The 122,733-nt window shown below is 32.1% G+C and overlaps 3 protein-coding genes and 1 long non-coding RNA gene across 10 annotated transcripts; all 4 read left to right on the top strand.

The window, feature by feature from the left end:
• The first annotated feature begins 3,643 nt into the window (after window positions 1–3,643).
• Window positions 3,644–9,547, top strand: LOC143048732 (baculoviral IAP repeat-containing protein 2-like). 3 transcript variants are annotated; one of them, XM_076222595.1, is made up of 6 exons: window positions 3,644–3,740; window positions 4,635–4,789; window positions 7,048–7,081; window positions 8,024–8,146; window positions 8,835–8,927; window positions 9,274–9,547. In XM_076222595.1, the coding sequence occupies exons 1-5, from the start codon at window positions 3,650–3,652 to the stop codon at window positions 8,894–8,896; spliced, it is 465 nt and encodes a 154-aa protein (XP_076078710.1). In that variant the 5' UTR covers window positions 3,644–3,649; the 3' UTR covers window positions 8,897–8,927; window positions 9,274–9,547. The 3 variants fall into 3 exon arrangements, with proteins under 3 accessions (XP_076078710.1, XP_076078712.1, XP_076078711.1); XM_076222597.1 differs by lacking the exon at window positions 3,644–3,740 and adding an exon at window positions 3,779–3,922; XM_076222596.1 differs by lacking the exon at window positions 3,644–3,740 and adding an exon at window positions 3,870–4,013.
• Window positions 9,548–13,342: 3,795 nt separating this feature from the next.
• On the top strand, window positions 13,343–60,089 carry LOC143048734 (synaptotagmin-C-like). 2 transcript variants are annotated; one of them, XM_076222598.1, is made up of 7 exons: window positions 13,343–13,770; window positions 32,387–32,584; window positions 46,399–46,579; window positions 47,079–47,216; window positions 48,452–48,774; window positions 56,679–56,784; window positions 57,856–60,089. In XM_076222598.1, exons 2-7 carry the CDS (start codon window positions 32,393–32,395, stop codon window positions 58,146–58,148), a joined length of 1,233 nt encoding a protein of 410 aa, XP_076078713.1. In that variant the 5' UTR covers window positions 13,343–13,770; window positions 32,387–32,392; the 3' UTR covers window positions 58,149–60,089. The 2 variants fall into 2 exon arrangements, with proteins under 2 accessions (XP_076078713.1, XP_076078714.1); XM_076222599.1 differs by lacking the exons at window positions 13,343–13,770; window positions 32,387–32,584 and adding an exon at window positions 44,817–44,929.
• An 11,205-nt stretch (window positions 60,090–71,294) lies between these two features.
• On the top strand, window positions 71,295–75,354 carry LOC143049453 (uncharacterized). Its single transcript, XR_012970250.1, has 4 exons — window positions 71,295–71,385; window positions 73,376–73,435; window positions 74,196–74,377; window positions 75,274–75,354. It is a non-coding gene; the product is annotated as an uncharacterized LOC143049453 (long non-coding RNA).
• A 6,594-nt stretch (window positions 75,355–81,948) lies between these two features.
• Window positions 81,949–98,507, top strand: LOC143048731 (uncharacterized). 4 transcript variants are annotated; one of them, XM_076222591.1, is made up of 10 exons: window positions 81,949–82,138; window positions 85,340–85,399; window positions 88,280–88,714; window positions 89,454–89,563; window positions 91,207–91,318; window positions 91,555–91,652; window positions 92,835–92,896; window positions 93,566–93,649; window positions 94,490–94,571; window positions 95,815–98,507. In XM_076222591.1, the coding sequence occupies exons 3-10, from the start codon at window positions 88,294–88,296 to the stop codon at window positions 96,040–96,042; spliced, it is 1,197 nt and encodes a 398-aa protein (XP_076078706.1). In that variant the 5' UTR covers window positions 81,949–82,138; window positions 85,340–85,399; window positions 88,280–88,293; the 3' UTR covers window positions 96,043–98,507. The 4 variants fall into 4 exon arrangements, with proteins under 4 accessions (XP_076078706.1, XP_076078707.1, XP_076078705.1 ...); XM_076222592.1 differs by lacking the exon at window positions 81,949–82,138 and adding an exon at window positions 82,161–82,187; XM_076222590.1 differs by lacking the exon at window positions 81,949–82,138 and adding an exon at window positions 82,222–83,301.
• The last annotated feature ends 24,226 nt before the right edge of the window (window positions 98,508–122,733 follow it).

Raw genomic sequence — 122,733 nt, 5'->3', positions numbered from 1 at the left:
CTTGACCTCATTTTCATATGGTTCATTGGTCAATGTTAAGTTTATGTGACAGTTGTAATAAAGCTTTATATTTAGGATTATCTACATAATATCAATGATTAGTAAAGAAGGCGAGACATTTCAGCGTGTGCACTCTTGTTTGTTTATATACAGATAAGACCGTTGCAATGGTTATCCCGTTTGAATGGTTTAATTCTAGTCATTTTTGGTGACCTTGGTAGCTAGATGTTCAATGAGAGCCACGGCTCCGTATTGAAGCCCTTACTTTAAGCTATAAATCGAGCTATAAATATTTTTACAAAAATATAATTGTGACTTTGGTGGATAGTTGTCTCATTGATGCTCAAATCACCCCTTCTTATATATATATATATATATATATGAAGCCTAGGTGCATGGTCGTGTGGTCTAGCGGGACATAAAAAAAAGCTGGACGGCTACATTGCAGGCGATTTGGTGTCACGATATCTCAGAAGCATGGGTTCGAATCCCGGTGAGGGAAGAACAACAAAATTTGAGAAAGCAAGTTTACCATGTTTACAGATCTAACATTGTTTGGTTGATGTTTAGACGAGTTGTATATATATGTGTAATACATACTCATTTTTCTTTCTTACATGCTGAATAGATAGTTTTAACTTACCATTCATTTAAATAGTTCCTTTTAGTATATTTATGATGTATATATAACATGTATACATGTATAAGGAATAGAAATACCTGGATTACAACACAACGATTTTATTTTTAATTTTCTTTGTAATTCGATTACAGCTTTTAGTGATTGATTTTATATAATTCTTCCTTTCCTAACTTGTCTACTAGATGTAAATTTGAAAACTAAATACTTAAACTGTTAAACATTCTACAGTATCTTAACTTTCTCGAAATACAAATGTTTGTATTATTAAACATGTTAAAAGAAAAGCGTTACTCTATTTTCTATTTTCAGAACTGGGATTTTTAACGAGTTATTTTTAGATTTGTGGGTATGTCAGAATATTCCAGATAACGAATTTCAGATAACAAGTCGCTATAAACTTTGTTGTATCTCACAGTAAAATGCAAAAAGTAGACGAAAAGATGAACCATTACAAAATGAAGGAAAGCAGCTTTAAGAATTCAAATGGAGATGATACACTAGGAGTTTGTTTGAAGAAACCATTTAACAACGACTATACAATGAGGCTTGTTTAGGGGGGGGTATCAATATCCCATATCCCATTAAGTTTTTATCCCAATATCCCGTATCCCTATAATGTTTACCCCTAATATCCCAATAAATATTTTTTACAAATATCCCATATCCCTAAAACTATTTTGAAATATCCAAAAAAATCATTATAAATTCATTCCCAAGCCCATTTTTTTCCTCATCATCACAACGTCAACAATTTTGACTCTGGGAAAACAAACTGTGTTAAAGGAAATTTAGTGCATACTTCTTGTGTTAAATAAGAATATACAATGTATATGTCCAAAAGAAGAAGTGTTCGATCTTAGAGCCTTGTATAACAATCTCTTTTATGTGATGTTAAACGATAAATTTAGTGTAAGGGGTCTAATTTCAGACTTTTTTTTTAATTGTTCAAACCGTGATGCATATGACTGTAAAATATAATTTTGATAGCATTCTTCTTTCATTGATAAGAAACTTCATCCTACACGTTAACCTATGTTGGAAAGAACAGAAGGACGCAACCCTGTCTCTTGTCCAAGACTGCTCTGACATCCAACGGCTGTTTTGCCAGAGAAGCTGATACTGTGGGACGTCAGAGTACGTCCATATCAAAAAGTGGATATTTAGCATGCAAGTTCAATAACTCAAAATTTAACACAAGAAAGCTTTCTGCTAATGTACCTACATTACACTTAACTGTTGCAATATTTTTACAGCAGGCAAAATTTGCACAGCCCTTGTTTTGCAAAGAAATAAGACAACATTTGACTCTGTGATCTTGACCTTTATGAATTACATAGATCCCAATATTTTTGTTACTTTTTTTTTATTTCCTTCTTCACAACACCAGTAATAGAAAGAAAATATATTAATTTACATTGATTATTTAGTAATTATTCGTTATTAACATAGTTTATACAGCGAAATATCTACTTTTTGATATGGGACGTGCTCTGACGTCCCTCGGCCCCAGCTTGTCTGGCAAAACAGCCGTTTCACATCAGAACAATCTGTGAAACATGGAGACCTCTGAAGATCCTCGCCACGCCACGTAAAAAATAAGAGGTAAAACACTATAAAATATCCTGTAATCATATAAAGCATCAAAACAAATGAAAACATTGACAACAATAAGGCTTAACTCATAAGATGGATACATCTAACAAAAATCTATGATTATTTCAAGAAAATTATCAATGCATATGAGCATATAATATAAAAAAAAAAAAAGATAAGGTATGATTGCCAATGAGACAACTCTTCACAAGAGACCATGTGACACAGAAATTAACAACTATAGGTCACCGTACGACCTTCAACAATGAGCAAAGCTCATACCTCATAGTTAGCTATAAAAAGACCTGAAATGACAAATGTATAACAATTCAAACGAGAAAACTAACGGCCTAATTTATGTATAAAAAAAAATGAACAAAAACAAATATGTAACACAGCAACAAACGACAACCACCGAATTAAAGACTCCTGACTTTGGACAGGCACATACATACAGAATGTGGCGAGGCTAAACATGTTAGCGGGATCCCAACCCTCCCCTTAACCTGGGACAGTGGTGTAACAGTACAACATAAGAACGAACTATACAAATCAGTTGAAAAAGGCTTAACTCATCAGATGGATACAAATAGAAATACATCTAACAAAAACAGAGAGTACAGATCTGAGAGTACTTGCAGTTACTGACAGCTAGTTCAAAGCCAATTACAACTAATAAAAAGTAATGCATCTGCATGAGACTAAATTATCAATCAGTACACATCCAACATCCAATGGCACGGTAAACAACATCTCCGTAAAAATGAGGATGTGCTATCCCGTTTGAAATAATTTTTTTACAGGTAGAACCAAACTTCAAAACCAAATCTAGAATTTAGTAAAGATTTTAAGTGATTTGTGGTAACTAAATCCCTAACTTAATATTATTTACTAGTAATACATAGATTTCGTTCATTAAAATCCAAATCGTTACAACAGACACGGGCATAGCGGAGGTGTTGTGATATACAAACACTGTAAGATAGTGCCAAATGAAACATCACCATCCAAAAAAGGAAAATTAACCATAAGGAACGAAACATGGAAAGCAAGACAAATACTTTTAAAATTATCAGTACATATGAGCATATATATATCGAAAATAGATCAATACTTTTCGCTTGGGTTTGGATGACTTTTAAATAAAACGACCATTAACTCAATTAAAATCAACAAAGCACTAAAATGACCTTTAATATTAAACTTTTTGGGGCAATTTTATCAAGTGAGATGTAAATATGTCTGTACTTAACTTTTAAATTCCGCTTATTTTTTTTCATGTAAAAAATTCGATATCCTTATAAATGCATCAATATCCCATATCCCATTTACTTTTAGGACAAATATCCCGTATCCCTAAAATTAAAATGGCAAATATCCCGTATCCCAATATACCCTATACAAGCCTCTACAATGGTTGCTGCCCGTCTACGGTCATTTCAGTATTGGAGTAAACCAAGTCTGAGACCTGTAGATCTATCAGAAGCTGGTTTCTACTTCACAGGTAAACTTTATGTATATACGGTCATTTCAGTATTGGAGTAAGCCAAGTCCGAGACCTGTAGATCTATCAGAAGCTGGTTTCTACTTCACAGGTAAACTATATGTATATACGGTCATTTCAGTATTGGAGTAAGCCAAGTCCGAGACCTGTAGATCTATCAGAAGCTGGTTTCTACTTCACAGGTAAACTATATGTATATACGGTCATTTCAGTATTGGAGTAAGCCAAGTCCAAGACCTGTAGATCTATCAGAAGCTGGTTTCTACTTCACAGGTAAACTATATGTACATGATGTATATACGGTCATTTCAGTGTTGGGGTAAGCCAAGTCCGAGACCTGTAGATCTATCAGAAACTGGTTTCTACTTCACAGGTAAACTATAAGTAATAACTTGAATATACTGTTACTTTTTTGTACACATTAATTATGTTGATGTTGGTCATGTTGGTGGACGTTGAGGACGGGTTTGGCACTGACGCTGGATTCCAAATTTTAAAAATAGATCACACAAAGGATCACCAGAATATTGTTTAGAAGTGGCAAAAAACAGATGTCTTGAACTTTTAAGTATCTTATAAAAAAAACTATAATTACAAAAAAAGTTATCAACTCCGAATTTAGCGAACACGAGACGCGTTTCTATCTAATATTACTTGCAATTAAAACTTAACCACACATATAAGAAAAATACATACAATAGATAGAAAATGGGTACATATTTTTTATTAATTACTGTGTTGCTGTGTGGTCTATCTTGAATTAGTTGTTGCAAGGACGTGTTAGTCAATAAATTTATTCACATTTTTCTCTTTTTAAATTATTAATCTTCATAATAATTTTACGCATTAATTTACTCGTATTCGGTAGTAAGTTTGGACTAATTATACTTATAGGTACAGAAGATGTGGTCCAATGTTTTTATTGTGGATTAAAGTTGAGAAGTTGGGATGTATTTGATGATCCATGGATAGAACATGCCAGACACGGGAAACACTGCCCCCATGTGTCCAATGTTAAAGGAAAAGAATTCTTCAAAAGGTTAACCGAGGTAGTTATATAATTAATATTAAATATATTATTTGTTTTATTAGTGTGTCTGTTTGTGTGCGTGTGTTTGTCATTCTGTCATTCATTTGCTGACTATTTTTTGTTAATTTTAACTTAACACTATAGAGTTCATGAATATTCTATTTTAATGGTTATAACAAATGTATTAGGTACAATTGCACTTAATATTCATATTCCCGGTATATGATTGTAATAAACACACGTCAACCAACTATAACGCTTTCCTTTTATAAATTGTACATACTCGATCATGATACTAGTTTTCATGATTTAAAATTACAAAATAAGAGCCACATGTACATGTATTGTCAGTCTATGACTTTTTAGATCCTTATGCAAAAACAAACATAGAAATTTGTAATATTTTAAATGCATCTGACTTTATCTAAAAATAACATTGATTCATATAATTATGTTCATTGGAAAGTCCAATATCTTAAAATAGACTAGATAATAACGGGGATATTTTTATGACTAAGTAAAATTATAAATAAGAAATGATGCGTGTCAAGTAAGAAACAGGTCATCAACGTGTAAATTAGCATAGTAACTATAAAAAGAGAAAACTATCAACAAACGTTCAAATGACGTTGATTTACTACTAAATATAAAAAAAGAAGATGTGGTATGATTGCCAATGAGACAACTATCCACAAAAGACCAAAATGACACAGACATTAACAACTATAGGTCACCGTACGGCCTTCAACAATGAGCAAAGCCCATACCGCATAATCAGCTATAATAGGCCACAATAAGACAATGTAAAACAATTCAAACGAGAAAACTAACGGCCTTATTTATGTAAAAAAATGAACGAAAAACAAATATGTACCACATAAACAAACGTCAACCACTGAACTACAGGCTCCTGATGACTTGGGACAGGCACATACATAAATAATGTTGCGGGGTTAAACATGTTAGCGGGATCCCAACCCTCCCTTAACCTGGGACAGTTGTATAACAGTACAATATAAGAAGGTCATTTAGAAGCCCAGCTTTGAAAATTGATAATTAAACATTGTTAAATAAAGAAAAGAAAAACTCAAACGAGTTTGATAATCGGAATATTTGAAATAAGAGACTATTTTGAATAGGATGTGATTTTTTTTTGGCATATCCATCAGAATATGGTCACTATGTTTTTTTTTGTTTTTTTTTATTTATTTGAAAAGCAACTAAGTTTAGGAACGAATCATTGAAACAGTTTATGATGATTCTGTTTCTGTTTCTTGCTTCTGGTATTTCTGGTATTTATATGTAGATATGCCACACTGTACGGTCAGGCTAAGAGTGCATATTGAGGCCTTTTTTATATTCATTTTTTAGGATGAAAATTTGTTGTTTTACTACATATCTATAATACTAAAATTACGAGGTCCAATTTGTCAGCCGTCATCGCGTAAAAACGACGAATCAAAGATTTTAACTTTATATACAACTAATATAGTACAAAGGTGTAGATTAAAAATTACACCACTCCAGGCCCTATTGTTTTCCACGTAATTAATATTGCCAATAAATAGGAAGTTCCGGGTCGAGTCCGATACCGATACCAATAGTATAATCACCTGTTACCTATTACCTTATCTGTACGTTCCGCATCTGACAGGCGCACCGTGACCAAACGGTGTATTCAGGATTAATATGCTATATACACGGGTCATAATCACAGGGTTGACACTACTAAATTGTCAAATTGTTACCTATTGTAGTATTTTAATCCGTAAGACTTTCCTACTAACAATACGAATACTAAAAATCTGGACTAAAAATTTTCAATTTGTTAGCGGGCATGACGTAAAACAGCGAATCAAAGAATTCAACTTTATTTATAACTAATTTAGGACAATGCTGTTGATTAAAAAATACTCCATTCCAGGACCTTTTGTTTTCCAAATAATTGATATTACCAATAATTGATAAGTTCCAGTTCGACGGGTTCAAACAGAAAGATTTGAAAGCAGAGAAAATTGTGTATCTTATAATCGGCATGACTTTATCAGATGACAGTACTAATACTAAAATAAGGCTTGCGCATAGTTATATACATTAATTCAGTCACGGACCCGCGATATCACGGATGTGTTCTAGTTTAATATAATATAACTAACTTATTCAAATTCTCTGTTTGGAGACATTTCTTGGACGCAGTAAGTAAGCTCACGTAATATTAAAATGGCATTAATAGTGAAGGAAACAAATTGAAAATGTTTTGTTTTTTTTATTTTGTAGATAGAGGACGAAAACCTTTATACTGGAAAACCAAGTAAGTACATGTACTTGTAATTAGTTAAATTATTTAACTTTCACTAATCGATTTAATATTTTTTATATGACCAGTTCACTTTTCATACTATTTAGGAAGGATAGTTGTTCTATTTGTACATTTCTGAAAAAAAAAAAAACAAAAAAAATTATAAAAAAAAAGAAAAATCTTTCACCACCAACTTATTTATATCAGAAAATTGTTTCAAACAAAAAAGATGTATTACTTTTTGTCCTGTCTTGAATACAACTTTTGTGATTTATATAAGACACATATATTTCCCTCATCTAGGTATATATATGCATTATTTAATTTTCATTTATTTTGCAATGTTTCCAATATTACAAAGCTATATTGTAAGGTAATATCATGTTTCTTATCAACAGCCCTTAATTTTAAATAATTACTATTCCTATTTGAAAGAACACTAAAAGAAAATAATTTAATTGTAAACCCAAATGGAGACAGCTCTGCAAAAATGTTTTAACAAAAATACAGAACTCGAAGGTAAATCAAATGATAACTCTTTAATCCTGACAGAATCAAACGCGCAATCATCTAAACGAATGCTAAACAATGGTCTTATTCCTGACTTGGGTCAAACAATTTTAATAGAAAATGTAAGATTAAACCTGGTTTTATGCTAGGTAAACCTGCCACATATATGACAGTTTATGTCCGTTGTACTGGAAAAATCTGGGCGAGCACCACACATAAACGTACTTGGTAATCCTGACAATACTTGGGAGCCAGCAGTTAAATACTGTGATGACATAGTAGCACCACAGACATACAACGCAGAAGATATTTAAATTCCACAAAATACAAATTAATCTAACTATGACGCAAACAACAACACACTTGTAACCTTTTTATACGACATAAAGTTGACCAAACCCTGTTTATAATTTCCTTTAGATATAATGTATACTGTTCTTTCAGATAGAGGTGATCTGTACACGGATGATTTGCTTTACACAACAGCTGCTCAGGCATTACTCAGCATGGGAAGTTACAAGGAACAACAAATAAAGGATGCAATCAGAACATACGTTTCAACAGAAGGTATAAATATATATGAATACTAATATAGTGTTTTGGATGCATTGGTAGGAAACTATGCAATTTTATTAGTACAACCTAAGAAGTTGGATTGATCGTGCTCGTTTCGTTATTATATTTGTTGATCGGAGATAACTATAGTAAATTTTCAGATATTTTAAATAGAATGAAATTCAAAACAGTGTGGCTATGGCCATTGATTAACACATTAAATTCATCCATTGACTGGGACAATTTACGTGAACGTTTGTATGTAACGACCAATGCTCACTGTGTACTTTTTAAAGACACTTAAACTATGGGGTCACCAAAGGTTCTCAACACCTCAATAAAGTAATTCGAAAAAATTAATCAGAAATAACACGATGTTTTGATTTATATCAATTATATAAATCAAAACATAAAGTTATTCCTGATTATTTTTTCGAATTATTTTATAATTAAAGGCGTTAAGAAACCTTTGGTGACCCCACAGTTTAAATGTCTATCGTAGGTACGTCGTGAACAGTGGTCTTTACAGACAAACGTTCACGTAAATTGTCCCAGTCAATGAATGAATTTTATGTGTCAATCAATGGCTACAGCCACACTGTTTTGAATTTCATTCTATATATATAAAAAAATGAGAAAACGAGAAACGCCTATGAACCACTTGCTTGCTTTTATAAATCTATATTTTCCTTTTCCACAGACACGCTTGAGTTCACAGCAATGGATATCGCAAAGATTTTGATGAACCAAAAAACTGTCTGAAGGAAACCCAAAATTCCTAGATCATAAAAATGTAAGTAGTCTACATCTTGTCAAATTTGGTAAACAAAAATCACATGCAATGGGCGGCAATAAATTTATTATCTTTATTTTCAAGACCATACGTTAAGTTATACAAAAAAAAAAAACCACATTTTGTTCATGGCAGTTTTGTCTTTTCATATAAAGATTTGGTGGCATACGCAATTTTCATATTTTCATATTAAACTTGCTAGTACTACTTAAACGAAGAAATTGCATAAAATTTATGAAAACATGACAAACTTTTACTGGAAATTTCTAATATTAAACATTCTCTCAAATTGCTTATATTCCATATTTTATAGATTTAAATGCAGTTCCATGTTTTTTTTTTGTAGGCCAGTCTCTGTGCATTTACGAAACTGTGTACAAGCAAAAGAAGGCCAACAGTATCGGACATCACACCATATATTCATAAACAGAGGCAAATTTAAAGACATCAAGTCATATATTCGAAGACAGAGGCATATGAACGGTCATCATCAACGACCAAAGACGAGTGTAAAGGGGTTACCTATTGCATTGGAAGTAGTTGAAATCAGACATCAACAGAAATCATTTAATAATGAAATAACAATGTGAAAAATAAAGTACTGCAGTTTTAAAGATTTATATGCTTTATATATTGTAGCCAACTTATAAATTTTATAATTTATTACTGTTAATGATACTACAAGTAAATGAATTAACCAAAAAAGGTAAATACCAATGCAACAAATTGCAATTATTGTTATGTAAACATTAAGTTTACCAAATAACCAAAATGACCAGAACCTTTTATAGCTTAATAAGCAGTACAATGTCTGAGTTTGTTCATTGTTGAAGGTCGTGCGGTGATCTTTAGCTGCTAACTTTATAACAAAGCCTTTTACTTTTCTACATTGGCTAGAGGTATAGGGGGAGGGTTGAGATCTCACAAACATGTTTAACCCCGCCGCATTTTTGCGTCTGTCCCAAGTCAGGAGCCTCTGGCCTTTGTTAGTCTTGTATTATTTTAATTTTAGTTTCTTGTGTACAATTTGGAAATTAGTATGGCGTTCATTATCACTGAACTAGTATATATTTGTTTAGGGGACAGCTGAAGGACGCCTCCGGGTGGGGGAATTTCTCGCTACATTGAAGACCTGTTGGTGACCTTCTGCTGTTGTTTTTTTCTATGGTCGGGTTGTTGTCTCTTTGGCACATTCCCCATTTCCATTTTCAATTTTAATACCTGGATGAGTTGGGTTTTTTTCAGCATTGGTTTTTTGTCCGTACATGTTTCAGTTTGATAGGTAGAGAGTGAAATATTGTATTACAGCTCGACACTATAGAATATTGATGCTGGTACAGTGACTATCGTTCTTCAGAAAAAGCTAAATATTAGAGATATCATGAAAAGAAATAGATTACATTGTTCAAATTAGGTTATCTCCCCCTAACCAAGGAACATGTATAGCATGGCAAATATAATGTTTCAAATGTCCAATATTCAGATAAACGACATCTTATTGTCGTTCCACGGAACAAGTTGTTATTGTTGGTATCTGTTTTTGTAGGATCAATGAAAGTAGTTCCTTATTGCTAACAGTATTGAAGACCTGCTCATTTTGCTAGGTCACTAGTCTACATTTCACACGTTAAGACAGTCGGTAAGATAAATTCGTTACATAGTGTGCTTCGCTCTCATCCCATATGGAATTTACTAACCCCATATATACCATATCAGGTCACTAGCACACTATGTAACTAATGATATTAGGTATGTAAAAACATATACGAGTATACACATACAAACTATAAAATGGCATTTTTACATCCAAAACGTCCCGAAAAATGTAAATATAAATCAAAGTATTAGTTAGATGTAAGAGAACATGACAGTATACAATATACAAATTAAGATGTTTGCAGAATTTGTACCTATAAACAAACCGATACGACTGCAAAGTTAGCGGAGTATCACCAGAAAAATCGAACGAAATAATCGTTGGTAGGTACTATACGGCCACTAAATGTTCAAACTGGAGTAAGGACAATCAATTAAGTTAGAGATACTCCAACGACAGTCGACCAGTAAAATTCTATAGTATATCAATTTTGGGTTTTAAAAAGTCAGAATGTTATAATCATACATGTTCAAACACTTTTAGGTCAATTTTGAGTAACAACAAACAAAATAATAATGTTGATTGGACCTTCTATAATATGATAACAGGAATTGAATTTGTCCTAGATAACATGAAGCTATCGTATATCGTCAATTTATCGGCATTCAAATGAAGACCAACTGTTCAACACCTATTGTGGATCTGTTTCTGTATTGTTACAAATTACTATGTACATATATCACTAAAATCAGATAAGACCAATCAAAACAATGTCTAATTTGATATGAAACGGGTTATGCTCTTCTCATAGATGTTATGATGGCATGCTTAAAACCTTTACGGGAGGGATTGTGCTTGATTTTCATATAATGAAGAGCAGTTAAGGTCTGGAGCTGGCATATCATGCAGTAACTGCTAGTAGTCCTTTAGTAATTTATTTCGATTATTGTCATTTTGCTGAATTCTCTGTTACCTATTCTATCTTCGATATCGGACATCTTTTAAACTGAATTTTACTACACTACGTATTATTGTTTGCATGTTTATTCCACACTTGCTAGAGGTATAGGAGGATGGTTGATACACTGTATCTAAAAAAACATGTTTAACTGCGCTTGTCAAAAGTCATGAACCTCTAGGCTTTGTAAGTCTTGTGTGTTTTTTTTTTTAATTGTAGTTCGTTTATTTGTTTCGAAGTATTATGTAGCGATTTTCGTGAACTAGACTAGTGTACATTATTTTTCGCGACCAGCTGAATCTCGCTTCTGAGTATGGGATTATCTGGCTGTTGGAGACCAAACGTTGACCTTACGCTGTTTTTTATATTCCTGTATATAGTCATAACTACTTATTAACCTGAAGTCATATTTTTTTAACCCCTTTTGCATTTTTAGAAATATAATTAGTAAAAAGCAATCACATGGAGACCGTGTACATTTCATATTGGGTTTGTAGGCGGGATGAATTTTAATACACGACCAGAAGTGGCGTCAATTTTGATAAAGTCAACACGGTGTTGAGGAACGATATTAAACAGACGAAGACATTGATGATGACCGATTGAAATAAATTCATAAAATACATTTAAAGCTAACAAGTTGTTATTGTTGGCTTTTTAGGCTTTTTTTTGTGTATAGAACAATGAAAGTAGGTTCTCAATACTGACTGTATTGCTAGACTTAATTTTTTTGATAGACTACTAATCTAAATACCATATATTAAAATAAATTTGCTCACCCTATTTATCGTATTAGGCCACCAGCACACTATGCAAATACCAATGTTGATTTTCATTCTTAAATTGAGAATGGAAATGGGGAATCATAGTTTCAAAGCGACAACAACTCGACCATAGAGCAGAAAACAGCCGAAGGCCACCAATGGGTCTACAATGTAGCGACAAAAACCCGCACTCGGAGGCGTCCTTCAGCCGGCCTCTAAACAAATGTGTATACTAGTTCAGTTATTATGGACGTCACACTAATCTCCAAATTATTCACAAGAAACTAAAGTTAAAAATCATACAAGACTAACAAAGGCAAGAGGCTCCTGACTTGGGACAGGCGCAAATTTTAGGCCAGGTTAAACATGTTTTTTGGATTGAAAATCGAAGATAGATCTCAACCCTCCCCCTATACCTCTAGCCAACGCAGAAAAAAAAAAACAAACGCACAACAATACGCACAGTAAACCTCAGTTTAAGAGAAGTCCGAGTCTGAAAAGATCTATGATATTTGATAAGCAACTCCTTAGAATAAAAACGAATAAAACAATACAATGAGCCAATACAATATCGACATCGAAGGATGAAAAACGAATCTATGACAACCCGACATTGTGTCGGAACACTAATATATGTTTATAAAATAGTTTTAAAATGTTCTCTGTTCCATTTACACATGTATGTGCTTATACATGTTATTATTCAACAAGCATTTGTGTTATGTATACATGTTAATGTGAACAAAATTTCACTCCGAGGTTTCCAGTTATAACTTGAAGTTCTAAATTACAAAAATGTAGGGTATATTTTACAGTTTCCACTTGTACAAAACCAAATTAGTATAGATATTAAATTTTATATTTGCCTCGGGTCATTTACGGTTTCATTACATGCAACCCTTTACAAAGAGGGACACAATTTTTCTTTGGACAACAATAAACGTTTTTAATTAAGAAAGGATAAAATACGTGATTTCAATATCAAGATGGTAATTTCTTGTAATATTTGTAATAAAGATGTATGAATGAGTTAATCATCACGTGGGTAAATGGAGATAACATCGTTGTTATCAGGGCAACACATCATTAACACATTCTAATGTTAATAGACAATACATTGATTTCAGGTTAAAGTTTTTCTTCTAAAAGACAAGATAGCATAATAATAAAACTGATCTTGTAACAGCAGACGCGATTCACAATTAAAAAAAACACAATTAGCACGTTCCGTTTCGGTGTCGTCTGCGCGTTGACACAATTAGCACGTTACGTTCCACTGTCGTCTGCCCGTTGACACTGACAATAATTTTCACTGATCAGATGTATAGAAGCTGTAGATTCTTACTGTTTATAACGAGAAAAAAATCGAAGTGATTTTATTGGATTTTATTCCGAGCAACAAGTTGTTGAGGTTATTATATTGAGACGTTACCTTCCGTGATTAAAGTGAAATCACGCGTGATTAAAGTGAAAATGAACAAGGAGGATACGAGGAATCATGAAGAAAGAAAATAGATAAAAGAGGTAATGCTCTATTATTTTTTTCAATGCTTTTGATTTTGATTTTATTGTTGTCAGATTTCCGTATATATTTGTATCAGATCAAGGACTTGAATAGTCTTACTACATAAATCCTTTATCCGATAAAATGTTTTGTAGGAACAAATGAAGATGGATAAAAAGACATTTCAATTGATATTCGAATATGAATTTGAAAACAACTTCATAATTATGATTGATATGAAAACAACAAAAAATTAAGTCATCACGGTACTTTGTTTTTTAATGACAATACTAAGAAAAATAATGCTAAATTATTGTAAATTGCAGCGTAAATACAAGAAGGAGACTAACTGTTTTGAAGAAACTGCAGCGTTAAAGAATGAATCAAACTGTTTTGATTTCATGACTAGAAAAAAAAGCAAACTATTGACGTTTTAAATGAATAATATCTTATTTCTTCATCGTTTAAACTTAGCAGTGTTTACAAACAAACGTTAGAAATGTAGGCGTTCTGTTTACTTGTAAAATGACAACTGTATAAATAATCCTCTATATGGAAATGAAATCTCGGGGGACATTTGATAAACGATCGGTTCTAACGTAGGCAGCGGATTATCGTGGATACATCACATGTTACGCCCATAAATATGTATACATTACTTTTCTGCTGTTTATATGAAGGGATTATAAACAGTTGAAGAAACATTCTGTTTTATTTCATGTCCATTTTGTTACCATGCCTTCTTCGATTTACAACTCATAATACTCCCTATCTTTTTATTTTATCGGTATTAAAATCGTAAACTAACAAAAAACGAATCCTTCCGTTCAATATACATATGTTGAAACCTGGTGCTAGTTATAAACATAGGGAGAGAGAGAGACGTAGGAAACTTGTAATACTAAAAAGTCTATTTTACGTTCACAGATATTTCGTACCAGTTCTTGACAGGTTTTTTTTCTGTGTATAAGGCTTCTTTGACTTTAAGAGTAATATAAACAATTATGATAAGAGTTAAAATTGAGAATACAAATGGGAAATATGTCAAAGAGACAACAACCCAACCAAGAACAGATAACAGCCGAAGGCCACTAATGGATCTTCAACGCAGCGAGAAAATCCCGCACCCGCAGTTGTTTCTTTTCTGGATTTTTTCGGTGCCTAAAATACTAAAGTTTGACATTTTCGTTTATAAAACATTATGTGCGGAATAATTAGATGTGTTGCAATACCGGGGGTAACTTAAATAAAGAGTTCTGTATTGTCAATTTGTTTTGTATTAACACTAATGACAGTGACCAATTTTACCTTTACTGCATCAGATGCGCATTTCGACAATTAATATATCTTCAGTGATGTACGAGGCCAAATTATTTAAATTCAAAACCAATACTAATGTTAAAGAGCTGATTATTCCAGAAGGGGTTTAACGCAATTGGTAGCGTCAACAATAATATGAAATTCTGTTGGCAACAACCTGTTTTTAGGCATTTCCTATATAATGCGATACAGTTAATTGGTAAAAGTCATTTAACTCAGAAATATTTACTGAAAATCAAATTGTCATGGTTATATAATTAAGAATGTGTGTGTGTACTCTTGCATCGCAGTCGTCAAAATGTACTTTAGCACGGATCACAGCACTTAAAGCTTATCCAGTGAGCCTCTGATTCCAACATCTATCAAGTATATCACAGGTTTTATTGATTATACAGTTAAGGAATCCTTAGCAAAGTATGTTATATATGCAAACAAGATTAAAGCCAGTGCCAGCCTCGACTTGACATTTGAATAACTGTCATTTACAAGATTACATTCATACGACTAACGATTAGATTCTTTGACCAAGAAAGATTAAATTTATACTTGTAAGGATCAGACCATTTGACCACAGCAAAATTATACAATAAGACCGTTTGATCACAGGAATATTATAACGATTAGACCATTTGACCACAGTAATATTATATTTATACGTACAACGATTATACCATTTGACAGGAATATTATAACGATTAGACCATTTGACCACATAACATTATATTTATACGTCTAACGTTTAGACCATTTGACCACAGCAATATTATAACGATTAGACCATTTGACCACAGTTATATTATAACGATCAGACCCTTTGACAACATAACATTATATTTATACGTCTAACGTTTAGACCATTTGACCACAGCAATATTATAACGATTAGATCATTTGACCACAGTTATATTATAACGATCAGACCCTTTGAGAACATAACATTATATTTATACGTCTAACGATTAGAACATTTGACCACAGCAATATTATAACGATTAGACCATTTGACCACAGTAATATTATAATGATTAGACCATTTGACCACAGTAATATTATAACGATTAGACCATTTGACCACAGCAATATTATAACGATTATAACATTTGACCACAGCAATATTATAACGATTAGACCATTTGACCACAGTAATAGTATAACGATTAGACACTTGACAACACAACATTATATTTATACGTCTAACGTTTAGTTCATTTGACCACACCAATATTATAACGATGTTATTTTTTATATATTAACAGAAGGTGTTTAATTCATCTTTATTACATCTCATAGCTTGGCAGCATGTTTCGTTATTTTCATATATTAACAAAAGGTGTTTAATTCATACAGATAAACTCATTTAATTTGTTTGAAAACCAAGTTTTCTGATTACGTTCATGTATCCAACTTGCGTGAAACAATCCAAGAATAGAAATATTAGCTTAATTAATTAGCATCATGGTCATAATATTGCACATGTTCATTTACTTTAAGGAGGCGCATTTTGTTTATCTTTAAAAAGTTGACATCATACATGTTCAATGATCTATAGTTTATATTAATACTTTATGAAAATATGAAACTATACATGTAGAAAAAAATATTGAAACTAGATGAATATTTCGTGAGCTATCTGCCTTGTCATGGGTCATATATCCAAACTAATATAAGGGATATTTGGTGGTCTCCTTAATTTAAAACCTTAAAGATTTCGGACTATTTAAATTTTGGCATATTTAGTGGTCTCTCTTTAATGTATTAACAGCTCTCCAGACTAAAAGGGCGGTTTAAAGCTTTACATATTTTATAGTGGTCTCTATTTAATTCATTAACAGTTCTCCGGACTAAAGGGGCAATTTAAGGCTTGACATATTTTTTGGTGGTCTCAGTTTAATTTATTAACAGCTCTCCAGACCAAAGGAGCGATTAAAAGCTTGACATATTTTATAGTGGTCTCTGTTTAATGTATTAACAGCTCTCCAGACTAAAGAGGCGATTTAAAGCTTGACATATTTTATAGTGGTCTCTGTTTAATTTATTAACAGCTCTCCAGACTAAAGAGGCGATTTAAAGCTTTACATATTTTATAGTGGTCTCTATTTTATTCATTAACAGCTCTCCAGACTAAGGGGTGATTTAAAGCCAGACATATTTAGTGGTCTCCGTTTAATTTATCAACAGCTCTCCAGACATAGGAGCAATTTAACGCTTAACATATTTGGTGATCTCCGTTTAATTAATGAACTGCTCTCCAGACTTAAGGGCAATTTGAAACTTGACATATTTTGCGGTCTCTGTTTAATTCAGTAACAGCTCTCAGGACTAAGGGGCGATTTGAAGCTTGACATATTTAGTGGTCTTTGTTCAATTCATAAACAGCTTTCCGACTAAGGGGCGATTTGAAGTTTGACATATTTGATGGACTTAGGGGTGGTTTGAAACTTGAAATTTTGGTGGTCTCTGTTTAATTCGTTAACAGCTGTATAGACTAAGGGGCGATTTGAAGCTAGATATGCTTGGTGGACTCAGTTTAATTTATGAACAGCTTTCCAAACTTAAGGGCGATTTGAACTGTAATTTATATATGTACGTTGAAACAATCTCTGACTTTCTGATATATAGCATTTTTCAGTCCTTCACAAATTTGATGGTAAAGCGTGTATATTAATGAGTAATCAATGACATATCATACAGACATGTAAACGCCCTTGACAAACCTCTAAAACAGTGCAAAACCAATTTAAAAGTTTCTCGCGACGTTTTTTCTTCTAGATATAAAAAAAAACAAGATGTGTTTGATTGCCAATGAGACAACTGTCCACAAGAGACCTAAATGACACAGACATTAACAACTATAGGTCACCGTATGGCCTTCAACAATGAGCAAAGCCCATGTCGACCACCTGACCTTTTCCCGTCCTATAAACAATTGAAATGGTAGTTAATAATGAAAAACCCCAGATTTTTTCAACAAGCCTTTCATTGCATTCATCTATTCTATTATTGACTATTATAACTTCTGCCAATTATGAATTACTGAGAAAAACACTTTCTAAAAGATTGGTTTACAATGTGTCTGAAGTTTAGAATTTGAATATGTACTTCTGCCTACGGATAATCGTACGAAATCTTTTCTATTAGTACAAATCGCCGGCGAGAGATATAGCATAGGTTTAAACTTGTTATCAGATAGAGAATATCGTTATAACATTACAATCAATCTGGCTTAAGAGGACTTATTGAATTGTCTTATACATTTACCATGTAGCAAGCAACGTTGTTAATATACAGAGAGAGCTTCTGTCTAAATGCATTGTAGGTAATGAAACCTGCATTTAGTTCTTCATTGTTAATTGCGAAATCTTAGTAGGGAATATTTATGCGTTTTATTGAATTTGTAGGTAAAATAACACCCACACTTGTCGAAAACAAGTCGCCAAAATAAAGTATAAAAAAAAATATGAAATTTATAAACACGTTTTCTATGCATAGGTGATTATCCTCTTCTTGTGTCCCCTCAAATCAGGACAGACAAATTATTGTATTTACAATGATGAAGTGACAAAAAAAGATTGCAACAAAATAATAAATAAAGCAGGAGTACTTCTATGGCTATTCAGAGACTCCTGTTGATTGTATTTATAGATATCGATGACTTTGGCTGATTATTTAGATATCAATTATCGATGTCAGACTTAAACCTATCATGTAGATATCGATGACTTTGGTTGATTATCGAGATATCAATGATAAAACAATTATCGATGTCAGACTTAAACCTATCATGTAGAAATCGATGACTTTGGTTGATTATCGAGATATCAATGATTAAACAATTATCGATGTCAGACTTAAACCTATCATGTAGATATCGATGACTTTGGTTGCTTATCGATATATCAATGATTAAACAATTATCGATGTCAGACTTAAACCTATCATGTAGATATCGATGACTTTGGTTGATTATCGAGATATCAATGATTAAACAATTATCGATGTCAGACTTAAACCTATCATGTAGAAATCGATGACTTTGGTTGATTATCGAAATATCAATGATAAAACAATTATCGATGTCAGACTTAAACCTATCATGTAGATATCGATGACTTTGGTTGATTATCGAAATATCAATGATAAAACAATTATCGATGTCAGACTTAAACCTATCATGTAGATATTGCTTACTAAGGCAGATAATACGAACACCAATGACTTGCTGATCACTCAATTTCTAACTTTAGCTGATAAAACAAGTATCGGAGATTCCAGCTGATTAAACAAATATTTGTATTGCTGTCTTCGGCTGATTAAAGAAATATCGCATCCAATGATTATTCCAATATCGATGACTTTCGTGAATTGTACACTATCGCTAAGTTTGAGTTATTATACAAATATCGCTGACTACAACTGATTATAAAAGTATCGATGACCTAATAAAAAAATATCGCTGACTAAGGCGGTTAAGGCAGATAACATAAAATTTTGAAAAAATAGATAAAAAATGGGTACTTTTCGTATGCCTTGGTTTTTACTCAAGAGACTTCTACGGCTGATCATACAAATATCGCTAACTTTACATGATCATACAAATATCGGTTACTTTACATGATCATACAAATATCGGTAACTTTACATGATCATATTTAAAAATATCGGTAAAATGAAAAATCACAATAAAAATTTAACTTTGAGGATAATCAATTCGGAAAGTCCATAATCACATGGCAAAATCAAATAACAAAACGCATCAAAAACGAATGGACAAGAACTGTCATATTCCTGACTTGGTACAGGCATTTTCAAATGTAGAAAATGGTGGATTAAACCTGGTTTTATAGCGCTAACCCTCTCACTTTGATGACAGTATCATCAAATTCCGTTATTTTTACATTGATGCGTTAACTAAACACACACAATAAATAAAATAGTCAAAATATGGGTACATCAGACATCATCGTATAACAATTTTAAAAGGAACAATTTAACAGAACACAAAAACATCTATCTACAAACACATTCATTGATTTGTGTGTCTGACGTCAGAAAATTTTATACGTCACATAGATTTGTCGTTCAATGTGCATACAAACAATTTTAATATTTACATAGGCAATGTTAGCATATAGTGTTAAAAAATCAAAAGTATGTGAGAATAAATTTCAGAAATAGACCGAGATGGAAAATAGTCCAAAAGTTATATATAGAATTTTATAAAAATCCACAAAATGTTAATTCCACTTCGCGATTGAATGATTTTGACGTTTAGGGTTCAACGTATTTTGTAATTCATAATAGAAATAACTTTACATGATCATACACATATCGGTAACTTTACATGATCATACAAATATCGGTTACTGTACATGATCATACAAATATCAGTAACTTTAAATGATTATATTTACAAATATCGGTAACTTTACATGATCCTACAAATATCGGTAACTTCACATGATCCTACACATATCGGTAACTTTCAATGATCCTACAAATATCGGTAACTTTACATGATCCTACAATTAACGGTAACTTTACATGATCAAACAAATATCGGTAATTTTACATGATCCTACAAATATCGGTTACTTTACATGATCCTACAAATATCGGTAACTTTACATGATCCTATAAATATCGGTAACTTTACATGATCCTGCAAATATCGATAACTTAATATGATCCTACAAATATCGGTAATTTTACATGATCCTAAAAATATCGGTAACTTTACATGATCAAACAAATATTGTTAACTTTACATGATCATACAAATATCGGTAACTTTGCATGATCATACAAATATCGGTAACTTTGCATGATCATACAAATATCGTTAACTTTATATGATCATACAAATATCGGTTACTGTACATGATCATACAAATATCAGTAACTTTAAATGATTATATTTACAAATATCGGTAACTTTACATGATCCTACAAATACCGGTAACTTCACATGATCCTACACATATCGGTAACTTTAAATGATCCTACACATATCGGTAACTTTACCTGATCCTACAAGTAACGGTAACTTTACATGATCAAACAAATATCGGTAATTTTACATGATCCTACAAATATCGGTTACTTTACATGATCCTACAAATATCGGTAACTTTACATGATCCTATAAATATCGGTAACTTTACATGATCCTGCAAATATCGATAACTTAATATGATCCTACAAATATCGGTAATTTTACATGATCCTACAAATATCGGTAACTTTACATGATCAAACAAATATTGTTAATTTTACATGATCATACAAATATCGGTAACTTTGCATGATCATACAAATATCGGTAACTTTGCATGATCATACAAATATCGTTAACTTTATATGATCATACAAATATCGGTAACTTTGCATGATCATGCAAATATCGGTAACTTTACATGATCATACAAATATCGGTAACTTTACATGATCAAACAAATATCGGAAACTTTACATAATCATACAAATATCGGTAACTTTACATGATCAAACAAATATCGAAAACTTTACATGATCACTCAAATACGGTAACTTTGCATGATAATACAAATATTGGTAACTTTACATGATCATACAGATATCAGTAACTTTACATGATCAAACAAATATCGAAAACTTTACATGATCATACAAATATCGGTAACTTTACATGATCATACAAATATTGGTAACTTTACATAATCCTACAAATATCGGGAACTTTACACGATCATACAAATATCGCGAACTTTACATGATCATACAAATATCGGTAACTTTACATGATCATACAAATAAAAGACAGAAAATACAAACATGGGTGACTGCCAAATTAAACATTTATTGGTGGATTCATTTGGTTGTACACATATCGGTGATTTGATGTAAACAAAACTAATTGTCGGCATTCCTATGGGAACGAACTGTGCGCCTCTCCTTGCCGACCTCTTCTTATTTTCATATGAATCGGAGTTCCTTCAGACACTTGTCAAAAACAAGAAGATCAAAGAAGCCAGGTTATTTAATTTCACTTTCAGATATATTGATGATGTTCTTTCCATTAACAATCCGAACTTTTCTGATTGGATTCCATTAATATACCCACCAGAACTAGAAATTAAAGAGACCACAGACACGGCTTCCTCTGCCTCATTTTTAGACTTATACCTCGAATTTGACATACACAGTCATCTCAGTACCAGAATCTATGACAAACGAGACGATTTTAATTTTGAAATTATCAATTTCCCCCACCTTAGTAGTAATATACCAACTTCACCTGCATATGGAATATACATTTCCCAACTTATTAGGTATTCAAGAGCTTGCAGCTCCTATTCAGACTTTGTAAAACGTCACCAGTGTCTGAGCAGAAAATTGATGAACCAGGGGTATGTCAAAGAACGTCTCGTCCTTTTTCTAAAAAAGTTCATCGGAAGATACCCAGAACTTGTTGATAAATATTCCGTATCAACTTCACAAATAATACAAGATGGTCTTGAAGTATAGATGTTGCGTACTGACGTTTGTTATCATCTTAATTACATATTATAGTATTCTTTTATATGTCTTTTTTAGATATTCATTTGAAGTGACTCTGTGGTTACGTAAAACCACATACTTTGAACGGCAAAATTATTTCATTTATTGATATTACTTTTACTTAAGGATCTTGACATACTATGAATGACTAAACTATTTTATTCAATAAGACTACTTTTTCTGTTTAGTCTGTTTTTTATGATATACATTTGACGTGAAACTGTACTTATGTATCCCGTCATACTTTGAACCACACCATTATTTTATTTATTATTATTACTTTTACAGTTAAATCTGGTTTTTGTTATATCTACTTTACGTGAGTCTGCATTTATGTATGCCGTCATACGACAAAATTATTTTTATGTCTACCTGTGCGAATTTCAAACGCGCAATTTTACACCAGTAATGAATACCTTCTATCATTTATGGGTAGACTTTACATAGATAAATTCAGCCGTATTTGACGTGAAACTGTACTTATGTGTCCCGTCATACTTTGAACCACACCATTATTTTATTTATTATTTTTACTGTAAGTCTGTTTTTTGTTATATCTACTTTACGTGAGTCTGCATTTATGTATGCCGTCATATGACAAAATTATTTTTAGGTCTACCTGTGCGAATTTCAAACGCGCAAATTTACACCAGTAATGAAAACCTTCTTTCATTTATGGGTAGACTTTACATAGATAAATTCAGCCGTATAAGAAAAGCAAAATGAGAATGTTAAATTTGATGTATGCCTACTTTGTTACATTTGTTGTTTATGTAGTGATATTAAGATGATAACACAATATTGACTGTTGTACCCCTATTTTTGACATTTTTACTCTTTGAGTATGTTTGTTTTGTTCATGCATCGTTGACAATGTAATGGAATTTGATGCGACTGTCATACAAGTGAGAGGTTTAGCTAGCTATAAAACCAGGTTCAATCCACCATTTTCTACATTAGAAAATGCCTGTACCAAGTCAGGAATATGACAGTTGTTATCCATTCGTTTGATGTGTTTGGACTTTTGATTTTGCCTTTTGATTTTTGATTTTCCTTTTTGAATTTTCCTCGGAGTTCAGTATTTTTGTGTTTTTACTTTTTATCATGAATGATACAAGTATATTTTATAAACACATTCACTATTAGGATTTGGAATCAGTTGATTATACCAGTGTTAGTGATTACGGTTTGTTTAATAACTACTGTACCATAAACCGCTACGGTTAATTTATGTAATATAATTTAACTATCTCTAAAAATTCCTTTGCAGAGGAAGCATATTTACATAAGTAGAACCTGTGATTTCTTCATATACAGTGCTGATAGTCCCTTTACCATTACTTATGTACTGCTACAAGTTTTTTTAGCTATGACAAAAGACCTTATTAACTACATATTTGGTCTGCCATGTTTATGATACATATATGTGTACAGTTGATTATGAAATATTTAACAGAGTAAGGTATTTTTTTCCTACGCTAAAAAGAGGAATTTGATGATACTTAGGTTTATTTTTTTTAACTAAAACACCCCATCTTTTCACTATATATAGTTGTCTTTCTACATTTACTGATCCCAGTATGAAGAGGGTGGTAAAGGGGTGCTTGCACGAAAAAAAAAACGTGAAATAAGACACAATTTCAAGTTGAACGTGAAATAATTTCTGTCATGAATGTTGCACGAAAAATAAAGACTTTGATGTGAACCTTTTGTGACTGAGTGACTGTCCTCTTGTATATATAAACTCTTTTACTTGATATTCCCGATTTAGTATGTCTACACATTTATGATATAAATGGTTTACGGCTTTTACAACATCATAGGCCTTTCCGTTTTATCAAAAAACAAAATTCAATCATTTTATTTTCTTGGCGATCCCTGCCTAGTGTTTGAAACTTATTTGAAAAATAACGAGCATGCAAAAAAGCATTTGAAAATCGCGATGCACATAAAATTAAATAAACAGAACACGTTGAACGAGGCACCACGTCAAATAAAAAAGTAAAAACACGTTGAGCGTGAAATAAAAAACGGCGATCACGTTGCATGGAAATAACCCTTTATCACCTTCTGTGAATTCACTGGCCAATCCTTCTCAAGAAACAATTCCGGTGCAACCTTATTAATTAATTAGAAATGAAACTCCAAGATGATTTTTCCATATATGCCAAATTGATTTTGACACATGTAGATAAATACTATAGTCATTCTGATAGCTAGGAGGTTCTACGTGACAACTAATACTGAGGTATAATAATTAGAAAGAAGGGGAAAGGCAAAATAATTCTAGCAATTATAATTAGAAGAAACGTTGACGTAAACCGTTATTGTTTCGTGATAGGTTTTATATTAACGTATACCATCAGGTTCATTTTCTCGGTACTAAAAATGCAGTTTTATTATTTTTCTAATTTGGCAATAAAAACCTTTATTAGAATAAGTAGCTGACTGAATACGTTATTCTTATAAATAGTACAGAGAATATATAAATATATGAACAACATAGGACCAATATGTGTTGCATGTGTGAAGTTAGATACAAGATGTCGAACAAACATCTACTACGAACTACCTTCTTTTAGACGATCTCTACATTTTAATAGGAGTTTTTTTTCCAATCGAACTATATTGTTTAAAGACACCAGTTGTTTAAAAATTCATCGCTGTTTTCATTTTTGCGAAAAAATTGTGGGAGCAGATCTTTTTAAACAGTATTCAAGAATCTACATGCCATAAAATAGTGGCATTCTTCATCGGTGACAGTGGCGACACACTCTTTCGTTTCTTTGCAAATTGTGCTTCGTTTTATACCCAAATGTTTTTATAATTTAATTTGCTCACATCGGCATATCTTAAGTCACACAAATCACGAAGACATTTCACATAACATCTTTCACGTGAAATCCTAAATACTTTCCCTTATAGGTAAATAATAACATTACATGTATGTATCATAATAATACTTTACTTTGATTGGCTATCTGCCATCTCGTGTCGTTCTGAAGTTACCTGACATTTAAGAATTGAATGCTTCTTTTTGTAACTTCATTGGGGTGTAAGCGTTGACCGAAGTACATTTTGTATGAAGCGCGGAATTCTAAAAATTTGCGCACGGTCAACGCTTTTACAACCCTATGAAGTTACAAAAACAAGCATTCAATACTTATAATTACATTTTATTGCTATAATCATGAAAACACGAATTTAATAATTGTTTTATTTAATTCACCTGTGCACTTTTTGTGTGGGACCACGTGTTATCATGAATGAAAAGTTTTATTGAGTAATGCAATTGCTTAAGGAATAATACGTGATGTGCAGTTAGCCAATCAGAATAAAGTATCATAATTAAACATACATCTAATGTCATTATTTCAAAATAAAATGTAACATTTATGATGACACGAGCTTCCTCAATAAAGAAAAAGATAAATAAACGAAAACTTGATGAAAATCGTGTTTTCATGATCCTAGCTAAAAAATGTAATTCTAAGTATTGATTGCTTCTTTTTGTAACTTCATAGGGTTGTAAAAGCGTTGACCGTGTGCACATTTTTAGATACAAAATGTACGTCGGTCAACGCTTTTACACCCCAATGAAGTTACAAACGCTTTTGCGGAAATACGCATCACATTAAATGGTTGAATATTTTACGGAGTTATTTCATCAGTAAAACATTTGAAGATGTAGTATTATTGCCAATTATAAAACTAACGATAAGAGCCCAACATGACGTAGAAGTTATAGTAAGTTCACCAAGGTCTCTACAGAAATGAACAAACACGAATATAGAATTAACATCAGGTCAAGTCGCCTAAGATATGCATATGAAAAAAAAAAATACATCACATTAAATATGTCTGAAAAATATCATTACATACATGTATATATGCACATAAATTACCAAATCAGCATAAACCAAAATCTATCAGTTATCATATTTTTTACCTCAATTGGAACTTCCTTAAATAGCGTATTTAGGTGTTATACCACTGTCCAAGGTTAGGGGAGGGTTGGGATCCCGCTAACATGTTTAACCCCGCCACCTTATTTATGTATGTGCCTGTCCCAAGTCAGGAGCCTGTAATTCAGTGGTTGTCGTTTGTTAATGTGTTACATATTTGTTGTTCGTTTATTTTTGTACATAAATAAGGCCGTTTTCCCGTTTGAACTGTTTTACATTGTAATGTCGGGGCCTTTTATAGCTGACTATGCGATATGGGCTTTGCTCATTGTTGAAGGCCGTACGGTGACCTATAGTTGTTAATTACTGCGTCATTTTGGTCTCTTGTGGACAGTTGTCTCATTGGAAATCATACCACATCTTCTTTTTTTTTTTATATATTTTCCTATTTCTACAACGGTAAATCAATCGATAAAATCATTGTAGAGCAATTCGATCGATAAAATCATGGATGTGATCATTAACATGTTATCTGTCGAATATCTAAAAAACGGAACGACCATAAAATAAACATAATAAAAACGTGTCATTATTTCTATAGACAGTTTATTATCATTACCCAACCTACAATACTATTATGAGTGAGAAAACCTTCGTCTTCAGTTATTTGATGAGAATGACAATGGCTTTATAGTGTTTATATAAAACAAAAAATGTCTAATAATGACCACTATAATAGCTATTCTTTATTCAGACACTGACTTTGTTATGAGTTCATCTACCTTCATTATAGTTCAGAAACTGATATTTCATAAAGATTGTACTTTATATTGAAAATTTCTGTAAATACCCCGCATTGATGCATTATGAACTTTTATTGTTAATGATGATATTGTCCCTTTTTCAAGTTGTCGTACATTGTAAATACCCCGCATTGATGCAATATGAACTTTTATTGTTGATGATGATATTGTCCCTTTTTCAAGTTGTCGTACATTGATAATTCTTCTCTTAAGGTAGGTTATTATTACATTGCCAGGATTTTAGCCTGATTTTCAGTTTCTTGTATATTCCTCCATTAATTGTGGAGCACTACCCAAAGGGTATAATTTTAGCAACTATATACATCTTAAAACATAAGGAAACATTAATTTACTTATATGCAGATGCCTGGATTTGGTTATACTAATCACTAAATATTAAATATCATAATTATTTCATAGGATTGTCATCATAAAGTTTTTTAGCCTAATGTATTTTATTTTTCTGAGTGTTTGTTTGATTTTGAAGCCAAGTGTGTAGTATTTATGTGATGTATTTTTACAGAATTGTGACTGCTAGATCTCTTGTAGTGTCACACTATGATCTCCTTGTGTTTTAAACAACTGTATAAGCGACAGGTTTAGTTGGCTACAAAAACCAGGTTAATCCCATCATTTTTCTCCGTCCCTGGAACCGCTTCTAAATCTTCGAAGTTCACTGTCGGAAATAGCATTAATGTTTTGCTATGATTTGTGCGGTAAAAATCAAGTTGACGTTAAAAAAAAAGTGTGTTTGTGTGTGTGTGTGTGGGGGGGGGGGGGGGGGGGTTCAGGTCAAGCGTTCTACATTTTTTCAATACCCTTAGGCTTTGGCTCGTTTATTTTTTTCCTAATGAAAATTAATTTCACAGATTGATTGCAATAGTTATGAAAAAGTATGCCTGTAATTCACGTGTTTTATTTCTGTACGTGCTTGTACTCCATCTGTTTTATCATCTATCACATACACGCGAGAAGCGTTAAAAGTATAGAGGTATATATGTAATAAGATTTTATCTTGATGTAATATATTTCATCCTTGCTTCTTCCCCCTTTTGACTATTTTAATATTACCTGATAAGGGGTGTTCCTTATAATAAGAAGCTCATACAAAGAAAAGAAGTATAATATATTTTAATATTACCTGATAAGGGGTGTTCCTTATAATAAGAAGCTCATACAAAGAAAAGAAGTATAATATTTTAATATTACCTAATAAGGGGTGTTCCTTATAATAAGAAGCTCATACAAAGAAAAGAAGTATAATATATTTGATCATATTTACCATAGGTTTTTTTTACGTAAAGATTCTTTTAATATGCAGTTGATCAGATAAATAGTGTTATTCATTTTCATCAAAGAAATTATCAAATATATCATTCACAGTATTATATGGTTTAATTATGACAATTTGGTTGCCATGGAGTCGATTACCTGACATCATTTTAGAAAACAATAGACATACTATAGCACGGTCAGTAGGCGTCAGGTTTTTCCAGTATTGATTAGTATAGTATCCTCTGATAATGTCATTGTGTGTTAATTAATAGGGCAGAAATCAATTAGTCACAGAGAATCACAACTTTTATGTTTGTCATATACCTATTATAACCTTTATTGTTGGTTATATTACAGAAATCTACACATTTTAATATTAAGAAGCTGCCCAATGATGCGACACGTAATTAATGTGAAGTGCGACTACAAACTTTACAAGATTCTGAAACGACGCTTTGGAAAGATGCATTGGATAGATATATATAAAATACCGATTTTTTGTGTTATTAAAATTTGCTGTTACAAAATGTTAAAAATTATTATAAATTAAGGAATGTATCTCCCTCATTCAAAGCTCTGATTCCTTTCACGGATTTGGTTATACTTTTTTAACCTTTTGAATTATAGCTCTTCATCTTTTATATAAGCTTTGGATTTCATATATTGTGGCCACGAGCATCACTGAAGAGACATGTACTGTCGAAATACGCATCTGGTGCAGGAAAATTGGTACCGTTATTGTTATTATTTACGATACTTACTTTTGGTTTTTATTATAAAGACTAAACATGTTGTGTTTTTTTCTATGGTCGGGTTGTTGTCTCTTTGACACATTCCCCATTTCCATTCTCAATTTTATTAACATCTCGTTCTATGTGAAATTATGAATTTCTTTGATTAAAACTCGAATTTGATATCATACTTAACAACCCAACACCCTGTCATAAAATCCACGTGAAAATGAAAAACCAGGATAAGGGTCTTGCACATAATACATTTTCAACCACTGAAACACTTATGACCTCTCTTAAGGAGTAACCTTTTAATTTTAAAGGGGATAGGGTGGTGGTTATATTTGCTTTTCTGAGTAAGAACATGAACTTTTATTTAGTTTTTGGACGCTATCAATTAAATTAAATATTTTTTCAAAATTTTAACATTATCAGGTATGAGGCAAATCTGGATTCAGAATAATTTTTGTTTTGTAATCTGCTTGACCAGAAAATTCTTTTTCATCAAATTTTGGATCAGAATGACTTTTTAGGAAAAAGCCATTATTCCCACCTTGAAGTTAAATTAAATGGTCGTTCATTAAATGAAACATATTTCCATTTTACCTATTAGTAAAAGGAAATGTGATATACAGCAACAGGACAGTATCCCAACAATACATGTCTATCACCAAATTAAACACATGTTAGACTGACAATACAAGTCAGATGACTTTTATAAATATTGATGATCGAACTATCTATACCCTGTAGAGAATTGTTTTACCTGTTTATTTATACATTTAATGTTGCTTTGCTCTCCAATGTTAGGACAACCTTGTAATTTCGAGTGACAAACATCATTTCCATGAGATTTATCGCTAATTAAATGTTTCCCATTTTCACCTTACAGCTGATTTTAATGTTTATTTCCTAGGAGAAGTTCTGAATGGTATGACGTCAAACAATGTAATTATAATAGCCAACCTTTGTCAGTGTCATTACAAGTCGTTATTAAGACAGGAAATGCCGTTCACAAAGATTGAGAAAATCTATAAATGTCGAGTAGATAGTCCTGATTTAGAAACGCTTGTCCGTAGGAAATTTAATTTTCTGTCATTTGTAGAGTTTACATGGAATGGCAATATTTCCATGATTCAATTATAATATATTTCTTAGTAACAGAAGTAGGAACAGAGATTTTCCATTGTATAACTTCGACAACATATATATCTGTAATTGCATATACAATTAATATTACGAAAAAGCCTGGGTCTTTACTTAATACAAATTCGCTGAAATAAAACCGCATGTTACAATATGGTAATCGAAATACTTTGTCCAATAGTTCATGCAAATCATGTGTGGTTCTGGTATTTTATTTTATTGAAAGTTTAGGTTAACAAAACTATTATCTATCCTTAATTTTAACATCTATACCGGAAGTTATACTTTACTTGAGTAATACCAATGCTATAACTAGTAGAATGCACCTCAGGTTATTGCTCGGATTCGTGTTGATCGAAAGCCTGATTTAAGTGATTTAAAGACTGTTGATATTGGTATTCTTGTTTTCTGGTCATGGTTTTCAGTCTAAAATTGGCTTAATCTTTTGATTTACCTTCTATTTTGATATCTGGTTTCTTTATTTTAGAAAAAAAGGTTAAACCATACGAAATTTATACAAACGGTGTCATTGTGCATATACATGTGTCAGTTTATAAAAAATGAGGACAAACAAATAATTGTGTCAGCTGATACCAAATACGAATAAAACAATATATGTGTCAGTTTATACCAAATCAGGACCTCCAATACTTGGGTAAATCTATACCAAACAAGGGTATTCTAATACATGAGTCAGTTTGTACTAGATAACATAATATTACCTGCGTCAGTTTATACAAAACAAGAATTCAATACATGTGTTGATTTGTACCAAAAAAGGAAATTATAATACATGTGTCAGTTTATATCAACTTAGGAAATAACAATTCATGTGTCAGTTTATACCAAATACGGACATAACAATAAATGAGTTATTTTATACCAATTAAAGACATTACAATACCTTCTTCGTGGTATACCAAATTAGAACAAAGCATGTATATGTAGGTGTATACCAACTTAACGGACATAATTATACACGTGTTTGTTTGTAACAATTTAGGAAATAACAATACCTGCGCAGGCTATACCGAATAAGGACGTAACAGTTACATGCCTTAATTTATACCAAATATTGAAATTACTAGTCACTTGAATACATGTGCTGTGATATACCAATTTACGATTGATTTCAAAACAATAAACAAAAAGCAAAATAAGATAGACAGCATCCACCAAAATCCATTGAATAACCGCGTCTAGTATTTGGACGATGTCAGTAGAGTTGGTTTGAAACGTTTATATAAAGAAAATGCAACGTCAGGATTTTCTCATTGATTACACCGTTAAAATGAAATAAAACCATAAATACGTCGTATTAAGTATTGGGCATCATTATATAACTAATTCTACATAAACACAGATTTGTTCATGGAAGTGTAGTTTATATTCCATGATGGAAATTGTCTGAACTGGTAAGTTGTATGACATTACAGTCTATAAATACTATAAAATTTGTAAATGTGGAAAATACTGTTCCCGGTTGGTACATTTGAAGGATAATAATTAAATTTGACTGAGTAAAACACCACCATGACATGCGATCATTTATGTGCTGTGTTTATGTTCCCGCTTTTCTTTCATTCATAGTTTGTCAATGAGATTGCCCCCATAGAATTTTACTCATTCATTTAAATCTTCCCATTTAAAAGTACTTTTATGTTTGAATCCTTTTAAGACTTGATGTGCTATTATGTGTTTTTTTAATGCATGTTGCTCTTGTCAGGTTTGATTTGTAGATTAATTTTACAAATCTAATACACGCGCAACAGATTGTTCACGTGAGAATGTCTAATGACAAGAAATGTTCATGAGGATAGGGAAAAATAAAACCCACATTGTCGACTAACAATAGGCTTTGGATAGAGTGACAAGTTAAAAAAAAAACACTAATGGATAGAGATATTTGTACATTTTCAGATACCAATGAAGATGGTATCTGCTGTCGTGTTGGGTGTGGTTTGTGGAATGACTGGAATGATTGTAGCTGTTGTCATAGTGATAATATGTCGGACGTACCGGAAGCGGAAACATCGCACGTGTTTGTCACCCTGTGGATATGATGCTGTTGGAGACTACAAACCACCGTCTTTAATGTCCGTTTCTACAAGTTCACAGGTAACGTTTTTTGGTTGTCAGCTATTTGTTTAAACATTCATTTATTTATTTATTCATTTGGTATTATTTATTTATGTGTTGTTGTTTTGTGTGTGTGTGTCTCTCTCTGGTTATATCGCTAACAGTTTATCTCGGTGGTTCTCTAGACCAAAGCTTTTAAAATCATGTTTGACTGGTTCACATAATTTATATGAAATAAAGCAGGACATCACTTTAAGAGTATTAGTGTTATATTAATAACATCCTTTCTAATAGTAGAGGGTATATTATTTTCGATATTTCTAATCTTTGATCTTCGTTGCAGTATTATGATTGCTAATGAGACAACTATTAACCAGGGACAAACGACACTAATTCAGCAATCACAGTCATCGTTCGGCCTTAAACAATGAGCAAAAAAAAAAAAAAACCCCGCGTAGCAATCTATAAACGGCCATGAAATGACAAATGAAAAACAGATCTAACTTGAAAACCAACGGCCGTGATATGTGGGAATATGTAGAACACATATAATGTGACAGACGTCAAGCACTCGCACCCGCAAAGTGGAAAGAGATAAATTTAAATTGCAAAACTTGTTTCCCAATCCACTATAAATAAATATGCTTAAACTAAACTAAACTAAATGTGACAGACGTCCAACCCTTTCCATAACCTAGGCCAGTGGTGTAACAGCCAAACTAAAAAAAAAAAACACTATTAAGTCCACTGAAAAGGGCTTAAAACATTTGATCGGTACAAAGCAGAAAATAACTAGCCAGTGCTACTTGTCTACTTCTGATTGAAGCTCTTCATTGCAGTGAACCAGTGTCTAGATTAAAGAAAACACGATTCAGGTGCGCTAGTAAGGTGTACATTGGATCAAACTAATTAAAATGAAACTGTTGACCTTTCCAGAGCACCTGCAGCTGAGATCACACCTTTGATTTTGTTCGTGTTCCTGAATATTAACATTCCTGTACAGAGTGTCTTTTTGTTGTGTTTTGTGTTTTAGTTAGATCATATGATGTTAAAAATATTGTTCTTGTACTGTTGGTTTTTGATAGCAGCTTAGAACCATTCCATTGCATCAAGAGTCGATGTCGAAAGTATTTTAGACTATATTTAACTATAGAAGGTCTCCTCTGAAAACGAAAAGTATATCGTTTGCCTTCTATAAATACTGGTTAGAGTAGAAGTTCTGCTATGATATACAATAAGTGAAATTTTCACTTGTCAAAAATCAATGAAGTCATATTTCACCGCAAATAATTATAATTAATCCAGATATGTTTTGTGTATTAGAAACACCATGCTGTTTTTGTTAATGCTACCATGTTATTGACAGGTTTCAATAATTTAGATAAAGAGGGATGAAAGATATCAAAGAGATTTTTAAACTCACATGTCAAAAAACATTTCAAGCTGACATCACCATTGCAAAAAAACAAAAAATGACAAATGACAAACCACAGTTAACAAATAGTTATCAAAGGTACCAGGATTATAATTTAGTAAGCCAGACGCGCGTTTCGTCTACATAAGATTCACCCGTGACGCTCATATCAAAATATTTATAAAGCCAAACAAGTACAAAGTTGAAGAGCATTGAGTATCAAAAATCCCTAAACACAACATAGAATATAGCTTTCTTGTAACAACAATTATCACAAGCTTTTGAATAGCATATCAGCTAAACGATGCATTCTTCATGATAAAGTTCTCCTCAAACGTTGCCAAAAGAGTAATATAAAGGCAAATTGACTTCATTATATAACATAGCATGATATAAGCAGAATATCTAATACTAATTATAACATCGTGGTGTAAATAATAAAACATTTGTTACATGCAAAAATTAACTTATATCATGAAAATTTGAAACTTTTCGTATAAGTAATTTTTTATTTTTAAATCCATCTCTCTCTCTCTCTGTCTCTCTTCTCTGGTTTCCTAATTGACACCAATTGAATGAGTTCTAGTTGTGCTGAAGGCGCTAAACGTTTCACAGAAAATAACAACTTTAACATATATAATTTAGTCAGAAGCTTATGAAATGCGTTAATATGCTACAGGCAACATAACAAATTTTTCTCATGTGCTATGCTCGGATGTTGGAATTGTCTATAATCAGAACTGGAAGGTATTAACGATAATGGTTCAGCATATAACCTCTATTAACTCTTATTACCTTAGGGTTTCTCTTACATCGAGGTTAGTTAAGCTGATTATAAAGACACTTTCCCACGCAAAGATATTCAAACAAAGAACTGTCAGAAAACTTAGGCGTTATGGCTGCTGGCAAATTAGAAGAAACGAAATATTTAAAATGATAATTGATAACAAACAGCGTTACATAATATCGTACATATGTCATTAAGCGTTAAACTTCAATTTTACTAAATGGACACATTTTATCTTATAAAACTCGTTTTCATTATGACAATGTTGATTAAGATTTATACAATTAACCTGAGTACGAACTTTATCAGGCGTAAGTATACCTAAACAAGCGGTGAATGACAACTATGAACTCGGAAGAAGTCAATTATCTAATGCAGAAGTCCATTCTAATTCCTATACTGGTTTTACCATAAAATCCCCCATTTCTACTATTTCGTCGCAGCAGAACAAGCATGCTTAATCAAATAAAACAGTTGGTTTGATTCTACACTGGTTATGTGTGTTGTTTACAAGGAAGATTTTGACACTGGTGCCTTTTTAAAATGACCTTTTGCATCCTCCGTATATCGAATGTTGTTGTTGTTCTGTTGTAACGTTTATGTTTTGTTTTTATTTGGCCTCGTATATTTTTAAATCGCTTTGAACATGCATAAATGTTTTTCAACTGGAAGCCAAGCAATCAATTAATTACCTAACCGATTTCCACTAAATGAGAATCCAGTACAATATGTTCCATGACCTGTTCCAAACAGCTCTCCCACACGAAAGCTGAATGAATCTCGTTTTCGTTTATCCTTAACGACAATTGTCTGACAGATTTCCTGCGAAAGGATTTAAAAACAATAGAAACTATTATTTGCTCCGTGTGTTGTCCTCATAATATGTGCAAAAACATAAATTTGTCAGAAAAAAAAATTTGCGTAATGCCTGCCTGCTTAAGGTAGATGATACAATTGTTTTATTATAAATTATGCCATTAGTTTTTCTCAATTCATATTTTTCATGTCGGATACTTTGAAAGCCGACCATACTGTATTGTTTATGTCTGTTACAATAAGAGAGCGTATCACTTTAATCTACACGTTGTAGGAGGCTCCTGATTTAGGGGCCACATTCCTACCAGAAATAGTTGGGGATTTGTACAAACCGAAATTCCAGTTGGCACCCGTTTGAAATAGTTTTACTGAGTTAAAAAGATAACTATATGCGTATATCAAAGTCAATTCTTGCGATATAGAAAAGTTAAAACATTCATATGTAGTAAAGGACTACCAGCAAAACCAAGCAGTAAAATAATAAGATCGTAAACTAACTTTTATAACGATGATATCGTCCATATAAGAACATATGTTGCTGTATTCACCATAAATTCCATCATTTTAAACCATTTCGCCTAAAATAGAACTTACTTGATAAATTGAATATTTGCATTTCATTTAATTCTGCACGGTGTGGTTTTTCCGAATCATAATGAATGTTATTTTGTTAAAACGCAACATACTGGCACATTTAAAGATTTATCAGACAAGAAGTCGTGTTCTATAAGACTTTTAATTGTAAATAAATTTCATTTTGTCTCATTGGAATTTGCAGTTTAACGTTACTAAGTTGGAAAACCTAACGCCATCATGTTGTGTATGCATGGCAATTATTTTTTCAAGAGCTGCATCGAAATGAATTATTATCGGAATTATTACTTTTAATTTAAATTAGATTAAATGATTAAAATATCATTCCGATTGAAACATGCCTTTCATATTAGTTCCGATATCGCCCTTAAAAAAAGAAAGGACAGTATAGAATAAAATGATTGTTTATCAAGAACAAACTATAATCCGGTTTTATTTATAAAAGTGTCAGTGTGTGCTTTAGATAATGCATCTCTATAACTCCTTTGTAAGCTTATATAAGACTAGTACAATTCCAATTATTCAAAGAAATGTAACAGACAAACAGCTAAGATAGAAATTACGAGACAGATACATTTTAAATTGATTTAATCGATGCAAACATTGATTTTGTTGTCAATAGATTAGACAATAATATAATTTATATGCAGCTATGCATTTTAGAGTACAGCTGAAGCCAAGTTCGGGTGCGGGATTCTCCCGATATGTTGAAGACCCATTGGTGACCTCGGGTTGTTTTCTGGTTTTTTTTTTTGGTCTGATTGTAGTCCTCTTTGACACATTCCCAATTTTTATTCTTTGGTCTGATTATAGTCCTCTTTGACACATTCCAAATTTTCATTCTTTGGTCTGATTATAGTCCTCTTTGACACATTCCCAATTTTCATTCTTTGGTCTGATTATAGTCCTCTTTGACACATTCCCAATTTTTATTCTTTGGTCTGATTATAGTCCTCTTTGACACATTCCCAATTTTCATTCTTTGGTCTGATTATAGTCCTCTTTGACACATTCCCAATTTTTATTCTTTGGTCTGATTATAGTCCTCTTTGACACATTCCCAATTTTTATTCTTTGGTCTGATTATAGTCCTCTTTGACACATTCCCAATTTTTATTCTTTGGTCTGATTATAGTCCTCTTTGACACATTCCCAATTTTTATTCTTTGGTCTGATTATAGTCCTCTTTGACACATTCCAAATTTTCATTCTCAATTTGGCATGTTCAGTTGTTTCTCCTGACGATATATATACTAACATTGCATCACGTCATGTTTTATCTGACTGTGCACGGCGTCTGTTCGCTAAATTTGTTGGATGTGTAATCATTTATAATGGTATGTTACATGATTTATTTCTGTTTTGTTATTGCCTTGATCTAGCTGCTTTCTGTAATTTCGAGTACTCTCAGATTGTTATTTTATGTTTTAAGTGTTTTTGTTTTGTTTTGTGTTCTTTGTTTTGATCTAATGAGGTTTGGCCATTTCTACAGATTTATATAGTTTGTTCGTTAGTTGTGCTGTTACACAACTGTTCTAGATTAAGGGTATGGTTTGGTGCTCAACAGCAAGCATGTTTATTTTTTCTATTCGTATTTAAAAATATAGATAATTAATCACACAGATCATTTGTAAGATTTTAGTTTAAAGCAACTAAACGTACACGACTTGTATGTTTTACAGTTTGATTCAGAAGAAATACAGATATAGCTAGACAATACAATTAATTATCAAAAACATGAAATAAGATAATCTCAAACCTAATCTTGAACTACATTTTGTATACCTGTAACGTCATTTTGTGACGTCAATTCAGTCGTGTGATAGATAATGTGGTTATATTGTGCTGTTTTTATGTGCTGCCCTAGGTTGTTTTGCGTGTTCGGTTTTATTATGTGATTGGTCAGCACTTCGGTGTTGACATGAATATCAATTATATGGTCATTTTTTTATATATAAATTATCTGTTTGCAAAAGTATGAATTATTCTAAATACTGAGGATGTTCTTATCCCAGGCATAGATAGACAACCTCGGCCGTATTTGGAATCTTGAGTCATCAATGCTCTTCAACTTTGTACTTGTTTGGCTTTCTGACTGTTTTTATCTGAGCGTCACTGATGGGTCTTATGTAGATGAAACGTGCGTCTGGTGTATTAAATTATAAGCCTGCTACCTTTGATAACTATTGGATGCACTCACGTGTTTATCCTGTATGTTCATTTATAGGTACACACTATTCTTGTTAATTTTTTTAAACTGATTTTAAGTTATTGATGCTATTAGCATGCCGAAATGAATTATTGTATTTTTTATTTGTATTGTAGTCCTGTCATGTAAAGTTGTCCTTTTAGTGTTATATTTAACATTGCTATAAAAGCGCGAGTTTTGGCTAGCCACAAAACCAGGTTCAACCCAACAAAAAATGTCCTGTACCAAGTCAGTGAAATGGTAGTTGTTATCTTGAAGTTCATTTCTGTGTCTGTTACATTGTCGTTTGGTGTTTTGTTGTACTCAGAGTTTCTGTTGTTTCGTTGTTTTCCTCTTATAGTTGATATGGTTTCCTCGGTTTTAATTTGTAACCCGGATTTGTTTTCTGTCAATCGATTTATGACTTTCGAACAGCGATATACTATTAGTAAAAAGTAAAATCACAAAAATATTGAACTCCAAGGAAAATTCAAAAAGGAAAGTCTCCAAGCAAATGGCAAAATCAAAAGTTCAAACACATCAAACGAATGGATAACAACTGTCATATTCCAACAATGATACCTTTATTTAACCCCGCACCGTTATGTATGTTTTTGTCCCAATTTACCATGTTTTAGACCTTTTACAACTTGCTATGCGGTAGAAGTTTTGCTCAACGTTGAAACCTTTAAGTGGCCTACAGTTGACAACTCTTCCGTCATTTTGTCTCTGATAAAAAGTAATCGCTTTGCAATCCATATTACATTGTCTTATTTATATATAGTACAAGGGAAAACAACACAACGAGTGACATAAGATATACAGTTCAGCACTGTAGACTATATTTGATCTAGCTTTAGAAACAGAATGATAAGCGAAATATGTCGAGTTTTCGTTGCGAGTACAAATTCATTTTTATGCTTCAGTATTTTGTGTTTTATAATCAACATTGTTTGACCGTAGAGCGCGAATGACACGTGACGTTTTCTCATAAAAAAAAGGCAAGATAACAAATGATAATAAAGGAAATTTTCCATTTGTCTTTTTTTACAAAATAGTGCAATAAAATGATGTTTCAATTCAAGCTATGTCATGTCATGTATCTTTTTTTTACAATCATGGGTTTGTTTAGGATATGAAATATTTTTTAGTAACTAGTTGTAGCAATTATTGCTGCAGTATAAAAACAATGAAAAAACGAGCGATTCAACAGTTTCGTGCAGGGTAAAAAAAAATTTAAAAATCAGTATTTGAAAAAATACGGTCCTTATCATCGAAATTGAAAAAAAGCATGGACCTTTGGTTTTTTTTCTTCGGGGACATTTTGATATTAAAATTAAATTGCTGGTAGAAGATAAATATGACAGATACAAACATTATATATAGCAACAGTACAGTAAACAGTAAACTATCAGTAATTGGTGAAACTATTTATCGTTGATGGCAAATCTTTCATAGTCCCTGTTATATTCATCAACTACTTTTTGGGTGGATTATCAGCATGACATATTGCATAGAAATAAAAGAAAACCATGCATATTGTTGGAAGACCGACATGTGTTGACCTATGGATGTTTATTGTTGGAAGACCAACATGTGTTGACCTATGGATGTCTATTGTTGGAAGACCGACATGTGTTGACCTATGGATGTCTATTGTTGGAAGACTGACATGTGTTGACCTATGGATGTCTATTGTTGGAAGACCGACATGTGTTGACCTATGGATGTCTGTTGTTGGAAGACCGACATGTTTTGACTTATGGATGTCTATTGTTGGAAGACCGACATGTGTTGACCTATGGATGTCTGTTGTTGGGAGACCGACATGTGTTGACCTATGGATGTCTATTGTTGGAAGACCAACATGTGTTGACCTATGGATGTCTATTGTTGGAAGACCGACATGTGTTGACCTATGGATGTCTATTGTTGGAAGACCGACATGTGTTGACCTATGGATGTCTATTGTTGGAAGACCGACATGTGTTGACCTATGGATGTCTATTGTTGGAAGACCGACATGTGTTGACTTATGGATGTCTATTGTTGGAAGACCGACATGTGTTGACCTATGGATGTCTGTTGTTGGGAGACTGACATGTGTTGACCTATGGATGTCTATTGTTGGAAGACCAACATGTGTTGACCTATGGATGTCTATTGTTGGAAGACCGACATATGTTGACCTATTGATGTCTATTGTTGGAAGACCGACATGTGTTGACTTGTGGATGTCTATTGTTGGAAGACCGACATGTGTTGACCTATGGATGTCTATTGTTGGAAGACCGACATGTGTTGACCTATGGATGTTTATTGTTTTCGTCGATAGGTTTACACTGCTGGTTCATGGACATATATATCTCATAGTTCTTCTAATTTTGATAGATGATTTTTTTTATGACCAGACACTAAAGGCAGTTTTACTTTTCAATTGTGTTCAGTCTACACAAACTCCTAATCAAAGAGTACATAAGTAGCTTATATTTTGTAAAAATATTGATAAAATTGAGAATGGAAATGGGGAATGTGCCAATTGATATTTATTTTTAACTGACAATGCTTTAATGTTCATGTTCGATAGAATGATATTAACTGCTCATATTTTGTACGGTATAGATAATTCCGCTACATTAAAACACTATCTTCACAAAGATAATGACTTTGCCCACACAAAATTAACCATAAAAGACTGAAACAAATATATAGAACCGTAAAAACCCAACATAACAATTGCATAAAAGGTAAAACCCTGACGTACACACGTGACCTTTATAGAAAAAGTACAGCTACATTTGATAAGTAAGGTAAACAATGCATGATTCCTATCATCAAGGTTAAAATACTCAAGTAACGTGAGTAAATCGATGCTTACATATGTATTGGACATAATATTACTGAACACGTTAGAATTTTCCAAAACAAAGAATAAATGTGTGTAAAGAAAATGCAATTTCTTTCGGTTTCCCTATCATCCAAATTTAAACCGTGCGATTGTACGTTTTTCTTCCGGAAGATTTAGTGATTGATGTGGTCAGTTCTGTAGTGAGTAGTATTGTTTGGCATTTTGGGTGTTAAGCATTAATTGTCGTTAGTACTGGTTTTAACTATTTATTCGATGACTATACTTCTATAGGGTTTAGTTATTGCCAAACTTATTTACCAGCAACAAACAACATTGATTGAGTTTCGATTGTAAATTGGTGTGGTGCTTACTTACCACTAGTGCAATAGCTCCCCGGAGTTTATACTTACATATAGATAACCATACTATTGGTAGGTTATATCATCGGGTTAAGCATTTCATTTTGAAATTGTTTTCGGCACGTGTTGACAATGTATAAAGTTAAAAATATGGACATTGATCATTATATTCAGAACCTTTTTTTTTTAAGAATGAAAAACAAAAGTAAAACAGGTCATTATTTTTTTTTTTTTAATTTTAACCGAATTTCCAATTTTATCTCTTGCTTTAATGTGACGAACCCTCTAATATAGTTTCATATTACCCACCGTCTAATATAGATGTATTTGAAGCTGACTATGATTACTACAAATTATCTCCCTTCAGTAGTTTGATCTTGACATCAGTAATTACCCGGAAGTCCATATCCAATTGATCAATTGTCATCTCCTGATAAAAGATCATTGGAATCTTTGTTGTATTACTAAACCATTAAAGTCGGTTCTAAAATAACTTAAGAAATCAAACATTCTTCATTTCACGTTTTAAATCTGGAGGAGGAAACGCTAGTTTATAACAGTAAAAACACATTATTATAGTCAAATATAAAGTCCTTTTTATGATAATGTTATATGCCTAGTTAAATTGGATGGAAGTGCAGTTGAGGCAGCCACTTCATTTACACTGTAAGGCGTCAGTTGGGTTAGTTTGTCAACAAGGCCATGCACTTTCGTTCTTTTCATTATGTATAAAAAATAATATGAAATACGAAATCCATTTCCTTATTCAGTAGCGACTTATCATATATGTTGTTTGAAACCTATTATTCTGAGGAATAATCTTAAAAAAGAACATTGCAAAAATAGCAAACTCCAAGGTAAATTAAAAAGGAGGGAGTCATAACAACACAATCAACAAAGTGTGAGACCTAATCATATTTAAACGACAAATGATAGGTTAAACCTGGTTGTATAACGAATTTAACCTCCACTAGACTTGTATGAGAGTTGTTCAATTATATTTACAAAATTGGTTTTACAACCGACATAAAAGGTTGATAAGACAATAACTGTGTTCCAACAGCTCGAACTGTGTGAACATGCATAACGTTGTCTTAAAAAGCGAACAAGGGAATATATTGATTATTTACTGATAATAAAAAAATTATCGTTATAAATTCGCCGCTGTAAATGAAAGCAGTTACAACATTGACGAGAAAGGACGCATGACATACCGTTATATGTCTTTTTCAGATATGTAATATCAGGCAATCATGAGGAATAAGCGTCATACATAATATACACGTAACACGTTAGACGCGTGATTAGCTACCATACAATCATATTGGCCTCGTCGAACACAGGACAAACTTGATACCAGATGGGGATTGGAGTGATAATCAGAGTTTTCATTTGAGCAGCGGTATACCACTCTTGTCTTTATTTGATACCAAGTGGTCATTGAATAACATATAACAAACTTGATACCATATGATTATTGCAGTACAAGTGACAAACTTGATACCGGATGATGATTGGCGTACACGTGACAAACTTGATACCGGATGATGATTGCAGTACACGTGAAACACTTGATACCAGATGATTATTAGCGTACACCTGACAAACTTGAATTTTTACCGTGTAGATGATCATCGGAGTTTACATTGGAACAGCTGTATACTACTCTTGCCTTTATTTGATACCAGTTTATCATTGGAGTACACGTGACAATCTTGATAACAGTCTATCATTGGAGCACACTTGACAAACTTTATAGCAGACGATCATTGACGTTCACGTGACAAATATTATTTCCGATTAGATGTCATATGAATGACAAGATATCAGGCATGAAAAAAATGACATTAGATGATATGTGACTACGTTTGATTTATACCTTATATCAAATAATCACTGTTGGTAATATAAACACAATATAAAGGAGTCGTCGAATATTGTAATACACGAAGTACTTGATACTCGAAGAATGACTGTAGTATTTTCCCTTTCTATGAAGAAATAACATGAAACATTTGCACATTGACGAACTGCGAATGAAATATTACAGTTGTTCCTTTGATATATAATTCTAAATTCCATTTTGTAATGAGTAAATCATAAAAGAAGTGGATGAAGTAACAGTCACGTTACAAAATCATGTATATGAGCTGATAAACAAAACAGATTTCAGCAGACAAACAGACGACCTTTAACATCCATCCAAACTTCAATCACCATTAAGAAAATTACTGGCAAAAGACATATGTGAGAACATACATAGAGGGCGTAAAATAAATATACAAATTGAAAAATAACATTGGCAATTATTTTTTGTGTGAATTTCATCATAATATGAGACCATTCTTTAAAGCACGATGGAATATATTCAACAGTTTACCATCAAACAGTTAACGTAATATATAATATCAGTAGACTAGTCATAGGAAGACGTACATCATATATTCTTCAAATTCATTTTATATAACGAATAGTTTTAATTGGCTCGCCTAGTTATAAGAGAACCCACATCATACATTGTAACAGTCAGTAATGAGTTATACGTATATAAGCTCTATATTACATAAAATACAAACAAGATATCTGACCACAATGCAATAACACATTGGTCCATACATAACAATACATTGTCAAATGAGGATTATAACGTGTTATTAATTCAGACACACTTTATTTTCCAGTGTCAGCCCATTTTCTTCGTCCTTTAATCTGGTTTACCCATGAAGCATAAACAACCTTTTCTATGGTATTTTATTTTATCTCGTCCTGAAATTATACGTCATAAAGTATTTTTCGAATAGGGACCAGCTACTGTCTTAATATGTCAAGCGTTCTCGTTGCTATATTGATAACACGTTCATTTTAATTATATTTACCGGACTTGCTTAATGATATGTTGTCTATTGAAGCTGGAATAATATATTTGTTTTCTTATTTTAATTACATGTGTATCTACACGTACTGCTGTATCTTTTAATAGGTTTTTTTTAAATTTTTTATTTAAAACGTTGTATGATTTCCTTTTTGTTTTGTTTTCGTTTTATTAATTACATTGTGTTTATTTGTTTGATTCGTTGTTTTTCTTTTTGAAGATCAGTCCTTCTTTAATCAAACAAAACTGATATAGTATCCAGCATTAGTTATATGTATATACTTTCTTAACAGAAAGGTTTTAGCCTTCATAAATTGATTTGTTAACGATTAAACCCAGATGTGACATTGTTACAAGTTTTACATTAAAGTAAATCTTTTATTGTAAGTCATGGTTTATAGTAAAAATGACAGGACAACATGGGTATATGTTTAAATCGACTGACTTACAAATCTTTAGATGACGACACCATATTGTCTGCTAGAATTCCAGTCATCAAACTTATGGTAAAGTAACTTTTCTGTAATCCAATGTAGTATTTGGTTATTATATTGATATATGTTGACGTTATTGTGTCAATATTATTAGTTTTCTACTGTTATAAAATTTGCAAGTTTGTATTTATAGAAAATATGTCGTCGATATGTGTAAAATCTCAATGCTACTTTATTGAGAGGTTTAGCTAAATTTAAAACCAGCTTGATTAATCTACCATTTTTCATACTAGGAATGCCTACACTAAGTTAGGAATCGCCAGTTTTTTTCCAACTGTTCGACGGGAGCGTTTGATTTTGCCATTTCATAAAGCACTTTCCGTGTAAATTTCCCTTGGAGTTCGGTGTACTAGGATTTTTTATACCACATTTCATAGTCTTTATTTAGGAAAATATTAAAAATAAAACATCAATTATAAATAACCTAAATAGATTCTTATCAAGTTTTAAAATTCACAAGCGAATTTTAGCCATCACTCGTTAGCAATGTTTTGGATGCACACCCGTGTTTATCCCCTATCCTCATTTATATGTACAAACACTTCTTGCTAATTTTTTTAAACTGGTTTTAAGTTGTTAATGTTATTATTCTACACTTTTTTACGTTAGATTTTTATGTTATGGTTGGTTTAGTAACTAACAACGAGCCCTGGTTTTTGGTGGGGTACGTTTTGCTCAACCTTTGGTGTTCTATGTTTTGTAAACTTGTTTTTCTTTGTGTCATTTTCGTTTTTTCCATGTATTATCCGCCTTACTGTTAAATAAAGGCAACAGCAGTACCGCTGTTCAAAAGTAATAAATCGATTAGGAGAAAACAAATGTGGGTAACAAATTCAAACCAAGGGAACCACGGCCATTATAGGAGAAAAACAAAGATATCATCAGAAACATTGAAGTATAACAAAACATAAACGAAACTGCAACATAAATAGAAACGAACTATTAGAAAACAACTGCAGTATTCCTGACTTGATGCAGGACATTTTAAGAAAAAACGGTGGGTTAGATTTGGCACGTTAATACACCAACACGTTCCATCTGAATGTACTCCATCACGTGAGGAATACATCAGGCTTAACGTAAATATGTTGAATGCTAATCGTATTTCATGTGTTTTCAAGTAGTTTTTGAGTAGCAATGAAAGTCCTATTTAAATCGGATAGCTAATTCTATCTGTAGTAAATTGTTTGATTTTAAAGTTTAATGAGAACTATATGATTTTTTTAAAAGACATATTTAAATCATGCTTATATTGAAAGGTTTCTTACACGGTTGATAGTAATCTTCATGAATAAAACTCATACAACCACCACATCGAACATAAGTTGTTTTTTGTACATGAATAATCAAGATTGCTAACACGTTAATTTCCAGGAAATTTCTCATTTGAGAAGAAATGGTGGTCGATTAATCCCAGATATCTTATATTAGTATCTGTTTTATCATATAGCTAATCACTACAATTCAATTGACTCTTCCAGGATGTTCATCTGTCAAAGGAGTCAAGGACAGTTCAGCCAAGGTCGTCTACAACATCTCGTGGCAGCATTTCTACAATGTCACGTGGTAGTGTTAGAAGCGATCCCTTTACAGAAGACACAAGTAGTATTAGTGCTCGTAGTGATACCAGTGTTGATAGTTTTGTTTTTGATCCGTCTGTTGGTAAATTATATTTCAAATTTTAAAGAATTGTTTTAATCAATAATAAGTTGGTAAACTTAATACTTGCATAAACCTCACGCTTTATGACAATGTTAAAAATATTGCTAAAATGAGAACACTATGTGACAGAAATACAACACAAACACGCACAAGAACATTCATAACAGAGAAACACACAAACAAATAATATATTCGACACAAAATGCAAACCACAGAACAATAACGAGCATTTCCATCAACGACAAACACCTCAGGATATCAAAAAAAAAAAGTGACGCGCTTACGTAACTTACGTGAAATCTCGAATTTTATACAATTATTTTTACAATGTTCGTCCAAAAAAATTTCATTACAATGATGGTAGGGAAAGGCAAAAGCAGTAATTCAAAATAATTTTTGGCAAAGTTTTTATTCATTGTTGCTGTTCTGAACGTTTTGTTCAGTGTTATTTTTTTAATGTGTTAAATTTAATCTGTAAACGTATCTATTTATTCTTTAGGTGTAATTCGACCTGATTTATATCCGAGAAAAGATGCAGTTTTACAGCAGTCTTCACTAGATCAATGCCAAGGTCGACTACACATCAGACTTAAATATGACTTTAGAACGTCAGACGTCGTTATACACTTAATTGAAGGTAGTTGTTATTTTCGATTATTTGAAAGAAACAAAATAGAGATAACTTAGTGGTTTTATAAGAGAAACAGTTGCCTTAAACATCTTCATCTTAAATTTACACAATTACATAATTATTGTGTTGTTTGTTGAATCCGTCACCATATTTGGTGTTGGACCCGATTGATCTCCATACATACTTTTATTTATTCCATATTTGTCAGAAAAATGTAAACACATGAACATCACCCTTTAACTGGAAGTTTCTTTGTACAGATGTCAATTTCGATGTTAGCGGCGAGGTTCGTCGCGTTTACCTATATTTCAAAATAGAAAATAGAAAAACAGTTAGCTGTTGTAGTTGGATATGTTTCATACTTTGACTGAAACATCAACAGTAAAGATGACTGACACCTTACAATGTACATTATTTATATAAAAAAAATGAAAACTTATTTTTTAAGTACATGCGAAACAGCATGTAAGAAGCAGGTGTTTTCGAAGATATTATTAACTTCCCTTTGGTTGATACAATTTTTTCAAGTTCCCTGTAAAATGTTTTATATCAAATACCCTTTAATTGATACACTAAGTGAGTACATGTATGTTCTACAATGTGTTCTTGAGAGAGAGAGAGTTGCTGCTTTCAAGATAAACAAAATACAGCATTCGGCGTTTTTATTGTAAAGTAAATGTACTATTTGCGGTAGTCTCACAAATCCACAAGTTAGACCCAGTTAAAAACCGATTTCATCTGCTGCTGTAGTTTTTGGATACCATCATAATTAATTGTTGTGCATCTCTTAAGACTAAAAACAGCGTGCCCATACGAATATTTAGTTAAGGAAAGCGAGGATGCTGTACAGGTGAAATGTGCATGAGTAGTGGTTTCATGATATTTAGAATTTCTTTAGGCCAAGGTTTTATTTCCTTTCGTCATTTATGTCTTGCAACTAATATACAATTATGCATGTAGTGCTCAATTGAAGATTGTTGTAGTGTTTTGTGTAGATCTATGTGTACTGGTATTTTTGTCAGTTTTATTTTTTGGAGTGTGTTTATTTTCTGTCTGTCTTTTAGTAATTATTGCATCCTTTGTTTGTTCTTCGTAAAACGGTTTTATCAGCAGAAAATTATCAATTTTTTTAACATTCTTTTGAAATTTATTTTCTTATAAGTTTTGACCATATAATTCATTTGAAATAAATTAACACATAAATATACTATAATAGTCACGGATGCCTAATTATTTTTCAGCTCAGGAACTATGTTTGCCAGAATCACGTGAAGCGGAAGTAAGTTTCGGAGATCCTTACGTAAGAATCTGCATGTCACCGGAAGTTGATGAACGAATCCGTCAATCATCTGTCAAGAGAAAGACTTGTAATCCGTTCTTTAATGAATATTTCAAATTCCCTGTGACATTTGATGATGTTCGGGATAAACAAATTGTTTTTCTTATCTACGATTACGACAAATTTTCAAGACATAAATGTATAGGAGAGGTACAAGTTGATCTAGGGAAAATAGATGTCAGTAACAGTGTTGAAATGTGGTGCGACATCCAAAAATATCAAAAGGTAATTCTATTACTTAAGCATTCGTCCTGTTAAATATAGCTTTTCGCCCACAAATCAAACGGCAATTGACAATACCTCATACCATCAAATATTGACTTAGTCTATGTTGAGAAAATCATTCTGCTTTATTCATGGCTTACGTTAGGATTTGTTTTTTATAATAAAAATGTCGGGGGAATAATAACAAAAGTTATAAATTTTCCTATGAGGAAAACATCTACATGTTTCAGAAATAGATTAAATCAGGAATTAAAGAACAAAGCTAACAACTGTTTACACATACAAATTAGAAAAAAATGCGTCTCAACAGAAACGACAAAACTGTCCGAGGTCGTGTTTACCGATAGCATTCGTAACGTTATGATAGTCTGTCACGTAAACCAATTATGATTCTTTGAGTTTTTGTTTTTGTAAAGGAACAATAAAGAAATTTCATACACATGCGAAATTGAGCTAGTTAAACATGATTAACGTTACCTTTGGTAACTATTGACTCACCCCTTTTTCTTCAGGAATGCATGTATACTAAGGATTCATTTATTTTCGTGGGGATCAATTGTCGTGGATTTAGTAAACATGGATATTAAAAATCGTTGTTTTACCAAAGTCTACACACCTATAGAATATTTGTTTTTCGTTGAACAATTGAATTTGTGATTCACCTTTACCGACGATATCAACGAAAATTGATATCCCATGAATAAAAATAAATCCATAGTTTATGAAGCCGTGAATATTACAGTTGTTTCCATTCGCTCCGTTGATTTCTATAGTGGAAGATTTGGTGAGTTTGAATGTCCCTTGGTATCTTTCTTCCTCATTTAGATGACTTTCCCCGTTTTGAATTTGCATACAACTTGGGTAGTTTTGATGTTTCAAAATGTACATTTCCCAAACGTTTCTCAAAACTATGTGTTAATTTAAGATACATTTCAGTGTGCATGATATATTTATTATCTGAGATCACTGGCTGTGAATGTCTACAGTGTACTGCTGACGCTGTTGTCACTATAAATATTAATACTCATTGATTTCTACTGAAAGAAAATAGAAATTGATTACATGGATGTTATTCAACTAAAACAAAAGAAAAAATGTTGAAAGCAATAAACAGCACTTTTAACAATCATGCATCATAAACATCTATAAAAGATTTTGTTTTTTAAGGATATTTCACAATAGCTTGTGTTAAATTATGTATAAAAGAATAAATGCGATATGTTCAATATTATACATTTAAGAAATGTCCAGAAGTTGTAAATAAATATTGTAAATGAATCAAAACATTGTATTACATTAATATCATAGATAAATATATCTTAAAATTTACGAGACCAACAATGTATACTCACAGTACCATAATAATTCGAATTTGAATTAAAGGTCTTTCTACCCTATTTAAATAGACATTTCTAGATAAAAAAAAAATCTAGAATGTAGGTTTAAAATGTCTATAATGGTATAAGCTTAATGTATGCTTATTCCAAAAATGCATGTTTTATTAAAGTTTTAAGAAAAATAAGGGAAATAAGATGGTACTTCCAGTGTACAAATTACTACTTTCAGCACGATTCGAACCTTCTTATAAAGTTCTAGTAAATTGTACACGAGGTAAGGCGACCACTTCCGGTTAACAAAAGGTCCCGACGGTTAACCTATATTTAACGTCATATATATATGTAACCCAATGTAAGACTCGATTGCTCTACTTTGAACCAATTAAAAGTTAGAGTTAAGGTCAAAATCTAAAATGCCAAATCAAACTTTGGCCTTGAACCTAATTTAAAGACATTAAACAAGAGCCTCTAAACAAAAGATTCTAGGTCTCTGCTAATGAATTTTTAATGAATTATATTACCATACAGCTAATTTTAGATATAAGGGGGCGAAAACTGCAATTACGTACCTTTTCAACTTAAATTTATGTGTTACGACATGTTGCAACTAACAATTCTGTTAATATTTTTGAAATAGGTGACCTTGACCTCATTTTCATATTCATTGACCAAGGATCTAAAATCAAAAGATCCTAGGTATCTATCAATTAGGGTTTCATAAGCGTATACACGGTACGATACAATATTCCAAATATCTATGCGCCATCTTTTAAAACAACAAAACAGCGAAGTAAAAAAATTAAGCGGGAAAAAATAATAGTAATCAGAACAATAGCAATAGATCATTCCCCGAAAAGTGGAAAGACATAATAACACAACAATCCCTTGCATAAAATAAATATCCCCAACGATACAAAGCTGGTAAGTTTGTACAACAGACGCAAGGTACGTCTACAACTGACAGTGACGCTTCAAACAAATCCCTTAAAAGGCAAAATCATTACGTGAATATATGCTTTTTCGTGCAATTTCTTTTGCAAAAATAAAGTTTAAATGGTTGCATGTTAATTTTGATACATACATGTACAAAATAGTGCCCAACCCTGATGTTTGCAAGAAAAAAAAAAGAAGACAAAATATGGAACTGTAATGTAAAGTATGCATCTAAAATGATCTAACCATCTTTTTATATTATTGTTATACAATACCAAAAGATTCGATTATAATTATGTTTGTCACTGTCAAATTATAGGTCTATGAATAGGGTAAAGAAGAAAACATAACACATTCGCTAGTTTAACATATCGTTTGTATTTAAACCAAATGTCTCTATCGAATTGTTGTTTAAGGAAATCAATTTGTGTTATAATTGCTTTCTAGCGATATCCGGTCATTCGGCATCATGTAAACGCTCTAATCCACGAAAGGTCGATAAAAGATAATCTAAAACTAACAGTACTTTGGTAAACAACTCTATTACTGCAATCTCTTTTGACATTTACAAACATCGTTCTATTAATAGGTTTTCGCCATAACTTCCGGACACGTCAGAAACAGGACGTCGGACTACTTCCGGCGATAAATCTTGCAATTTACATTGTGTGTATAATCACTTGATAACGAAGTATTGTTTTCAGTATTCAGAGGTTAATGTGGTAGTAATTTCTTAGAAATTTGTATAGCTTGTAATATCTCATCGGTTATGTTTTTTATCTACGTTGTGAGGTATGAGTGAAAATACACGTTACATGTGTTAATAGCCAAATACAACTACAGATAGCCATACGGCCTTCCACAATAAACAAAAGCTTGTAAATTATAACCTGATTGATTGATCGATTATCATTTCTTTTCAATATATGAGTATTCGAAATGTAAATATGAGAACAAATATATAATATTTGAGGCCCCTTTATATCTTAGCTTGCTGTTCGGTGTGAGCGAAGACTCCTTGTTGAAGACCGTACTTTTACCTATATTGATTTACTTTCATAAATTGTAACCTGGATGGAGACTTGTCTCATTGGCACTCAAAACACATCTGTTTATATCTACTTCCATGATATGTTGTTTATTCAATATAATGCATGCATATACGTTTAAGGAATATCGATAACGCAAAAAAGGGAGTTCACGTGTTATGTTAACAATAGATTACCAAACTTTGTTATATATAAGATTAAAAATGCGACTCAAGATAAGAGACGTGTACCATGCTGTTGCAAATAATATATGATATACACAAGCCAGGTATGTCTTGACTATTATATTTCTTTTTCAAATATAACAGCAAATTAAACTTCAGAATATACTGCAAAGACAGATGGCATCCTTAATGGAAATCAGTTTAAATCTCCTGATAAAAAGAAAAACTGAAACCTTGGAAAACATCGTTAGTTTTAACAATTCCTATCAGACAAGTTAATAATTATAAAATGTAGCCATTGGAGGATTCCATCGCTAAAAACAGCTGCACAACAAAGCATTTTCAGATATTTAATTAAGTTCGCTTGATTAAACGAGCAATGTAATAAACAATTTCATTAGACAATTCCCTACTTTATTGGTAACTTTGTCAGATTCTCTATACACAGTATTATCAGACACAAACTTACCATAAAATTGTCAAAGTTGCAGTAATTAAATTATAAGAAAGCTATAATACTTAAAATGGTCTTCACAATTTGTATGTACTGGACGTCTTTTAAGTAAAGGCAACAGTAGTAAAACGTAGTTTAATTACAGACAGATTACAAATATTACTTCGTTTTGCCGTGTGAACATGAATCGAACGTACTTGTCAGGTAGATATTTTGTCATAATTGAAATGATACATTTTGTAAATTTCAATTTCAAATTAATATGTTACTGTGCTAAATCAAAGTTAAAACCCACACACTTGCAAAAGTTTTATATTTGTGGATTGACAAGCATTTATTGTGGCTTCTGAAGTTTTTTCTTGAGATAGCTTATCATGCCTAGAGAATTACACTTTTGTTCGGTCGATAGTACACCTGTTCTATATGATACTTTAAACACCTAATTTTAATGCTTTCTAATTTAGTAAAACTTATATTAAGAATAGAGGGATCGACATCTCTCATCATTCATTGTAGTACATGTAAATCTGAACCAGTACTATCCTGTAATTCTAGAACAATGGTTTACCTTCAAAATTTCTGATAGGGCACCTGACTCAATAAAACATATTATAAAAAAGAAACCATAATATTAACACTAAAAGTAAATATGTTCGTACAACACCGACTTTAGGAATGGAATATATTTTCGGTAAGCCATTTTCACGCTGATCAAATGTACACTTTTTATACCGCATATTTTCAAATATATGTTGTATCCACGTATAGATCGAGCAGTGCGGCTCAACCACAAAATATAGTCTCAATTATCTTCTTTGAATGTTCAAAATATAAAAACAAAAAATGGGCGTTACAATTATTACACAGTTCCATGAAACACAACAGAAAACAAATTTAGAAGTGATCATAATTATTAATGTAAAATGTAAAATATGGTACAAATCTAGATTATAAATTTGAGTTTGCCTTAACATTTGGTTTATTGTTATACTATTTGGGATTATAATAAGCTAAACTATCAAAGATTACCAACCGATATCAAACGCACTAAATCCATTAGTATAAGAAATAATTACTTTCCCCAATTGTCACATAGAAAACAAGGGTCATCAGGACAAGTACAGCTTACACATTAAGGATTAAGGAACAGTGACCACTACAAAATGATAACACAAGACTACGAACACCACAGTAGATGTGAAGTTTAAAAACAGTGAGAGCCCAACCATAAGTGACAATTTTGTGGCTATCATAATAATTAAACATGTGATGACAAGTCGCAGCCGGTGATATGACAAACTTGGAAGAGACAGCTGACTTTTGACAACGACAAGTGTAAAGTATTGTTGGTATATCTGACACAAATAGTAAAGTACATTCCTCAGTTTCAAAGATAAGTAAATGGCAGATGTAATTGTCTCTCGAGAAACACTTCAACAGAGTTGGAACGATGTCAAGAAATTCTAAACTATCTTCAAAATTCGATACTATCTTCCTGTTTTAAGGCATAATTTTAATTACATCATTATTTTTTTCCTCCTACACACATCAGTGGTAATCTAACATTGTTTTTGTGTTATATATAAGTGACAAAACTAGACAATGCTTTCAGCCTTATTATTCACGGTATTTTTTGGGATGTTTTTGAAATCTTATGCACTATTTTCCTGAAAGCAGCATTAATATGATATTTGGTACAAAATAAACTTCGTTTTATTTCAATTAAGTTCTTGCACAAACTAAAATTTGAAATCAAATTTTTTTTCTTAATCCTAAGCATTCTTTTTGGTCTGATAGTCTGACCATATCTTTGGGTTAATATGAAATATACCTCTGGGCGAATCTGAACTTACACAATTATGTGCACTAAGATATCGGATATTAGCTGTCACCTATTAACTAAAGATGGGTTTTTGTGAATTTTTGCTAAAATCAATCATTATTTCAGTAAAAACCTCAGATTTTTTAATTGAAATTTTGTATGGCAATGTTAAGCAAACAACACTACAACTTTCGGAATGAAAGTTATATTTGTTGTTAGTGCACTATAACCAACCCCTGATGTAAAAACAAAGGAAATCCTGGAGAATAAATTGTTCATTTCCTTTGTAATTCTTTGATGCTTACAGAGAATGACTCTTAACCTGTTGTATTTTTTTTAGTTTATAGGTGAAAGTAGAAAGCCACTGTTGTCACCAGGATATTTAGTAGTTGTTTATTTATTGTTTACAGGTGAAATCATCTTCGATAGCAAAGTGTTATCAAAGCCAGTCATCTCCTCTTCACCTTTGGGGGAATAATATAGTATTTCGGATCTACAATGTAATGATGTTCTACTCGTTGCAGTCCAATCAAAAGCCTCAATAGTTTGTTGACCGTTATGGATTATCCGTTTCAAACATTATAATTAAAATATTCCTATTGTTGAAACTACAATCCCGTCCCCTTTTCCCGAATGTGACCTTCCGATTTAGATCTTATACCGGGATTGTACTGACATGAGCAACACCTCAGGTTACAAATGTGGAGCAGGATCTCCTTACCATTCAAGGTCACCTAAGATCACTCCCGGTTTTGATGGGGTTTGTGTTGCTTAGTCTTTAGTTTTGTATGTTGTGTTTTTTTTATTATTGATTGTCTGTTGGTGCTATTGGAGTTTGAATGTCCCTATAATATGAATCGCCTCTCTTGAGATGATCACGTGAAAATGTAGAAACTTCCACGTGCCTATTGTGCAACAAGCCCCTTAACATATGTGTCGATATTTAGTGAAATTTTTAAGTTAACTAATTATAGCACCTGGGTGTGTTTCTCACGCAAAAAATATAAGCTGCAGTCAAATATGATGAATGGGCGTGACTCTTATCTATCGGTAGATGGCAAAGCATTGTGATAACAAATATTGGCGTATTATGCCAAGGGTGGCGAGGAGGTGACTGGAAGATGTGGTGAAAGTGGGGATTTACTGTTTTCGTTGGGTATTAACCTCATGTATATCTATAATTTACAGATGAGAGTTGAGATTTACTGTTGTCACTTGGATATTTACCTTTTATATATGTATAGTTTATTGGCGAGAGTGAATACTTACTGTTGTCACTAGGATAATTACCTGTTATATATTTATAGTTTACAGGTAAGAGTGGAGACTTACCGTTGTCACTAGGATATTTACCTGTTATATATTTATAGTTTACAGGAGAGAGTGGGGATTTACTGTTGTCACTTGGATATTTACCTGTTATATATTTATAGTTTACAGGTGAAAGTGGGGATTTACTGTTGTCACTAGGATAATTATCTGTTATATATTTATAGTTTACAGGTGAGAGTGGGGATTTACTATTGTCACTTGAATATTTACCTGTTATATATTTATAGTTTACAGGAGAGAGTGGGGATTAACTGTTGTCACTTGGATATTTACCTGTTATATATTTATAGTTTACAGGTGAAAGTTGGGATTTACTGTTGTCACTAGGATAAACTGTTGTCACTAGGATAATTATCTGTTATATATTTATAGTTTACAGGTGAGAGTGGGGATTTACTATTGTCACTTGAATATTTACCTGTTGTATATTTATAGTTTACAGGTGAGAGTGGGAATTTACCGTTGTCACTCGGATATTTACCTGTTGTATATTTATAGTTCACAGGTGAAAGTGGGGATTTACTATTGTCACTAGAATATTTACCTGTTATATATTTATAGTTTACAGGTGAGAGTGGGAATTTACTGTTGTCACTTGGATATTTACCTGTTATATATTTATAGTTTACAGGTGAGAGTGGGGATTTACTATTGTCACTAGAATATTTACCTGTTATATATTTATAGTTTACAGGTGAGAGTGCAGATTTACTGTTGTCACTTGGATATTTACCTGTTATATATTTATAGTTTACAGGTGAGAGTGCAGATTTACTGTTGTCACTTGGATATTTACCTGTTATATATTTATAGTTTACAGGTGAGAGTGGGGATTTACTGTTGTCACTCGGATATTTACCTGCTGCAGAAAGGCTTACTATTGTATTGATGAAAGCTAAAGATTTGAAACTAACGGGAGGTAATAAAGACTTCATTAACAATTCTACCAAATAAGGGGCAACAGCAGTTTATCAATGTTTGAAAATCGCAAATGTAATCAGAATACGTAAAATCATGTTTCAATCGTTATTTTTATAAACTGTAAACGCCTTGTCTAAAAACGAAAAACTATGGAAGACAACAACAGAATACCAAAAAAAAAAAAAGAAATACAACAATATAAAAAACTAATGTAAGAGCAAAACGAACCTCAACAAAATCCTACTCTGGATTGGTAAGAAAATTCTGCTCCACATGTAACGCCTGTCGTATTGCTTGTGTTAACTTGTAGGAATATTTGTTTTCATCATTTTTTTCAGCATACACTGAAGTCGTCTTGTTCTTAATTCATAAGTCTATAAATTGAGCAGATTGAAGTCTTGTATTTATGTATTTATTGGTATATGGTTGCGTTACATTAGGTGCAATGACGATTGTTATACATATTGATTGGTCTATATTAAAAGGGATAAGGTTGTGTTAGTGTTATTATGATAGTGTGTGCCATTCGACGACTAATGTTTCTGTAGTGATTAGATAATATTAATCTGATATGAACACGATTTAGACTTTGTCTTGATTTTTGAGCTACGTAGACTTTTATATGATGTGTAAATACTGGTCAGTTGTTGAAGACCACCTATTGCTGACTTTAAAAAGAGGGACGAATGATACTAAAGGGACAGTCAAACTCATAAATCGAAAATATCTGACAACGCCATGGATAAAAAAGAAAACAAGAAACAGACAAATAACAGCACATAAGGCACAACATAGAAAACTAACACGAAACCCACCAAAAACTAGGGGTGATCTCAGGTGCTCCGGGAGGGTAAGCAGATGCTGGTCCACAAGTGGCACCCGTCGTATTGCTCAAATTATTACAAATCCGGTAAAAAGTCTTATACTATAGGTCACATTCGTGAAAAGGGAAGGGGGTTGTAGTAACGTCTCTTTTTTGTTTTGTATTCTGCTTGATGTCTTTTTATGTATATTCGTCATCTCTTTTAATTTATATTGTTAATATAGCACTTTTATGTTATTCTAACAGACCCATATATTCGAGTAGCTCTCATTGTGGATGGAAAGAAAATAAAAAGGAAGAAGACTTCAGTAAAGAAAGGAACAACTGCTCCAGTATGGAACGAAGCCCTTTCATTTAATGTGCCTGCTGAAGTTTTACCTAAAGTTAACCTTGAAATAACTGTTATAGATCATGACCTTATAGTTGGAAAATGCGTACTTGGGTCATCACGTGAGGGACATGAGGGGAAACATTGGAACGAAATGTTAACGAATCCTCATAAATCAATGGCCATGTGGCAAGCTTTACATAGACAATAGCCATTTCAAATAAGGTGAAATTTCAAAAAACTATATCTACATTGTAAGATTATATATCTATCGAACGTTTTCGTTCGATCGAAAACAATGGATTTGTATATATCTATGTATGGATAATTTGTCAGAGGATTATGGTTTGATAAAAAAAAGGAGATGTAGTTTGTCACCTATTAATAAACCAAATGATCAATATGTGAACAATACAGATCATTGTACGACCTTAACAATGCACAAAACCTGTTAAGTTCGTGGGTAAGGTCTTCTACGGTTCTCATTTAATAGATGAGTGTTAAACTAGAAACGTTAAAAGAGGAATTATTTATTTTGAAATGTCAATTTACTGCTGTATAATAGACCAACATCGATACATGAATGTTTATGCCTTGTAGTCTAACTAGAGAACTTCGAGTTTTTTTAAAACAATCGCCGACTAAAAGCCCAACTAATTTATTAAGTTGAACACACGAAAGCATTGAAGTGAAGGCTAGTAAAGAAACATGCATCGTAGTATTGTTTTGTATAGTGCCAAACAAACATACAAGTCTTGTTTCTACCTTCAATATTTGCATTTTAACACATTTCTAACCATAATCATTTAACAAGTTTGGTAGTAATATTTGAAGTTTCCTGCCCATCATCTATGTGTGAAAAAGAGCCCTTAACACAATCATGTTTTGTTAGATCACATGCTACCATTGCTTTATTTGTTTAAGAGAGAAACCGCTATTAAGTGTATGAACGTCATTCACCAAGTTCAGTGTTTGTTCATTATCATATCTACAAAATACGAAGTCAAGAATAACTATAAAATACGAATGTCAGAAATTCGTGATAACATTCGATTATTCATCATTGACCATTTGTTTTACTTATAACTAATTTGTTAATTGATAATCAAGTGTCGTACTAAGTTAACACACTGCTCAGTAATCTCTATATGCTCTGTAATCCCTACATGCTCTGAAAGCTATAAATATTTTAAACGCATCAGATTCGCTTCTTAAATTTACCGTCTTGATGTCAACAGTTTAACCGATAAATATAATATGTATGTAAATATAAATTTATCTTGTTTAAACTGTTATATATCTATCTATTTGTATATAAATATGTACCATTTCCCAAAAGTTTGAAGAAATATTACTATTTGTTCATGTGCCTTCATATTTCAAAGACACAAGATAGTATTATGACAAAGGGGATATAACTCGAAAACAATTTTTATCATCTGTATCTGTTATTTATGGTATTTGAATTTAGTTTTAACTAGTGACCTTTCACAAGTTTAGTAAAACGTTTCCGGTGTATATCCGCACGTTGAATATTCATGATATTTTTGTTGATTCATTCCATTACCATTTGAATCTTCTAACAGGATTGCACATTTTATCAACAGTTGCAGTTCCACAATTTTGCGTTCATTGAAGCTAGAAATAGGCAAAAGGAAATCTGAGCAGGTTCAAGGAAAAATACTTTGAGGGTGTAACTAAAGGCAAAGATTCCCGGGGCATCTTACATTTAATTATTTGTTTTATATCTCACACTTTATATTTTTATTTGAATCCCAGGCTTTACTTTAGTTTACGGAGTTAAGTGTTTGACGATACTCTCCCGCCCCAATTTTTCACAACATCTCATCATATTACGATGTTTTTCCTTGCCATTATATCTTAGTTTTGAAGTCGTTAAATACAGACTTGAACAAAATTTTCATGATATGATTAAAAAAACTTTAAACTGAGAGTTTCCTTATTGTTTTTATTTAAGAATGACTGCTTGATTCTCAAAAGCATTTTCCCAAAGCATTTTGTTGTTATTATACATCCTTATTCTCTGTGTTTAATCAAATGTGCATTGTGTAATGTGAAAAGTTATATTTTAAAATGAATAATTGATATGTATATAATAAAGAAAGATGAGTAATTAAAGCTATAATTGTGATGGCATATTTTGTACTTGTCCTAAAAATGATACACAATGGAGACATGAAGAATATGAGTTAAAGGGTCAATGTCAGCAAAGCAGCAACCTGATATGAGTACTTTAGCAATAGGCGTATGCAAATGCAGCCCACTCGGCAAGCCAAAAACTGTCCAATATTCATACAAACGAGATAATGAAGTATTTTAATTTAAAATAACCAAATCAACTCAGAAATCTCACATAAAAAAAAATCAAAAGTACAGTTTTCAAACGGCCTGATAGTTAAATATTTTTTTATGCGAGCTCGCGCCTTCAGAAAAGTATACCACAGAACTAACCATCTTCATCTTACAGCAACTGTATGTAGAAATACAGTAGACTACAGGATTCGACAATTGGGAACTGCGACACCATGTGGTTGCAATGACAAAATTGTTGGTAAAGTTTATCCTTCTTGTCCTTTCTTGTAGCTCGATGAATGGGATGAATATTGTTAGCTTTGCTGTACGACGTGCACACAGTCTGCCGATTATTCCGATTCCTTTAAATATTCATAATATTCGAAAAACCTTTATTCAACGACTCTTTCAGAACTCCATTCTCTAAACAACTTGTTTTTGGAAACCACTGTAACAAATTAACAACGGTCATTTCGGCTATTATCAGTAACACACTTTTTAGACCAGCCACTTAATAAAATATGTCATGGAGAGAAAATCAATTATTATGCTTTCCGATGCCATCAACAAAGGCAATATCTTTGATTTAAATTGGCCAAATTGAAAATACCACCAAGTGAGAGGCGAATTGAACATTCAAACGTATTAGTCAAAATCAAAAAGGTAAAATAAAAATACTTAACTACAATGTATATTAAAAATGGGGAAATCTATAAACACTAACAAAACCCATCGCTAAGCTTTATCAACCAAGGGCGAATGGAAATAACTGTCCTAGTCCTGATGTGGTAAAGTCATTTTCAGAACATTGTGGGTTAAACCTCGTTTAAAAGCTAGCTTTACCTTGAAATTGTACGACAGTTGTTTGTGGTTCTGTCATATTGACCAAACTAGATAAGCAATGCAAACAAACATAATAGGTTAATATGAAACACATCACAGACATACAAAACAACTGATTAGCACAAATATTCAATTTAATCTATCAAAGACGCCAACAAAAACGTGTTCGTAGTCATCAAAAAAAAGAGGAAGGTTTTGGAGAGTATAAAGTAAACCTTGTCGATCGAAATACAAATTAAGTAAAATAAAATGACAAGGGTAAACTAAATGAAAACAACACAATACTCCAAAAAAGAATTGCGTCCGAATTGCAAATCTAGATCTACCTGTAGTAGGTTCTACAAAAGTAAAACAAGACCTGATAGCTACATGAATAAATACCGAGCAGGACACGTCAAGAATCATACAACCAAGTTTTGGAATATCATATGCGATCAGAAATGAATAACCTACACTATGGAGAAGTAGTTATGTTGCTGCTAAGGTGAGGAGAATTCATAATTTCAAAATTGAAATCGTCTTGTCTGGCATATACAAGTATGCTGGTACTGAGAAAACCAGTTTATTCAAATTCGAAGTATATGTATAGAAATGAGACGAATGAGACTGTATCTGTAGTGCCTTTTATCTATTGTTGAAGAAGATATATCAACAAGAACCAATCCGAAAAGTAGAATTGTTAATTGATCATCTAACTTTTTGAATCTTGTTTGTGAAGAAATGTCTGAAGGGACTCCGACTCATATGAATATAACAAAACGTCGGCAAGAAGAGTTGCAAAGCTGCACAAACTAGCATTACCATGGAAAAAATACTGACAACGATCATACGGCAACTTTAAAAAAAAATCCGTCCGTACGTATAATCTGCAATACATATAGCAAAAATGTTAAATTACAAACCCGTTTTGCAGAAATTCAGTATTGACGAATACAAGTATCAAATCACTTGTGCTAGTTCCAAACCATATATAACGTCCGTCTTGCCGCATTAATACTGGTGACCGGAACATTGTCTATATCTTTTTGTCTGTGTTTAGTGATGATGTATATTAAACCAGATGTGAACTCTAAATAAGCTACTCCCAGATATTTTATCACAATCTTTACACTTTTGTAGTAAGATGTTTAAATGTACTCTACACTGCAAATCACCATGCTTAATTGAAAGATTGAATACATGATTTCATAAAACATACATAGCAAACATGAATACAAGTTCCAATTTTTTTACATTGGATTCGAGCGTCACTGATGAGTCTTTTGTTGACGAAACGCTCGTCTGGCGTAAGTATAAAATTTCAATCCGGGTATCTATAATAGGTTAATTTACAACCACTGGGTCGATGCCACTGCTGATGGAGTTTTAATTCACCGAGGGTATCACAAGCTCAGTAGTCAGAACTTCTGTGTTGACTTGAGTTATGATTGATATTTTCATAATTATAAATTAACTGTTAACAAAACTTTGAATTTGTGAAATACAAAGGCTTTTCTACCTCAGGAATAGATTATCTTAGCCGTGTTTTGCAAAATTTTTAGGAATTTTTTGTCCTTAATGCTCTTCAACTTCTTACATGTACTTTTGGCCTTTTTAACATTTTTTATACGAGCGTCACTGATGAGTCTTTTGTAGACAAAACCTGCGTCAGGCGAAAATATAAAATTTCAATTCTGGTATCTATGATAGGTTTATTTAAACAATTTTCCTTTATGAAAAACCACACTGATTTCAACAACAGTTGTACCAAACATATATAATATCAAGGCATTTTGATGGACAACATTTTCATTGAGTTTGGTGGATTGGTTTCTCAACAAACAGTCGGTATTCAAAAGGATATATATTCACAAACTCTACTGTCCGACTTGTGTTGTACTCATATGAAGTAAATTCATACAGATTCTACTGAAAAAGATAAAGAGAAAAATATCTCAATAAGCTCTTTTATTTCACTTTCATATATGTTAATGGTTTGAACTCACTCAATAGAGAAATTGCATGAACTAAAACAAATTTGAGACCGGATGCTTCGACAGAGCAAGCAACATCTTCAAATTCACATTAAGTCGAAAATGATTGACTCTCTTCGTAATTTTACGCGATTTGGTCGAGCGTTATGTTTCCCAGATGGCAACGGATGTGTTCGATTGGTCGTAACAACTATCCCGTAATAGACGTAATAACGTGCTGGTAATTACATGAGCAGCACGAAAGACGCGACATATTGCAAAGGGTATATTATCCCTTCGGAGCACTTCGGATCACCCTATTGTTTGGTGGGGTTCTTGTTGCTCAGTATTTAGTTTTCTACGATATGTTTTGTGTACTATCTTTTGTCTGTTGTACTTTTTTTTCTTATTTAGACATGGCGTTGTCAGTTTATATTCGTCTAATGAATTTGTATGTCCCTTTGGTATCTTTGGAATCTCTTTTACTGCAAGTTGAAGATGGTGTGTACGTTTCATACGAAAGTAATAAGCATTAAACACCAGTAATAAATATATTTGAATTATCGATTATACATTGTCAAGATAATAATATTAGTTTTGTTCTTACTTTTAATTTTCTTTAAATGTTTTTGCTAGAGTATAATGGTTAATATATCAAAAATGAAATACCAATTTGTGATCTTGACTAACATTTCTATAATATTAATTGTAAATTTAAAAAAAATGTATCTTTATAAAACTATAAATGTTTCATATCTGCTACATGTAGCTTGTTTTAACCCAATGTCACAAAATACAAAAGAGGCACTTATTAGGTGACAACATAAGCAGAAATTGTAAAACAATTAATAAATCAAGGTTGACACACATTGAAATAACTCACAGATACTATGAAATAGATGCCAATTTCATTAAAAGATAAAAAAAAAAAAAAAGTAAAGGAAAATGCTGGTTAATAAAAATCATTGCTAATATTTGTTTGATAAATAAGAAGATGTGGTATGAGTGACAATGAAACAACTCTCCATCCAAGTCACAATGTATAGAAATGTAAAGTTATCATGACAAGTACTACTCCTTGCAGTAATGTGATCTATAAGTGAAATGTATTAGCATAATTGGCGAAAAAGTTATAAATTAACAGTTTACAAAACTTTGCATTTTGAAATACTAAGGTTTTCTACCTCAGGAATAAATTATCTTAGCTGTATTTTGCAAAATTTTTTGAAATGTCGGGTTCCAATACTATAACTTTGTACTTATTATATAGCTGCTACACAGTTGGGTTTTTTCTCATTGTTGAAACTAATACGGTGATCTATTATTGCTTCAATTTTCTTCATTTGAAATCTGATGCATAGCAGTCTCATTTGCAATTATATCACATCTCACTAATCACTCCGTCATTCATCTAATGTATTAAAAATGTCAATCCTGTTTAATCAATGATCTTGACAGGTTAATTCTTATTTTACGTTGTCATTCAATTGAAAAATATTACATTGCAAACAAATTCTAGACAAATGCATTATACATTTCTATATTTTAATTTGTCGTCTTTTTACATAAATAAACATTTTCTTAAAAACTACATTTTTAATAAACCTCATCAAGAATTTTTTTTTTGATAAATGGTAGGCAATCATGTGACATTTATTTCATTCTTTTCCTTCCGTCACATGATCCATCTGTGGAATCTATTTACACACTTATGAATAGCAAAATTAATAGTTTCAGTTTGTATCTTTATAATTTTATATATAGCTTACGTGTATTTCATTATCTACCTTTTGTTAAAACTTTTCAAACTACGGTAAAGATTGATCAATATGTTTGGTATAAATAAACAAAAGTCAAAAGTCAAAAGTCAAAAAGTTTATGCACAAATATTATAGGTTAAATGCCTTTTGTAATGTTGTACTCGCTGAATTAAAATTTAAAAATTATTTTATATCTGGCTATGATTCATAAGAACACGACCAATAAAACATATGCTAGTTTTTGCTGTTGTTTTTTTTTTTACATATATCCGCTTAAACAGGAGTCTCTCATTTGAAATGATGTTGAGGAGTTTTTATTCACCACTTTTGTCTTGAAAAGGCATTTTGCTGTTTGTAAGGAAATAATCGAGCCAAGGGTTAAACTGAAGTCGTCTTTCGAAAGTTTTACAGACGCAAACATGATTTAGGCAATTGTGGAATATGTTTTATCATCCGTTCATAGTTTACCAGCATCGGTACCCTTGATCACTAGAATACCAGTATCATCTTGGCATAGTCAATATAACGAAAAATTACAAGCCCACAAGACAAGGTACCTGGGCTCTCGGTCATAAAACTTTACTCAGTACTCCGAGTACAAAATAAGTGCTCAAAACACAAAATCCAGCATTTTGATTGGTTGATTCTTGAGTCTGCGTACAGAAAATCGTGCTCGAAAGTTTTATGACCGCAAGGCCTGGTACTAAGACATAAGCCGAGCATTATATTTTGGTACTGGAAGTTGCCTAACAACGGTTCATACTGAACAAATGTGATGAAGTTCATTCTTTTTTTTTAATTTACTGTAGAGTTCGTTTTGTTTATAAATTGGTTTTTTTTTCAAATTGATTCGATTTCTTGCTGCCTTTAATTTATACACTTTTTTTGGCTTTATTCGCAAAAACATGTTTCCTGTTTGTAAAAACGCTTCAGGTGTAATACCACCATTGATTTTCCCCTATTAGTCTTTGTTAAATTGCACTTTTAAAAAAAATGTACAGTATTTATCTTTATTTCAACCAAAGAAATACTTTGCATGAATAAAGTTTAATCCTGTCCAGTGCTACAGTGAAAATTTCACATAAGAAAGTAACCACCACCGGAAGTAAACAACCCAATTTTTACACTATTATTTACTGGTTACCTGCTGTGGTAACTAGGTAACCTTAACTTTCCAAAATATTTTATAAGACCATCAAATAAACAAAGAATGATGCTTTCAGACACCGAACATACATGTTTATGACTCAGAAAAAATTAAGTGCATTGAAATGCAGGGTTAATTTTCTACAACTGTCAAATTCAAGGGAATATTTTTTTAGACCTACTTTCGTATGCAACCGGATGTGCCGTATCATGATTTGGTGGTATTACACCTAAAGAACACGTAAATGTCAAATAAACTTAATGTAATTTTTTTCCCTCCAATTGCAAGTTATTTCAAGCATAACTGCCAAGTTTTGTTTCAGTCAGATCTATAGTTTCAGAGAAAATCACTATAATGTAAGGCCATATCCTACGGCGATTTCAGTCTTATTTCTTCTTCGCAAAATCCTTTTTTCAGTGTATCATTATAAAATGCAGTGTTGACTAATATCTGATCATATACTCATGATCTAAGCATTCAAACAATTAAATAGGATACAAAAGACAACTTTAAGATGATATACAATTTTATTGCACCTTTTAGAGTTCATTTGAAGGTCTGTTTTGGTCTGTTTTCGTCCATTTTCCTTCTTCCTTCTTTTTTCATCAAAACTTGATATCTTTTGCCTAAACAATGAAGCAAATGTAATTATTTTCCCAGAAAAAATGAAAGAAATGTAATGTCAAATCAACAATTAAAGTGTTTTAGCTGAAAGAACTGTTTCTATAAATGTTAACAGTCTCCACCGAAGTTTCTATAAGTCCTTATGTGTAACTTGAGTTTTTGGTCTGTTCCCCGAGTATGAAAAATAACGGTTCCCTTTCAGTCAATCATAATTGTTACTGATATCAAAATCATTTCATTTATTTATTGCAGTATATTTCTAATAGATTTACACCTAAAAAGTCCACTTTCTTGTATTTTACATTAAAAAATGAGGAGAAAGAGTAATAAAAAATACATCAAAATGGTTTTAAAAAGGGTTATGTCCCTTTGAATGACGGTAAAACAAAATTGGTACGAATTATAAAATTTAAGTATGTGAGACTGGATTCTGATGTGTATAAATCCAAGGCAAATGTTTAGATGATGTTTTGTCGGTGCAAAATACAGATGGCACAATGGCAAATTGTAAACTTTTGCGGCCAAAACAAAAATAAAACATGACATTAGTTGATACATACCTCAATGCTAAAGTGTCATCTGCAGACCAATTCACATATAAGATTTTTCAACAGAATGCTTGTCAGATTCATGGTTAACACTGAAATGAAAAATCACATGTTGTATAAACAAAACTGTAAAGGTGATTTAAAATTTGACACAGAGGCTCACGTAAAATGGGGATTAGCATGGCAAGCTATAAGAAAGGTCTCAATGTAATATATGTATGTTGATTCAAAAGTGTATTTCATAAATTAAATTATATCATATGAAGAAAAATAAGACTTCTCTTTAAAACCATTATTGTTTTACCATTTTAAATCAAACAGTCTTGGTAGGGTTTGTGTTTTCGACACCTTGTTGGGTGTGTACCACGACAAACTTGGCGGTCTTGGTTAATATGAGGCGGCTCGAAAGACAAGTGCTCAGGGTTAATGCATCTCTTCTGATGACACAGATGAGACACATCAAATTCCTCTGATAGGTCAAATTTCTCAGTGTGCAACATGTATGCAAATCTGTGACCATACAAGGTTCTTTTTTTTTCTGTCCCAAGGAAACCTAACACTATACACTGAATACAGCCTTGTCTGTCCACCAATTTGACTTAGCAAACACCCGTAAACCCCCATTTCAAGGCAATTTCCCCTCAAACGTGCTTTCTGTGTCTCAATCCATTCCGAATAGTCCATTTTTACAACGTATGAACTAGTTTAGTAATAATTTTTAAAAATGAAAGTACAATAAGGTCATCAGTGCACGTGTAGTTCCCTAAATAGGTGTAATACCACCATTGATTTTCCCCTATTAGTCTTTGTTAAATTGGCACTTTTAAAAAAAAATGTACAGTATTTACCTTTATTCCAACCAAAGAAATACTTTGCATGAATAAAGTTTAATCCTGTCCAGTGCTACAGTGAAAATTTCACACTACATTTCATTGCATATAAGAAAGTAACCAGCACCGGAAGTAAACAACCCAATTTTTACACTATTATTTACTGGTTACCTGCTTTGGTAACTAGGTAACCTTAACTTTCCAAAATATTTTATAAGACCATCAAATAAACAAAGAATGATGCTTTCAGACACCCAACATACATGTTTATGACTCAGAAAAAATTAAGTGCATTGAAATGCAGGGTTAATTTTCTACAACTGTCAAATTCAAGGGAATATTTTTTTAGACCTACTTTCGTATGCAACCGGATGTGCCGTATCATGATTTGGTGGTATTACACCTTCAATCTCTTTGTATTTCAAGTCTTAATTCTGACCCTTTCAGTGTCTTCTATAGTAATATGTTTCATTGGCTATCGTGCAATCCAAAAAATGATGGAAAAATATCCTTCATCAAAAATCACCTATCTTGAAAATACCTCCCTATTTCAAAAACCGGTCTATACCTTATTATTTCTTATACCTATACCAAACCAATTGCAACTTAAATTTTCAATTACAAACACGTGTTTCAGGATCCCAATATTGATGACTTCAAGTCGAAATATCGTGAGCCTAAATCCATCAACTGAAAAAACAACTTCAAAATAATGATGGATTCGGTCGAGGATTATCGCAATCAATGGGTTAAACGCGAGAAAGAAGACGTAGATACTCTTTTCGAATTGATTAATATTGTGAGGTCGTTGATACAAATCAGAATTAAAAAACTGAAAGGGTCAATGAATACCCATGCTATTTTATGCAATCTTCAAAAACCCAAATATTGCAAAAACACGTGCCCTTTTCTCTGACAAATATGTTGTTTTCTCCGCGGTCAAAGCTCCAAACAATTTCGTTAGTATGTAAATCAGATTACATAAACTGCTTACTAAATGAATTAGGTATTGACAATTCATTTGGAAACTCAACATATACCTCCGCGACACTTACCAGGGTCGGTTGAAAACAAAACTTTACGACAAAAGAGATAATTTCAGCTTTCCAATTGTGAACTTTCAATTTCTAAGTAGCAACATTCCAGCAGCACCTGCATACGGGGTATATATCTCCCAATTGAAACGATATTCCCGTGCTTGCATTTTCTATCATGATTTTCTTGATAGAGGGTTGCTGCTCACAAGGAAGCTATTAAACCAAGAGTTCCGAATTGTGAAGTTGAAATCATCCCTTCGTAAATTTTATGGACGCCATTACGAGTTGGTTGACCGTTACACAAATGATATCGGATATGTTCGTTACGTCGTAACTACAATCCCTTTCCCTTTTATGAATATGACCTACCGAGTTAGACTATTTACCGGATTTGTTATAACATCAGCAACGCGACGTGTGTCACATGTGGAGCAGGATCTGCTTACCCTTCCGGAGCACCTGCGACCCCCCCCCTAGTTTTTGGTGGGGTTCGTGTTGCTTATTCTTTAGTTTCTATGTCGTGTCATGTGTTCTATTGTTTGTCTGTTTGTCTTTTTTTCATTTTTAGCCAGGCGTTGTCAGTTTATTTTCGATTTATATGAGTTTGATTGTCCCTCTGGTATCTTTCGTCCCTCTTTAACGAAAAAGGAAATACATGATAACCATAGGTCTGTTCTATGTTTTTTAACCAAAGATGAAGAACTGGATTTTTTATCCCTTTATTAGATACCTGAAATACAAACAACAGTATATTGCTGGGTCTTCCTAGTACTCACAGAAATCTTTGTCTAAATTATTAACAACAATTTTATCAGCTATCAAAACCGGGCTTCAAAGTTATTGTGAACTACCTATTCTAGAGGTTGTATGAATCAGATACGGATACTGAAAAATTTCAGATATTGTTTAGAGTTCTAAAATCTAAGACTCGTTCATCTTGCAATAGTATTAAAACATTTGAATTTTCAACACTTTACACATATATTCCTCATTCCAAACTTAAAGGCAAATTGAAAGAGTTGGTTCTGCTTTTTTTTGGATAGAAGAACAGCCAACGTAGATACAAGTATCTTGTCTTAGGGAGGGATAAATCCTACTTTGTAAAATTATCTATGATTCAAACAAAACGTTCTCTGACATTGACATTATACAGAATCTGATGCTTGATTTCTTAATTGACAACATATTCTTACGTTTTGTCGACTTGTTTCTTTATTCATATGAGGCTGACTTCATATTGGAACTTCTTAGGTAGAAAGAAAAGAAGTTAGCAGTATCCTTTAATTTTACTTTCCGCTCTATACATGATGTTCTCTCACTAAATAATTCAAATTTGGTGACTATGTTGAACCAATGTAAATATCCTATCGAACTTAAGATAAATGATACAACAGATACAGTATAGTCTATCTCATATCTTAAACCTAAAAAGTGACAATGATGGTCGGTTGAATACAAAGCTTTACGACAGAAGAGACGATTTAAGCTTCCAAATTACGAACTTTCCAGCAGCGCCTGCATACGGAGTATATATCTCCCAGTTGATAAGTGTTCTGTGGCTTGTATTTCCTATCATGATTTCCTTGATATATGGTTACTGCTTACAAGGAAGGGCTCAAAGCAGTAAAATTGAACCTATCCCCGCGTACATTTTATGGACGCCATCACGCATTTGGTTGACCGTTATGGAATATCCGTTTTATAGATCATCCTACAATCCCGTGCCCTTTTCCAGGAAGGTTACCTACCGATTTAGACTAATTACAAGGTTTCTACTAACATGAGCAACACGACGGTGCAACTTGTGGAGCAGAATCTGCCTACCCTTCTGGAGCACCTGAGATCAGCCCCCATTTTTGGTTGGGGTTCATGTTGCTCTATCCAGTTTCAACGGTGTGTTTCGTGTACTATTTGTTGTCTGTTGGTCTTTTTATTTCCTTTTTTGCCACGTCTTTGTCAGTTTATTTTGGAGTTATTAGTTTGAATGTCCCTTGATATCTTTCTACTCTCTTTTTTATGCTGGTAGCATAATTTGTAGTCATATAACACAATTTTAAACATAACATCATGTCATGAAAACCACAAATATGACACCGCTTGCATACCAATTAAATTTTCACCATCATTTGCATTTTAAATGATCTTTTCCTCAAAAGTCCTGTCAGTTTTGTTTTTAGATAGTTGGTTTGACTGAGATAAATGATTTATTTTAGATTTCCTGGGTCTCAGGTTAACGTAATAAAACACATATTAAACACAACTTTATCCTGGTCTGCTATAAGCTGACGGAATTTCCTGTTAAAATGATAAGCCAATAAGCACTGCTCACATACTATATATACCAAGCAAAGACAATACAGAGGGTATCAATATCCAGAATCCATTCATTGATACGTAAGTATGCATTAATTTTATTTTTACCTTAAATTTCGAAATAATTACATACTAGAATTAACACACAACCAATAGTACCAAATATATATTCGTTTCTATCCATGGACAACTATACGATCGTCAAAACTGGCTAGCGTCTTAACAATATGCAGGTTGTATATAAACGTGAAAGATGTGGCATGATTGCCAATGAGACAACACACAGACATAGTTCTACATGACGTAGATGTGAGATATTATAGGCTCGCAAACAATCTTCTTCATTGAGCAAAAACCAACACTTATACCTGTTAAAAACTCATACCTTTAAAAGCGATATCAGAGACAACTTGTGTTTTGCATTAACATCAAATTTGAAATAGGGCCACGTTCTCTTGAATTTGTTTTACTAAAAGGCATGAAATCACAAAGATGTTTCCCAATTTCTAGAATTTGAAACATTGTTCAGCAACTTTATAGATATATATGTTACAGTGAATTTGTATAATCAGGGATTATGTAGAATCCCTGATTTTTCAGGGAATATGTAGAATCACTGAAATTATTAGTAATTATTTATAATCCCTGATAATAACCAGTGATTTTACATAATCACTGAACATTTTAATAATTATCCTACATATTCCTTAATATGATTTCAGGGGTTATCAATAATGTAAGGATCCTTTAAAATGTGTTTGTTAAAAAATAAATAATATAGACAAATTATCATTTTTTTCTTTCATATTCTTTGCCAGATGAAGTAATTTTGCTTTTAATCTTAAATATATAACCAACACAGGGTTTCGAGATAAAGTTGAAGACTTAACAATTAATAATAATCAACATTCCCTTTATAGCGATAACTTTACACGTATTGTTTTTTGCTTAATAAAAAAGGCAGCGTCAAATGGATATTCATGTTCTATTTGTAAATCCACAGAGCTTGTTATTTGTGGCAAAGAAGATGATGGAACAACTGTTCTGGTGTTTAGTTATTTCTTCTTTTTTTTTTGGTATTTTTTTGTCAAATGAACAAAAAATTCAAACTGAGAGAACTTAAAAATGTCATGATGATAAAACAGGCAGAACTAAGGATTGATAAATAGAACAAAATTTAGAGGAAACTGGCATTTGGTGTAATATTCATATAGCAATTCCGCAGGGAAAAAAGAAAAGGGAAACCCAAAAACATAATCATTAGCAATTGTTCACAAAAAGTATATTGCCTTGCCACAAAACATGGTATTTTACTTTTTTTTCGGGATACTTTGAGATGGTTTTACTGAACACTTTATTTTTCTTAGGCGTGTAGAAAATTTTGAATCGATATGTGAAGGAAAATTTTTTTTTTAAATGTGGATATTGTGATAGAAACAGATGTGAAGTATATTATTTTAATATTTTGTGTTTAACATTTTAATATATTGTGCCTAACATTTTTAAAATATGGGGTTATCAATTTGATATATTTTTCTTAACATTTTACAATTTATGTTTATATTGATTCTACATAATCACTGATAATACAAATTCACTATAACATATATACCCATTAAAGAGAACAATTTTGATAAATGTAACGTTTCATCTGATTCGAAAATAAGTTTGCATTGAAAGTCATCTTTAACCAGCATGATTTAATTTGAAAGACAGTACAACGCGTTCATATTATTTTCAAAACATTATCCTCTGATACGCACTACACACTCGCCGATAGGTATGAAAACCGATGTATCTCCCTATTTATAGAAATTATGATTTTGCCATACGTCTATAGATATAGCCTATAATTGATAAAACATCCTATGAAGATCATAACATCCAGACATAAACAACAAACCACTGACATTTTTCTGACTGTGGATAGGCACATTAACAGGGGTATGTTGAATATTTATAAGGATATGAAACACAAATATATTGTTCCAAATAACGTGCATACTGGTACATTATTGGCTACTAAAGACAGAAAGAAAGTGAATATTTATACTCTTTTCGTCTCGATCAGAAGGAAAAATGACAAAGACGGCAACAATAGCGATAATGGTGTGCCTAGTCTGCATTTTAGGTAAGTGAGAATAACAATTTACCTATATATTGCGTCCGAATAACTTTTTATGATTTATCTTCATCAAGACATGTTTTCGAGATCTTAGATCTTAGATATTCAGATACCATTATTGTTGTCATCTGTAACTTTTTCTGATTGTAAAATTTTGACTAAATGTGAATTGCTTTGTCGCGAGACGCATACATAGTATAACATAAATACCAAACTCTGTCGATGTACCCGGTCTCGATCCATTAAGGAACTTATGAGAATCATTCAGTCTATGTGCTATCTTGTTTTGTCTCTTCGTGATCGATTTAAAAGATTTATACATTTGTAAACTATGGTAGCTTTAATATAAACTTTGGATTGTCGAAATAATTAGGATTTTCTATCACAGGAACAGATCACCTTAATTGAAATTGGCAAAATCTTTTGGAATAAGAGTTCCACAATGATTTTGATTAATGCTATGATTATTCTTTTGTGACATTTTTTATTCTTAGCTATTCTATGTTTATTGCTCTTTATTGTATTATGTCCTTGAACTTTAAGTAATTACAATGTAGTTTGAAGCAAAAATAGATTTTATACGTGCAATTATAGTCGGTGTCTTTGCAATTTTCTAATCTTGCGGTTCAATGAAATGAATATTAAAGATTAGATTAAATATACTTATAACATGTTAGGTTTGTTTCCTTAATTTTCAAAACGATCAATTGCATCAACTTAAAATTCAGGATATACATATATTATTTTAAATTTCATTGTGTTGCAGTTATTCAAACTGATGGAGCACGGTCGCAAGAAACAAGAGTAGCAACGTGTGGTCTCCACTGTCCATTCAATTTAGCAGGATGTAAAAAGTGCTGTATTGCCGATGGTTGGGACAGTGGAGAGTGTGTAGGACAGCCATTAAAGAGGTGGTGCTTGTGTTGGAGAATTATACCAGGATAAAAGGTGATGCAATTTGTTAAAGCACACAGAAACAGTTAAGATGTTTATTGATAGAATATTACGAAATAGATATAACAAATGACTGCAGTTAATTTAGAAAGATCTAGTAGTTAACAATCGGTTGTATGATACCGTTCCTTAAGGATCGATTAATGTTACCTTTCGCTGACACAGATATAATGCTACACCTACTTACTCGTATTTACAAAGCTTTTTAATTAAGACATATCTAATATCCATTGTGTTGGAGTTTTTTTCCAGAATTGTACCAGACATTTGACGAACAAACTTATGTTATTAATGTTACTGTCATGCACAATTGTTGCAAACATCATGTAAACAACAACATTAAATCTCTGTGTTGTGATCATTATTTTGGTCCATGCTATTCCTCTTTTCTTGTGTTGTGGCTTTGATACGTCTTATTTGTATAGTTGTAGATCGGTCTACATCTTTTTTAAACATATACTCAAACTGTTGCAAACGGTCGTATGTTTTTATTTTTTAAGGGTTTACAGAACACCTAAGGGAGTTCACTTCTTAAACATCAGCTGAACGTGTTAATCATATGATATTAGCCAAAAAATTTAATGATGAAAATTATTGTTTGTCAAACTGCTATATATTCAATGAAATTATTTCTGTAACTTGTGTGATTCAAATTTCTTATCAAGTAAAAGTAAAAAGGGTCAAAATGTTATAAAAATTAAACGAAACAAAACTGTTTTAGTCAAAGTGTTATGAACCCTTTAAAGATAAATCACGAGCGTTTACTCCATGTTGAAGGCCTCATTGATACAAAGAGACGATAAACACCAATAAATTAGTGTCGCTTTTGCTTTTTGTTTTGTCTTTGTGATGAATTAGTTAAAAGTATTATTTTTTTTTCTCTCCAATAGGTATGCTTACAACGAATTGAAGACTTAAAAGAAAAAGTGAACAACAGATGCATTTAAAATAAAGTAGATAGTTCAGCTTTAGTTTATTCTAGCATATACTTCTAAAAATCATTTAGCTAATGTGGATATCATTTTTCATAACTATCTATCTTTCATTACAAAATATTAGAGCCAGCGAAAATATTTCGTTTGCAATGGGTCACATTCGAAAATGGTGTCAGTTATAAAAAAGATAGTAAATGACTTTGATCTGGATCTGATCCAAATGGATTTTGTTGACCGGTCCTGTCAAACACACCCTCTTTAAAATTGGCTTTAAGATTTTCCCGTTGTTTATCCTTGGTTCACTAACTAAACAACTTTCCAATTGTGTTTACTGTTACTTTGTTCTTGTCCTTATTTTTTTTATATATAATAGTTGTTACAGGACCGTATGCAGATAATAATTAATCAATACATCTTCAGTGTAATGATATGTAGATAAAAACTATTGCAGAATCTCTTTTACAAGCCTAGACTTTTAACTTGAATGTTAATGATTTAGCGATATATGTTGGTTTTGCTATACAATCGAAGTACTTTGATTTGAAATCTGTAATGATGATGTGTGCATAGAAAAATACTATTTCGGTAGGCTTTATTTTCTCGAACAACAATATATTTGTTGTGTAGTGGATTTAGGGGGAGGGTGTGATAAGTTACAGAAATAACGATAAACCTCTTTGGATTGCAAAATAGAGGCGGCTGATACCAAAGGTACATTCACACTCATACACGCTAATAAACTGACAACGCAATGGATTAAAAAGAAAAGGACAATAGTACACAAACACAACATAGAAAACTAAACACTCAGCAACACGAACCCCACCAAACAAAAAAGGATAATTTAAGATGCTCCTGAAGGGTAGCAGATCCTGCTGCATATATGGCACCCGTCTTTTACAAAATTTGCGAAAAGTCTAATTCGGTAGGTCACATGCGGGGAAAGAGGGACGGGATTGTAGTTCAGCCAATTGGAATATATCTGTTATTATCTGTAAAACAGAAATTCAAAAATGGTTTCGAATCTTGAATTCCCAAAGGATTGTGAGCAAATATTGAAGTAAACATTGATAGACACTGTGTGAACTAGCGGGAATGTATTCTTTTGATAACGCTGATTGCGTTCTTGTTTCATTTTTAACGTTGTGCACAGTCGATTGCAAAAGATGACAAAAATGAGTGTCCATGTGCTAAATGTTTAGCTAGGGAAAAAAATCTAATCCAAATGCTGAAGTTCCCATTTCCCGTTTTTGGCGCTAAATTACGTTGCAGTATATTTTAATGCTACATCGTTGTGTACCTTTCCTGCATACCAATTACGTTATACATGAATGTATTGATGATAGCAAAGTGAACAGTCTTCATTTGCCTCGAATTGTATGCACCCTCAGTAGAGAACAAGTTTTTAAGTTTACTTCATGTTCGTATCCATCGTAAATACTTTTAAATTCACAAAAACGAGTTGATGACGTTGGATTTCGCAAGAAATGCACTCTTTTAAGACTATTTGAGTCTTATATATGGTGGCCAATGCAATATGAAAACTTATTATCCGAATGTTACCAATGGAGCACTTAATATTTAAAATATTCTTTACATTTATTACTTAATTTTCTTAATGTTAAAGTTTTTCAACTTATATATACCCAATTATTTTTACTGTCAAACAAAACAGAACAGAACTATTAATTGAAGAAAAAAGTCAGGATTTTGAATAATCGTGTTCATTGCAAAAATATATTTTTTGTAGATATTTCTTATTAAACGTTATTAATGACAAGTATGTGATCATTTGAACTATTGTTTCAGTCATACAATATAAGTGAAAAATTCATCAGTACAAGTAATGATAACAATATTTCATTTTAATTTTCTTATTGTTTTTTTTATATTTTATATCGTATTATCAAGTTCAAAAAAAGAGGGACGAAAGACACCAAAGGGACAGTCAAACTCGTAAATCTAAAACAAACTGACAACGCCATGGCTAAAAATGAAAAAGACAAACAGAAAAACAATAGTACACATGACACAACATAGAAAACAAAAGAATAAACAACACGAACCCCACCAAAAACTAGGGGTGATCTCAGGTGCTGGCAGTGTACTGTATTACAATTAAGATATTTATCTTTTGTTTTGATATTTTGAAAACACCTAAATATATAAAATTACCGATAACCTCTCTGAAATTTTATATTGCATAGATTTTGTTATTGGTTGTTCAATACAACTGTATACTTTAATAATTTGTGTTTGCCTCTGTTATGTCTGTTGCTCCAAATTCTGCAACGCTTTCAAATCGCATAGTAATATTAATCTGATTAGCCTTAATCTCACTGTTTGCTCTAATATGCTTTCATGACATTTATGAAATAAAGATTGTTAGTAGATCAGTTGGAATCATTTCTAGCTTCTCTTCCGAACTGTCAGAATAACCTATCATAGATATATTCTAAACTGTTTAAGACCAGATCTTCTTCAGAACAGTTCTACATAGACCCGATCAAGGGTAGAACTGACCCCAGTATGTACTAAAAAAAACTCATCATAAATACCATGACTACAATTTTGAACGCCAGACTCATTAGTAACGCTCGAATCAGAAAAGTCAACATGGCAAAATAAAGTAGAATGTTGAGGTGCTTAAGGACCCGAAATGAAAGGTTTTGCCGAATAATGCGCATATGCTAAGGTAATCAATTTGTAGAGTAGAAAATCCAAAGTATTTCGAAAAATTCCAAGTTTTGAATGCTAAGATAGAACTGCCAGAGCCTGTTCTATGCATATGGTAGAACTAGCCAGGTTTTTTTTTTTGTGGTAGAAATGTAAGGGTCGGTTCTATGTTAGAACTTGCCAATCTTTCCTTCGGGAGAACAGTTCAAAATGACGTTTATCGTAGCCGCTCGTTGATTTTGATATCGGGGAGTTCTAGTCAATGGCAAATTCAAAAAGGGAAAGTCCATAAAAACTGTCAAAATCAAGCGCTTTCTTTCATAGATACAAATAAAAACAACTGCTATATTCCTGACTTGGTAAATGTACATACATTTCACGAAGAAAACGGTGGGTTAAACTTATAATAAAGGGGATGTGGTATGACTGTCATTTAGACAAATATCTACCAAAGTTCAAATGAAGTGGATATAATCAATTATAGGCAACAGTACGCCTTTCAACTATGAGAAAACCTCATACCATATAGTCGGCTATAAAAAGCCCTGACATGAAAAATAAATGAAAAAATTCAATGGAGAAAACTAACGGCCTACTTTATAACTAAACAATTTACGAAAAAAAATATAACAGAGTATACCTTCAATTACGAAAAGAATATAACAAACTAGTTTAACAACGCAACATTTCGTATGAGCCTGTCCCAAATCTGGAGCCAGTAATTCAGTGGTTGTCGTTTGTTGCTGTGGATCATATTTGTCGTTCATTATTGTGTACATATATCATGCCGTTAGTTTGATCGTGCCTTTTACAGCAGACTTTGCGCTATGGTATTTGCTCAGTGCTGACGGCTGTATAGTTAATTTCTGTGTAATGTGGTCTCCGTTTTGAAAGTTGTCTCATTGTAAATTATGCCACATCTTCTTACTTATATATTAACCAATGGCAATCACAGAACAACAGGCTCCTGACTTGGGACTTCGGACAGGCGAAAAACGAATAAGGTTGGCGGGGTATAACATTTAAATTCATCCAAAACTATCTAAATACGCTATGGTAAAAAGTTTAAGCATGTTACTAATTCAGTTTGCTCCGTTCTTTTACGCCAATTTGATAGTGAGTTTATTTATGGGAACGGCAAATATTTGCCTCCACCTAGAGCACTTCGATCCAAATTAATTGCCGTATTTGTCCTATTAGAATCGAAATAATTCATGGGGGCTTGAATATATCGTGATTTTACCACGGGTTGTCCTTTATGCTATCGGTCAGGGTAAAACATTTGTAATAAAGGACCAAACCGTGGTAAAATCACGATATATTCAAGCCCCCATGAATTATTTCTTAACTCCACTATTGCAATTTGACATGTCTACTTATCAAGCATACCTCGTCAGAATATAAGTTTGACGATTGACTGAAAATGACTTTAAAGATGATGTTAAGATCAAAACTACCGTTTAAGACTAAAATTGATTTACTAGTGGTTTTGATTGACTACTTAGCATCCGGTTTTGACAAGAAAAGATACCGACATCAAAATACAGCAACCAGTTAACAAGACTGTACACAAAGTAGATACAGAAAACAGTTATCAGTAAATTTTCATCACAAAAGTTACGATGAAAACTTGATTTTTATCTCCCTTTGAGCAGTAAGTTAGACAAATTTTATAACAATTTCGCACGGTGATGTTCTTACGAATCAACCTGATTTCGTAAATAGTTTTATACATGTTACATCTTGTAACGAAGAAAAAGTATTTAAGCTTTGATATTAGATATAATATACATAAGATTGTAGATACATTTACGTGAGAAAAAAAATGCTTATAACACGGCTGGTAATCTACACACGCAGAACATTTGGTTCTGCAATGAAAACCGTGAGAGGATTTTCCTGTTGTGCTTGAGTGGAGTAATTGTCACCGTTTAAAAGGTATATAGATAAAGGCAGATGTGGTGTGAGTGCCAATGAGACAACTCTCCATCCAAATAACAATTTAAAAAAGTAAACCATTATAGGTTAAAGTACGGCTTTCAACACGGAGCCTTGGCTCACACCGAACAACAAGCTATAAAGGGCCCCAAAATTACTAGTATAAAACCATTCAAACGGGAAAACCAACGGTCTAATCTATATAAACAAAACGAGAAACGAGAAACACGTATATATTACATAAACAAACGACAACTACTGTACATCAGATTCCTGACTTAGGACAGGTGCAAACATTTGCAGCGGGATTAAACGTTTTAATGGATCCATACCTTCTCCCTTTTTCCGAAACAATAGCATAACATCACAACATAGAAAAACATACGATAAAATATCAATTGGCAGACTTAACTCAATCAAAAAACGTATGATTACACAATGAACGAATAAATTTGATCTGCGATATCTGAATACAAATGCACAGTTAAATAAATATTAGAGACAAACATTCATGACCAAAAAGCTGACAAACAAATTCAAACACACTGAGAAATATTTAACCAATCAATGTTCACTATAATCTTGAAGTTTATACAAATGTTGTAAGACTAAGTGAAAAATTGAGGATATTACAAATAATCAAAGATGGTGTACAGACAAGATCCATATAAATAAAAAATAACAAAAATAGCATTATAAACAGTATCAACAGGTCGAATTAACAAGAAAATACGATTTGAGAGTACTCGCAGTTACTGACAGCTAGTTAAAAGCCAAAACCAATTAATAGTAAAAAATCATGCATCAGATACTAAAATCGACTAAAACACATCACAGGGATTTAGTATTTTAACGTCATTAATAGTCAAAGAAGACATGACTTGTGCAATGCCAAAAATAAATGTATCGACAGGTAGTAGTATAGTGAAGAGCGACTTCTATAGAAACAAAAGTTAACGTGTCTGTGTCTCTATACATCTCGCCTCAAAAGATAATGAAATTTAGTTATGTTTTAATTTGCTAATGACAAAATCAATATTAGTGCCAATGTGAACTATATTCAGAGATCTAATTACAATATTGGTACGATAACCCTTACTTATAAGTTTGTTTAAAGGTTCGATGAGTTTACAAGGATCACATAGTGATTTCCTCGCTTTAAGTACAATATTACCATAAAATTTAGGATGTGAAATACCATTTTTAATAAGCTTTCTACAGGTATAGCCAAATTTACTTATCAAATCTTTGTATCTATGAAAGAATTTAGTAAAAGTTTTAAGTAATTTATGGTATCGAAATCCCTGACACAACAATTTACCAGTGATGCATTGATTACGTTCGTTAAAATCATGTACATTTCTAAATCTCAATTTTCGTATTCAACTGATCAAAATATTGAAAATCAGAGAATGCTATGCTGTGGTGAATACTTTAACGAAGAGATACATGTATCATTTACTGTTGTACGTAGAGTTGAACTCCTACAAAATCAGTTGCCCCACGAGAAATTGCCTAAAAAAGTGACATTTCAATTTTGAAATGGTTTTATTTACAGACCTACAAGTTCAAATCTAGTTTTTTTTTTGGGGCAATGGGTATGAATGTTGTTTTTGGCGGTGTGTACGCTGTCCGGTGTTGATAGACGTCTTAATAATTCCAAAAACTACATTTTACAGATTTAGAAATGTACATACCTTTTGAAGCGGTGACAATTACTCCACTCAAGCACAACCGGAAAATTCTCTCACGGTTTTCATTGCAGAACCAAATGTTCTGCGTGTGTAGATTACCAGCCGTGTATAAATACTAAAGTAGATTTATACCGCAAGTATATTTTAACAAAAAGCCAAAGAAGTGCAACAAAGTGACAATGATTTGTTTTTTTAAAAGGGCCATTTTAATATCACTCCTTCAATATTTATTAAAATACACATTATCATTGTTCAAATGCACTACAAACCACAATCCACAGTCTTTTTTATCTTTTTTTAATAAGCATTCATAAAATTTGTCTCATATTAAAATTACGTGTTTTAACCTTATGACTACATGGATTTTTTGTATCTATTATTCAAAAAGATGGTTGTGATAGGACATGGGTGAATGACATTTCATTTTAACCGTGTTATAAATATCTGATATGTTTTTACGTTATTTAAATGTAGTATTGTGTATTGTACAAACATGTGTGATGTTAAAACAGGTAAGTCACTTTTTACATGTTTACAGTGACTTTAGTGCATGTGTCGGAGGTAGGTTTTAACGAATTCTACGTTATATATTTGAAAGTTCATCCAGATATTTGTAACTACTGAACGTGTCTATTTCGAATATTGAAAAATGCATTTAATTTCTTTTCAGAATATTTTCTTTCTATACATATTTTTAACCATATAATCAAAATAATCGTATAAATATCGCCTCACTGAATGACATGAAAAACTGTTTCTTGTTCCAAGAAAGAAACAGGCCTTCTCCCCATTAGACGCAAAGTGCAGGCTCAATAGTAGTTGACTATCCCAACCCAACAAAACCTTTAATATATTCTCTGTGATAAACATCTCTCACTAGAGTGCCGACCATGTCCATGGTGTCGTTTAATTCGTGTTTATTCCACGATATACTAATGTTTTCGGGGAATACTGTTAAAAGGTATTATATTATCATTTGATACAAAAATTTTAGCAAAAAATGCTAAACAACGAATTTAAAACCAGCCATCACATGTAGAAATCTTATAAAACCACGTATTTCCAATAGACCGCCTATAATTTATTTAGAATTCGGGCCGAATTCATGGAGACGTGGGTTCGACCCTTGACCAGATCGATCCACAGTTTTACATGATGCACTTATTTTGTAAATGCACATTCCTACCATAAAGAAATACGATTTTCATGAACCTTCCTGCAAAATTTACAGTCTTTCCTAATTCATGAATCAGTCAATTATATTTTTTAATTTCAGTATTGTATTCTTGTCATCTTTACTGAAGAATGACATACAAACATACAAATTGTCAGCAACGTATACCTACTAATTCTCTAAAAATCATTTTCGTTTGTTTCTAGTATTTTTTAATTAACCATTTGAGACATTTGCTTATAAACATTTAAAAGCAATACGATACCGGCTCGAGCATTTGTTTACCCATTCTTATGAAAAGAATACATTTAATCATGTTTGACCTAAATATTGTGGGTATTTGATAAAAACCAATAATACAATTTACCTGTTGAATTTAAATTTAACAATGTTTCAATCATTACTGGGAAATACAAAAGTTATTTATGTCTATATTTGTAATTCGTGGAATCCATTACACATTGATGCAGTGCAGAGGAAGTGACCGTGGAACATGTGGAAGTAAGTGTAATTTATGTTTCACAGACTGTTCATTTAATAAACATTAAGTATGTTACAATTTTTTTATTTTTCACACGGCGGGTGTAGTACATTGTAATAATTATTGTAAATAATCAACATTTTCAATAACAGAGCTAGATGGCAATGAAAAGTAAAAGATTAAAATACTGAACTCCGCGGAAAATTCAAAAAGAAAAGCCCCTAACCAAATGGCAAAATCTAAAGCTGAAACATATCAAACGAATGCATTCAACTGTCATGTTCTTGACTTAAATTGTTGCAGGCGTTTTCTTCTGTAGAACACGGTGGATAAAGTCTGGTTTGAAAAGTATCTAAACCTCTCACTTGTATAACAGTCGCATAAAATTTCATTATATTGACAAAGATGTTTGAATAAAACAAACTGACTGATTTAGTCTTACATGCATGATTTTTTTATTAGCTGTTAGTGGCTTTGAACTAAATGTCAGTTAACTGCGAGTACTCTCAGATCTGTACCTAGTGTCTTTTTGTTGCTGGGATGTACAAGCACCTGGCCACGGACACTTGTATTGTTATCCATCTCTGATGAGTTAAACCTTTTTCAACTGATTTTTATAATTAGATCTTACGTTGTACTGTTATACCACTGTCCTAGGTATGGGGAGGGTTGGGATCCCGCTAACATGTTTTACCGCGCCACATTATGTACGTATGTGCCTGTCCCAAGTCAGGAACCTGTAGTTCAGTGGTTATTGTTTGTTTAAGTGTTACAAATTTGTTTTTCGTTCATTTTTTTGTACATAAATAGGGCCGTTATTTTTCTCGTTTCAATTGTTTAACGTTGTCATTTCGGGGCCTTTTAAAGCTGACCATTCGGTATGGGTTTCGCTCATTGTTGAAGGCCGTACGGTGACCTATAGTTGTGAATTTGTGTCATTTTGGTTTTTTGTGGAGAGTTGTCTCATTGGCAATCATACCCCATGTTCTTTTTTTTATATTTATAGGTAAAAGTGTCAAAAATAGGGGTAGAGCGGACAAAACGTTGTGTTATGATTTTAATAACTATAAAAACAAACAAAAATGTAACAAAGAAGCACAAAATGGCATATAGACCAAGTATATTTATTAGAAAAAAATAAAGACAAGAATACACAAATTTACCATAATACAATGCCACAATGACGGGACGCTGAAGTACAGAACGACGACATCGATTTATCCTTTTCCAATAATGTAAAAAGCATAGTATAAAAGATATACTTGACAATACAGAATATGAGTTGTGATTTCAAATGAGACAACGCTTCACATGAGACCACATTTCACCAAAATTAACAATTTTAGGTCACCGGTCATCAATGAGCAAAGCCCATACCGCATGGTCAACTATGTAAGGCCCCGAAATGTGCACGGATATTATTGTCTGGTTAGGAGAATGTATCTAGTAATTCAACTCCATAAAAACAAATTTTTATTTTATGTTAATTAATATATCAAATTTCATACGGCAGGTTTATTTTGTGTTTAAATATAACAAGGACACTGTAAGTTTTAATATGAGGTATAGCATTCATTATAGTTTGGAGTAGAGAGTGTGAGGTCAGGCACATGTATTCAAGTTGATTTTATTGCCATCTGTATCCTCAAAATACTAGCGTGTGTCTTACTAGACTAATCACTCATTTACAAAAGAAATTTGATACATGTAATTTAAAGATGGTGTCATTTTCGTCTACATACTGATTTTATGCAGATAGTGTCAATTTCATCTTTGTTCTGTCGCTTTTATCTCTGCCATCAAACGCTCATATTTGGTTTTAATTGCATATATTTTTAAGGTTATTATGCATAAAAATTTCAAACAAATCGATTGTATGATACAGTAATAGTGTGTTAAGTGATTTTTTTTAACCTTTTTTATATTTTTAACCTTGAAGTTTCTAACAACATACATGAGGAAATGATCACTTAAAATTTTATGTTTTGTGGTTTATCCACTTATTCAAAACCACATGATCGGAAATCTCACATAATCAGTTATTATTTTAAATTTCAGAAACTTGAAGATGATTCACACAATTTGAATATTTAATAAGAAAATATTCACTCCATAACGGTAAGAACATTTATTTTAATAAAAGGATATGAGACACAAAAAAATTAACAACAACGAAAAAATACAAACCAAGGCCTATATAAAGAGGTCAGTCTGTGGTGTTCAAACAATATGACATAATGAAAACCCTGAAAGGAAAATGGCAGGGTTGAGCATGTTTGTGTGCACTCACTGAGAAAAAATGTAAAGGAAAAGACAAAAAAAGATAGACCAACGGAAAATTCAAACTTAAGTCGAAAAATAACTGACAACGCCAAAGCTAACAACAGACAACATTACACATTGCAAAAAACATCGAAACCGAACGACTAAGCAGCACGAACACATAAATCATCATATTGTCATAAAGCACCAAAGAAACAAATATTATATCGTGAAGATAACAAAATCAAAATAACAACCCAATGTTAGAATACTCGCTGTTACTCAAAATTAATTCAACGTCAATTACAACTCATAAATAAACAATGTGTTCCGAGGCCAAAATTAGTACACATCAAACAGATTTAGTGTAGAAACAGTTTCAACGGAATTACATATTTAACCTGCTATAATTTGTTATTGTTACAAAGTTAAATGTTGTTAGTGATTTAGAAAATATTTAAACAATATACTGCCATGTTACATTGATTGTCTTTGAGAATCTGAAGGAATAAGTTAGCAAACGTCGTATCTGTTAAATTAACGGCTCTATGAACATCACGAACAGAAAAAATAGGAATATGATATTCCTAGTACATATAGGATAACGTTTCTATCTTTGATTAAGAACTTTTTTGTAGGTTTTTAATACTTGCTTACTTACTGCCCGGTATGCCATCGGCATGTAGGGCAGCAACAATGGTTCTCCATTTCTGTCTGTCTTTGTCCATCTTTTCTACTGTTCCCCATGTATTATTCATGGTCTTCAGTTCTCCTTCTACAGTACGTCTCCATGTGTTCTTTGGTCTACCTCGCTTACGCCTTCCTTCTGGAGTCCAATGTAGAGCTGTTCTAGTGATGGAATGTCTATCTCTTCTCATGACATGCCCAATCCATTTCCTACGCCTTCTCATTAATATTGTACCCATGCTATCTTAGTGACACTGTCTTAAAAGGTTTTCATTAGATATTTTATTTGGCCAGAAAATACGTAGGATTCTTCTTAAGCTTTCGGTATGGAAAATTGACAGTTTGTTTAGATCTAATTCTGTCATCCTCCAGCATTCAGATCCGTATAGCAGAGTAGATAAAACACAACTCCTGTACAGTTTAAGTTTGGTCTTCTTACTGTACTGTGATGATTTCCATACATTGTTTAATGATCTGAAAATATTTCTGGCTTTGTTTAATCTGTTCATAATGTCATTTCCTGCACCTCCATCGTTTTTTATTGTACTTCCTAGGTATGTAAATGTTTCTGTGATGGGAAGATCTTTTCCATCTGCTAGGAAAGGAGCTGGGTTATTGATGTTTAGGGTCATGACTTCTGTTTTCGTTGGGCTGATTTTAAGTCCAACTTGACTGGCAAATGTATTAAGGCGGTTTGTCTTCTCTTGTAAATGATGGTGGGTATGAGATAAAAGAGCAAGATCATCAGCAAAATCAAGATCTTCTAATGTTGCTGAAAGGTTCCATCTTATTCCTCTTGGAGCATCTTCTGTTTTGTTTCTCATCACCCAGTCAATGACAACATTGAAAAGAAGAGCAGACATCACACATCCTTGCCTAACTTCTGTTTTTACCTCAAACCAGATGTTGCTATGCCCTACACTGTAAGTGAAATTGTTCTAAAAACTTTTGATAAGTTCAATTATATATTTTGGAATTCCGTATGCTCTTAGTATTCGCCACAAGGTCTTTCTGTTGATACTGTCAAAAGCCTTCTGGAAATCCACAAAGTTAATGTAAAGCTGCCTTTGCCATTCTGTACATTGTTCGATGATGTTGCGTAAAGCAAAAATTTGATCGATGCACCCTCAACCTTTAGGGAATCCTGCTTGCTCCTCTCTTAGTTGTTTATCATTTGCATCTATTATTCTTTGGATAATAATTTTGGCCATGATTTTACTTGGAATTGACAGGAGGGTAATACCTCGCCAATTGTTGCAGTCGCTTAGAGCTCCTTTCTTGGCTAGCTTTATTATTATGCCTTTGGTCCAATCGTCTGGTATTATTTTTCCTTCCCATATTGATGTAAATAATGATTGAAGAATTTCAGCTGCGAGTTCTGGGTCGACTTTGAAAAGTTCTGCATTCAGGTTGTCTTGACCTGGTGATTTTCCATTTTTTAAAGATTTTATTACTTTTATTATTTCCTGTTTGTCTGGAAGGTTGATATTAATTTCCAAGTCTTGAACTGCCTCAATTACTATAGCTATGTCATCTGGCGGTGGCCTGTTAAGTACTTCCTTAAAGTGTTCTGCCCATCTGGCTTTTTGATACTTTTGCTTAAATGACATAATAGTTATCAGGATTATAATTTAATACGCCAGACGCCGTTTCGTCTACATAAGACTCGTCAGGGACGCTCAGATCAAAATAGTTATAAAGCCAAACAAGTACAAAGTTGAAGAGCAATGACGACCCAAAATTTCCAAAAAGTTGTGTCAAATACGGCTAATATACACAATCTGATAATTGAGATTTGCTCATTTTCTTATGACAGTATATAATCCAAAAAAAAAGCAAGTCATGAATAATTTCAACAAGTATATAACCCTTATACATCATTAAAATACTCAGATCAGTTTCGTCCTGGGGAGTGTAACATATGTTATTATCAAAATGGTGCGTATCAGTCTCCAAATACAAACCCGATCAATAAAACTTATAAAAATATACATTAAAAGGAAACCTCCATCTTTTAGAATATTGAACGATAACACTTTTACGACATAGGCTTTTGTTGTGATATGATCAGGAGAAGTCCAACGGGAAGCCCACGAGAACCAAAGAAAGAAGCCTGTCCTTGTACTGCTAAAGGAGAACCATGTTCAAGAGACATCAATCATGCAACAGTGCAGACAGAAACTAATGATTCACGTACAATTATTTACCGGCGATCTCCGGCATGTGAACACATGGATTTAGATAACCATAACGAAATAGGACGGCAATCTCATCCGGAACCTTTCTCCAATCCTCTGACTAACAGACCAGAAAACGGAGTGTCTGATCAGGGGAACCCTGTGGTTGTAGGCAATTCTAATGATGAAGAGGTAGAAACACAGTACTTACAATTAGCCAGATCTTCGTCCACTGAGACTAGTAATTTTTCTGAACTTGAATTAAGCAGAGGATCTAGTCGATTCAGTGGTTCATTCAGTAGAGATTGTACGTATTATATTAACTTTAAGTTTATAACATCATGGTATTATTGAGAATTATTTTAAGTACGAGACTAGGGAAGACATTTTGTACTAGTATAGATCACTGATCACTTACAAAGTTTCTTGCCGAATTAAAAACAGTTCATACCTTTTATTCTTCGATTTTTGTTATTTGTCTGCTGCTGAAAAGCTAAATATATATATGTTATGGGCTTTGCTAATTGTTGAAGGAATTATGGTGACCTGTAATTGCCTCAAACCGCATTTTTCGGACACTTTCAGCTAGTTCTCTAATTGTTAAAACTACCAGAACATTTTATATTTAAAACAATTTTATTAAGGTAAATCTTAACGTATTAACAGTAGCTCGTTATTAGTACATACCACATACCCACTCATTTGACAATGAATTAAGTTTCTATAACACTATTCACCTTATTATGACTTTAAAATATGAATCTTAATGTTCTTCATTTGATTGATATATTGCTAGTTGTATGCTTATGGAAAACTAGATTTGAAAAAAGATGATAATAGTTCAAGATGACATGTGAATAATTAATAGATTTGTGAGAAAAAAAATGAAATTTAACGGAATGAAATAAACGTATTTTTATTCAAACAGTTATACTAGCAGTTCACACTTAGTATTTAAATAGACAGAAATAAACATGTTTCGCCCCGTTTGTTATTTTTACATTAGTCCATACCAATATAACAGCGCTGTATTTTTAATTACATAGGTGGTTCATGTAAACTTTTGATGCAAGAGCTGAACTGTGAAGCGACAAAACAGTTCTGGAGAGAAATTGACAATGAAGGACCAAATGATCATCAAAGCTGTCATGTTAAGGTTTGTACATTTTAAAAATAATTAATAATCAGATGTTTTATAATTGCCATCGAGGCAACTATAGATGAAACAATTGTATGCATAAATGTCAAATAAAGTGGAAAATTTAATTATTTTCATGATTATTATCAATACAGTATTTTCTTCTTTTTTTATAATCTTTATTGTTACTTTAGAAGTATAGTTATGCCATTGATATATAACTATTTTACGAAGATTTTGTTTAGATACATTTTCAATGGTTTCAAAAAACAATTTATTTATGAGTGGATACAAATATTTGTTTTTATTGCATTCGGATCAATTTCAAATTTGTAACCGAAATTCCATATTACTTTAACTGTGTGGGTTGATCTCTGAGATACCCATTTGACGTGGCTCGGTACTTATACATCCCGTCAACGTGTTTGTATTATCTTTCATTTTTACTGGTGTGTTTTGTATATGCGACTTTTTGTGTTTCTTTGGTTCTGATAACCAATAACGTGATTCTGTACTTTAAAAAATCCCGTCAGTATGCTATTATTCTATAATATGTCTTTATGTTATAATTCTATTATAGTAGAAAATACGTTGAACAACAAACGTCAAAATTATTCATTCGTTTAGTGGAATTAACCATTTGTGGATTCTTATAAATTATATAGAACTATTGGACTATTTTAAATTTCGGTCTATTTCTGAAATTAATTTGTATAATCATTGAACTACAAAATTTCTTCCTATGTGACTATAATTTTTAATTTTCTGATGTCAGACACTCAAAGCAATGAATGTCTTTTTAATTTGATAGATGTTTTTGTGTTCTGTTAAATTGTTTCTTTTTAAATTGTAACAGGGTGGTGACTGCTGTACCCATATTTTGACTATTTTATTTATTATGTCTATTGAGTTCACGCATCGTTGTAAATAAAACGGAATATGATGAGACTGTCGTACAAAGCGAGAGGTTTAGCGCTTTAAAACCAGGTTTAATCCACAATTTTCTACATTTGAAAATGTCTGTACCAAGTCAGGAATATGACAGTTGTTGATCATTCGTTTTTTATGTGTTTTTGTCATTTGGTTTTGCCATGTGATTAGGGACTTTCCGATTTGATTTTCCTCTTAGATCAGTGTTTTTGATATTTTACTTTTTTCCACAATCATGTTGAATTAATTGTTTGGTTTCAATTATACTTCATATTATTTGGAAGTAATATAATCTTTAGCCTTACTGTTAACGTTGTTGAATGGCCTTCAATATCGGGTTTTTTTGGGGGGATAATACGTGATGTGGATCTAGCCTCTAACTTTTCCATTGGCTCAAGGTTTCATATCATGTACTCAGTCCGATTATTATCGAACAGTCCAGGGCTTATTTAATGGGTACCGGACTTTTTTAGGCAATCACTTGTTCTATTCAAGTCTCCTTTCACATGTCCTTTGGTTCATACGATAGGGATATATGTGTTTCACTTATGGGCTCAGATTTCCTTTGAAAGCTGAAGATACGTCGGCTTTATGTTCCAAGAGGAAGGTGGAGACCGTGTGTTTACCCAGTGGTATATAACTTCATATGCTAAGTGTATTTTTTGTAATGATTAATTAATATAATTTTAATGTTGTTGATATTTTCATGATGCCTCTATATCTATTTTTAGTTCTTTAAAAAATTTCTGGAGAGATTGAAAGACGCATTTCCAACAGAAGAAGGTCTGAAGAGTAAAAGTACCATAAATCTTCTGAAATTGTTACTAGATATCGACCAAAAAGGTAATTTAGTACAACATGGTCTCACTTGAAAAAATATCATAACCACTGTATTGTAATGAAAAGTGGCAAACAAATACAATAAATACGCACAACGCTGAAGTTTCATATATATTTTTTTATTGAAAAGAAACAAACAATGAAGTAGTGCTGAAATATTACTCTTCAATATAGGGAATCTAATATGCGATGCATATTAATAATAATATCCTGTTTCAATATTTATACACTCTTCACAGACCCTATTGCTGGAATAAAGCTGTCCGATTTGAAGAGGATAACAGATTTGTTTGGTCCAATCAAGAACCAGGATAACAGATGTGCATTGATATTTCAGGTATGTATAAGATGGTACAATATATAATGTAAACTAAAATAATCATTTTCCCATAGCTATAAGTATCAGCTGGTGTTATGAAGTTCATCTTTTGACTTCTATTTTAATAAATTTTAAAACTTTATTAATTTTCTCATTAGGCTTATTTAAAAGTTGAAGACAAATAGTTTAATTTATGTCGTCGAAATAAATGGAGTCTTGATGTATAATACGTCAATACGACCAAAGTGCAAATCAGGAGAAGACCAACAATCGGTCTTTAACACAGCGAGAAATCCCGCACCCGGAGGGAAATTAAAAACGACAGAATTAGACGCAAATTATAAAAAAATATGGAACACTTGAAGCTTGTAAGATAGATAAAGTCAAAATGGTATACTAATATATTAATATCACAATTGATTTTGATAATTAAATGTTGCTTTTAACAATATCTACTTCTGATCCATTTTTATATTTTGTGCAGTGGTTTAGATACATTTTGTACATACATAGTAGTTTTCTATATTAATCCAATATTTCAAATATTCTATTCAACCATATTCTGCATTTACATTTGCATGTATAAGAGGTATTTACTGTTTAACTGTTGACAAAATCCTTACACACACCTGACATTACTTCTTATGCACTGAAAGGCAAGACAATGCCATAATTTCTAATCCAGTCTATAATTGTAAGCCAGAAATTATGTTTAACATTGCATTCCAAAAAAATGTGAAAAAGATTTTGTCTGATTTTTGAACACAGTGTAGTTTCTTTTAATTTTTTTTCATTAAAAATGAATTCCAAGGTTAATTCCTATGAACAATCTTTAACTGGAAATTGTGTACTAGGTCAATAAAAATGGAGGTCACATTAGAATCCAAAACATATAAATGAACTTTAAATAAACACATACAAAACTAACAAAGCAATAAGCTACTGACTTGGGACAGGCGCAACAATGCGGCAGGGTAAAAAAGGTTTTGTGATATCTTAACACTCCACACATCTCTAGCGAATGAAGAATAAGCAAGCCCACAACAAAAAAGGCATAGTAAAACTCAATTTAAAAAAAGTGCGAGACCGATTTCATAATAAGTAACAGGAGCAAAATGAAACACGAACTCACAAAAGACTATTTGAGGTTACTGACATGCCAGGTTCAGAACTCAGTGTTGATCTTTTTTTCTTTTTCAGTTACATTTATTAATAAAAAGATCCCTGAAGACCAGAGATAAAGACAAAAGAATCAAATCTAGGTTTGAAATATTTTTATATATATAAATGTAGTTTGTTACTTTTTTTCAATGCACAAATTGACCATAAAAACATGCAATGAAACGAAGAACATCTTTTATCGAATAATAAAACAATGAGAGAACGTTGGAAGTGCAAAGATAAAAAAAAATAGAATGTTAAAAATCCCGGTTTTTAGTGGAGTTCGTGTTGTTTCTTATTTATTATTTATAACTGTTGATGTAAATGTCCTTTGGTTTTTTTAGTCTTTGTTTACTCCTTGGTTTTGATTGTTATTGTCATATTAACGAACCACAATTAACAGAGATAACGAACGAAATCTATTTTACAAAATTAAATTGTACATTTTGTTTTGTTTTTGTTTTAAGGGCACGGGGATGCAAGGGGAATGTTGAAAGCAGTTACAATTCAAACCTTAATAATTGATACAAAATAAAGAGGTTTTATTGCTGACGAAAATAATTCAAACTTTAAACGTCTAACGTGTACATGTAGCAAATCTAAATTGAAAAGCAACAAGGAGTGTTTATTATAATGGTCTCCATATATATTTGATCACCGTGCTGATATATATTTTGTTCTTAGATGTTGCATTTTACTTTAAAAATTATACCATCAGTTCGGAAAAGTGTGGGACTTATGAATCTTTCAAACTATTTAATTTTTTATAGTTGGTTTGTTGGTGATATGACACGAGAAAAAGCAGAGACATGTTTATTGGCTACGGACTGTAAGGATAAAACCTATCTCGTAAGGTAAGTTCTTGTACTGAATAAAGATCCGTTGAGAACAATAAGATTATTAGATTATAAAAAAATGAATTGTTCATTCTAACATGAAAGCAAGATATAAGGAACATAGTAACTCTCTGGCATATTGTTTCCATTTTATGGTAAATTGCAAAATATATACCACTTTCTCTCTAATTTTTTTAGCTATTTTCTCATTTCCGATCCGGTGTGAGAAAAATATTTCTCCTCACGAGTGAAAAATCTGTTCTCGGCAAATGATTGGTTGAAATTTAATTGTGACGTTAAATTTTCTTGTTTTCTTCTGAAATTTCTTATTGTGACGTCATGAAAAAAGGCGACTATGCCTGATGACGTCCATTCAAAAGAACACAACTTTCGTAATATCTTTGAAAAGGAAAAATGAAAATCATAAGAGAAACAGATTCCACCACTGTAACTCGTGTATTACGATATTTCACCATTATCAGCAGTTACATTGGAATTATTTAAAAAAACTCGGCAAGCCTGGCGCTTTAAATATTAAAATTTAACTGTCTCGAGTGGAGAAATATCGTAATACACTTGTTGCAATTGTGGAACCTATATATAATGGTCTGAGGTATAGAAATATAGAAATCTCGTCCGGTTCTAAAACATAACTAAAGAATTGCGCATCAATTTTAATGTGCATTTTGTAAACTCATATTACTTTGCATGGATAAGTAACATACAACACCTCGTGTAGGGAAGTTGACACACCGTTTCGTGTAAATGAACCTACTGCAACAGTTCTGAGAGTTGGCCCTTTTTTTGGCTTCCTCTTATGTAACAGATTCATGTTAATGTAAGTTGTTGTATTTGAAGGATAAGTGGTACGGATGGAGAGGATGGAAATTTTGCTTTGTCTGTCAGACACGAGGATCACTGTCATCATCTGAAAATACAGGTATCACTATCATACCATTCCTTTTTCAATTTTTAGGCAAAATTAATAACAAAGCCGTTGATAGGAACGGAAATTTATAATATCAAAGTGACCATGCATAAATTCATTCATTCTGTAACCATGTTTACTAGCACAGTTGAAATGACAATGTATTTAAAAATCCAAAATATCAAACCATGTCATTTTCTGCTAATGTCTTACTGTTGATTAATTGACTTATCTTTGACTAAGTTATTCGTCAGGTTAAACGTGCAGCAAAAATAACCCTTTTTTATACGATTGGTTTTGCATGAGTTCAATACTCAAACTGAATATGTTAATGTCTGTGTCATTTTGGTTTTGTTTAAAGAGTTTTTTCATTTGCAATCATACCACATCTTTTTTTCATACGTGATATGTGAAAGACATGGTAAAAGACACAGAAATTAACAACAAAGGGTCACACTTTAAAAATAAGAAGAACCCATACCGCATATTAAGCTTTAAAAGGACATGAATTGACTAACATATTTTTAAGGGGCCTGCTGAAGGACGCCTACGGGTACGGGAGTTTCTCGCCACATTGAAGAACCATTGGTGGTCGTCGGCTGTTTTCTGCTCTATGGTCGGGTTGTTGTCGCTTTGACACATTCCCCATTTCCTTTCTCTGTTTTATCTTTTGTTCTTCATCCATAAATGTATCCATATTATAGAATAGCTTCGTATTCGTCTTTTTACTACTTTTTATTTCATTTTGATTTTCTACCATATTGTCAGATACAACTTCAGATATTCAGCATTATATATACTAAGCAAAAACCAAAAAGCTCAATATACCATGTAGGCATTTTTATTTACACACTACAAATATACATATAGATGTTGAGTATAACATAGATACTCAAAAAATCAAAACAGTGGTACATCTAGACACCAAATGTATGTTAATTTTCGTAACTTAAATTAGAACGCAATGGAAAAAAAGACACGAACATAAGCCTACAAAACACAGCATAAAGGCAAAGACAGTCTAAAATCTACAAAATACCAAAATACAACTAAAAAACCAAAGACTGAGATACACGAATCTCACCAAAAACTCATCTCACTCTCCAGATGGAATAATAAACAACTGCATTTACCTTTTCGATTTTAATTATCGTGTAAACCTACAAGAGTACCTGCTTAATCCTGTAGATATTAATATTGTGTATTGCAGTATCTATATTTAACGACATTCGTAATTTACATTATTTTTTGGTAGGGTGATCCCAAGACAGCTCTGTCTGAATCTACATACAATGCTCATTTAAAATTTTCTGGAAGAGAGTTTTCGTCTTTACCGGATGTCATCGATTACGTCACACACAAACAGGAAATTGAAATAGACACGGAAGAGGAAACTGGAGACTGTTCAACTGTGATGTGCCTTCGAGTCTTTTCTAAGTCTCCACTGAATGGTGCTATGTCTGGCTATGAAAAGACAAAATGAAACAAAAATACTCTTTGTCTCAGAAATATTTCTATAATTGATGTATATTGTTTTATTGTTGAAATGCTTTATTTAACAATTTTTTTCCTCATGAGTTTATATCTTCAAAGTTTGATTGGTTTGCAATACCAAAAATGCTTAACTCGGAGAAAAATTCAAAAAGAAAAGTCCCAATCAAATGGCAAAATCAAAGCTTAGAAACCGAATGATAAACAACTGTCATATTCGTACTTGGTACAGACATTTTCTGATGGATTAAAACTGGTTTTATAGGACGCTAAACCTCTCACTTGTATGGCAGTGGCATATAATTTCATTATGTTGACAGCGATGTGTGAACTAAACAAACAGACATAATAGGTAAAAATGTCAAAATAGAGGTACAGCAGTCAACATTGTGTTAACATCTTACTATCACTCTAGAAATAAACAAATAGATTAACAAACAAGCACCACAGTATTTCATGTGCCCTAAGGACCTAATGTGAGGTTGCGAAGTCCATTCTTGAAAAATTGTGAACCTAGACGCTATCATCAATATTGTGCCTGCTTTTATATATTTTGATCTCGAGTAAACCTGATGAATGTTTGAATCATCTGTCATCTGATTTTTGTATTATAATCACATTTTGATGAGTTCTGAATTCACTGTTGACAAATTACTAGTATATATTCCTGTTAATCATACTTCATGTTCACTTCAGTGGCAGCTATTTTCAAATTGCTAATATGATATATTCTATAGAATCATCACTTATACATCTTTTAAGTTGTGACAATAGACATTTCGGCATACAAACTTATGGTTAAGGTCAGAGCATGTTGATAAACAATTATACCTGGTTAAAATTTTACGGTATGCCATATTATTTAAATTTTGTTAAATAGTTTTCTGTCTGGCAGTCATACCACTTTTACGTGTACCTGTTTGATACGTAGATTTATGAATTGAGATTTTATCAATTTTCTCTGTGATTATTCCAACAAGACGGCACAATATTTTTACAATATAAATGCATTTATTACTTTCATGTATGTTATCAACTTTTCCTTCATGTTTAAATAGTATGCATGTAGAAATTGAGAAAATAATTTTTGTTGTCAATACGTTTTCATTTTGATCCGATGACTTTAAAAAAAAAAGAAATGTTATCTCAAATGTTCTTTTAGCAATTAGGCTTATTTTACTATGTTATTTGTGATTATAAGTATTTTATTATATTGAAAGTGGTATTGGATCTGTTGATATTATTTCAATGATAAGTATTTGTTGTGTTCACCCTAATTATTCGTATTTTTTATATAGTCGTCGCATTTACATCATATTACAACTCTTTGTGAATGTATTGTATAAGTCTTTTGACATTATAAAAATTTACCAGTATGTTTGCCGAGACAAATGTTTGGCAAATAAAGGTTAATAATTGGTCAATGAGATTACAACAAACGAAACACAATTTATTTATAGATTCTCCTGTTCAATGACGACCCCGAAGACCTGTGGTGAACTTGAATACTGGAATGTCCAACTGTCTAGTAAATGACGCCATAAAGACACCCATATTCAACGATATTTACTAATCAGGATGTAGGGTAAAAACCCTATTGATCTTCGCTCTTTAGTATTGTTCCTTCTCTAAAATGTAACCGTCGGGAATACTCCTATATACGTCATTCTTATTTTACTCCAGTTCAACAGATTAAACATCTACTTACTTCCAACAATGCTAAAACAAACCTTGTCATTTAAAAATTAAAAAAAATGCGGCGGGATAATTCCAATTTCACAAATCATTGAACATTTCCTAATCACTATTTGAAATGATGTTTTTGTTTATATTTTTTAAGTTTTGAAAATAAAGAAGGCATAGTTTTTAGAAAGAAAAAAAAATATCACAAGAGAATGTCGTTCAAATGCAAAAAGTTATCAAAGGTATCAGGATTATAATTTAATACGCCAGACGCGCGTTTTGTCTACATAAGACTCATTAATGACGCTCAGATGAAAATAGTTATAAAGCCAAACAAGTGCAACGTTGAAGGGCATTGAGAACCCAAAATTCCTAAAAGTTGTGCCAAATACGTCTAAATTAATCTATTCCTGGGATAAGAAAATCCTTAGTTTTTCGAAAATTTCAAAGTTACGTAACGGGAATGATATTTTTACTAGTATATATATATAAACATTCATTAGTGTACATTTTTCTAAGTCTTTATGTCATGATAGTCTCATAAATAAGAGTTATACTAGTAGTCATACCAAAGTCATGTAAACTGTGACCAAAAGTCATGACATATATAATTAAATATGACTCAAAAGTTACCTATAAAAAATAGGGACTTTTTTTTTTATTTTACAATTGTTGTTTTTACCCTTTTATCTGTATATTTACGATGTATATTTATATAAATATGGTTTATTGTGTTTGTGATGAAGAAATGAGATTAAATGTACACAGACAGTATTCATGTTTATTTTATTTTGAGCAAGACATGCATGTTGATAAACTCGTGATATTTGTATAAACTCGCAATATTGAAGTTCCATTTGCTGCAAATGTTTATCAACAATGATACATTCATTGTTTTAACTGAAACGGTTCATTATCAATGATGATGACAATACAACGTTCAAGAATACAACGTGATATTTTTTTAAATATGTATCAATGGACCAATATTCACAATATAAATCGTTTTGATTTAACTCGAAAAAAATTGGATGATAATGCGTCAGCTTTTCAACGGTTTTTTTTAAATTTTGATTTAAATTTTTACATTTCTTTTTTCATGCATCAATGTGAAAATAAAGGCAACAGTAGTAAACCGGTGTTCAAAAGTCATAAATCGATTGAGAAAAAAAAATTAGGTTCCAAACCAAAATTGCAAGAAATACATTAACTTTAATAGAGGAAAACAAAGAAACAACAGGAACAGTAGAGTGCAACAAATTTTAAAACAAGCTCCTACACACATAGAAAGGAACTATTTGATGACAACTATCCTATTTCTGACTTGTTGCAGGACATCTCAAAAACACATGGTGGGTTGAACCTGTTTAATGGCATTCCAAACCTCCCACTTAACAATCATAAAAAAACGCTGAAACATTTATTATCTTAATGAGCATCTGGTACAGTAGAATTATATGCTATGACCACCAGAGTTGTGATACATGCCTATCACAAACGTCGAAACTTACGATGAACATTGTCCCGGTGCAATATTCGACACTTTAAAAACAAAAGACTATAGTAACAATGAAATCAGCATTTCAATGTATGTCTTGTAAATTGATTTGATTATCACCAATTCTGTTTCTGTGTATAAAGATTTTAGCAGTTGATCAATCAAGCAAAGTAAGACTGAATGTATTAACAGAAGATGAGATAATAATAACAAAAAATAAACTGCAAGGTAAATTCAAAACAGAAAAGTCGTTAAACACTGACATTACCGAGAGCCCAATAATGTTAACCAACAAAATGACTAAAAAAAAGTAAAATAACAAAAATGCAGAACTCCATAAAAATTCAAAACGGAAAGTCCGTTATAAAATGAAAAATCAAACGCACATCCTAGAACAGGAAAATAACATTTCCTTATATAGAAAAAGGTGGATTAAATCAGATTTTAAAGCTAGCTAAACCCCTATATAGTATGATAGTCTCATTGAATTCCATTATATTGACAGCAATGTGTTAGCTAAACAAACCAACCGAAAAGATAAAAATGTTAGGAATTGGGGCATAGCAGTCAACTTTTCAATGTAATCTCATTTTTATAAATTTCCTGTTTACAAAACTTTGAATTTTACGAAAAACTAAGGATTTTCTTATCCCAGGCATAGATTACCTTAGCCATATTTGGCACAACTTTTTGGACTTTTGGATCCTCAATGCTCTTCAACTTTGTACTTGTTTGGCTTTATAAATATTTTGATTTGAGCGTCACTGATGAGTCTTATGTAGACGAAACGCGCGTCTGGCGTACTAAATTATAATCCTGGTACCTTTGATAACTATAATCAAACACTATAAAACAAATAACTGTTTCAACAAAGAAACACACAATGGCATATAGTTAATTGCTGTTGTTAGTTATCAAAGGTACCAGGATTAAAATTTAGTACGCAAGACGCGCGTTTCGTCTACATCAGACTCATCAGTGACAGTAGTATACTTATAAATCTATAGAAAAAAAATCCGGGTTACTAACTAAAACTGATTGAAACGCGTCAAATATAGGAGAAGAACAACGACACAACAGAAAGACAAAATTAAAATGTAATACACACAGAGACGAACTACGCATTAGACAAAATCCGATGAGAATAACAAATATAACATCAAAACAAAATACATGAATTTATGATAGAAAAGTACCGTGACACGTCCTATAGCAATGCGTATTCACACTCAAATATAAGAGGAGACAAACGATACAACAGAAACACAACGTTAAAATGTAACACACACAGAAACGAACTATAATATAACAATGGCCATTTATTGTTATATTAGCCAAACAAGTACAAAGTCGAAGAGCATTGAGGATGCCAAATACAGCTAATGTAATCTATACCTGGGATAAGAAAATCCTTAGTTTTTTTCGAAAAATTAGAAAAAGACGCGCGTTTCGGCTACAGGTTCATTCCACCATTTCCTACATTTGAAAATGCCTGTACCAAGTCGGAATACGACAGTTGTTGTCCATTCGTTTGATGTGTTTTATCATTTTATTTTGCCATTTCATTAGGGACTTTCCATTTTGAATTTTCCTCACTATTTTTGTGATTTGACTTTTTTCAGACACAAGCTCATACATTGTTTATAAAGTTAAATTTTGAATACATGTAATTGTAATCAAACTTTACTGATTGTTCAGTTGCTTAAAATGTTTGCAATATTTAATTGTTTTAATACCAATCTTGATAGTTGAAATTGTTAGATGAAATGTAAAAATTAACACCCAAAGTTTAAACTATATAATTTTCAATATTGTTTATACAACACATGTAGACCTATTAGTTTACTACATTGAATATATCTTTGACTTTAAAATTTTAGAAACTCATGAAAAATTGCAAAAAAATGTTATATCGAACCTTTCCGTAATAAATTTTCAGATTGATTCCTAAATAAAAATATAGAAATATAACAGATATATAAAAAAAATTGTGAAGATAAACTGTTAATATATATGTTTTATTGTTGTATATCGTATCTACAATATATCAAAACTGATACTGATTGTGACATTTGACAACTGGAATAACTGCAAGCAATGCAGGGAAAACCAAAAGACAATAAGATAAAGATGTAAAAAATAAGGCGCACAATGGCATTTCGATTTTGTAATGTTTCATAAAATTTCAAAATACTTATCTGGAACACAACGAAGGATGGACCAAAAGATACCAATAAACTACCCACTAACAAAGGCTTGAAAACATATAACGGGGTTTGTCCAGACCGTGTATCATAGGATATTTCTATCTACTCGGGAAGGAGTGGAACTACGAAAACTATTCAAATCTGAGTGCGCAAAAAAGAGAAAAAAAAACAGGTTTTTTTTCATGACATACATGTATAATATTTTTAATTTACAATGTCTTACTGTCATAGAAATGATTCATTTATCATACATCCTTAATTATGTCATTTTCGATCATACTTCAAAAAAAATACTTTCAACTCCACAAGCTGCTGCCTTCGGACAAGATAAACAGTCAGTGGCGGGATTTTTTTTTTTATATAAAATTGCGAATGTTCAACCCTTCCTTAATCGTTACAGTGGTGTTACTGCAGAATAAATAAATGAACACACTGTAATCATCAGTTGAACATAACTTGACTCTTTATACCGATACAAACAAAGAAAATCAACCATCGAAAATTAACCTTATAAACAGAACATGTAAATAAAATATCCAGTTGGTCTTTTTTTACTATATGAAAATAAATAAAATAAAAATGAATGCTATGACCGTAAAATATGCAATACAATTATCATTTGTCTCCATCATTAGCTATAGATCGAAGAGTTTACATTGATTGTATTTACAGGCTCCATAACCTAAATAAACAAAATTACCATTAAATGTTATTAGCTTGATTGGTGCAAAAAAGAGTTTGATTTTACTTGCAGACACTATTGTATAGCGTTGAAGACGGATTGGTTGTGTCTGTCATAGGCGATAATATTACAAATTTATTCGGCAGAATTGCCAGTGCAACTTCAATACTGCAAAACTGTTTGCGGTCAAAAATGGCAAAAATAAAAATAAAAAATACCGAACTAGGGGAAAATTAAAAACGGGAGGTCTCAAATCAAATGGTTAAATCAATACCCCCAGTACAACGATCAAGTTGAAAACAACTGTCAAATTCCTGACTTGGTACAGGTCTGGCAAGACAGTTTTGTTGGCTTGCTGCTTGTCTATATATGATAAGTAAAGGCAACAGTAGTATACCGCTGTTCGAAATTAATAAATCGATTGAGAAAAAAACAAATCCGGGTTACAAGCTAAAACTGAGGGAAACGCATCAAATACAAGAGGAAAACTACGATACAACAGCAACACAACATTAAAATGTAACACACACAGAAACGTGCGGTAATAATCCCGATGTAATGTAAAATTATCTAAAAAACAGTTGTGTAAATACATTGATCATCTCATTAATTTGTGAAAAAAACGTACTATAAGAACACTGATATAAGCATGTATACATCATGACATGGTTATCAAAACAAAAGTAGATCTCACGAAATTGTAAGATGTTACAACGAATGTTTCAGGTTTATATTTGATACATTAAAGTATTTACTTTCCAGTTTTTACACACACTACTGAAGAAGTTATGTAGACTTAAGTGTATGTTACCTATAAATAGTCTTCAACAAGATAAAAATAATCTCCAAAACTTAGTTGAAACCAAAATACAAACTCATATGCCTGGTCAAAAACATAGAACATCGACAGCTGTTGTTTCATGTTATAATTATCCTAAATAAAATTGAGAACGGAAATGGGGAATGTGTCAAAAAGATAACAACCCAACCAAAGAGCAGACAAAACATAGCTTGTTTTTTTTTCTTTTGAGAAATACAAAATGAAACAATATTCTTTTTATTCTTTGTTTTCCAATTATTATTTTGTCATTGAAGATTAAATTATTACCTCCTACAAACCCATTTATGGTAATTCTAATCTTTGTTGTTTCATATATTAACCTTCGAGACATGTAAAATGCTGTTCGTTACTTGGTCCGATACCACAATTATTTCGTAGTGCATTTCTTTTAGACAATAAATGCAAATTTAAAAAATCCCACCTGCGCTTTCTCATTAACATTTTTACAGTGTGTTGTACTACTTTTGGGAAAAAATATATCAAAATTATAGAAAACTTCATCGGCTCTAACTCAAAATGTCGACAATTTTATGTTGAGGGGGTCTTGACATCTTTTGACAGCTTCCGAAATGCCAATTTTTAACCTTTTTAAACTGGACCAAATCACTACTTTACTTTAAAATTCATTACCCAAATTTGTTGACAGTATCATTTCATCCCTTGACTTACTATTTCAGGTATAGAACATGAAACAATACATTTGGAAGGCGTATAAAAAATTTGGCAAGTAACACATTGTCCACACTATGGACTACATTCGTGGACAACGAAAATCAAGGGACGACAATTGTGGTCTCAAATCACTTGAATCGAACCATCATATTTGTTTTGTTAAAAAGCATATTTGAGATGTTTAACTCAAGTTTATACCTTACGTCTGATTTCTAACTTAGGGTTTCAACAGGGCGACTTTATCATGTTTTGGCCATTCTTTTTAAACATTTATGATTTGTATGCTCGGTACAGAGTCTCTCAGACTACGTTTTCTTATTCCGGCTGTTATTCGGGTTCAATTTTGATCTAAATACTACTGTTGTTCCTATAACTGAGATACATAAGATATAAGCAATTTAATAAGATCAGAATAATGTACCCGGTGATTATTAATACATCTTGTCATGAAATCAAACAGTCATGGCGAACAACTTTTTTTTTGTTTTTGAGACTATGATAATTGAAATCAAGTCAACAGTAGTACCGAATCTTAATCTAATTAATCGATTCAGAGGTTAAAAATTAAGGTAAATAACAAAACCTGGGAGAATCATATAAACTCCAATACAGCGGCACAAGATACCAAAGGGATACTAAAATATAACATCGTAAACAGACTGCGGATAAAAAGCGTTCATATGATAAATGACTCCTGATATATATGCATATTGTCCTACGAAGCTATAAGAAATGCACGTGGTTGCACAAGGATATTGCACAGTTTGAATGCCAGGAAGTTTTCACTTTGCTGGCTGCTTGTACATATATTGAAGGTGTGCATGTGGTCAGGGTTTTGATTTTTATCTATATTTACTTTTTGTGGAGGTAGTTGAACTGTGTCATTATTTGGTGTATTTACCCTAATAAGTGTTAATACAATTTGAATGCTAGGAATTTTCACTTTGTAGGCTAGTTTTGATTTATATTGATATTTGCTGCTTTTTGAAATAGTTTGTCATTTTTTTAGTATATATTTGCAAAAAAGAAACGTTTACAGTTAAGTCCTTTTACAGGTTGAATGCTAGGAGTTTTAACTTTGCTGGCTGTTTATACATATATTGAAGGTGTGCATGTGATCAGGGTTAATTTTCTTTATATTTGCATTTTTGGGAGATAGTTGAACTTGTCATTTTGGGGTATTAACAGTTAAATATTATAGCTTTCATAAAATGACAATTTTGCATCTACGGAGGCATCAATGTTGTATCCCAGACACCATAATATCACAAAGAATGTTATAAATTGACTTTGATATAATACAGTTACTCCAGAGTATTGTCTAGTACCAGAAAAGTGTATATGTCATTATGCTTCACTATATTAACAGTAAACTAAAATTTCACAGACTCAAGGACTTAAATTGTATACGACTGACGCACGATTCGTCTGAAAAAGACTTATCAGTGCGGCGAAAGAAAGTTAACTAGCAAAACAAGTTGCATTTCGCAACTAAAAAAACTGTTTTTGTTGGCGTCTTTGTTTGATTTAAATATAAATAGATATAAGACGATGTGGTATGAGTGCTAATGAGGCAACTCTTGATCCAAGTCAACATTTGTAAAAAGTAAACCCTGTACTGCCTTCTACATGGGGCCTTTGCTTAAACCGAAAAATAAGCTATAAAGGGACCAAAAATAGCTAGGGCTAACCCATTTAAACAGTAAAACAAACGATAGAATCTATGTAAAAAACAAGCAAGAAAAACACTCATGAACCACAATAACAAACGACAACCATTAAACATCAGGTTAGGACAGGTGCAAATGCTGAGGGTTTCAACGTTTTAATCGGCGCAAACCTTCAACCAACTAAAACAATAGTGTAACAACCCAATACAGACTGAAACACTTTATAATGTCAATTGCAATAGCGTTACTTAATCAAAAGTCATATGGACATAAATAATTGAATATACACTGAACGAAAAGATTTGAGCTCCCTATGCCACAATTAACTTGACAAATAAGACCCTCTTCTTTGTTAATTTATACATTGAATCCCATGTATGAGATCTATTCATACTGTATTTCAAGTTCTATGGATTTCTAGATTATGAATGAAAGGATATCGGGTAAACAACTTATATCTGTTTGGGTTGATAGCCCCGTTTTATCTATATGAAAATATAAACAACTGCCATTCAAGTAGAATCATAAGCTGGCTATAAAGTCACGTTGAACACATAATTTTCTGCAGGAATTCCTTTTCTTATTTAGCAATATGCTTCTTGTTTTCTAATGGTTTTGTTGGAAGATATGGTCAAACGTTTGAATTTGTCAGGTGTTGTATACCCTTATGATTCCGTTTACCTTAGAGTTCGATATTTTTATAATGCATGGTTTTGCAGAATTATAGGCTTAGAATAAGTTGGTTGTGAAAAGGCCTCGACATGAAAAAAATGAAAAACTAATGGCCCAGTTAATAAAAAAGCAATTTACAAAACTGAATTTAAAAGACATGAACAAACGACAACCTTTGAACTATAAACACTTGACCAGGAACATGTACATGCAGAATGTAACCGGGTAGCACATGTTTGTGGGAGCTCAACCCTCTCACGTATATAAAGGACTCACACTACAGCTAGAGCTATTTACCATGCGGTATCAACTATAAAACTAATAAATTTAAATTTGTATTCCCTTATGGAATGTTGTAACATCCTCCTTTTTATTCAAGATAGTTTAATGTTCATGTTTGTGATTCCAAACTTGATTATAAATCGTACTTAAGAAAAAGATAACTTTTTAACGATAAGACAGATTTTCATGTTTATAGTATTCAACTGCGTGTGTTTAAAAATCAAGGCGACAGCAGAGAGTAATCTTTTGTTTAGTACTGACCTATAGTCTCGTGTTTTTTTTCAAATATATCTTTTAATATGAAAAAGAACATGTGGTATTTTAGCAAATGAGACAGTTATACAGAAGAGACCAAATGCAACTAAAGGTCATCGTACGGCCTTCAACATCAAAACCCATATTGTAAGGAACAGACATGTAGATAAATTCAAACGAGAAAACTAAATGCCTAATTTATGGACAACAAATGAACGAAAAACAAATATGTAACACATAAACAAACGAAACCCACTGAATAACAGGATCCTGACTTGGGTTCAAACCACTTTCATCTGTCTAGAACACACTGAATGAGGAAGTTGCTATAATTATAACACGGGGAAAACTAAATCTTATTTTTATTTGTTTGACATTGTTTGATAAGAACCTTTGTTGAAACATGATATCAATTGAATTAAGACGGATAAATGAGGTAAGTTGTTTCTGTTAAATCTACTAAATCATTGTGTTAAAAGACAATCACTGATAAGTGGTTAAAACTCCAGAAAGGACGTATCAAATATAAGAGAACTACGACATAACAGAGACACAACACCGAAACGAAACACACAGAGAAACGAACTATAATGTAACAATGGCCATTTTCCTGACTTGGTACAGGGCATTTTATGAAAAAATGGTGGGTTGAACCTGGTTTTGTGGAAATTGTTATCTTATGTAAGACGTCGGAATTATGCGTTTTTAAATACAAACGTAACTTTTTAATGATTCTGCACAGCTGTTCTATCAAATCCTTTATATTTGTATTTTGACTTGGATCAAACGTCAATACTGTGTCGATCGATATAGAGTTTTTTTTATTATTATTCGATATACAATGAAACTAAATTATTTGTTGAAGTATACTTTAATGGTTTCAATTAAGAACAGCAACCGATATATGAGTCTATGATGATAACGATTTTTTTATGTTTGAGCTTGCATTACATATCTATACATGTGTATGGAAGTGCTTTTTTTATGTTTTTTTTTCAATTTGATGTTCTTACGTTTATATTTATTTCATAGAAATGGGTTTAATACATGTATCTATGAAACTTATTTTGGTAAAGCTGCATCATATTCATGACTTTGTCTTTTATTTATTCAGTGATTGGCGTCGTTGCTGTAATTCAGAACTTTGGTAGCCACTAAACATTTATACGATTAAAGTTTTGCACAATGCAAAAGCAATTGTCCTTATTTTTTTAAGATTTAAATAAAAAACTACAGTTGTGTTTTACTAGTTCCGTTGGTATATATAACATAGATTTTTTTCAATTTTTTCTAGACTCCCATTGATATATGTACCCTTTGTTTGTGTTAAACTTTTCTGGATCCCATTGTTTACACTCTGCTACAAGTTGGGAACCAAATTTATTGAATGGAATTTTGTTTTAATCAAGCATTTGTCTATTCTTTAATTTCCTTTTTATGTATCATTTCTATTTTATTGCATCGGTGTTTAGTTGCTGTCTTATTAACACAAATTTAAATTCACCACTTGGTAATACTTATATTGGGAAATATCTCATTTTAATGGTATTATTTCCTGCTGGATATCGGTGAAACCTTAAATTTGAACTGAAGTTCTCCATTTTTATTTGAAATAACATTTTATATATACAATTTTATAAGATATGTATGAGATTACTCCCTGTTGTACGTCGGGTTTGTGTTGAAAAGATTTTTGTTTTGTGATTTGTGGTTTAGTATTTTTTTTTGCTTTTCTTTTATATTGCGTTGGTGCTGTCAGTACATTTTTTATACTGGTTAGTCCCTTTGGTATATTTTGCCTCATTTGTTTTCAAATAAACCATTTTTAGGAGTACATGTCTTAACTGAAAAAGTCCTTATTATTACTTTATGAGTCATGATTCTTTGTGTTATTATAATTAACAATAACCATTATTTTTTATGTATAATCTACCAGTGTTGTTTTAAATATGCTTACATTGTATATTTTGATTAATTTTATTGAGAAATGATTACAGATCTTATCATTTGGAGTACATTGCAAAAGTCAATGTTACGCATTCTCTATATCACTGTTTCAGGTTAGAGGGAGGGTCTGGATCTCGCTTATGTGTTTAACCCCGCAACATAATGTATGTATGTGCCTGTCCCAAGTCAGGAGCCTGTAATTCAGTGGTTGTCGTGTGTTTATGTGTAAAATATTTGTTTTTCGTTCATTTTTTTTATATAAATAAGGCCGTTAGTTTTTCTTGTTTGAATTGTTTTATATTGTCATTTTGGACCTTTTATAACTGATTATGCGGTATGGGCTTTGCTCATTGTTCAAGGCTTATGATAACCTATAGTTGTTAGTTCCCATGTCATTTTGGTATCTTGTGGACAGTTGCCTCATTGGCAGTTGTACCACATTTTTTCATGTATATCTACAGTATTGTGGCATAACTTGCATCTATTAAACTTTTCATGAAAGGGAACCTCATCATAGATACCAGGATTAAAAGTGTATATATCAGACGAGCGTTAAGTGTACAAAATCTAACTTTATTTCGTTATTGATTAAGTTATATTTTAAGTATTGAAACATTTTTGAAATAAGGTTTCGTTTAACTTGGCTTACAATGTACTGGCTTTTAGTTTCTCATAGTCAACAAGAAATGATGTGATTTTATTTTAAAATATTTATGAAGTTCTTGGATACACGTGCACCCAGACAATGAATCTTTTTTCAACATAGCCGTATATTTAGATAAATTAATGTAAGCAACACAATATTTACGGGCTTCAATAAAGATAAAAATCCATGCTACACAGAAATTTATAGACAAGCCAGAAAGAACAATGAATTTAACTGATGTCATAGTTTACTTATCATTTCTAAGACGAAATTGCCACTATGAGTAAAAGAGCATCATGTAGCAGTCCGATATCAGAAAGTGGACAGCCATGTGTTCAAGATACAAATCCCGCTTTTATGCCAGCGGCAGAAACAGATACTAGATTCGTGTGCCTATGCTCAACATCTCGTGAAAAACCAGAGAATGCTAATCTCGGAAAGGAGACTACAATACAGGTCGTCGACAATATTTAGCGTGAAAAAAGACTTTCAGAGAAAGGAAATCAAGTAGACAGGAAAAGGATCACATGTGTGACAGACAAGATTCAGTTTTGTTGGAGTGGGCTCAAGTGTATTTAGTAGATCGGGATATCAAACTGAGTGTAAGTTTAAGCATGAGTAAATAGAAAACTAATTGTTCGTTGTCGTTTTTATGCAAAGTTAAACTTTTTTTTTCAAACAACTAAATTGAACTTAATGTAACTCATTCGAAAAGTAAAAATAGTATACACAGTAATAATTCACATTTAGAGTACCTGAGACACGCCTACTTTTATGTGCGGTTTGTGATGCTTAGTCTTTTGTTTTCTACGTTAAGTTTTGTAAACAGCTTTTGAATGGGTATGTCAGTTTATTATCAATTTATGAGTTTAAAAAAAGTACAAAATACTGAACTCAGAGGTAAATCTAAATCGGAAAGTCCATAATCACATGACAAAATCATATGACAAAACACATCAAAAACGAATGGACAAGAACTTACATATTTCTGACTTGGTACAGGCATTTTCAAATGTAGAATATGGTGGAATAAACCTGGTTTTAAAGCGCTAAACCTCTCACTTTCATGACAGTTTCACTAAATTCCGTTTTATTTACAATGCTATGATAAATATAATTGTCAACATATGGGTACATCAGTCATCATCGTGTAACAATTTTAAAAGGAACAATTTAACAGAACACAAACACATCTATCTACAAACACATTCATTGATTCGCGTGTCTGACGTCAGAAAATTTTATACGTCACATATATGTGTCGTTCAATGTATATACAATCAATTAAAAAATTTCACATGGACAATGTTATCATACAGGGTTAAACAATCAAAAGTATGTAAGAAATAATTTCAGAAATAGACCGAGATTTAAAATAGTCCAAAAGTGATATAGAATTTATAAAGATCCACAAATAGTTCATTACATTACTCGATTTGATTATTTTGACGTTTGTGGTTCAACGTATTATCTAATTCATAATAGAAATATATCATAATGCAATATAATAGAACAATATCATACTGATGGGATCTTTTAAAGTACAGAGTCACTGTCCCTCTGCTATTTTTCGTCCCTCTTTTGTTCGTCTGTTTGTCTTTTTATTTTAATTTTGCCATGGTGTGATCGATTTATATCGAATTATAAGTTTGAATCAATGTCACGTTGATATTACTCGCTAGATATATGATGAATGGGTCATAAAGTTTTAAGGTTAATGTCCATATCGATACGATATCGTTGATATCGACTATATTGTAACTACATGGTGTCTTGAACATACCCCTTTTGTGTATACTAATTCTTATTATATCTTTGTTGAAGTATAGCGACAATTTAACTCAATATTTCTCTAACAGATTGACATAATGGTTTGTCTTATTATAACTGTTACTGATTTAGTCGACCAAGTGAACACATAAAGAAATATTCAATTATTATCGGAAATAGCATTTTTCAAACCGGAAGTAAGAAATTATCTCCCTTATTTAAAAAAAAATATTGTATAGAAACCATGGAATCAGCGTACAATAAGCTAGCGTTTGACGATTGAAATTATATTTTTAACTTAATTTCACAACTTTCATATTAAAAACATTTTTTTGGTGGAAAGACCTTATTTATAACTGTTGATGGAAATTTCCTTCGGTTTTGTGAGTCTTTGTTTACTCCTTGGTTTTGTTGTTATTGTCTTTTTTTAAAGTGTTGTATTTATTTTGTAGAATATTTTGTTGCAGAAAATGCTGTCCAAGATTCTGTCAAATTGTGTTTTTGATTGACTTTATTATTTTAGTTTGATGGCCTTAACCAGATCAAATATTGTATTAGGAAATAAAATTTAAGGTGATCACAGCTGCGTCAATCAGTATTCAAACTTGTGTTCGTTCTATTGTATTTAGAAAGCAAAGGCTAATGTTGAAGTGTACATAATTGGATGTACTCGTATGTTCAACATAGATGTCAAAAACCGTCTGATGGTGACAGGTTTTTTTTTAGCTAAATTTGAACTGATTATGACAACACAAACCTTCCTCCTATAGCTCATTTAATAACTGATATTACGTCAAGTAAAACTTCCTCATCCAAACTGGCTCAGGTTTTCCAAGATGCATCGGTACTTCAAATGATATACCTGTTATCCGTACAATGGCTATAACGGTATCTGAAAGTGCATCTCAAATAGAAGAAAAATGTAACAAACAGGTCTGCAATCATTCAGCACGGGTTTATCCGAGATGTACTGACTTAGCAATCTCTACAGAACAGCAAAATGAACAGATAGTAAAAATAACGAATGCATCTAAGTGTATGCTAAATCAACAACAAAACGTTACTGACAAGCGAGCAAAAGCTACCAAGAACACTGGTCTTAATCAAAGGCAACACTCAAAAGCTATGGATTTATCAGAAAGAAGTTATTTAGCAGATATAGAAAGGAAATTAAAAGATCGAGATGGAACAATAGAAATAATGGAAAAGAGATTATCTAAGCTGGAGCGACGAGATCAAGCCAAGAACAAAATTATAAAAATTACCGCTATGCAAGTAATGGATGCAATTCAATTAATAACAACAGTCCAGTCAAGTTATGTACAATGTAAAATGTTTTAGTTCCAGCTTACTCAACCCATGTGCATGAATACAGAACTGACCATGCACATAACAATGCAACTACAAAGTATACTCCTTAAACATGCAACATGTCGTCCCGCAATACCACTGCCTGGACAATACCAGCCATACAATCATGGAATGTATACAATAAATCCATCAACAGTGACACATATCCCCACCTCATTTAATATACCACCGAAAATGCCTATCTACTTTTAGACCAGACAAGTTTATAAACCCAACCCAACCGTATTGCATCAACCCCGCCATTTCAGATACACTAACCATCCTTCATACAGTATCCAGTCCAAAGCTATATACATTTGACGTTTAACTGTACTTATGTATCCCGTCATACTTTGAACCAAACGATTATTTTATTTATTATTATTACTTTTACTGTTAAGTCTGTTTTTTTGGTATATCTACTTTACGTGACTCTGCATTTATTTATGCCGTCATACTTTTGTTATGCGTTTACTTTTCTACATTGGTTAGAGGTAAGGAAGGAGGGTTGAGATCTCACAAACATGTTTAACCCCGTTAGTCTTGTATTATTTTAATTTTAGTTTCTTGTGTATAATTTGGAAATTGGTATGGCGTTCATTATCACTGAACTAGTATATATTTGTTTAGGGGCCAGCTGAAGGACGCCTCCGGGTGCGGGAATTTCTCGCTACATTGAAGACCTGTTGGTGACCTTCTGCTGTTGTGTTTTTTTATTTGGTCGGGTTGTTGTCTCTTTGACACATTCCCCATTTCCATTCTCAATTTCATTTGAACGACAAAATTATTTTTATGTCTACCTGTGCGAATTTCAAACGCGCAATTTTACACCAGTACAGAACACTTTCTATCCTCTATGGGTAGACTTTACATAGATAAATTAAATCGTATAAGAAAAGAAAAATGAGTATGTTAAATTTGATGTATGCCTTTTCGTGCTTCTTCGTTACATTTGTAGTTTTTATAGTGATATTAAGATGATAACACAATATTGACTGCTGTACCCCTATATTTGACATTTTTACTCTTTGAGTATGTTTGTTTTCTTCATGCATCGTTGACAATGTAATGGAATTTGATGCGACTGTCATACAAGTGAGAGGTTTAGCTATCTATAAAACCATGTTTAATCCACCATTTTCTACATTAGAAAATGCCTGTACCAAGTCAGGAATATGACAGTTGTTATCCATTCGTTTGATGTGTTTGGACTTTTGATTTTGGATTTTGCCTTTTGAATTTTCCTGGGAGTTCAGTATTTCTGTGTTCTTACTTTTTTCAGCGATGTTAGGGATCGAAACGGTATTTGGAAGGTCATCTAAAAAGTACCCTCATTTTTAATAAAAGTACCCTCATTTTTTGATACTTTTGAATTTTAAGAGTCAATATAGGATGAACGGATCATAAAAACCGGAGGGAAAATATGATACAAGCCCAAACGAAAAAATATAAACGAGTCTAAATTTAAAACTACGTTCAAACCTTTGATTGCGTTGGATAAAAACCGCAATTTTTATGTGTATGCATGTAAAACAAATTTCGTTGTAGAAGGGTCTAAAAACAACACAAGCAACATTTTCCAAAAGACCAAAACAGTGAAAAAGTATATTTAAACAAAACGCATTTGACTAACAGGTCGAACAACTGATGTTCTTTAACCCTGCTGACTACCATCGGTGATTGCCAAAAAAAATTGATCACAAGATGTAACAAAATGGATCTTAATATAAATTTAATACTAAACAGAAAACAAAATAACTTGTGACCACGATGTTAGGCAACAAACATACGGTGTCAATATTTTTTTAGTAAACGAGATCCGGATTTCGACAATAAATGTCTATTCAGTGATGTTAGGGATCGAAACGGTATTAGGAAGGCCATAAAAAGAGTACCCTCATTTTTAGAAAAAGTACCCTAATTTTTTTATACTACTGAATCTTAAGAGTCAATATAGGATGAACGGATTATATATATATACAACTCGTCTTTACATCAACCCAACAATGTTAGATCTGTAAATTTGCTTTCGCAAATTTTTGGTTCTTCCCTCGCCGGGATTCGAACCCATGCTACTGTGATATCGAGACACCAAATCGCCTGCACTGCAGCCGTCCCGCTAGACCACACGACCACCTGGGCTCTACATATATGTATATATATTAAGTATAAAGATGTCAATCTTAATAACAAAGCTAAGGTTAAGTTTTGTTAAAATAAAGCAAGCAATTCATCTAAAGTTTTACTCTTCAGGCATTAGTAAATGAGCTGCAATTACCCCCAATCGTTTTCATCATGTTAACAAAAAAGACAACCAAAGAACATATGACAATAAAAAAAAAACATTTTATTATTAAAGTCGTTTTCCAATTCAATAATTGTGTCTCTCATCAAGACGGTTTCGTTCTGAAGAAAAAACACTTTCAATTTGATTTTTAATACTACCAACACTGATATCACAGCCATTTTTCTCATGTTCTTGGGTTGTCTCTTTTAGGATTAATTTAATAAGTTACTATTGATTATGCTCGTTATTCTCGTCCGTCTTTAGGTAATAACAAATCACCACTGGTTTTGCTCTTATTCTTTTCAACATTATTTTTTTTGTGCCAGTCTGCCCAAGAATCAGGCAGTGGTGAAAACATGACCAAAAAAAACCCACCAAATTTGACATTGATTTTAGTTCATAATATGTAGTTATGCACACAAATAACATTCATTTCCGTTTTCTGTTCTAGTGATAAAAGATACAATTTGGTTGAAATGCACTAGAAATTAACGAATAAGGGGAGATAACTCTGTAATTTGCTATCATTCTAACCAATTTTCTGACCAAGTTATTTGATATTACCAGGCACACACAAACTAAAGACTAATAATTTTTAACTCAGGATGATGGTTAGTATTAACTAACATGATTAGCTCGGTGGGTTTTTCTGATCATGCTTTGATTTTTACCTAAATTGCCTGATTTTTACAAAGACTGGCACTTAACTACAATTGAAATGAAAAAAAGCAATGCAATGGAGGCCGAAGACCTGTTCAATATTTTTCAGAATGGACTGTTAGAGGCTTATGTCTTACTTAAAAAAAAATTACATTTTGTAACACGTCGAAAAGGTAAAACAAAAACAAAGCAAGCAAAGATTTATTTTCATTAAGTATGAACATTAATTTGTGAATCAACTTCTTGACATTAAAATATGCCAACATATTGGCCCCTTTTGGCAAAACTTTTAGGAATTTTGGTCCTCAATGCTCTTAAACTACGTACTTTATTTGGCCCTTTTAACTTTTTTGAATTCGAGAGTCACTGATTAGTCTTTTGTAGATGAAACGCGCGTTTGGCGTATATACCGATTTTAGTCCTGGTATCTATGATGAGTTTGTTTAAACAATAGCCTTTTTTAAAAAAAATTGACAAAAAAAAAGTACAGCTAAAGGTAAAAAACATGTATTGATACATGAAGAATAAGACTAGGGTATATTGCACAACTCTACTTCCGCTCATAGTTTCCGTGAATACCTTTACACGCGTTGTGTGTTTCAAAATGGATAAAGTGCTGAAATTATATTCTTTTAATGCAAAAAACGAAGAAAGAAATGTTGTTAATAGTTATTGTGTTGTTTCACACTTTGGATTAAGATCAAATGTGTATTCAGAATATAATGAGATACATTATTTCTGCGTGGATTACAAAGAGGGTATAGTCAAAGCAGCGTATTATGGCAATGTTTATTATGTTTCAAAATGTAGTCCTCTCCTTTTAGTTTCTTGTTTCTACTCGGGTTTTATTTTTACAGGGTTAATGAGATAAAAAGAATAGCATATGAAGACAGGTACTTGTTAATCCATATTGAGTGCACCGCAGTCGATTTTATTTCAAATATATAATTAATGTGAACAAACGAAGAGCTTACAACATGCAATCAGTTATATTCTTTTGTTGGAATTTTCACGAGACTGTTATTGTTTACACAAACTGGTTTTTTTTCTTTGTGCAAGGTCGTATCGCTCTTCTTTCATTTATTTCGTATTTAGCCCCTTGTGTTTTTAAAATTTACCGACACGTTATTTTGTCTCGATTTTCTTTTTTTTTTAAACTTTAATAAAACTATCACTACAAAGAAAGTGTGAATAGGACACACGATTGGTTTGTTTGAAAGATAAACTGCGGTAATGTCTTCCTTTATTCTGCTTCCTATATTCATTGTCGTTCAAAAGCGAAGTGTTGCATCATATTCATATTTAAACAATAACTTAAAAAATCAACAACTTGTAAATCAAGGCCAAAAACTGAAACTTCTAAAAAGTATTATAGTCACCTAGTTCATGAAGGAAGTTCTAGATTCGCATTTTGTACACATGATAAGGTTAAGGATAGTTAAGGTTGTTCGTGGCCCTTGATATGCCGCATGAATTATCAAATTAACAAGCATTGCTTTCTTGATTTTTTTTTATTTCAATTGTAGTTTAAAATGATTTTAAGAAGAATAAGATCAACACCAGAGGTCAATTGTGATTACCTAAAGACGGACGAGGATAAATCTTTTGAAAAAAGAAATTACAAAGGCAACAAAAAGAAGACTTGCAACGAGAATAATCAACTTATGAATTAGTGAAAAAAAAGACAACCTAAAAACATGAAAAACTGTTTTGATGAGTGACAAAATTACACTTTTGAAAGTTGATTCTAATGAAATGTTTTTTTAATTGTCATGTGTTCTTTGGTTGTATTTTTATTTACATGATGAAATCAATTGGGGTAAGTTATAATTTTTATATTTCAGTTATTGAACAATCATTCACCTGTAAGAATCATTTATGCTGCTTTTAGCTATCCAATAGTTTTAAACAGAGGAGGGCTATTCTTAAAAATATTGTAAAAAAGCTAAAGGTAACATAAAGGTTTAGTACAGGTAAATGATAGTCCAATAACTGAAATAAAGTACAGGTAAAACAATAGAATGACGTCAGAGCAATGTTGTAATAAATAAAACTTGTCATTATTAGCTGCTTTGACTATATCCTCTTAGTAGTCCACACAGATATAATATATCTGAATAGATTATGAATTCACATTTGATTTTAATCCAAATTTTGAAACAACACAATCACTATTAACGGCAACTTTTTCTTCGTTTTTGCATTCAAAAATACTTCAATCACTTTATCAATTTTTAAACACAAAACTCATGTATAGGAAAGACGGTAGTATAGCCTTTTCCCAGCATTACGTTGACCGTTTGTGACCCAAGGCAGGTGAAGGAAGTCAAATTAGGAACGCTGTGATTGGATGTAATGGTACACTATATATTTTTTTGTTTATCTATGAATAGCTGCAGTGTATATATCTAAAATATAAAATTTGAAACCTATTGAAATATTTTCTAGAGAATTATTCGAAAAGACTTCCAAAATTTCATAAATTTGGTGCAAAATGACGTTGGGCATGGATAACATAAACAAGCTCCGTAGGAAGTTGGTCATGATACCATTTTGCTTTGATTTTTAAAACAGAATAATAAAGTAATAAAACCACATGTAACTGTTTTATCCAGGTTTTCATCATAAAAAGTGGTAAATTTAAAAATGTTAATATTGTCGCCTATGGCAGAATAAATAGTACCGTTTTCCCTATAGGTATTCACGGAAACTATGAGCGACAACTATGAGTAGTCCTTGCGCACGCACAAATCATGTTACGCATTCCCTGTGTATTATTCTTCATGTAGCAATACATATTGTTTACCTTCAGTTGTACTTTCTTTTTGTCTATCTTTTTTTTAAGTTCAGCTACAGCTGTTTAAAGGGACTAGCATGTAGGATATATTTTAGTGTAAAGAAAGTTTTTTCACAAAACAATTTTCATACTTGAACTTTTGCTTGCTTTTTCTTTTGTTCTACCTTTTCGACGTGTTAAACAATGAATTAAGTGAGATATAAGCTTCTAACAGTCCATCCTGTAAAATATTGAACAGGTCTTCGGCTTGCAACTTTATTTTTATTGCATTGTGTGTTGCATTGTTTTTTGTTGCACTTCAGTGTTTTGTTTTTTTTGTTTCGTTGTTTTCCTAGGTTTTAGTTTGTAACCCGAATTGGTTTTCCTCTAATTCAAGTGATGACTTTCGACAGCGGTAGGTTTTTGTTGCCCTCATTTATTTGTCTATCCCAAATTCATGTATTTGGTTTTGATGTTATATTTGTTATTCTCGTGGGATTTCTTCTGATGCTCGGTCAGTTTCTGTGTGTGTTACATTTAAGTGTTATGTCGTTGTTCTTCTCTTATATTTAATGCGTTTCCCTCGGTTTTAGTCTGTTACCCCGATTTTGTTTTTTGTCCATGGATTGATGCGTTTTGAACAGCAGTATACTACTGTTGCCTTTATTTATCCTTATTTCTTTACCAAATCATTTAGGCGTGTGTGGCTGGTACCGGCAACGAATTACCGCTATACTTGAAGGTACATGATATTCCGGAATTTAAAAGCCTCTAGCTGCTGCACCGTAACGCATAGGTCCTTATAATTTTTTGTACAATTAACAGACTTTAGAGCTATGGGGGTATTTTGTTTTGTTGGGGTAGCTCTACGGTCTCTATAGTGTCAAGAAAATTCATGAGCCACGGTGTCTTAACTTTTTTAATAAAGGCTATATGAACATCTTACAGTAATGAAATTCTATCTGATAAAGATGTACCTTATTCACCCCACACCCTTGTGCTTTATTTCTCAGTTCAACTTTAAATTTCTTTATTATTAATAGTTAATAACTGAGAATGTTAGAATGAATGTCATAAATCATGTTAGATCTGAACCACCTACTGCAGAGCTGATGATACCATAGAAGAAACACGGTCCTCTTTTAATCTTAAATTTATGAAATACTGATGGAAAACTAGTTTTTCCTTATATGCACTGCACCAAAATTCGAAATTAATTTTGTGTGACATCGTTCTATGCGTTTAACTGAAGAACAATGCAAATATTTATTAATCAAAGTTAATAAAATGTGTATAGTCCTAGTTCTTTTGATAACCAATCAAGCATTAGATGTCTACTGAAAATTGACCTTTAAAAATATACAGCAATCCAGAGTTGGCAGAGTTATTGATATTTACTTCTTTTCGTCAATTTATTGACACATTGTCCCAATTACTACCCCCAAAACAAGGCATTCAAAGGACATTAATATTATCGTTAAACATCTTTTTGACAACCTATTCTTTATTTTGAATAAACGTATTCAAGTATGTATATCATTTTAAGACAGATTTAAACTGTTTCTTTGATGACATGTAACCAGTAGAAATTAATGACGTGTGGCCTGTAGTGTTATACCTTTAATTACCGTTAATCTTCTCGATGGATTTAAACAAAATACAGGAGAAGGAATTGAAAAATATGACGAAGAAACCAATCTAAGATTCAAATAGTTCACTTTATGTTTAGAGAAGCACAGCTTTGGGATAATCAAGGTAAATACTTTTGTAGAAGAAAACAAATCAGAAATACGAGAGGTGAAGTCTATATCAGTTTCTACCTACCGTTAATTTTAATTTACCGTATCAAGTTAGGAATTTGGCAGAATCGACAATCGACGCATAAAGCCATACAAATGTAATGAGTGGTGCCAACAAAAATGTTTAATTGTTTTTGAGCTATGTATTTTTTTTATACGTTTCCCGTAATATAAGGGTAAACATATTAAACGCAATGGTCTTGACGTTGTTTATCATCTTAAAAACGTGTTATATCGTTCTTTAATTTGTCCTTTGATATCAATTCGTTCGATGTGTTTAAGGTTTTTGATTTAGCTATGACCGTTTTAAATTTTCTAGTTCGGTATTTGTGTTAGTTTACCTTTCGCATCAAATGAAATCTTTTATATTTAATACTTTTGAAATACTACAATATGAGGTTCTACTTTCAGTAATGTTCAAAATGCAATTATGCATTTAAAAACTATGTTGAGAACCTATTGGTAACCTTCGGATGTTGTCTGCTCTTTTGGTCGGGTTGCTGTCTCTTTTACACATTCCCGTTTTCCATTTTCAATTTTATATGTCGCTCACCTGGATCAACATTGATCTATGTGTGTTTTTATCAATGTTCGAATTCTCACAAACTATTTGATAAGAACTGCTTAAAATTCTTTTGTTTTTAATCCTTCATTGCTTATACATTATTGTTAAAGTCCCTATATTGAAACTCGCAACTTGTATATACACTGGATATAATGGTATAGGATACTGTTCATTCATATTTTACCAAGAATGTTGTGTGTTTTAATGTACAGAAACTTTTAATATAATTTATCGATTTCATCCGAGTGCTCCAAGGCAGAAGGAAATTACGAAAGGAGACGAAGAAGAAATTGCCTTTGATAACTATTAGCATACCGGAATATACTATTGCATTGTTAATTTGTGTAATTCTCTGTCCTGAATGTTCTTGCATTTAATTGTACTGTAGTCCTGTCATTTAATATTGTCATTAAGTGTAAAATTTAACATTGCCATTGAAGCGCGACAATTAGCCAGCTACAATATAAGGTTAAACCCATCATTATTATCTTAAAATGTCCATACCATATCATGAAAATGGCACTTGTTTTCTATTAGTTCGTTTATGTGTGTGTTGCATTGTTTTTGTTGCACTTCAGTGTTTACGTGTTTCGTTGTTTTTCTAGGTTTGAGTTTGTAACCCGAATAGGTTTTTCTCTCATCCGACTTATGACTTTCGACAGCAGTATGTTTTTGTTGCCCTTATTTATCCTTATTTTTTTACCAAATCGTTTGTGTGTGTGTTTGGGGGTGGGGGTAATCAGAAACGAATTACCGTTATACTTAAAAGTGAATTATATTCCGGGATATAAAAGCTACTAGCTGCTGCACCGTAACTCATAGGTCCTTATATTGTTTTTGTACAACTAACAGACTTTGGAGTTATGGGGTATTTTGTTTCGCTATAGTAGCTCTACGGTCTCTATGTTGTCAAAAAAATTCATTAGGGAATTGGAGCTACGGGTTCTTAATTTTTGTAATAAAGGCTTTATGAACATCTTACAGTTATGAAATTTGATATCATTTTGTCTCTGATAAAGATGTGTCTTTATCACCCCACACCCTTGTGCTTTATTTCTCAGTTCAACTTTAAATTCCTTTATTATTAATAGTTAATAACTGAGAATGTTAGAATGAATGTCATAAATCATGTTAGATCTGAACCACCTACTGCAGAGCTGATGATACCATAGAAGAAACACGGTCCTCTTTTAATCTTAAATTTATGAAATACTGATGGAAAACTAGTTTTTCCTTATATGCACTGCACCAAAATTCGAAATTAATTTTGTGTGACATCGTTCTATGCGTTTAACTGAAGAACAATGCAAATATTTATTAATCAAAGTTAATAAAATGTGTATAGTCCTAGTTCTTTTGATAACCAATCAAGCATTAGATGTCTACTGTAAATTGACCTTTAAAAATATACAGCAATCCAGAGTTGGCAGAGATATCGACATTTACTTCTTTTCGTCAATTTATTGACACATTGTCAAAATTACTACCCCCAAAACAAGGCATTCAAAGGACATTAATATTATCGTTAAACATCTTTTTGACAACCTATTCTTTATTTTGAATAAAAGTATTCAAGTATGTATATCATTTTAAGATAGATTTAAACTGTTTCTTTGATGACATGTAACCAGTAGAAACTTATGACGTGTGACCTGTGGTGTTATACCTTTTATTATCGTTAATCTTCCCGATGGATTTAAAGAAAATACAGGGGGTAAGGAATGGAAAAACATGACAAAAAAACCTATCTAAGATTCACGTACACATAGTTTACTTTTGTTTAGAGAAGCACAGCTTTTGGATAATCAAGGTAAATACTTTTTTACAAGAAAAGCAACTTAGAAATACGAGAGATGAAGTCTATTAACATTTGCTACCTACCATTTATTCTAATGTACTGTACCAAGTCAGAAATATGGCAGAATCGACAATCGATGCATAAAGCCATACAGTTGTAATGAGCGGTGCAACCAGAAATGTTTAATTGTCTTTTGAGCTATGTATTCTATATACCTTCCCCGTAATATAAGGTAAATATATTTTTCACGCAATGGTCTTGAAGTATAGAATTATACCTAGTTATTAAAGGTAAAAGACATTGTTTATCATCTTAAAAACGTGTTATATCGTTCTTTAATTTGTCCTTTGGTATCAATTCGTTCGATGTGTTTAAGGTTTTTGATTAAGCTATGACCGTTTTAAATTTTCTAGTTCGGTATTTGTGTTAGTTTACTCTTCGAATCAAATGAAATCTTTTATATTAAATACTTTTGAAATACTACAATGTGAGGTTCATCTCATAGAAAGAAATATGTTTTACTACTAAATTATATATATTCGTAATAACATCTACTTTCAGTAATGTTCAAAATGCAGTCATGCTTTTAAAAACTATGTTGAGAACCTATTGGTAACCTTCGA

This window comes from Mytilus galloprovincialis, chromosome 10 (assembly GCF_965363235.1).
Source record: "Mytilus galloprovincialis chromosome 10, xbMytGall1.hap1.1, whole genome shotgun sequence".
Classification (NCBI taxonomy): Eukaryota; Metazoa; Mollusca; class Bivalvia; order Mytilida; family Mytilidae; genus Mytilus; species Mytilus galloprovincialis.
The sequence above is the reverse complement of the archived record's forward strand: the minus strand, read 5'-3'. Positions and strand labels throughout refer to the sequence as shown.

Bases quoted from the DNA above. Each gene is read 5' to 3' on its own strand.
- LOC143048732 (XM_076222595.1), top strand. From the start codon at position 3,650: ATGGTTGCTGCCCGTCTACGGTCATTTCAGTATTGGAGTAAACCAAGT. The intron at 4,790-7,047 runs GTAGTTATATAA...TTTATTTTGTAG, and splicing joins TCTTCAAAAGGTTAACCGAG to ATAGAGGACGAAAACCTTTA. The intron at 8,147-8,834 runs GTATAAATATAT...CCTTTTCCACAG, and splicing joins AACATACGTTTCAACAGAAG to ACACGCTTGAGTTCACAGCA.
- LOC143048734 (XM_076222598.1), top strand. From the start codon at position 32,393: ATGAAGATGGTATCTGCTGTCGTGTTGGGTGTGGTTTGTGGAATGACT. The intron at 46,580-47,078 runs GTAAATTATATT...TTTATTCTTTAG, and splicing joins TGTTTTTGATCCGTCTGTTG to GTGTAATTCGACCTGATTTA. The intron at 47,217-48,451 runs GTAGTTGTTATT...ATTATTTTTCAG, and splicing joins CGTTATACACTTAATTGAAG to CTCAGGAACTATGTTTGCCA.
- LOC143048731 (XM_076222591.1), top strand. From the start codon at position 88,294: ATGATCAGGAGAAGTCCAACGGGAAGCCCACGAGAACCAAAGAAAGAA. The intron at 89,564-91,206 runs GTTTGTACATTT...ATCTATTTTTAG, and splicing joins ATCAAAGCTGTCATGTTAAG to TTCTTTAAAAAATTTCTGGA. The intron at 93,650-94,489 runs GTAAGTTCTTGT...TTGTATTTGAAG, and splicing joins GATAAAACCTATCTCGTAAG to GATAAGTGGTACGGATGGAG.